This window comes from Staurois parvus, unplaced genomic scaffold (assembly GCF_062004578.1).
Source record: "Staurois parvus isolate SC_StPar_1 unplaced genomic scaffold, SC_StPar_1.0 ptg000363l, whole genome shotgun sequence".
NCBI classification, from domain to species: domain Eukaryota; kingdom Metazoa; phylum Chordata; class Amphibia; order Anura; family Ranidae; genus Staurois; species Staurois parvus.
This window is the reverse complement of record NW_028318159.1, coordinates 567,569-689,476: the sequence shown is the minus strand read 5'-3', so window position 1 is coordinate 689,476 and position 121,908 is coordinate 567,569. Positions and strand designations below refer to the sequence as shown.

General features: G+C 46.3%; 2 protein-coding genes and 1 pseudogene across 4 annotated transcripts in view; 2 read left to right on the top strand and 1 right to left on the bottom strand.

Moving 5' to 3' along the window:
• Positions 1 to 10,946: 10,946 nt before the first annotated feature.
• LOC149456345 (NACHT, LRR and PYD domains-containing protein 3-like) lies at positions 10,947 to 111,371 on the top strand. 3 transcript variants are annotated; one of them, XM_089685144.1, is made up of 12 exons: positions 10,947 to 11,047; positions 48,052 to 48,152; positions 51,649 to 51,809; positions 62,446 to 62,611; positions 66,445 to 66,510; positions 80,509 to 82,213; positions 89,237 to 89,401; positions 91,803 to 91,967; positions 100,209 to 100,373; positions 102,300 to 102,469; positions 109,144 to 109,308; positions 111,235 to 111,371. In XM_089685144.1, the coding sequence occupies exons 2-10, from the start codon at positions 48,110 to 48,112 to the stop codon at positions 102,385 to 102,387; spliced, it is 2,724 nt and encodes a 907-aa protein (XP_089541270.1). In that variant the 5' UTR covers positions 10,947 to 11,047; positions 48,052 to 48,109; the 3' UTR covers positions 102,388 to 102,469; positions 109,144 to 109,308; positions 111,235 to 111,371. The 3 variants fall into 3 exon arrangements, with proteins under 3 accessions (XP_089541270.1, XP_089541271.1, XP_089541272.1); XM_089685146.1 differs by lacking the exons at positions 10,947 to 11,047; positions 48,052 to 48,152; positions 51,649 to 51,809; positions 62,446 to 62,611; positions 66,445 to 66,510 and having other exon boundaries at positions 80,684 to 80,801; positions 80,909 to 82,213; XM_089685145.1 differs by lacking the exons at positions 89,237 to 89,401; positions 91,803 to 91,967; positions 100,209 to 100,373; ... (1 more) ...; positions 109,144 to 109,308; positions 111,235 to 111,371 and having other exon boundaries at positions 80,509 to 82,217.
• Positions 72,555 to 74,973, bottom strand: LOC149456346 (uncharacterized; annotated as a pseudogene).
• A 6,736-nt stretch (positions 111,372 to 118,107) lies between the features above and the next one.
• Positions 118,108 to 121,908, top strand: part of LOC149456344 (ribonuclease inhibitor-like) — a 7,361-nt gene continuing 3,560 nt past the window's right edge. Inside the window, exons 1-2 of the mRNA XM_089685153.1 lie at positions 118,108 to 118,246; positions 120,142 to 120,311. Of these exons, the coding sequence (XP_089541279.1) occupies positions 120,274 to 120,311 (38 nt within the window). The 5' untranslated portion in view covers positions 118,108 to 118,246; positions 120,142 to 120,273. The remainder of the gene's footprint in view (positions 118,247 to 120,141; positions 120,312 to 121,908) is intronic.

The window sequence follows — 121,908 nt, the reverse complement described above, 5'->3', positions numbered from 1 at the left end:
GCTTCCTCACTGTCCGATATTATAGAAAACTTCTAGCAATTTTACAATACCCTGTATACCTCTAAATTACCCCCCAGATTTCTGGGCTCATGATCTGTCAGCTTTACTGGATCAGTTTGCATCTGAGAGCAATCCCAGTGCTGAGGATGAGGCCCGTTACTCCAGAGTAGGTCTCTGCCGCTATTCACTCCTTTCCTTATGGGAAAGCCCCTGGCCTTGACTGTCTCACCATCGAATTCCACAAGACTCGTAGTGATATACTCACCCTGTTTTTAGCCTCCCTGTACACACTAAGTTTATCTTTTGGGTAAGCTGCCTTCCTCTATGAATCATGCCCATTAGGTGCTAATCTATAAACCCCCTAAGGATCCTGCCTCCTATAGGCCTATGGCTTTGATCAACACCGATTTTTTTTTTTTTTTTTTTTTTTTTTTTTATTTTTTAATCATAACCAAGCTTCTTACTCTGAGGCTGCAACCAATACTACCTACCATTATTGACCTGGACCAAACGGGGCTCATGCCACATAGAGCCACAGACATAAATATATACAGACTGTACACAAGCATTCATGCTACACATGCTAATGTGGGTTCTAAGGGTGGTGGCCTCCCTAGATCTTGAGAAAGCCTTTGATGCCATCAAATGGCCATTTCTCTGGGAAGCACTTCATAGAATGGGCTTCCCTCTAGTTTTCATTGCATGGCTCAAGATACTTTATGCCAATCCTACCGCTGTGGTCCAATTGGGTTGTGGCCTGTCGGTCCTGTTCTCTGTCCAGAGGGACTCGGCAGGGTTGCCCTCTCTACGGCTCTTTTTGCCATAGCTGTGGAGCCCATAGCTGAGGCTCTCTACATACCTCCCCTAACATCAGGGGCCTATGCATCAGCTGGCTGAAGGAGAGGGTGGCCCTGTACACTGATGACCTTTTTGTTTCTAAATGATGCTGGAACATCTCTTGCTGAGGCCCCTCCAAATCCTGCACTCGTTTGCTCCTGTTACGGGTCTCGGGGTCAATTGGACGAAATCCCTACTGTTCTCCATTGACCCCTGAACTCCTAGCACGGCCCTCCCTTCTGCTCAGCTACAGTGGGTGGAGAGTTTTAGGTATCATGATCTCCTTCTGGGCCTCTGATTTTCTTCCCTTAAATCTTACTCCATGGTGCAAGATCTTAGGCTTAAACTGAAAGCATGGGGGAGTCCCTACCTTTTATCTGTTCTTGGGTGCATCAACCTTATTAAAATGAAAGTTCTCCCGAAACTCGCCTACCTATTCTGACACTCTCCGCAATGGATCCCTATATCCTTTTTCACTCAACTTGACCAACTATTCTCCTTCATTTGGGGCCCCAACACCCCCAGGATTAGCCTTTCCTGCTCGTTGCAAATACTTCTTGGCCACTCAATTGGTTACAGCCACCTGGTGGTGAAGTCCTGACCCCAACAACTCAACTGATCTGGAAGCTGCGATGTTGCGCTCCAAGGAGGCTCGGAGGTTCCTTTTGTATAGAAGATCCTGGGCCCACTACCCATTGATGCCCTCCATGCTCACCACCCTGCGGGCCTGGTGTGCAGGTTTAATATGCAAACGCTATCCCAAGCTAGCCATCTCTCTGAATGCCCCATTATGGCTTAATCCCACCCTGCCCCATATTTTCATGATACCCTCAGGCCTGGACAAAATGTAATCTCCCAAATTGTTACCGATTCTACATTGTCACCTTTTGGCTACCCTTTCTTCTATGTATAATGTTCCTGCATCCCATCTATTTCATTACTTACAGCTCTCCCATGCCTTCCATGCTCAATTCCCTCAGTCTTCACTACGGCTCATCCAACCAGCTCTCGAAGTGTTGAGGTCCGATTGCACTGTGAAGCCTACCTCCCATCCAGGGGTGGACTGACCATTTGAGCACTCAGGCACTGCCCGAGGGCCCAGGGTCAGTAGGGGGCCCCATGAGATGCCCCTGGTACCTTTTTTATAGGCTTTTTTGGGTGTGCTTTGAGTGTGGGCAAAGACAGGGGCCCCATGAGTTGTCAGTCTGCCCCTGCTCCCATCTATATTCCCACTTATTGAGAGCTTCTCTACCTGCTCTGGAGGGCTTGCACGTGCGATGGTCGCAAGGTGTACCGCAATTAGTGATAACTGGGATGATATTTGGGACCTTCCCTTCCATTCCCTGGTTTCTCTAAGGAACCATCTAGTTCCATTTAAAATGGCACAGAGGGCCTACTATACTCCTTATAGACTTCATAAACTGAAACCGACACACTCTCCCAAGTGCTGGTGCTGTGGCTGCACTTCGGGGGATTTTACCCATGTGTTTTGACATTACCCAGCTTTATCAGATTTCTGGAGAGAGGTGATATCCCTATGTAATAAACTGACTTCAGTTCCCCTACAACCTACCATAGCAGTATGTTAGGATTGGTTAGTAATCTCCTAGCTACTGTGGCTGAGTGCACCAGGGTTAGCCTGCTTTTGTTCTATGCTAGAAAAGCCATTGTATTGGAAAAAATCTGCTCCTCCATCTGTTATAAACTGGCAAATTATCATTAATTATCCGCTTCCAGAATGTAAGGACACTTATATCCACAGAGTATGGTCCAAATGGTTAGCCGAACCAGGAGCGGACTATTTGGAAACTCGGGCACTGCCTGAGGGCCTGGGTTCAGTAGGGGGCATCATGAGATGCCCCTGGTACCTTTTTCATAGGCTTTTTTGAGTTTGGACAAGGACATGGGCCCCATGATCCCCTATTGGCCGGGGGCCCCATGAGTTGTCAGTCCGCCCCTGAGCCGAACCTTCCACTGCCTCTGACATTCCAACAACCTGAGTAGCTTATTGTACCTCTAAGGCGTCCCCGTATACTCTCCCGGTCCCAAGGACGACATACATTACACAACTTATATTACAACTGGACATTCCTTCAGGTAATAGCGGTGACCATCCAGGTATCTGATTGTTTTTCAGATAGATTTTCTATGTTACCCTTTCATTTGTATATTTTGCTGGATGTGAAGTTCTACATTACTCCGCCCCTGCGAGGGTATAATGCATGTCAACCATTGTGGTTTTTTTGGTTCTTTATTATTTTCCTTTAATGTGTGTAAGTCATGTAATAAGCTAAACGTTTTCAATAAAAAGATTGGGCTAAATGATGATGGTGTCACTTGTAGTCTGTGGTTGAATGACTGGACCCCTCTTTTGTGTCTACAGGTTCCCACAAGGGCTTGCTCACACTGAGCAGCATTTTTGTTCAAAATCTGGTCCAACTCTGCATAGAAACCAATCCGCTTCCAGGTTTTATTGCCAAAGATTAAATGAACAGGCTGAAGTTAGAAGCAGATTGATTACCATGCACAGCTGCACCATATTTGGAGTGTTCCAGTTACAGTATATAATAAATGTTATTGGTTCTAGTAATGGAGGCAGATTCATTTTCATTGTGTGCTTGCTGTGATTCCATCCCCTGGGGTTGATACATATTGGTGTCAATTCACATCATTTTTAATTTTGGTAAACCTCAAAATGCTTACAAGAACACAAACATCGCTGAAAATGTCCGATACAATGTTCTTGGGCCCCTGGCTTTGTTGCTGTTAATGCAAACCAATGAAAATGGTTTAGAAGATAGACTGGAGATGAAACCGGGTGGATTTACTAATGGCAAATACTATTGTGCCTAATCGTTACAGATATGACCTCTGAAGGATGAGAGATGGCTGATAGAAGCTGCCACAAATTCCAACACATCCTTCCATCCACCTAACCTCTAGGACAGGGTTTCTCAACTAGGGTTCCTTGAGCAGTGACAGGTCCTCTTTATGGAGAGATCTGGAGTCTATTAGGCCCCATTCACACCTGACAATTTTGTAGCTCGAAGGGAGAAAAAAAATCAATATCACTCCATGGAGACAGTTCACATCAACACTCGCATGGAGCTCAAAACGGCTTTGGAGTTGCTTTTGTAGCTCCATTCGGGCAGATTGATGTGTTTTTGGTGCGTTTTCATTCCCATAGCAATACATGGAATTACGCGTTATGTGCTTTTGCGTGTTTTGTCATGCGACCAAAAGCATTTTCTGGCATTTCAAAACATGGCAAAAATTGATGTCACAGATGAAATTTTTCTATTGGCTAATACAAAAACGCCAGAACTCAAACAACCCGAAAACGTCTGAACAAATCGTGCATAAATGTTTGCAAAGGCGCAACAAAACACACAAAAACGCTATGCTTACATGTGAATGGGGCCTTAGACCCCAGATCTCGCCTCTGCCCTTCAAAACATCTGATTATATCAAGATCGGTGTTATCTGGTCTTGGAGCATGGGGGGGGGGGGGGGGAGGTTGCTATTGCGACCCCTGAAGCTACACCCATGAAAAAGGATATTTTGTAAATAAGGCCCCAATCACACTGTCCTGTTGTGGGAATGAGTATGTTCCTGTGTGCATTACTGGAAAGGCAGTACGTGATACTTACAAATGGTGTGATTCAGTGACATCATTCTGAACGGCACCCCAATACACCTCACCACCAGAGGTGGGCTCTGCACAGCAGGGCAAAGTATGGTAATGCTGTACAGTATGGTGTCCTGTCAAAAAAGGTTCAGATCTGATTTCTGGACCACTGAGGTGCATGTCAGTCCAGTCGTACTGAATAGACTGCATTACGCAACGCGCATTAACGTGCAAAAATTAGCATTCTTTACACGTGTCTCGGTGGTCAGATGTGTCCGATCCTCATACTTTACCACTTTGGGGGGGATTGCTATACCAGGACACCCGGGGGGGAATACCACACTCTGGGGGACTAGACTCAGACTGGGACTAAAAATAGGCCCGGGCATTTTGGACGGAGCAGCCCCAAGCCCAGGAACCCTTTCCTTGGAACCCGGTGGTGAAACACCAGGGCCCGGTCACAAGAGTGACCTTTGCAACCCTGGTAGTTCCGCCACTAGCGTCAGTTTTTTATTTTTATTTAATTTTTTACAATTTTATATTTTATTATTTTTTTGCATTTGTTTTGAAAGAGGGAAAGAGAGAGAGAAGAAGGGGAAGAGAAGACACAAGGCTGGCAGGAGTGTGGGCGGGGCAGACACAGGAGAGGCCGGGAGGAGGAGGGGCAGCTTTCTCTCTTTTTCCCCGTCTGTGTGGGAGGGGGGAACCTGGTGGCAGTGCTGCAGGATGGGGGGGGGGTGGCCGCAGTCGTCCAACCCCCCCAAACAGACATGAGAGGAGAGAGCTTCCCCTCCTCTTCCCGCCCTCTCCTCCTCTGTCTGCCCCACCCACACTCCCCACCAGCCTGTGTCTTCTCTCTCTCCTTCTATCTTTCTTTACTTCTCTCTTTCTTTTTTTTTTATCTCTGTCTTCTGTTTCTCTCCTTTCTCCCTTCCTTCCCTCCCTCCCCTCCTTTCTTCTCTCCCTCCCCTCCTTCCTTCTCTCCCTCCTTCCTTCCTTCTCTCCCTCTCCCCTTTCTTTCTTCTTTCTCTCCTACAAAACAAATGTAAAAAAAATACAATACAAAATTGTACAAAAATGTACTGACACTAATGACGGAACTACCAGGGTCGCAAAGGTCGCTCCTGTGATCGGGCCCTGGCGTTCTGCAACTGGGCTTCGAGGAAAGGGCTTGGGAGTGCTCAGTCCAAAATGCCCGGGCCCATTTTTTTTGTCCCAGTCCGGACCTGCCTCCCCCTTTTATAGTGCCGTAAAGAATTCATGGCAGCACAAGTTCGATGTGCATTTTGGCATGTATTTATTTAATTTCTAAGAACGCAAAAGTGTGAATGCGGCCCGAGTCAGCAGCCTTCCTCCATCCACTACACTGAATGGATGGATAAGTCCCCTCTGCTGGACTATTGCATGGATGGCACGTTTGTAGATCACACAACAGTGATATGATCTGTGAAAGTAATGTGTGGGCAATTATAGGAAAAGACTCCTTCATCGGTGACCTCCCTCATGTATAGGGGCTCATTCACTGGTGAATTCCTTTATACATAGGGGCCCAGCACCGACAATCATCCTCCCTCCCTAGTGGCACATTCACAGTCTGGGAGCAGAGGAAGCTGTCTTCCCTCCCCAACAGCCAGTCGGAGTGGAAGATGTGGGATCCCCAGCAGAAGGACTGGAATCAGGGCAGTGTGTTACCAACCTTTGCCCAGCACCTTCAGCGGCTCCATGAATCCACAGAGAGGAGATAGTGAACCTCTATCCCCTGTCACCAGCTCCAAAGACTGGGGATTTAATAGACTTCTGCTGAGGAGGAACAACCCAGCGAACCTCAAACAGAAGAGCTGGTATCAGAGCAGAACTTCCAAACTCTCCCCAGTGACAAGCTGAGGCAGAGAAGGGCAGTGTAGGAGTCCAGGAGAGGGAGCAACCGGCTCATCTCCCCAGAGGCAGTACGATAACCCGGGAGCAGAGAAATCTGTCTTCCCTCCCCAGCAAGGATCCATACACCTGGGAGACAGTGCCAAAGAAATGTCATCTCAGCAGCTGGATGAGATGGAGCAGCCAGCTCATCTCCCCAGTGGCAGTTCAAGGACCCAGGAGAGGAGAAAGCTGCCTTCACTCCCCAGTGGAAGATCCACAGTCCAGGAGAGGAGGTGATGGTCCTCCCTCCCCAATGGCAGATCCACAGTCTGAGAGCGAAGGAAGCTGTCCTCCTTCCACAACAGTCAGCCAGAGTGAAGGGTGTGGAGTCCCCAGCTGAATCGCTGTCAACAGGTCAGAGCTCTACTGACCTGTGCCTAGCACCTCGTGTCTTCACAGCTCCGAGGAGTCAGGGCGGTCAGCCCCTCTCCCCAGCAGCAGATCAAGCCCTGGAAAGGTAAGGACCTCCCAGCTGAACCACTTGCAGCCAGAGGGTCCATGACCTCTGCTCCTCACCTACCGACGGCAACTCTTCCCTGTGGTCAAGAATGGAGATTATGTGGACCAAATATGTGGGTTCACTCTGCCCGACTAACACATGTACAGACTAGGTGGTGGTCTGGGACCTAGTTAGTTTACCTTCTGAGGGGTGAGAAATGTGACAGACCCAACCGGGACAGGGGACTAGGGGCTTGCCTTCTACCAACTGATTATGGCCCATGGAGGAGACCAGGCATTTTGTCTACTTCCCCCGGTCAGAGCATGGAGGAGAGCTCAGTTCAGCCTGTGATGGAGAGAATAGATCATTCTCTAATGATGGACAACAACACAGTGAACGTTGAGAGCGAGGCTTACATTAATTCCCTGCATAAAGACAATAAAGCTTCCCTTCTGGAGTAGATGGAAAGGTATAATATTAATCTTGGACAGGTTAATGGTCAGAGGAAATATGGTGACCTTCCTGCAGACTGGGTAGGAGAAGCTCCTTCACTTGGGACAGAAATATTTATCAACAATCTACCTCGAGAAATCTATGAAGGTAAATTAATTGCACTTTTTCAGACTGCTGAAACACTGTATGAGTTTTGTCCTTTGATGACTTTAGTGGACAGATTACACAAGTGAAAGCCAAAAACCTGAAAGTCAACATGTGTAATGTACTTTGTGTATCCAGGGCTGTGGACTTCTTGCTGGACTGTCTGGGGTGGGCTCCCTGACTAAATCAAAGCTGGTCTGAGTCCCTGACTGTTGATTAGCTTACTGTTCAATTAGATTACTGTCAGCTGTTAATTAGATGTACTGATGATATTACTGTTTAAAGTTTGCATTGTTTAGGATAATGTGATCAAGCTCTTGTCTGATTTTGTGTGGTATAAATTACGTGTGAATTTTTAATAAGAAACAGTTCCTGTTTGCACCTAAGCTAGAGTCGTCTAGTTCTTGGGTGCAATTGCCAGCTATAATGCCTTGTTCCTGTGCTGCAGCAGTGAGGAAGCAGCTCTTTGGTAGAGGCACCTAGTCGGGGTGCCTGTTGGTTCCTCACAGCTGTCATCTTTGCATCTATTTGATCTATACGATGGTGCTGTGTGTTTGCAGTTAGGACACCAGCCATTTGCTGGCTTGACAGTTCAATTAAGAGCTCTAGCTACTGGTACAGTTCTCATTCAGGGCACGCTGTAAATGTAACTGTTTTGGGAAATTGTTAAAGCGGTATAAAAACCTCCAAAACAATAGGCCCCCCTGCAGGTTTAGGTCATAATGCACCACGACAGACCTACCTGTAGATGGAGCCCTCCAGCGCCGCACTATCACGGTTCCCAGGCACCGCCATCTTCACCCAGTCTTCCTGTATGAATTACTGGAACCGCGATGACGTCACTCCTGTGCATGTCCGCAGGAGCCCTCGGCTGGGGCAGGGAGCTTTGAAGTTGCGCCACGCTATGCCGTCCCTTCAGAGCGCATGCATGCAGCTATAGGATTAGATTGATTTGTGTTTTTTAGGTTTATAGCCACTTTAAATCTGTGGGTGTAGTTCCACTTTGACTCTCATGTTTACTCAACAGCTTAATCTGTTAATAGAAATTGATAAATAACAGACTTACTGGCAGGATCAGCGGATAAAAGTAAAGGGGAAAAAAAACTATTGCAGCCACCACATCCAAGAATTAGTAAGCTGCAATATAAAAAATGGTTTAATACTGCTTGCCTACCGGGCACTCATATCCCCTTCCTGCCTGGGCCAATTTTCAACTTTCAACCTTCGAATGACAATTGCGCAGTCATGCAACACTGTACCCATATGAAATTGTTATAATTTATTTTCACACAAACACAGCTTTATTTTGGTGGTATTCATTTGCTGCTGGGTGTTTTATTTTTTGCACTATAAATAAAAAAGAGCAAAACATTTTGAGAAAAAAAAGTTTTTCTTTGTTTCTATTATAAATGTTTGCAAACAGGAAATTTTTCTCCTTCACTGATGAGGTGGCACTGATGGGCGGTACTGATGAGGCGGCACTGGTGGGCATTGATGAAGAGGCACTGATGATGCTGCACTGATATGCAGCAATGATGGTCACTGAGAGGCGGTACTGATAGGCGACACTGACTGATGGCACTGATGGGTGGTACTGCTGGACACTGGTGGGTGGCACTGCTGGGCATTGGTGGGTGGCACTGCATACAAGTGCTGATCTGCTCTGTGACAGCGTTAGGAAAGTGCTGCCTATAACCTACCAACTGTATTTATTCCGTGATCTGTTTTTCCAGGGGCGGACTGACCATGTGGAACCTCGGGCACTGCCCGAGGGCCCGGAGTCAGTAGGGGGCCCCATGAGATGCCCCTGGTACCTTTTTCATAGCCTTTTTTGAGTTTGGGCAAGGACACAGGGGCCCAATGATCCCCTATTGCCCAGGGGCCCCATGAGTTGACAGTCCGCCCCTGGTTGTGCCATTGGGCACAGTTGATCACGTGGTAAAAGGCCGCTGTGATTGGCTTTTTACCTCATCATGTGATCACGATCACGGAGATTGCCTGGTGCACGCCACTGGGGGTGTGTCGGAGGGCGCGATCTGGGAGGGCATCATATGATGACATAATTCGGCTATAGGAAGGTTACCAAGTGGTTAACTAAAGCCTCCTGGTGCTCCGTCCTACTCATGGACTCCATTTCTGCATACATACTGGATATACAGCGCAGCAAAGCTAGAGGGATGAAAAGTCTAAGCCCAGCCATACATGGGTCCAAATTTGACCGATTTTATTCGGACCTAAGAATAATCGGCTGATTTTCGCTCTGTTAGTGTGTCAATAGCACTGGACGATTTTCGTGGTTCCTCCCCTTTTCGGTGATCATGCATGTTGGAAAATTCTTAAAAAACGTCCGATTTTCGACTCAATGATGGCAAAATTGTACGATCGTTTTTTCTGAAAAGAATATGCGCATGAGCCGTGACCTGGAAGGAACAGAAGTTTCGCCTGTTATATGGGGTGAACTTTTTGACTTGGTCGGACGATTTTTGAAATCCTTGATGTCGCCATCAGATTACCGAGCGAACGTTTTTGATTTTCGGACGAAAAGTCATTTGGAATTTGAACCATGTATGGCCCGCATTAGGCTCCATGAACACAAGCACACTTTTTTATGCTCCTAGAAGCTAAGTAGTGTTCTCCTGTGTGTCCATGCACACTGCTTTAGACTTTTAGAGCTTCAGCTTCTAGGAGAAGAAAAAAAATGTTGTTTATGTACAGTTTGTTGTTGCGTTTTTCCAGCAGAAAAAAAATGCGAAATGCTACTAATAACTTTGTTTCTAGCTTTTTCTTCTTTTTTTTTTTTCTACATGTACTGTAAAAATGCTAATAAAATGCCAACGCTCCTAAATGATACTACAATGATACTAAAATGCTAAAAACATTACCAGTGTTTTTTGAGCTTAAAAAACCTGCTAGTGTGCATGGAGCCGAATAGTGTTTTGTAAGGAACTTTGACCTGTATTTCTTATTTTTATCAGATGATTGTTTTGTCATCTAAAATGTGGTGACCACGTCCAATGTTCCCCAGTTCCATTATAGATCTGGTAAGATGTCTGGAAGATGATCCCACGTGTGGCGGCATAAAGCTGGCCACACACCAGTAGCATTTTAGAGAAATGTTGTATTCTGAACATTTTCTAAATTTTGTAGTAGTTAATGGGGTTGAATTGACCATCGTTTTCAGCCGTAGTGATGAAAAAAATAATTGAAAGAGCAGGTCAGAATTTTTTTTTTTTTTCTCGAATGAAATTCTAACCATGAATGTGGTTTTCATTTGGGAAATTCCGTTCAATCCAAATCGAATTTTAAAAGCAAATGCAATTTTGGAGTGCATTGGAAAAACATCTATTATGTCTCTGTTGCCATCATTGAATGTACTGATTGGATTCCACAAATGATCCCATGCAGAGAGCAGATCCATAGTAAAACCTTTTCAAACTCTACTGCTGAATCCGACCTCCAGAATAATCTGCGTTTGTCTTTGTCTGGTTTGAACAACAGGAAGTCGACTCATACTGAAACTGAAAGGGAGTTAATCAGTCACATTCCCATGACTTGGCCTCACCTAAAAGTCTCCATGATTTTTCTTCGATCTGCTAGAATGTGGCTTCAAAAACCATCTGATCTGTAAGGTAAGATGACATGTAACCCTATATAACAGAAGTAGTAGTACATTAGGCAGGACGGGTCATCCTGATATGTAATAAGAGATATTTGTAGGTTATACAAACTTTGATTCTCTCCCTGTATTTAGGTCTGTTAGGACTAAGCAGAACTCTGATCTCTTAATCCCGGTAAATAGCGATGGACTGAACACCCCCCTGTGCAGTTTGCGGTCAAACATTCGAACGTAATGCGAACTTCAAACTTAAAGCAAGTCTAAGGGACTCGAAGAGCGCCCATCTTGAAGGCTTAAATACAAGTTATTAGTCATAAAAGGGGAATGGGGACTCGGGTTCTGCATTGAGGGACATGGATCAGTGAAAAAATAGTTTTCAAAAAGTACTGTTTTTAAAGGGGCAGTCATCTTTCATTGCTTAAAGTAGAAAAAAAATCCTTTAAATATCATGCTTGAGGGTCCTAAACTACCTGCAAAGTTGCACATCTGTACAATGTATAGAACCTGCTGCAGCAGGACTGACTTTTTTTTAAAAAAGAATAGAGTGGGGTCCCCCCCAATCCTTAAAAACTTCAAGTCCGGACACTTTCACCCCCTTCCAGTCTGGACACTCTCCCCCCCCCCCCCCCCCCCTTCCTGCCCAGGCCAATTTTCAGCTTTCAGCGCTATCACACTTTGAATGACAATTGCGCATGCAACACTGTACCCATATGAGTTTTTTAGTATTTTTTTGAGACAGATAAAAAATTTTTTTGGTGGTATTTATTCGCCACTGGTATTTTATTTTTTTAGCTATATAAATGAAAGTCCAAAAATTTAGAAAAAAGTGTTTTTCTTATAAAACTTTGCAAATAAATAATCTTTCTTCATAAATCTTGGCCAAAATGTATACATATATCTTTTAGGTAAAAAAAAAATAACCCAAATTTATTTATAATCAAAAATTATAATTTTTTAAAATTTTTTACATTTTTATTTTTTTTTCTTATATTATTATTTTAACATACTGTCACCCTAGCAATACAGTGGCATGGGCCAGACGGGAAGAGGTTAACAGACCCTTTAGGTCTGGCAGGAAGGTTAGAAGGGACTCCACAATAAATGCAATTTATAAAAAGTGCATGGGGTTCCCCCTAAAAACCCTACCAGGCCCTTGATCCAAGCACAGGCTTGGGAAGCCAGGAAAGTGTTGGGGGGGGGCGTACGAGTGGCTCCCCCCTCGCTGCGCCTTAACAGGCTGCCAGACTGTGTCCCCATGCCGATGGGGACAAGGGCCTCTTCCCCACACCCCTTGCCCAGTGGTTGTGAGGGTCTGTGGGCAGGTGGGCTCATTAGCATCAGCATACCCCTTTAAATAAGGGGGAACCCTGATGCTGCCCCCCCTTTTTGAATAAGGGGTACTTGTACCTCTACCCATTCAGTAAAGGGTTAAAATTGTGGAAAAATAAAGAGACCAGACTTTTGAAAAAAATCCTTTATTGGAAAAAAAAAAAAAAGCCAAAAAGAAACTGGTTCCAGCATTGTAATCCATTGTCAATCATGGTGTCCAGCGTTGTCACAAGGAACCCGACTCACCGAAATTTTAAAAAACCGCCACACGCCGACCAGAGCACTCGCTGCCATCTGACATTTACGAGTCAGACGTGAACAATTGGGCGGAGCTAGGTGACATCACTGCTAGCTCCGCCCAATTGCTGCCAGTTGCCAGTCAAGTGTAAGCAATTGGCCGGAGCTGCTACAGGGCAGCAGGGGTGCGCAAAATCACACATATATACATGATTTTGCATTTCCAGGTAGGGGGCAAGTGCTTTACCCACACCACCTTTAGCGGTTGTGGCTGTCAATCACCGGCTCCCAGACGGTAGTTACCTGCCGGCGCCCGCTGATCACCGAGCATCTCCTACAGGGAGGAAGACTGGTTGGTTTACTAAAAGTCTTCCTCCCAGTCAGCTCGGGCACACTGCACAGTACAGCCATCCAGAAGAGTGTGCTTACAGTGAAGAACACAGACACCGCCCCCTACTAAAACACTCCCTACACTGTTAACCCTTTGATTGGCCCTCATATTAACCCTTTCCTGCCCAGTGCCATTAGTACAGTGTCAGTGCTTTTTTTTTTTTTTTCAGCACTGATCCCTGTATTGGTGTCATTGGGGATGTCAGTGACACCAAGTCAGTTCTCCCCCAGTGTCAGAATGTCTGCGGCAGCCCCGAAATCGCCGCCATTACTAGGAGAAAAAAAAAATTCCCAGTATCTATACCGCCATTTGTAAGTTCTATAACTTTCATGTAAACCAATTAATTTACACGTATTGGGATTTTTTTTTTTTTAGCAAAGACACGGAGCAGAATACATTTTGGCCTAAATTTATGAGGAAACTTGATTTGTAATGATTTTTTTACTGCACGTTTAACCTCCTTGGCGGTATTCCCGAGTGTAGCTCGGGGTAACTTTTCAGTACCAAGAGCGGTAACCCCGAGCTACACATTCGGGAATACCATGCGGCACTGCTCCGGCATTTGTTCTTCACTTACCTTACCCTGCGCTCCCACGATGTGTCCCCTGCAGCGTCCCTCGGCCGATGCCAGCATCCGGCTTCTGTGTCCTGTCCCTGTGACGTACGGGCGCCGCCGGCGGCGGGAAATTTAAAAATTGTAAATAATGTCATTTTTTTTTTTTTACATTTTACATAGTAAAACATTGCTGTCTCAACCAATTTCACATACATTTTGTCCCGAGTGCTTTGTCCTGCGCCCCGCCTGCATTCTGTCTGTTCTTTCTGCCTGGAAACTGAGAAACGTCCATGGCGTCCAAAAAGCGTCCCTTTAGGTCAAAAGCGGTTTAGATCAGCTAGAGAACAGCGATAGTAAATCAGAACCACTTGCAGAATTGAGTGATAATGATTTGTGGGGAAATTCGTCATCAGACACTGAAAACAATTTTGCGACTTTGCTCAGCGATGTGCAAACTTATTATGGCGCTATATTTCACATTTCAGTGTTTTTGGTTTGATTATATTATTGAATTAAATGTATTATTATTATATTATTATTTTTTATGATTATTTATTAAATTATAATTTATGATTTCGTGTTTCAAATTTTATCATACCCGGGATGTTTACTAGACTCTTGTTCGGACAGATTTCAGTGAGTTATTCCTAAATATTACAGCCTACAATAAAAAAACAACATATTTCCATGCAAAATAATGGTATCGCTTTCAGCACCAAAAATCTGAAATAATCATACCGCCAGGGAGGTTAACCGCTTAGGTCCCGCCCACAGTACATTTACTGCTGGGCGGGCCCTGTGTGTATATATACACGTGATTGTGCATTTCCAGGTAGAGGGTGTGTGACCTCCCTACCCTCGCCGGTGTCAATCACCAGGTCCCGCCCGGTGATTACCCGCTGATACCCGGTGATTACCGGCAATCACCGACAGGGAGGAGGCTGCATTGTTTACCAAAAGCCCTCCTCCCTGTCAGTTTGGGCACACTGCTCGAGATGGCTGAGCACAGCCATCCCGATCAGTGTTCTTTACAGTGAAGCACACCCCCCCCCAGCCCCCTAGTAAAACACTCTCATCACAGTTAACCCGTTGATTGCCCCTCATGTTAACCCATTCCTGCCCAGTGTCATTAGTACAGTGCAAAGGGACAGTGCAAAAATAATGAAAAAATCAAAATAGCTTAAAAAAAGAAAAAACAATGCACCCTCGCCGCCCCCCTCCCCCCACGCATGCACACCGGCATGTGAGGTATCACTGCTAACGTCAGATCAAGGGCAGTAATTCTGTGTTTTTGTGCATTAAAGGTAACAAAAAGTGTATTTTTTGCAAAAAATTGCATTTGAAAAATAGTTGCGCGAGTACTATGTGACATAAAAAAATTGCAGCACCCACTATTTTATTCACTAGGGTGTCTGCTTTAAAAAATATATAATGGTTGGGGGTTCAAAGTAATTTTATGGAAAAAAATTCTGATTTTTTTTCATGGGAACAAAAAGTGTCAGAAAATGCTTGATCTTCAGGTGGTTAGAAGAGTGAGTGATGTGTGGCATAAACTACTAATGCTGGTCATAAAATGCCCCACCCCCTTTTTGGAAAGTTGACACCTCAAACTTTTTGCTGAGAGGCATGTTGAGTCAATAGAATAATTTTTTTTTACCGCAAGTTTTTGGAAAATGACTAAAACATTTTTTTTTTAAAATTGCTTGGGTTGTCTGAAAGGAATTGGCTCCTCTCGTTCCTTCCTGTAGCTACCGACTCCCGTCAGTCCCCTGGCCCTGATCAATGTCTGTCTACAGGCCTGGAGTCCCCTTTGAGATACAGGAAATTGCACACAGACACAAGGTGGTATCTCAGAAGGAACTGAATTTATTCTTCCGTGTTCAAACTTATATATGAAACTTAAAACAATACATGGAAATATAAGAACCAATCAATTGACAGGTATGCATTGACCAATCAGAATATTATATACGTCAGTAATGCCCAATCATTTAGCATTTATGTTAATTATTATTATATGCGTCAAACATTAATATAGAAAGTAGACAACTTCCCTTTTAGCGCTGGCTATAGTTTATTAATACTCTTGCAACAGGAAAAAGCCCACCGCAGACTTTCAGTCTTGTGCTCGGTAGAGGAAAAAAGGAAGTTACATCTGAAGGGAAAAGAGGAACCTCAGACTCTTATCGAAAGTAAGAAACAGTCTTAAAACACAAATTCATCTTTAAGTACTGACATAAATCTCAAAATGGATTCTTATCTTAAAATGGCAGATCTCAGGTCAAGAGACAATATGGCGGTATGGTAATGCTGAAAGGCTAATTCCTTCAAACCCCCTCTTAGGTCACGCACGTGACCTTACACCTTTTTTACAGGTTGGTACCTGGGGCCCTTAGTAGGTCCTTTATCAAGATACTGATTCCACATGGTTCTAGTAATGGTGGAGTCAATAAGTTTCTGCATTAAACCACGGATGCAGGGGATACAACAGCAACCACACAGAGTTAATACTGCAGCAGCCATTACTATAGAAATCAGCATAGTTTTCATCAGAGTTCCCCATCTACCAAACCAATTTTCAAAAAAACCAGCTAGTGGATTTTCTACTCCTGAGTTTTCAGCCAATTCTTCAGACAACATTTGGAGGCCTTGAAGGGCTCTAGTAATGCTTCCATCAGGAGCGGTGTTATTGGGGATAAAAGTACAGCAGTAGGAACCAAACATTTTACATACTCCTCCTTTCTCAGCTAATAACATATCAAGAGCAATGCGGTTTTGCCAAGCAGTAAGGGATGTTGCATCAAGTTGGGCAGAGACCCCCTTTAGAGCATCTCTAGTATAGTTAACAAACCTTTGTTGATTATAATAAATGTAATTAATCCAATCCACATTTTTGTTAGGCTGTACCCATATAGCAATAGAGGCAAACCCTGCAGCAATCTGGTCCTGAGCTTTAAATTCATCAGGGACTCCTCTTGGTACACCTATAGCATCTATGTAAACTCTATTATCAAAGGAACCACGGGGTGCATTTCTTTTATACCTTCTAGATCTGGATTTTTCCAAGATGGGCAAGCTTCTTATCCCATCTTCTACTTTGATCATAAAGAAAGGCATGAGAAGATGGGTCAGAGCGCAGCTTCCCTTCCATCTGCTGGGGAGTCTGGCTCTGAGTCTCATATCTCCACACAGCCACCACACATCCGACAGTTGCTGCCGGTGGTCCTGAAACCATTCCTTCCGGTAGCCTTCTGCGGAGGTGCGGATGGTCTTAACACAGTAATTAGGTGGGAATGTACCTAAATCTTTACCCTTAGCATCATCATGTTCAAAGCAGGTAAAATTTCCTGGTACCGGTTTAGAGGCCAAAGGTAAATTTCGTAATCCGGTAACAGGGAACTTCTTAACAAAATCAGAACATTCCTTCTCAGTGATGTTATCTTTATACATTCTAATTAGGCAGGACATATTAGTTTCTTCTTCTAACAAAGGAACTGTGGCAAGTAGGGGGCGGGGATTGGCACATGAAACACAGTCTCCCTGTCCCTTACTTTTAGTGGTCCATCTCACCCATTCAATCCATTCATTTTTGTCAGAGTAACCAGTTTCAATGCTTAATCTGTCTTCTGATTGCATCACTACTCCTGTCACCTCATTATCCAGTCGATTCCTAACTTTGGGGAATGAATTGTCTATGGTATTGACATGGACTCTTGGGGAGGGTTTTACCTGTAATATGAGGTTGGCCCAGGGGTCTGTTCCTGACACAGTTATTCCCAACCTATATTCCCCACTATCTCTGACCTGTGGGTTCCTTATTGTGAAAATGATATTCCCTTGGCCTTTTGCTATAGAGATTCTTTGATAGGTGCCTATGTCCTCTAGGGGAATTCTAGCTGATTGGGTCTCCCATTTATGAGGGTCTGTTGTCCACCATATATTCTCCCAGTAACCACAGGGCTTATTCCTCCCACACATGTACACATTATAAGGTCCAATATCATAAGTAACTTTAGTCGGGTCAAACACCTGGTTTTTAGTCAGAGTAAACACTATGGTCTGATTTACATCCTCAGTAGTCAAGACTGGTGTTTCCTGTAACCCCCATCCCTTATCTTGTACAAAGGACATTCTTCTCATCCTTCTCTTAGTGCGGGTTAGACTTCGTTTCTTTCTGACACTAGAATGTTGTGTACTATGGTTTTGTGTGTGCACTGGTTCTGCATTATCTGGGTCACTAGCTTGTATGGAGGTATTACATATACTCTTAATCACTCCATAATCATCTGGGTGATAAATACAGTTAGTTATTGTCCATACTGGGAGGAACACAGTCAGGGCTGCTAGTATGAGGAAGCAAAATGTCTGCCCAGAGTTCTGTGAGAGCATCAGAAAGGTCATCTTCTTCAAAGACTTTTACACCGGCTTCACTTCCTTTTTCTTCTTCTGTATCTGTGTCTTTGCCTTTGTCTTGCTTCTTAGGGGCTTGGTTCACCCTTTTTACACGGCTGGCATGGATCCAGGCCTTGGAATCCTCAGTCAGGACAGCGGTCCTGGTGACAGCGATCACAGAAGTGGGGGGCCCAAAGGGATACTCTTGCTTCCGATTCCTATGGAGGGCTTGTATCACCACACGGTCCCCGACTTGGAAAGAGTGAGTTGGTTCCTGTGAAGAAAGAGGAAAGGTGCGAGCAACATTTCTTTCAACCTTGTCCAAAGTTTCAATAAGTTTTCTCACATATTCCTCCTGAATCAATTCCAAATCCCCTCTTTCTACCATGAGTGGCTGTCTAGCCCAGGGAGTGGGAAAGGGCCTACCCATTAGAACCTCAAAGGGGGAGTAACCTGTCTTTTTAGAAGGAGTCATCCTTACCTCTGCCAAGACTGCAGGCAGTACTTTCTTCCAGTTTGCAAAGGTACCTCCAGTAGCTTTCCTAATTTTATCCTTGAGGGTCCTATTCATCCTTTCCACTATACCTGAGCTCTGAGGGTGGTAAGGAATGTGAAACTTCCACTCAATTTTGAGTGTTTTCACCAAATCCTGACATACCTTGGCCACAAATGCTGGACCGTTGTCAGAATTAATCTGGAGTGGACATCCCCACCTGGGAATAATTTCCCGTGTAAGGATCCTCACTACAGTTTGGGCATCTTCTTTTGTGGTTACAAAGCTTTCTACCCAGCGGCTAAACATGTCCACAATTACCAAAAGATATTCTTGTCTTTTTCCTTCCTTTGGCATGTGTGTAAAGTCTACCTGTAGGTGAGTAAAAGGTGTTGATGGGTATGTCAGGTGTTCATGTCTTGCCTTGTGAGGATTGTTTGGGTTATTCCTTATGCATGTAATGCATCTAGACACATATGATTTTACCAAAGAGGGAAGGCCAGGAATGAAAAAATCATTATCCAGCAGTTCACATGTAACCTGCCATCCCCTGTGACCTACTCCATGATACTGTGAGATGAACAGAGGTGCACTGGCCTTTGGAATGCATGGTCTCCCCTCTGTGACACAAAGTCCAGTTTGTGGACTCTTTGTCACACCAGCTGCATTCCACTGCTCAATATCTTCTGAGGTAGCATATGTCTGTAAATCCTGCAATGTTTGATCCAACAGTGGCATTTCAGGGGTGAGCATTGGCATTTGGATCATGGCAGACTGGGTAAGGGCCGCCTCTTTTGCTACTTTGTCAGCTAGAGCATTTCCCTGTGCAATATCAGTTTGTTCATTTGTGTGTGCCCTACAGTGTAGGATAGCAAGGGATCTTGGCAGTTGTATGGCTTTGAGTAAAGCCTTCACCAGAGATGAATGTGAGATGGATTTTCCATCTGCTGCAATAAATCCTCTCTTTTCCCAAATTATTCCAAAATCGTGGCACACGCCAAACGCATATCTGGAATCTGTGTAAATATTTACATCCTGACCCTCAAAAAGCTGACATGCTCTTGTAAGGGCTATCAGTTCAGCGGCCTGAGCTGACTGGTATGGGATGGGTTTTGCTTCAAGTACTTTATCTGGCAACTGCACCACCGCATATCCTGCATGGTAAACAGTGTCAGTGGGTCTCGAGCAAGAGCCATCTACAAAAACATTCTGTGCCTCTGGAAGAGCCACAGAAGACATATCCTGTCTTGGGGAGGTGTCCTGATGAATCAATTCCAGGCAATCATGCTGTGGAACAACTTCATCCTGCTCTCCCTTTAAGCCTAATAAGGCATTTAAATTGGAGCTGGACCTGAAGTGGGAGAGGTATATTTTATTCTCAACTTAGGGTTTGACAACAGTATAACCTCATATCCACTAAGTCTCTGGGCTGACATGTGTTGGGTATGTATATTCTTGAGTAGAATAGACACATTGTGGGTGGTATGTAAGGTGGTCTCATGTCCCAGAGTGAGTGACGTAGCCATTTGGACCACCATAGCGCTTGATGCTAGTGCTCTGAGACACGCAGGCATGCCTTGGACCTGTACTGGAACCATTTTTGAGAAAAAAGCAACAGGGCGGAGTTTTCCTCCATGCTCCTGGGCCAGGACCCCTGCCATAGTTTTACAATTTTCCCTAGCATACAGATGAAACATTTGATTATATGCGGGCAGACCAAGACCAGGGGCTATTACCATAGCATTTTTCAGATACACAAAAGCATTGCACATATCATCTGACCATTTCACAAGATCTGACATTTCTGAACCTGTGGCTTGTCTCAAAATGTTGTCATAGTAGGAACAGTCAGGTATCCATTGGCGGCAGTAACCAATCATACCAAGAAAGGTGAGCATGTCTTTCTTGGTCAATGGGCGGGGCAGACCCATAAGAGCCGCAGCTCTTTTGTGGCTGACTTTCCTTTCACCTTTTGTGAGAACAAAACCAAGGTATTCAACAGTTTTCTGACACCATTGTAGCTTTTTCTTAGACACTTTATGACCACATTCACATAACCAGTTCATGAGATCTACACTATCCCCTTGGCTGGCTGCCCGATTAACACTACAGAGAAGCAAATCATCTGCGTATTGAACCAATACTGAACCATGGCAAGGAGTCCATGGCTTTAAGGTAGCCTGGAGGACAACAGAGTAGACCACAGGCGAATCTACATACCCTTGCGGTAATTTACACCAAGTAAGGGTCTTCCTCCTGTAATGAAACGCAAAAATTGGGCGTGTCTCCTTGGCAACAGGGATTGAAAAAAATGCATTTGTCAGATCAATCACTGTGAAAAACTCAGCATCAGCTGGGATGGAGGAAATGAGTGTTGGTACATCAGGCACTATTGGGGCAATGGGAATCACAAGATCATTAATGGCCCTCAGGTCCTGCACAAATCTGTAAGAGCCGTCCGGCTTCTTAACTGGATTTATTGGGCTGTTGTATGGTGAAATCACCTCTTCAAGGACTCCTTCCTTGAGAAAGTGTTCCACCATGGGCGCTATTCCTTCCTCCTTTTCTTTTGACAAAGGGTATTGTTTGTGAAACACAGGTTGAGCCCATGGCTTCAGTGTGGCCTTATATGGAGTGCAGGAAATGAATCCCACATCCAAGGCACTTTTTGCCCAAACTTTGTCATTAATTGTTCCAGCAGGAAATGAGGGGTCTTCTTTAGTAATCATTGTCATGGCAGGAATGATTGGCATTTTGGCAGAATGAGCCACTATACCACCTCTCCTTGTGGATTTCAAGTTGATGTTCAACTCTCCCATGAGGTCTCTCCCTAACAAATTAACTGGACAATTGGGTATGATTCTGAATGAGTGATCTAGCAGAGTGATTCCCTGTATGGGGTCAAAAATTGGAAGAGGCGGTGTTTTATAAGTCTTGGTCAGTATCCCATTTATTCCCATGGAAGGTTCAGCATTCATTACCTCTCCCTTATAATAATCCTCACTCAGACTCGAACGAGTCGCGCCTGAGTCCAACAAGAATGGGGTTAATTTGCCCTGTATATGCAAGGATACAAGGGGTTGTTCCTTATAAGAGTGAGAGACAAGCGGGAATGCTGGGATACCACCTTCTGGGCACCTTCATTTATTTTGTGATTGTGTCTGCCAAGAGATAGGAAACCTCACATTCTGCTGTGGGAGGTCCCTTTGTGGTTGGCCTGGGGAGGGGCTATGCTGGGCGTGGTCATGAGTTTCATATGGACATTGATTTCTCCAATGATCCTCAGCCCCACAGTTAAAACAACCCGTGTCCCGTCCCCTATTATTCCTCCCTCTTCCCCTAAACCGGCCTCTGCCTCGGTTATTGAAACCCCCCCTTCTCTTGTACGGTGGGTTTGTGTGGGGAAAGGGATCTTCCTGAAAATGAGTGGCCACCGCCTTGGGTATCTCTAGACATCCGGCAGCATCTTTCTCAGTCAATTTCAATTGAAATTGTTCTCTGGTACAAGTGGGCCATTCAGAAATCATCTGTTTTACAGTTAACATGACACTGGGTTTTAGATTGGACAGGAAAGTCTGAATCAGTAGACTATGCATGGTGTCTTGCAATGTCAGTCCTGCCTCTTGTGTCCATGTCTCATTAAATCTTTTCCAAAAATCTAACACAGTTTCTCCTGACTTTTGCTTGCAGGCTACTGCGGTAGGGAGGGAGGATCTAGATTGGAAAGCTCGTTCCATTTCTTCTGAGACCTCTCTCCACATATTGTCCCTACCATCTTCTGTGTTTAATTTATAATTTGTGGCAGTAATGTTGCCTGCTTCTAGGATGGATATGGTCCCAACATTACCCCAATTCCAGGGGGAAGTTTGTCCCAATATTCCATCGAGGATAAGGCGCATATCCTCTTGTGTGTAATTTCTACCTTTACATGCTTTCTTCAAATAGCTCACAGTAGCCGTTGAAGAAACAGTGGGTCTTGGACAATGTTTGACAATCCTATTTATGTCTTCTATCTCAATGGGTTTCTTTAATAGATTGTCTCCTATTGTCATGAAGGGCATCTGTTGTGTATTGGAATCAATACCATATTGGGTATTATGGCGTGTGTGTGATGGACTTAGCATGTCCACTATACCTAGACTATTAGCTGCTCTGAACAGCAGAGAGCCTGAACTAGCGGATTCATCAACAAGTGAGTCATCTGCTTCAGTAGTTGAAGAAACAGCTATTCCCCCTGTCGCTCCCTGTGTGGTAGGACTTTGAACCACACCCTGGGAGGGCGCGGGTGTTTGAACTGTACTAGGCTGTGTGGTAGAAATGTGAACAGCACTAGGTATTTGAGGGGTCTGTGGAAGTGTTGGTGCTGGAGGTGCAGTGGGGTGTTGGACTGCATAATGTCCGGCTAAAAAATCAATATCTTCTTCAGTAAGAGATGGATAAAGTTTTGTGGGCTGTGGGACAGATGGGACATATGGGGGAGGGAATGGCATGAGAGGGTGTGTGGGTCTGTCTATTTCTGACTCTAATGCATGTATTTTAGTGGCATCTACATTTCTAGCTTTGGCTTTATTTTGTTTCCCAGTTTGTCTATGAAACCAGAGAGGGGCAAATTCTAACCAATTTTGTCCACCTTTGGTCATGTATTTCTGATCCCACACAGGATCTCCCTTATACCATGGGAAAGCCTGTTTATCCCCCAGACAGAGACCCCTAATCATATCCATATGAAAAATATTATTGCTCCCATCACGGGGGAACGGGTCAACACTTCCCATGAATTCACTCCAGTCTGCTAATTTATCCACCCAGGGGTTAACTAGATAGTAATCTGTCCCACAGATACGGGCTACATAATCTTTACATGTCTCACCAACATTTGGGGGAGGGAGTTTATCCTTACTTTGACCACTTCCCATTTTTACACTTACAAAGGTCTGTGTTACAAATCTGTCCTATAGGCTGTCCCAAAAAACAGGGGTCAACTTCCAAATGACAATTTACTTTATAAAAATGTCTGGACTTAAGATATTTATTGGGTCTTTCTCTAGTGGTTGACCAAAAGTGGAGATTATAACCTGGATATACAATACTTCTAATAATATCCTGACTCTGACTAACTCCCACTTTTCTAACAATAAGCCTACAACACAATTTGAACAAGACATTTACATAGGCACCCAACTCCGTGTCACCATGCTATCACCTTCTCTAGGTCATCAGCCAATAAGGCCTAGCTAAAGGGGTGGTGCGTCTTACAACGGAAGTTGACAATACCTTCAGTGACCTCTGGCCCATACACTTACCAACTGGGCACTTGTGTCACACAAACAAATTATCTTATACTTCTATGCGATAGGAAGAAAAGCAAAGAGTTGCAAGACAGAATTGATCAGCCCCGGACTTTTCCTGGTTTCTTCTCAGAGAAACTCTTTTCAGCCCCTTCTCATAAGAGACTGTGCAGTTCCCAAAACTGCTCCTGGTCTTTTCCAAAAGACCTTGTGCTCCCCACAGCACTTTGCGCCTGGCCACTAGCGTCTTTAGACGCGAAGCCCGGTGCTACCTAAGGGCATGAGATTTTAATCAGAGCCCTTCCGGCAAGACAGACTAATTGACAGAATGACAAAAAATCTTACCTACCGAAAAGGATGATTATCTCATCCCGGACGAGCCCCCAATTGAAAGGAATTGGCTCCTCTCGTTCCTTCCTGTAGCTACCGACTCCCGTCAGTCCCCTGGCCCTGATCAATGTCTGTCTACAGGCCTGGAGTCCCCTTTGAGATACAGGAAATTGCACACAGACACAAGGTGGTATCTCAGAAGGAACTGAATTTATTCTTCCGTGTTCAAACTTATATATGAAACTTAAAACAATACATGGAAATATAAGAACCAATCAATTGACAGGTATGCATTGACCAATCAGAATATTATATACGTCAGTAATGCCCAATCATTTAGCATTTATGTTAATTATTATTATATGCGTCAAACATTAATATAGAAAGTAGACAACTTCCCTTTTAGCGCTGGCTATAGTTTATTAATACTCTTGCAACAGGAAAAAGCCCACCGCAGACTTTCAGTCTTGTGCTCGGTAGAGGAAAAAAGGAAGTTACATCTGAAGGGAAAAGAGGAACCTCAGACTCTTATCGAAAGTAAGAAACAGTCTTAAAACACAAATTCATCTTTAAGTACTGACATAAATCTCAAAATGGATTCTTATCTTAAAATGGCAGATCTCAGGTCAAGAGACAATATGGCGGTATGGTAATGCTGAAAGGCTAATTCCTTCATTGTCTACTTTCCAAAAAGGGGTCCATGGCTTGTGTGAGAAATATATAATTTAAATGACAACTTTGTGTAAGAAAAAAAAATGTTTTTGTCATTTTTCAAAAACTTGTGGAAAAAAAAAAATAAATCTTCCATGGACTCAATATGCCTCTCAGCAGATAGCTTAGGGTATCTACTTTCTGAAAAAGGTCATTTGGGGGTTTTTGTACTATCCTGGCATTTTAGTACCTCAAGAAATGTGATGAGCAGTCAGAAAGTAAAAGCTGTGTAAATTCCATTATCTATCCCATAGTTTGTAGATGCTATAACTTTCAAGCAAAGCAATCAATATACACTTATTAAAATTTTTTAACCAAAAACATATAGCAGAATACATTTTGGTCTAAATTTATGACTAACTGAGTTTTCTGTATTTTTTTATAGCCGTAAGTAAAAAATATAGTTTTGTTTATAGTGAGAAAAATAAAAAGTGCACAGGTAATCAAATACCACCGAAAGAAAGCTCTATTTGTGTGAATAAAAGGACATAAATTTAGTTTGGGTAAAGCATTGCATGACCGCGCAATTATAAGTTGAAATGTTGCAGCACCGAGTAGCAAATAGAGGCCTGGTCAGGAAGGGATTAGTCTCCTGGGTGACTGCCCCAGATTTGATGTTGGATCTGTCAGCCAAGTATACTGTAAGTCTCTGCGTTTTGGCTCGTAGGGGTATCTGGTGTTGCAGGGCAAAAGTTGAATTGATACAGCAGCTGCAGGCTTCGGAGTAATTGATAGTGAAGACTGGAAGGGTTCTTCCCAGAAGCTGACATGAGACGGGGATAGCAATGTGAGCAGGGTTGATGGGTGCAGATGGTAGATTACCGGGCAAGATGGTCAGAGGCTTATGCAGCTTTGCGGGACAATTTTGTAAGTAGTGGCTGGGTTCTCCACAGTAGATGCACAGGCTATTCTGTCCGCGATGTTGGTGTTCTTCAGGTGTGAGGTTTGCAGCAATTCCAGTTCCATTGGTTCTTCGATTCTTCGACTGAGGGTGCGGTAGAATTGGTGGTGGTGCCCTGGGTGGCATCCACATTGGGTGGACTTGACCAGCAGGCCTTTCTAGTCTTCTGGTCAATCTGAAGAGCAAAAATTTATGAGTTCTTCCAGCGTGTTTGGAACCCCTACACGGAATAGCTCATTTAAGAGGTTCAGAGAGGCCCAAGCGGAACTGATAACATAGGGCAGCGTCATTCCAATTGGTATCTGCACTCCAGCGCCTAAACTCAGTTACGTAGTCCTCCACTGCCCTGCGACCCTACTGAAGAGAATGAAGAGCTGCGTCTGCTGATGCGGATCGCTGCGGATCATCGTAGAACTGGGCCATGGAGTCGAAGAGATTTAAGGAAGCTAACTTGACATCTTCCTTCTCCAGCAGATGGTGAACCCATGCCTGTGGTTCGCCCTGGAGTAGAGATATCACGAACCCCACCTTGGTTGCTTCTGTTGGGTATGTGTTATAGAAGACACTGGTAGTGATGAGGCAGAATTCAGACTTTACTTGTGTGGCTTAAGTTGCAAACATACAGAGCACATTTCAGCAGGTTGTAATAGCAGACATCTTAGGTGAGGAAGAAGAGGAATAGAGAACAGGAAGAGAGAGAACCAACAAGTTTTACACATATGCACAACTAGTGACCTTAGTGTACAGTGCCATCTACTGGTCAGGTGATATTAAACAAATACTATATACAGTACATTATGGTACATGCTGTTGCATTCCCAACAGCTTCCAGCGAAAAAGTACAAGTTGTAATGCAAAATATAGTTCACATGTGTTACGAAACACGCGGAATTTACTGCGATCACCAGAAAATATCTTGGCTGTGGGGACCCTTGGCTCTGGGGGTAGCATCATCACAGCAGGAGTCATCACGGTTCCTGGAGCAGCAGCTGAAGCAGGTACCATAGCGGCATTAGCGGAGGGTGCAGGCGTAGGTAGGGGTGAAAGCGATTTTCAAGTCGGGTATATCCTTCTTGCAGATCCTTGACGGCTTGTGTCAGTTCAGCAATGCGATGGCAGATTTTGTGTAGAGGAGAGGCCCCTCTCTCAAGCTCCGACATGGCCTTCTGGCACTGTCATGTACCTGGTGGGGGAGCATGACATGCAGATGACGGCATCCTCTTACAACTCCTGCTCGGTGCCCCTGATAGAGCAAACAGGTGGCACGAGTGCCTGGCAGGTCTGCGGTGACAGCTGACGGGTGGATAGCCCAGACGACCAGAATGAAGGTCAGTTGCGGATACAGGTAAGCGGGAGCAGCGGCTGAAAGATATTAGCAAGAACTTGGCAACTGCAGACAGCTGGTAGCAAGTGATAGTCACAGGCTGGAGAAGTAGCAGAGTCAGACAATTCAGGTCAGGATCAATTGGGTGGATCAGGTACAGGGAGCAGGCAAGTGGGTAGTCAAAGGAGAAGGAGTTCAAGCATAGTCAAGACAGGTAAGGTTGGCAACAGGATCAAGATACAATGGCAGCAAAAACAAACAAACAATGTGTTAGACCAGAAGGCAAGGACTCTAGTGCAGCAGAGGTTTAAATAGCCCGCCTGGCGCCAGTTCAGCAGCGCGCACACACGCACGTGCACGGGCTTGGCCGGCGGGCACCCAGCATTGGCGCGCAGATGTTCGCCCAGGCAATTTCTCTTTTCACTGACAGCAGCACTTGGGTCATGGGTTCTAATCCCAGTCATGGCAGCACCTGTCTGGAGTTTTCATGCTTTCTCTGTGCGGGTGTGTTTCTACCAGCACTCCAAAGACATACTGTTAGGTTAATTGGGCCTAGTATATGTCTGAATTTGTGGCTTTAGATTGTAAGCTCCTTGACGTTACAGACTATTGTGAAAGTCCAAAATATGGAGGTCAGTTCCCAGCGTTCTGTCAGTGCCAGGAATATTGATCAATCAATTAAGATCTTGGCTACGGACTAGAAAGTGGAGAGGGAATAGAGGAGCTGACTGGTGTATGCAGGGCCACTGATAAGGGGGGCCCGGGCAGCTGACGAGCCCATCTCCAGCTGCTAAATTCCATTGTTACCCTCCTGTCATTCTATCACACAGCGGCTCAGTGTTGTGGATGTTACCTGCATCCTGTTCTTCTGACAAGTTTGAAACTTTCAATTTTCCTTCTGTTTATATTTGATTGCAACTGTTTCTTTCCTCTCCCCCAGACTGCTGATCCCTTTCTGTTCACTTCTACAAACCTCTCTCCTTATACAACTTGACCCCCACCCCCCTGTCATCACCTGTTCCATCTGCCAATCTATGTATCACTGCCCAACTCTTTTTATTTAACTATTTATTTACTGATCTTTACTGATGTTTCTCATTTCCTATCACCTACAGCGCAGATCTAGCATTATTATACAGTAAGATTTATAAACAATATGGGGTCTGAGATTATAAATCCCATTTCAGTCTTTGCAGATGACACCAAGCTGTGCCGTGGAATAACGTCCTTACAGGATGTCTCCCACTTACAAGCCGACCTCAATGCTCTGTGTAATTGGGGGAATATGTGGCAAATGAGGTTTAATGTTGATAAATGTAAGGTTCTGCACTTGGGGGCTAAGAATATGCATGCATCATACAACTGGGGGGGTCAATGGTGGAGAAGGATCTGGGGGGGTTAATGGTGGAGAAAAATCTGGGAGGTCTGATAGGGGATCATGGGGCCCCTGTGTCCTTGCCCAAACTCAAAAAAGCCTATGATAAAGGTATCAGGGGCATCTCATGGGGCCCCTTACTGACCTCGGGCCCTCGGGCAGTGCCCGAGTTTCCAAATGGTCAGTCCACCCCTGAATGCTCCAGAGAGAGAGATATCACCCCCCCCCCCCCGGGTACAAATCATTAGTAAGACCTCATCTGGAATATGCAGTTCAGTTTTTGGCTCCAATTCACAAAAAGAACATTGCTGTACTGGAGAAAGTGCAGAGAAGGGCAACCAAACTGATATGAGGCATGGAGGAGCTCAGCTATGAGGAAAGATTAGAGGAACTGAATTTGTTCTCTCTTGAGAAGAGGAGATTAAGTGGGGATATGATCTCCATGTATAATACATAAGGGGGATATGATCTCCATGTATAATACATAAGGGGGGATATGATCTCCATGTATAATACATAAGGGGGATATGATCTCCATGTATATTACATAAGGGGGGGATATGGTCTCCATGTATAATACATAAGGGGGGATATGATCTCCATGTATAATACATAAGGGGGATATGATCACCATGTATAATACATAAGGGGGGATATGATCTCCATGTATATTACATAAGGGGGGGATATGATCTCCATGTATAATACATAAGGGGGGGGATATGATCTCCATGTATAATACATAAGGGGGGATATGATCTCCATGTATAATACATAAGGGGGGATATGATCTCCATGTATAATACATAAGGGGGATATGATCTCCATGTATAATACATAAGGGGGGATATGATCTCCATGTATAATACATAAGGGGGGATATGATCTCCATGTATAATACATAAGGGGGATATGATCACCATGTATAATACATAAGGGGGGATATGATCTCCATGTATAATACATAAGGGGGGATATGATCTCCATGTATAATACATAAGGGGGATATGATCTCTATTAGAGATGAGCGAATCGAAGTAGGCGAAGTGGAATTCGTTTCGAATATTGGAAATTTTTCCTAAAATGGCGGCGACATGTGCGGCGACGGAGCGGGGATGTCTGGGAAGGCGCGCAGACAAGGCGCGCTGACCCATAATGCATTCATTAATGACATGTGATCGCATTAGCCAATCAGCAGCCAGCCAGCCAGCACTGTGTAATGGTCGAGCTATAAATGGCGGCCATTTTAGAATTCTCCATTTGCCTCCAGTCATTCAAGAGAGGCAGACCGCTCTGTATTAGGGACAGAGTTAGGGCCACAGAAACGTTACTTAGGGACAGAGAAACGTTACTTAGGGACAGAGAAACGTTACTTAGGGACAGAGAAACGTTACTCAGGGACACAGAATTGTTACTGAGGGCCACAGAATCGTTACTTAGGGCCACAGAAACGTTAGTTAGGGCCACAGAATTGTTACTCAGGGACAGACACAGAATTGTTACTGAGGGCCACAGAACCGTTACTTAGGGCCACAGAAACGTTACTCAGGGACACAGAATTGTTACTGAGGGCCACAGAATCGTTACTTAGGGCCACAGAAACGTTAGTTAGGGCCACAGAATTGTTACTCAGGGACAGACACAGAATTGTTACTGAGGGCCACAGAATTGTAACTTAGGGCCACAGAAACGTTACTCAGGGACACAGAATTGTTACTGAGGGCCACAGAACTGTTACTTAGGGCCACAGAAACGTTAGTTAGGGCCACAGAATTGTTACTCAGGGACAGACACAGAATTGTTACTGAGGGCCACAGAATTGTTACTGAGGGCCACAGAACCGTTACTTAGGGCCACAGAAACGTTACTCAGGGACACAGAATTGTTACTGAGGGCCACAGAACCGTTACTTAGGGCCACAGAAACGTTAGTTAGGGCCACAGAATTGTTACTAAGGAACAGACACAGAATTTTTACTGAGGGCCACAGAATTGTTACTGAGGGCCACAGAAACGTTACTCAGGGACACAGAATTGTTACTGAGGGCCACAGAACTGTTACTTAGGGCCACAGAAACGTTAGTTAGGGCCACAGAATTGTTACTCAGGGACAGACACAGAATTGTTACTGAGGGCCACAGAACCATTACTTAGGGCCACAGAAACGTTACTCAGGGACACAGAATTGTTACTGAGGGCCACAGAATCGTTACTTAGGGCCACAGAAACGTTAGTTAGGGCCACAGAATTGTTACTCAGGGACAGACACAGAATTGTTACTGAGGGCCACAGAATTGTTACTTAGGGCCACAGAAACATTACTCAGGGACACAGAATTGTTACTGAGGGCCACAGAACTATTACTTAGGGCCACAGAAATGTTAGTTAGGGCCACAGAAACGTTACTCAGGGACAGACACAGAATTGTTACTGAGGGCCACAGAATTGTTACTGAGGGCCACAGAAACGTTACTCAGGGACACAGAATTGTTACTGAGGGCCACAGAACTGTTACTTAGGGCCACAGAAACGTTAGTTAGGGCCACAGAATTGTTACTCAGGGACAGACACAGAATTGTTACTGAGGGCCACAGAACCGTTACTTAGGGCCACAGAAACGTTACTCAGGGACACAGAATTGTTACTGAGGGCCACAGAATCGTTACTTAGGGCCACAGAAACGTTAGTTAGGGCCACAGAATTGTTACTCAGGGACAGACACAGAATTGTTACTGAGGGCCACAGAATTGTTACTGAGGGCCACAGAACCGTTACTTAGGGCCACAGAAACGTTACTCAGGGACACAGAATTGTTACTGAGGGCCACAGAACTGTTACTTAGGGCCACAGAAACGTTAGTTAGGGCCACAGAATTGTTACTCAGGGACAGACACAGAATTGTTACTGAGGGCCACAGAATTGTTACTGAGGGCAACAGAACCGTTACTTAGGGCCACAGAAACGTTACTCAGGGACACAGAATTGTTACTGAGGGCCACAGAACCGTTACTTAGGGCCACAGAAATGTTAGTTAGGGCCACAGAATTGTTACTCAGGGACAGACACAGAATTGTTACTGAGGGCCACAGAATTGTTACTGAGGGCAACAGAACCGTTACTTAGGGCCACAGAAACGTTACTCAGGGACACAGAATTGTTACTGAGGGCCACAGAATCGTTACTTAGGGCCACAGAAACGTTAGTTAGGGCCACAGAATTGTTACTCAGGGACAGACACAGAATTGTTACTGAGGGCCACAGAATTGTTACTGAGGGCCACAGAACTGTTACTTAGGGCCACAGAAACGTTACTCAGGGACACAGAATTGTTACTGAGGGCCACAGAACCGTTACTTAGGGCCACAGAAACGTTAGTTAGGGCCACAGAATTGTTACTCAGGGACAGACACAGAATTGTTACTGAAGGCCACAGAATTGTTAATGAGGGCCACAGAACCGTTACTTAGGGCCACAGAAACGTTACTCAGGGACACAGAATTGTTACTGAGGGCCACAGAAACGTTACTTAGGGCCACAGAATTGTTACTCAGGGACAGACACAGAATTGTTACTGAGGGCCACAGAATTGTTACTGAGGGCCACAGAACCGTTACTTAGGGCCACAGAAACGTTACTCAGGGACACAGAATTGTTACTGAGGGCCACAAAACCGTTACTTAGGGCCACAGAAACGTTACTTAGGGCCACAGAATTGTTACTCAGGGACAGACACAGAATTGTTACTGAGGGACACAGAATTGTTACTGAGGGCCACAGAACCGTTACTTAGGGCCACAGAAACGTTACTCAGGGACACAGAATTGTTACTGAGGGCCACAGAACCGTTACTTAGGGCCACAGAAACGTTACTTAGGGCCACAGAATTGTTACTCAGGGACAGACACAGAATTGTTACTGAGGGACACAGAATTGTTACTGAGGGCCACAGAACCGTTACTTAGGGCCACAGAAACGTTACTCGGACACAGAATTGTTACTGAGGGACACAGAATTGTTACTCAGGGCCACAGAATTGTTACTCAGGGACAGACACAGAATTGTTACTCAGGGACACAGAATTGTTACTCAGGGACACAGAATCGTTGAATTAAAGAGTATGTCAGACAACATGCAGAGGAGTGGCAGAGGAGGCAATGTTTTAGGAGCGAGCAGACGTGGCAGCAGAGGAAGGGGTCGAGGCAGCACTAGTCGCAGCCAGAGGCCAGTGCTCCCGGTGTCATCCAGCGGTCGTGTCTCCCCCGACAACCCTGCCGTCATCGATTGGTTGGCTCGGTCGTCTTCCTCTTCCCAGGTCACCTCTGACACCTACAGCCAACGGTCGGTGGGTACGTCAGATACAACCGTTAGTTGGCATGGCCCGGGAGCAAGCCCACTGAAATCACGTGTCCTCTACCTGCCCCTGTCCTTTGGTGTTCCCTCACCAAGCGAAGTATCGCATGCTGTGGGCTCAGCCCCACTGTACAGTGAGGAAGAGCTAACAGAGGGCGGTCAGGAACGGGGGGAGACATCCGCCTCTTCAGCAGCCAGGCGAAGAAGTACTGGCGAGGAGAGTGGCTCGGTAGCCGGTCTAGAGACAGGTCTGTCTCCTGACCCAGACGCAGCCGAGGGGGCTAGTAGTGAGGCGGAGACCCTACTTGATGATGAGGAGGTTGATCGCACTTGGCAGCCTCGTCGTCATCAGGCAATTTCTTCCGCATCATCAGGAGAAGAGGGTGCCAGCTTGGCAGCGAGCGAAACAGTCGGTGGGTTGCCCAGGAGGCAGCAGGGTCGCAGCAGTGTCAGTGGAGCCAAACGGCCACGGAGTAGAGCACCAGCTCCACTGCAGCCTACCACCACGGCCAGTAGTGGTGCCGGTGTGCACGGAGGAAGTAGCAGTCAGCCAGTGAGGAGTAGCGGGGGCAAAGTTTCCTACTCGGCGGTGTGGCAATTTTTCGTCAAGCCGCCCGAGGAAGTAAACGTAGCCGTATGTCGACTATGTGGCCAGAAAGTCAAGCGTGGCCAGGGGGCCCATGTTGGGACTACAGCGTTGCGTCAGCATATGCAGCGTCGCCATTTGGTGGCCTGGGAAAACCGTGATAAAGATACGGCGGTTCTGCCTGACCCAGCCCCCGCTCCATCACCCGCTCCGTTACTTGCTCCGTCACCCGACGTCAATCGCCCTCTATCAGCCAGTCAAGGCTCCAACACCTCTGCTGAGGGGAGTTGTCGCTCGTTGGCATCTTCCGCTCGTTCAGATGCTCCTTCTCCTGCTACTCCTCTTCACGGATTCCCGTCAGCAGTCTTTCTTGGAATCCGTTTCCAAGAGACAACAGTTTGCGAGCACGCACCCGACGGTGCAAAAGCTGAACGTCCTCCTGTCCAAGTTGCTGGTGCTGCAGTCCCTCCCTTTCCAACTGGTGGACTCAGCACCTTTCCGAGAAATGATGGCTTGTGCCGCGCCGCGGTGGAGAGTGCCAAGCCGTCATTTCTTCGCCAAAAAGGCAGTGCCAGCCCTGCATTCACATGTAGAAGAGATGGTGGGCCAGTCTTTGAGCATGTCGGTCTCTGCCAAAGTGCACGGAAGCGCCGACGTGTGGAGCTGTAACTACGGTCAGGGACAGTACATGTCATTTACGGCCCACTGGGTGAACGTGGTGCCGGCACAGCCGCACCAGCAACTTGGACAGGTCACGACGCTTTTGCCTCCACGTTTGCACGTCCTTGGTCCAGCAAACATGTCCGCCTCTACCACCTCTTCTTCCGCCGTGTCTTCAGCCGCCACCCCCGTGCCAAGTCCCATTACCCGACCGGCATATCACATGTGCAGGGCGCAACGGTGTCACGCTGTGCTGCACCTGGTATGCCTTGGCGAACGTAGTCACACAGGGGAGGAACTTCTGAGTGTAATGAACAGAGAAATCGACAGATGGCTGTCTCCGCGCAAACTGAAAATCGGAACCATGTTGACCGACAACGGAAAGAACATGGTGTCTGCTCTGCGTCAAGGAAGGTTGTGCCATGCGCCATGCATGGCTCACGTGTTCAATCTGGTTGTCAAGCGGTTCCTAAAATCCACCATCCCACTGCAAGACATCCTTAAAATGTCACGTAAACTTTGCATGCATTTCAGCCATTCCTACACCGCAAAGCACACCCTCCTTGAGCTGCAGCGGCAGAACGGAATTCCACAGCATCGCCTGATCTGCGACGTTGCAACAAGGTGGAATTCAACCCTACACATGTTAGACCGCCTTTACGAACAGCGAAAGGCCATCACCGATTTCCTGATGTTACAAGCGGATAAAGGTACTCCCCTGTGTAACTTCGATGTCAGCCATTGGCAGCTCATGCGTGACACCTGCCGCTTGCTCAGGCCCTTTGAGGAGGCCACGCTATTCGTGAGTCGGCAGGACTATGGGATGAACGACGTCATTCCTCTGTTGCACGTCCTGGAACAAATGCTGTTAACAATGGCTGGTCAGGGTGCGGTAGACGTGGCGCACAGATCTCAACGCCACATGACCCCTGTGGGGGCAGGACAGGAAGAAGAGGAGGAGGTAGAGGAGGACATTTGTGCTCAGGAATTATTGAGTGAAATGGGTGTTTTTTCCACTCAGCGGACAGGAGTGGAGGAGCAGGAGCATCTGGTAGAGGAGGAGGAGGAGGAGACAGAGGACCCAGACGCACCGTGGCAGTATGCTGTGGAGATGGAGGCAGGGAGTCCCTCGCATTCCTTGGCACAAATGGCCCATAGCATGCTCGGTTGCTTGCGTAGCGACAGCCGAATAATAACCATCAGACAGAGGGATGACTTTTGGCTGTCCACCTTGTTGGACCCTCGCTACCGTTCCAAAATGGTGGCCTTTTTCACACCTGCTGAGAGGGAGGCCAAAATTACGTACTATAAAAACCACCTATGTAATCAGTTGGTCTCTGCCTTTCTGCGCCAACGTCCATCCTCAGACACTGTGGGCCCTGTGCGCTCGCGTTCCGCTGCCATGGCAGCAGGGGAGGGGTGGGGTGGTAGGAGCAGTGGCAGCTCCACCAGCAGCAACTGCCTCAGTCTGCAGTCGATGATGAGTAGCTTTCTTCACCAGCGCAGTGAGGAAACTACTAACCAGCCGCAGCAGCAGCAGCAGCATCAGGTGGACCTGGAGCAGGAGCTCAAACAACAGGCTTGGGCCTACTTGGACAGCACCCTGCCAACCGAGGTAGACAATCCCCTTGACTACTGGGCAACGAAACTTGACCTTTGGCCCCAACTAGCTGAATTTGCCCTTGAAAGGCTGTCATGCCCGGCCAGTAGCGTGGCATCGGAGCGCGTGTTTAGTGCGGCAGGAGGTATTGTAACTCCGCGGAGGACACGACTGTCCACCCAAAGTGTGGAGAGACTCACGTTTGTGAAAATGAATCAGGCGTGGATTAGTCTGGATTTCAAACCACCAGTTCCTGACACAACTGACTAAATCCGCCATGAATCATGCCCCAAACATGTGCCACTTTCAGGTCTCCTCACACACTGCTGGTGTGTTCAATTTTTTGACATAGGGTGCTGGCAGATTACGGGCCTCCCGTAGCTGCTGCCAGGCCCCTAATCTGCCATGGGCCCCTATACCGCCTCCTCATGCTGCTGCCAGGTCCAGAGTCTCTCATGCCATGTGCCACTTTCAGGTCTCCTCAGACTGCTGGTGTGTTCAATTTTTTGACATAGGGTGCTGGCAGATTACGGGCCTCCCATAGCTGCTGCCAGGCCCCTAATCTGCCATGGGCCCCTATACCGCCTCCTCATGCTGCTGCCAGGTCCACAGTGTCTCATGGGTCCCTGTACCGCCTCCCATTGCTGCTGTCTCCATCGCCACACTCTGCCATGTGCCACTTTCAGGTCTCCTCACACTTCTGCTGGTTTCCATTTTGTCATAGGTTGCTGGCAGATTACAGGCCTCCCATAGGTGCTGCCAGGCCCCAAATCTGCCATGGGGCCCCGTACCGCCTCGCCACGCTGCTGCTGGGTCCACAGTGTGTCATGGGTCCCTGTACCGCCTCCCATTGCTGCTGTCTCCATCGCCACACTCTGCCATGTGCCACTTTCAGGTCTCCTCACACTCCTGCTGGTTTCCATTTTGTCATAGGTTGCTGGCAGATTACAGGCCTCCCATAGCTGCTGCCAGGCCCCTAATCTGCCATGGGCCCCTATACCGCCTCCTCATGCTGCTGCCAGGTCCAGAATCTCTCATGCCATGTGCCACTTTCAGGTCTCCTCACACTGCTGGTGTGTTCAATTTTTTGACATAGGGTGCTGGCAGATTACGGGCCTCCCATAGCTGCTGCCAGGCCCCTAATCTGCCATGGGCCCCTGTACCGCCTCCTCACGCTGCTGCAAGGTCCACAGTGTCTCATGGGTCCCTGTACCGCCTCCCATTGCTGCTGCCAGGCCCCTAATCTGCCATGGGCCCCCGTACCGCCTCCTCATGCTGCTGCCAGGTCCACAGTGTGTCATGCCATGTGCCACTTTCAGGTCTCCTCACACTGCTGGTGTGTTCAATTTTTTGACATAGGGTGCTGGCAGATTACGGGCCTCCCATAGCTGCTGCCAGGCCCCTAATCTGCCATGGGCCCCTATACCGCCTCCTCATGCTGCTGCCAGGTCCAGAGTCTCTCATGCCATGTGCCACTTTCAGGTCTCCTCACACACTGCTAGTGTGTTCAATTTTTTGACATAGGGTGCTGGCAGATTACGGGCCTCCCATAGCTGCTGCCAGGCCCCTAATCTGCCATGGGCCCCTATACCGCCTCCTCATGCTGCTGCCAGGTCCACAGTGTCTCATGGGTCCCTGTACCGCCTCCCATTGCTGCTGTCTCCATCGCCACAATCTGCCATGGGCCCTTGTACCGCCTCCTCACGCTGCTGCAAGGTCCACAGTGTCTCATGGGTCCCTGTACCGCCTCCCATTGCTGCTGCCAGGCCCCTAATCTGCCATGGGCCCCCGTACCGCCTCCTCATGCTGCTGCCAGGTTCACAGTGTGTCATGCCATGTGCCACTTTCAGGTCTCCTCACACTGCTGGTGTGTTCAATTTTTTGACATAGGGTGCTGGCAGATTACGGGCCTCCCATAGCTGCTGCCAGGCCCCTAATCTGCCATGGGCCCCTGTACCGCCTCCTCACGCTGCTGCAAGGTCCACAGTGTCTCATGGGTCCCTGTACCGCCTCCCATTGCTGCTGCCAGGCCCCTAATCTGCCATGGGCCCCCGTACCGCCTCCTCATGCTGCTGCCAGGTCCACAGTGTGTCATGCCATGTGCCACTTTCAGGTCTCCTCACACTGCTGGTGTGTTCAATTTTTTGACATAGGGTGCTGGCAGATTACGGGCCTCCCATAGCTGCTGCCAGGCCCCTAATCTGCCATGGGCCCCTGTACCGCCTCCTCACGCTGCTGCAAGGTCCACAGTGTCTCATGGGTCCCTGTACCGCCTCCCATTGCTGCTGCCAGGCCCCTAATCTGCCATGGGCCCCCGTACCGCCTCCTCATGCTGCTGCCAGGTCCACAGTGTGTCATGCCATGTGCCACTTTCAGGTCTCCTCACACTGCTGCTGGGTTCCATTTTGTCATAAGATGCTGGCAGATTACGGGCCTCACATTGCTGCGGCCAGGCCCCTAATCTGCCATGGGCCCCTGTACCGCCTCCTCACGCTGCTGCAAGGTCCACAGTGTGTCATGCCATGTGCCACTTTCAGGTCTCCTCACACTGCTGGTGTGTTTCATTTTGTCATAGGATGCTGGCAGATTACGGGCCTCACATTGCTGCGGCCAGGCCCCTAATCTGCCATGGGCCCCTGTACCGCCTCCTCACGCTGCTGCCAGGTCCACAGTGTCTCATGGGTCCCTGTACCGCCTCCCATTGCTGCTGTCTCCATCGCCACACTCTGCCATGTGCCACTTTGAGGTCTCCTCACACTCCTGCTGGTTTCCATTTTGTCATAGGTTGCTGGCAGATTACAGGCCTCCCATAGGTGCTGCCAGGCCCCAAATCTGCCATGGGCCCCCGTACCGCCTGGTCACGCTGCTGCTGGGTCCACAGTGTGTCATGGGTCCCTGTACGGCCTCCCATTGCTCCCACTCTGCCATGTGCCACTTTCAGGTCTCCTCACACTCCTGCTGGTTTCCAATTTGTCATAGGTTGCTGGCAGATTACAGGCCTCCCATAGGTGCTGCCAGGCCCCAAATCTGCCATGGGCCCCCGGACCGCCTCGTCACGCTGCTGCTGGGTCCACAGTGTGTCATGGGTCCCTGTACGGCCTCCCATTGCTCCCACTCTGCCATGTGCCACTTTCAGGTCTCCTCACATTCCTGCTGGTTTCCATTTTGTCATAGGTTGCTGGCAGATTACAGGCCTCCCATAGGTGCTGCCAGGCCCCAAATCTGCCATGGGCCCCCGGACCGCCTCGTCACGCTGCTGCTGGGTCCACAGTGTGTCATGGGTCCCTGTACGGCCTCCCATTGCTCCCACTCTGCCATGTGCCACTTTCAGGTCTCCTCACACTCCTGCTGGTTTCCATTTTGTCATAGGTTGCTGGCAGATTACAGGCCTCCCATAGGTGCTGCCAGGCCCCAAATCTGCCATGGGCCCCCGTACCGCCTGGTCACGCTGCTGCTGGGTCCACAGTGTGACATGGGTCCCTGTACGGCCTCCCATTGCTCCCACTCTGCCATGTGCCACTTTCAGGTCTCCTCACACTCCTGCTGGTTTCCATTTTGTCATAGGTTGCTGGCAGATTACAGGCCTCCCATAGGTGCTGCCAGGCCCCAAATCTGCCATGGGCCCCCGGACCGCCTGGTCACGCTGCTGCTGGGTCCACAGTGTGACATGGGTCCCTGTACGGCCTCCCATTGCTCCCACTCTGCCATGTGCCACTTTCAGGTCTCCTCACACTCCTGCTGGTTTCCATTTTGTCATAGGTTGCTGGCAGATTACAGGCCTCCCATAGGTGCTGGCAGGCCCCAAATCTGCCATGGGCCCCCGGACCGCCTCGTCACACTGCTGCTGGGTCCACAGTGTGTCATGGGTCCCTGTACGGCCTCCCATTGCTCCCACTCTGCCATGTGCCACTTTCAGGTCTCCTCACACTCCTGCTGGTTTCCATTTTGTCATAGGTTGCTGGCAGATTACAGGCCTCCCATAGGTGCTGCCAGGCCCCAAATCTGCCATGGGCCCCCGTACCGCCTGGTCACGCTGCTGCTGGGTCCACAGTGTGACATGGGTCCCTGTACGGCCTCCCATTGCTCCCACTCTGCCATGTGCCACTTTCAGGTCTCCTCACACTCCTGCTGGTTTCCATTTTGTCATAGGTTGCTGGCAGATTACAGGCCTCCCATAGGTGCTGCCAGGCCCCAAATCTGCCATGGGCCCCCGGACCGCCTCGTCACGCTGCTGCTGGGTCCACAGTGTGTCATGGGTCCCTGTACCGCCTGCCATTGCTGCTGTTTCCATCGCCACACTCTGCCATGTGCCACTTTCAGGTCTCCTCACACTCCTGCTGGTTTCCATTTTGTCATAGGTTGCTGGCAGATTACAGGCCTCCCATAGGTGCTGCCAGGCCCCAAATCTGCCATGGGCCCCCGTACCGCCTGGTCACGCTGCTGCTGGGTCCACAGTGTGACATGGGTCCCTGTACGGCCTCCCATTGCTCCCACTCTGCCATGTGCCACTTTCAGGTCTCCTCACACTCCTGCTGGTTTCCATTTTGTCATAGGTTGCTGGCAGATTACAGGCCTCCCATAGGTGCTGCCAGGCCCCAAATCTGCCATGGGCCCCCGTACCGCCTGGTCACGCTGCTGCTGGGTCCACAGTGTGACATGGGTCCCTGTACGGCCTCCCATTGCTCCCACTCTGCCATGTGCCACTTTCAGGTCTCCTCACACTCCTGCTGGTTTCCATTTTGTCATAGGTTGCTGGCAGATTACAGGCCTCCCATAGGTGCTGCCAGGCCCCAAATCTGCCATGGGCCCCCGTACCGCCTGGTCACGCTGCTGCTGGGTCCACAGTGTGACATGGGTCCCTGTACGGCCTCCCATTGCTCCCACTCTGCCATGTGCCACTTTCAGGTCTCCTCACACTCCTGCTGGTTTCCATTTTGTCATAGGTTGCTGGCAGATTACAGGCCTCCCATAGGTGCTGCCAGGCCCCAAATCTGCCATGGGCCCCCGGACCGCCTGGTCACGCTGCTGCTGGGTCCACAGTGTGACATGGGTCCCTGTACGGCCTCCCATTGCTCCCACTCTGCCATGTGCCACTTTCAGGTCTCCTCACACTCCTGCTGGTTTCCATTTTGTCATAGGTTGCTGGCAGATTACAGGCCTCCCATAGGTGCTGCCAGGCCCCAAATCTGCCATGGGCCCCCGGACCGCCTCGTCACGCTGCTGCTGGGTCCACAGTGTGTCATGGGTCCCTGTACGGCCTCCCATTGCTCCCACTCTGCCATGTGCCACTTTCAGGTCTCCTCACACTCCTGCTGGTTTCCATTTTGTCATAGGTTGCTGGCAGATTACAGGCCTCCCATAGGTGCTGCCAGGCCCCAAATCTGCCATGGGCCCCCGTACCGCCTGGTCACGCTGCTGCTGGGTCCACAGTGTGACATGGGTCCCTGTACGGCCTCCCATTGCTCCCACTCTGCCATGTGCCACTTTCAGGTCTCCTCACACTCCTGCTCGTTTCCATTTTGTCATAGGTTGCTGGCAGATTACAGGCCTCCCATAGGTGCTGCCAGGCCCCAAATCTGCCATGGGCCCCCGGACCGCCTGGTCACGCTGCTGCTGGGTCCACAGTGTGACATGGATCCCTGTACGGCCTCCCATTGCTGCTGTTTCCATTGCCACACTCTGCCATGTGCCACTTTCAGGTCTCCTCACACTCCTGCTGGTTTCCATTTTGTCATAGGTTGCTGGCAGATTACAGGCCTCCCATAGGTGCTGCCAGGCCCCAAATCTGCCATGGGCCCCCGTACCGCCTGGTCACGCTGCTGCTGGGTCCACAGTGTGACATGGGTCCCTGTACGGCCTCCCATTGCTCCCACTCTGCCATGTGCCACTTTCAGGTCTCCTCACACTCCTGCTGGTTTCCATTTTGTCATAGGTTGCTGGCAGATTACAGGCCTCCCATAGGTGCTGCCAGGCCCCAAATCTGCCATGGGCCCCCGTACCGCCTGGTCACGCTGCTGCTGGGTCCACAGTGTGACATGGGTCCCTGTACGGCCTCCCATTGCTCCCACTCTGCCATGTGCCACTTTCAGGTCTCCTCACACTCCTGCTGGTTTCCATTTTGTCATAGGTTGCTGGCAGATTACAGGCCTCCCATAGGTGCTGCCAGGCCCCAAATCTGCCATGGGCCCCCGTACCGCCTGGTCACGCTGCTGCTGGGTCCACAGTGTGACATGGGTCCCTGTACGGCCTCCCATTGCTCCCACTCTGCCATGTGCCACTTTCAGGTCTCCTCACACTCCTGCTCGTTTCCATTTTGTCATAGGTTGCTGGCAGATTACAGGCCTCCCATAGGTGCTGCCAGGCCCCAAATCTGCCATGGGCCCCCGGACCGCCTGGTCACGCTGCTGCTGGGTCCACAGTGTGACATGGGTCCCTGTACGGCCTCCCATTGCTCCCACTCTGCCATGTGCCACTTTCAGGTCTCCTCACACTCCTGCTGGTTTCCATTTTGTCATAGGTTGCTGGCAGATTACAGGCCTCCCATAGGTGCTGCCAGGCCCCAAATCTGCCATGGGCCCCCGGACCGCCTCGTCACGCTGCTGCTGGGTCCACAGTGTGTCATGGGTCCCTGTACGGCCTCCCATTGCTCCCACTCTGCCATGTGCCACTTTCAGGTCTCCTCACACTCCTGCTGGTTTCCATTTTGTCATAGGTTGCTGGCAGATTACAGGCCTCCCATAGGTGCTGCCAGGCCCCAAATCTGCCATGGGCCCCCGTACCGCCTGGTCACGCTGCTGCTGGGTCCACAGTGTGACATGGGTCCCTGTACGGCCTCCCATTGCTCCCACTCTGCCATGTGCCACTTTCAGGTCTCCTCACACTCCTGCTCGTTTCCATTTTGTCATAGGTTGCTGGCAGATTACAGGCCTCCCATAGGTGCTGCCAGGCCCCAAATCTGCCATGGGCCCCCGGACCGCCTGGTCACGCTGCTGCTGGGTCCACAGTGTGACATGGATCCCTGTACGGCCTCCCATTGCTGCTGTTTCCATCGCCACACTCTGCCATGTGCCACTTTCAGGTCTCCTCACACTCCTGCTGGTTTCCATTTTGTCATAGGTTGCTGGCAGATTACAGGCCTCCCATAGGTGCTGCCAGGCCCCAAATCTGCCATGGGCCCCCGTACCGCCTGGTCACGCTGCTGCTGGGTCCACAGTGTGACATGGGTCCCTGTACGGCCTCCCATTGCTCCCACTCTGCCATGTGCCACTTTCAGGTCTCCTCACACTCCTGCTGGTTTCCATTTTGTCATAGGTTGCTGGCAGATTACAGGCCTCCCATAGGTGCTGCCAGGCCCCAAATCTGCCATGGGCCCCCGTACCGCCTGGTCACGCTGCTGCTGGGTCCACAGTGTGACATGGGTCCCTGTACGGCCTCCCATTGCTCCCACTCTGCCATGTGCCACTTTCAGGTCTCCTCACACTCCTGCTGGTTTCCATTTTGTCATAGGTTGCTGGCAGATTACAGGCCTCCCATAGGTGCTGCCAGGCCCCAAATCTGCCATGGGCCCCCGTACCGCCTGGTCACGCTGCTGCTGGGTCCACAGTGTGACATGGGTCCCTGTACGGCCTCCCATTGCTCCCACTCTGCCATGTGCCACTTTCAGGTCTCCTCACACTCCTGCTCGTTTCCATTTTGTCATAGGTTGCTGGCAGATTACAGGCCTCCCATAGGTGCTGCCAGGCCCCAAATCTGCCATGGGCCCCCGGACCGCCTGGTCACGCTGCTGCTGGGTCCACAGTGTGACATGGGTCCCTGTACGGCCTCCCATTGCTCCCACTCTGCCATGTGCCACTTTCAGGTCTCCTCACACTCCTGCTGGTTTCCATTTTGTCATAGGTTGCTGGCAGATTACAGGCCTCCCATAGGTGCTGCCAGGCCCCAAATCTGCCATGGGCCCCCGGACCACCTCGTCACGCTGCTGCTGGGTCCACAGTGTGTCATGGGTCCCTGTACGGCCTCCCATTGCTCCCACTCTGCCATGTGCCACTTTCAGGTCTCCTCACACTCCTGCTGGTTTCCATTTTGTCATAGGTTGCTGGCAGATTACAGGCCTCCCATAGGTGCTGCCAGGCCCCAAATCTGCCATGGGCCCCCGTACCGCCTGGTCACGCTGCTGCTGGGTCCACAGTGTGACATGGGTCCCTGTACGGCCTCCCATTGCTCCCACTCTGCCATGTGCCACTTTCAGGTCTCCTCACATTCCTGCTCGTTTCCATTTTGTCATAGGTTGCTGGCAGATTACAGGCCTCCCATAGGTGCTGCCAGGCCCCAAATCTGCCATGGGCCCCCGGACCGCCTGGTCACGCTGCTGCTGGGTCCACAGTGTGACATGGATCCCTGTACGGCCTCCCATTGCTCCCACTCTGCCATGTGCCACTTTCAGGTCTCCTCACACTCCTGCTGGTTTCCATTTTGTCATAGGTTGCTGGCAGATTACAGGCCTCCCATAGGTGCTGCCAGGCCCCAAATCTGCCATGGGCCCCCGGACCGCCTGGTCACGCTGCTGCTGGGTCCACAGTGTGTCATGGGTCCCTGTACGGCCTCCCATTGCTCCCACTCTGCCATGTGCCACTTTCAGGTCTCCTCACACTCCTGCTGGTTTCCATTTTGTCATAGGTTGCTGGCAGATTACAGGCCTCCCATAGGTGCTGCCAGGCCCCAAATCTGCCATGGGCCCCCGTACCGCCTGGTCACGCTGCTGCTGGGTCCACAGTGTGTCATGGGTCCCTGTACCGCCTCCCATTGCTGCTGTCTCCATCGCCACACTCTGCCATGTGCCACTTTCAGGTCTCCTCACACTCCTGCTGGTTTCCATTTTGTCATAGGGTGCTGTATGGCCTCCCATTGCTGCTGCCTCCACTGCCACACTGTGGCTCCAAACACTGGTTTTGGCCCCGTGACTGGCCAAATGAGTGAAGTGTGCGGTGATTCTAAGATCGACGGCACTCATCTGCATGTCATACTGACTGACAGTATTATTTCTCTTCCCCAGCAGACTCCAAGGGCATTTAAATTAAAGGTACAGTGTTCTGCACTAATATAAAGTCTCTCTGAAGCCTAGAAACACCCTTTTTTAAGTTAAATTCACAGCGAATATATTCGACTCGAATCGAATATTTTCCACGAATTCGCCGAATCAGTCGAATCGAATTTTTGAATACTTCGCTCATCTCTAATCTCTCTGTATAGTACATAAGGGGGATATGATCTCCATGTATAATACATAAGGGGGGATATGATCTCCATGTATAATACATAAGGGGGGGATATGATCTCCATGTATAATACATAAGGGGGATATGATCTCCATGTATAATACATAAGGGGGATATGATCTCCATGTATAATACATAAGGGGGGGATATGATCACCATGTATAATACATAAGGGGGATATGATCACCTTGTATACTACATAAGGGGGGATATGATCTCAATGTATAATACAAAATGGGGGATGTGGCCCCCATGTATAATACATAAGGGGGGGTATGATCTCCATGTATAATACATAAGGGGGGGATATGATCTCCATGTATAATACATAAGGGAGGATATGATCTCCATGTATAATACATAAGGGGGGGATATGATCACCATGTATAATACATAAGGGGGATATGATCACCGTGTATACTACATAAGGGAGGGATATGATCACCATGTATAATACATAAGGGGGGGATATGATCTCCATGTATAATACATAAGGGGGATATGATCTCCATGTATAATACATAAGGGGGGGATATGATCTCAATGTATAATACAAAATGGGGGATGTGGCCCCCATGTATAATACATAAGGGGGGATATGATCACCATGTATAATACATAAGGGGGATATGATCTCCATGTATAATACATAAGGGGGAATATGATCTCCATGTATTATACATAAGGGGGGATGTGATCTTCATGTATTATTATTATACAGTATTTATAAAGCACCAATAATTCGCTCAGCGCTGTATATTACAAAGGGGGACAGAAAATGTGACAGAACAATACCAATACAATGCAAAACATGAGGGGATTGAGGGCCCTGCTCTTTTGAGCTTACAATCTAGGAGGGAGGGGATGGTGGCACAGGAGGAGATAGCTGTGGGGGATGGAGTGGTAGGAAGAGTGTAGGAGGTCGGCAAGTTAGCAGGGGGTGGGGCAGGCTTCCCTGAAGAGATGGGTTTTCAGGGTGCGCCTAAAGGAGAGGAGAGTAGGTGATAATCTGATGGGTTGGGGCAGGGAGTTCCAGAGGATGGGTGACACACTGGAGAAGTCCTGGAGGTGGGCATGGGAGGAGGAGACCAGGGAACTAGAGAGAAGGAGGTCTTGTGAGGAGCGGAGTGTGCGCGCTGGGCGATACTTGGATATTAGGTCAGTGATGTAGTTCGGGGCAGTATGGTGGACGGCTTTGTACGTCAGTGTTAGGATTTTGAATTTGATCCGTTGCGCAATCAGAAGCCAGTGGAGGGATTGGCAGAGGGGGGTGGTGGAGACGGAGCGGTTGCAAATGTGAATGAGTCTGGCAGCCGTATTCATGACCGACTGAAGCGGGGATAGCCAGCGGCGAGGCAGGCCAGTGAGGAAGGAGTTGCAGTAGTCGAGCCGTGATATGATGAGGGAGTGGATGAGCTGTTTGGTGGTTTCTGGAGTTAGGAACGTGTGGATTTTGGCGATGTTATGTATGAATACATAAGGGGGAAGTGATCTCCATGTATAATACATAAGGGGGGGATATGATCTCCAAGTATAATACATAAGGGGGGATATGATCTCCATGTATAATACATAAGGGGGGATATGATCTCCATGTATAATACATAAGGGGGGATATGATCTCCATGTATAATGCATAAGGGGGGGGGGGGGATATGACATCCATGTATAATACATAAGGGGGGATATGATCTCCATGTATAATACATAAGGGGGGGATATGATCTCCATGTATAATACATAAGGGGGATATGATCTCCATGTATAATACATAAGGGGGGGGGATATGATCTCCATGTATAATACATAAGGGGGGATATGATCTCCATGTATAATGCATAAGGGGGATATGATCTCCATGTATAATACATAAGGGGGATATGATCTCCATGTATAATACATAAGGGGGGGTATGATCACCATGTATAATACATAAGGGGGGGATACGATCTCCATGCATAAGATATAAGGGGGATATGATCACCATGTATAATACATAAGGGGGATATGATCTCCATGTATAATACATAAGGGGGATATGATCTCCATGTATAATACATAAGGGGGGGTATGATCTCTATGTATAATACATAAGGGGGGATATGATAACCATGTATAATACATAAGGGGGGATATGATCTCCATGTATAATACATAAGGGGGGATATGATCTCCATGTATAATACATAAGGGGGGATATGATCTCCATGTATAATACATAAGGGGGGATATGATCACCATGTATAATACATAAGGGGGGATATGATCTCCATGTATAATACATAAGGGGGGATATGATCTCCGTGTATAATACATAAGGGGGGATATGAGCTCCATGTATAATACATAAGGGGGGATATGATCTCCATGTATAATACATAAGGGGGGGATATGATCACCATGTATAATACATAAGGGGGGATATGATCTCCATGTATAATACATTAGGGGGGATATGATCTCCATGTATAATACATTAGGGGGATATGATCTCCATGTATAATACATAAGGGGGGATATGATCTCCATGTATAATACATAAGGGGGGATATGATCTCCATGTATAATACATAAGGGGGGGATATGATCAACATGTATAATTTCATCTTTTAAATTATTTTACTGGACATGTTTTATAGCAAAAAGTAAAAAAAAGTTGTATTTTTAAGGGCAAAAAAAGGACTTAAATTTCATTCGGGTGCAGTGTTGCATGACCACGCAATTGTCAGTTAAAGTAACGCAGTGCCGTAAAAAAAAATGGCCTGGTCAGGAAGGGGGAGAAATCCTCTGGAGGGCAAGTGGTTAAATTTTTTTATTTGTTTTTATCTATCTTTATTGCAATCATAGCACAGCAGGAGTGACACATCAGGAGTCCATTAGTACAGAGATGTGCAATTTTTTTTCTTTTTGCATTTGAAGAGTCCAAAGTTTCATGTTTTGTTTCAATTCTTACTTACAACATTGCTTGCATTTAAGATGTTCATTTAATGATGGACGAGTGTTAATAATACAGAGCTCTATTATTTTCTATTATATCTGCCTGGCGTTCGGTAAAAGTGGTTTGTCTCCGGTTTTTAGTTTTGGATATATATATTAAAAAAAAATAAAGTTTCATAGACATTTTAATCTGCATCAGGAAATGAAGTCTCAGACATCTTACTTCTTCTGGGGGATCTGGACAACCTAGTAGCCATTAGTCACAATGTATGTCTGTGTCTAGGTGTTCCGTGGCATGACTGGAATACGGCTGTAAAACAAACTAAGAGCAAGGAAAAAAGATGGAGAAGAGTTGGAGACGCCAGAGAAGAGTCATCAGTCCCGGTAATCAAGAGATCAGTCACGTTTTGCCTTTTATATATATCAGCCTTTCTCAGCCTTTTAAACACAGAGGAACCCTTGAAATAATGTTCGGTCTCAGGGAACCCCCTCTACAAATGTCCATATCTAAAACTCATCTAAAGGTCAGGTGGACCTGAGGGAGCCCACCCCTCCTAAAAAAAATTCCCAGCTCTAACTTGTCAGCCAGCCTGCAAATCCCAATTTATAGCAGGACTGCAGCAGGCATTCTGACACTGGGGGGGGAACTTACTTGGTGTCACTGACATCCCCAGTGACACCCAATACAGTGATCAGCGCTAATTAAAAGCACTGACACTGTACTAATGGCACTGGGTAGGAAGGGGTTAACATCTGGGGAGATCAAAGGGTTAACTGTGTGCTGTTTTAAGTACTGTGCTGTGTTTGTGCTTTACTGTAAGCACACTGTTTGTATGGCTGTGCTATGCAGAGCCATGCAAAGCAGTGTGCAGGAGCTGACAGGGGAGATAACTGTTTTGTGTACAAACAGTTCTCCTCCCTCCCCCATCGGAGATACTCGGCAATCACCGGGCGCCGATGAGTAATCACCGGGCAGGACCTGGTCTTTGACAGCCAAGGCCGCAAATGGTGGCATGGGTAGGTTGCGCACAGCGTTCGCACGCGCCCCCACCCGGAAATGCGAATTCATATATATACGTGATATTGCGCACCCGTGCCGCCCTGTAGCAGTACTTCTGCTATAGGGTAGACGGGAAGTGGTTAAGTAAAATTTAACATATACAGAAAATCCCGAATCCACCTTCATTCTCAGACTTCAAACTACCCCTACAATAACTCTCCCTACACCAACATAGTACTCCTATCCAATCCCTTCACACTGGCCCTTTCACCGCCACCTATGCTCACCCTGAAAAACAAAAACAGAACAAACGTTAGTTTCATAAAGACAATTTTGATCAAATATACACAAATTAAACGTTTTATATACAACATTGTTTCCATTCTTGCAATTTCCAGATGTTTCTTGCCTTAGTCTCACACAATTATTTTTTTCATAATCATGGTAAGCATAACCGTAGATCAGTAAGGATTCATAGTTGGTTGGCTTGGGATGTACAAATATAAATCCCCAATCACAGGGCAATTCATGTAATGGTCCTTATAGTGATCCCCACCTCCTGTGCTCCTTCTAGAAATGTCATGACAAGGGTTGAATATACTCCTTCCAACCTAACCCAGCATGCTAGGCCCTACCCTCCACCTGTCAGGGAGCAAGGAGCCAGACACACAAGGAGGTGCAATAAAAGGTAGGTTTATTGTACAAAAACAAGACAGAGTCTATGCAAGTACAACAGCAACAGCGGATGACTGGGTAGGACAGTAGCCAGGAAGGATGGTCGCCAGAGCCGGGATCAGAAGCCAGGAAGGATGATTGCCAGAGCCGGGATCAGAAGCCAGGAAGGATGATCGCCAGAGCCGAGGTCAGAAGCCAGGAAGGATGATCGCCAGAGCCGGGGACCGGAAGCCAGGAAGGATGGTCGCCAGAGCCGGGGTCAGAAGCCAGGAAGGAGTCTTGCCAAAACCGAGTCGATATCCAGGAGAGCACTGAGACACAAACAGGCGCGTGTTGCAATTCAACAGACAGGACACGAATGCAAAGAGCAGCTGCAGACAGCAGGTTTAAATGTAATAAGCCACCACCTCCTGGAGGAGGAGCTGCAGAGGCTTGAAAGCATAAATGATCCCACAATGCTTTGCAGAAACCTAAGATGGATGCCAGCACATGGAGCAGCACAAGCTCTGAGGAAAGGTAGGACCTTGACACCACCGACCCAGATATACAAAATACACAAACCAAGTTTTTGGAGTCAAAATGGCCATAGCAGCCTTTTATTAACCAATAAACTATTTCAACATAAATAACATAACATTCCAAATTATAAACAGAGGAAAAACATGATGGTCATTTGAGGGCCATAAACCCAACTTCACTTTTGTAGAAAATATTCCTTCAACTTAGGCCCCCAACCACAACCCACCGACTCAGGGGCAATCCTACTTATCCCCAGCCGCAACAGACCGGCTCGGAGATAACCCTACTAATCAGCAGTGACCACCATTTTACCTATTCTGAGTTAACCCCTTGGAATGTACCGAGGTCCCCATACCACTGATGGGTCCCGAATCTGTCTCCATCCAGAATTCTTTCCTCCTCCAAAGACCAACCACTGCCAAGGCTGCCATGACAATCCAAACCAAAGTAAGAAGGGGAGGGGGGGTGGGAAGCTTCTTCTTCTTCCAAACTTCCCCCACTGGACTTCCTGAGGTCAGACGCTCCTTTTCCTCCCTTGGAGACCCTCCCCAACATCCCTCATCCAATAAGGTAAGCCATAATCCCCAAAAACTTCCTACCCATCATTTAACCCTCTGTTGTCCCTCTATTCCCCCTAGTCATGTCCTCCCTGCGCTTATTAAGTGTTCTTGCATGGCAAGACCACTTACTGTTATCTCACATATATATTATTATAGCCAAATTTACCACCCTAACTCCTCCCACAGTTTTTACACTACATAGTCAGTAATATTCCGAAACGTGCGGATTGTTCCCGATTGGTGTGCTATTACTTTGTGCAACGTTTCGCCGAATGGTTCAGGAAAAATCTGCGTTTTTGTGGTGAAATTGGTCCCATAGGAATGAATGGCGGAATGTTCAAAACTAGAGTGGAAGCTGACAAAAGCTAGCATGTGAGCTGAAAAATCAGGACATGATTTCTAAACTGCCATCACTCCCTCATTTTCAAGTCCACCTACACAAATCTTATATCAAAACGTTCAGCTATCCCTGCTGCCACTAAAAATGTCCACGGCTAAGCCATAGTCCCGATAGTTTTCACAATATGACCATTTGTTTGTAACTCATGCCACCCATTGACATTCATTGAAACTCCACTCTAGCCACCTCAAATTTGAAGGGCAATTTCTAAACTGCGACTGTGCCTTCATTTTTAATATTTCAGAGACATACTATGCATCAAAATGTAGGAATGCATTTCTCACTCTATCAAGCTTGCCAAGTGCACTTTTTAAATTTCATCAATCAATTGGTTAGTGTAATGTTTACTATCTTTACTCACTCCAAACACTCCACACAGTTACTCTGCCCACTCCATAAAGTTACTCTGCCCAGTCCAACCTTTTCACAGTTACTCCAGCCACTCCAACCACACAACAGTCATTCAAGCCACTCCACCCAGTTACTCCGCCCACTCCAGTTGTAGACCACTGGTGGAGGCAAGAACACTTCACACAATTTCCCCAGAAATTGTAGCTTTTCTAGTTTTTTATTTTTTTTGCTCCGGGCCTACCTTTTGTTACATCCCTCCAATTGCAGAGCATCGATCCAGCATAGAAGTAAAAGTCTGTGATGGAAGTAAATTCACAGCATTTATAAAGCTGGTTTTAGGAAGGCCAGAAAATGTGATTCTCTCTGCTTTTCTAGATAACATCAGAAACTTCCACCGTCAGCTGTCTGTGTATGACGATCCATCACTGAGGAGGATATACGAGTATTACAGAGATGATCTGACCTGCATCCTGGAGAACATGAACCCTCATTCCATCCTGGTAGAACTACAATCTCGGAGAGTTTTAAACACGGACGTAAGATATTTCTACATTTCCTCCAGTAAAATACAGTATGTGTGGTACAGGGGAACTCCATATAAAACATCCAATCCTTTATAATTGTACATCAAATCACTCCATACTGATCATAAATAACTGAACTTTATAATAAATCCACAAGATAAATGTGATCATATCAGCACTTCATTACATCCCACATACAACTTTTAAAGCCATTTACACAACTGTTGCCACCAGAATATAATTATTATTTATTTTTTTAAATAGCAAAGATGGCTGTATGAGTACGTTACCCGCGGTGTTATGTTGTTTCTTTTCACATCACAAAAGCCTCATATCCATATCTTCATATACATGTTAGACATGCCTACATGGAAGAAAAATATTGAATTTTTCGCTCCATAAGACACACTTTTTTCCCCCAAAAATGTCAGTGCGTCTTATGGAGCGAATATGGAGCGGCCGGTCCGATATTTCCACCGCTGCCATTATGTCATAATACCGGGCCGGCCGCTCAGCTGTTCTCTACTGCAGGACCTTACCTGTTCCTAGGTCCAGCGCTGCGCAGTCTTCCCACGCCGGGTGCTTCCTGCTCCGGCTTCTGTGACAGCCGGGTGCCCACTGCGCATGCGCGAGAAGCGCTGAGCTTTGTGAATGGCCCAGTGCCTTCTGGGACCTGTCATGTGTCCCAAATGATGCCGGACCATTCACAAAGCGCAGCGCTTCTCTCGCATGCGCAGTGGGCACCCGGCTGTCACAGAAGCCGGCGTGCCCACACTAAAGGCAGGACAACAATTCAGATACCCACTCACCCTCCCTCCTCCCCAAAGGTCTGCAGTCTCTGGTCATCCTCTGTACTGTCTGCAGAATCTGGTCATCTGTACTATGTCCGCAGTCTCTGGTCATTCCCTGTACTATGTCCGCAGTCTCTGGTCATCTCCTTTACTATGTCCGCAGTCTCTGGTCATCTCCTGTACTGTGTCCGCAGTCTCTGGTCATCCCCTGTACCATGTACGCAGTCTCTGGTCATCTCCTGTACCGTGTCCGCAGTCTCTGGTCATCTCCTGTACTGTGTCTGCAGTCTCTGGTCATCTCCTGTACTATGTCTGCAGTCTCTGGTCATCTCCTGTACTGTGTCCGCAGTCTCTGGTCATCTCCTGTACTGTGTCCGCAGTCTATGGTCATCTCCTGTACTATGTCCGCAGTCTCTGGTCATCTCCTGTACTATGTCCGCAGTCTCTGGTCATCTCCTGTACTGTGTCCGCAGTCTCTGGTCATCTCCTGTACTGTGACCGCAGTCTCTGGTCATCTCCTGTACTGTGTCCGCAGTCTCCGGTCATTCCCTGTACTGTGTTCGCAGTCTCTGGTCATCTCCTGTCCTGTGTCCGCAGTCTCTGGTCATCTCCTGTACTGTGTCTGCAATCTCTGGTCATCTCCTGTACTGTCCGCAGTCTCTGGTCATCTCCTGTACTGTGTCCGCAGTCTCTGGTCATCCCCTGTACTGTGTCTGCAGTCTCTGGTCATCCCCTGTACTGTGTCCGCAGTCTCTGGTCGTCTCCTGTACTGTGTCTGCAGTTCATTGGTTCAGAATATTTTTTTCTTGTTTTTCTACTTTAAAACCTAGGTGCGTCTTATGGAGCGAAAAATACGATATACTTGAAATATAGTTTAAAAATATTCTTCCCAAATATATTGACATATATTTGAAATACTACAATTTTGGCCGTATTCAATATATTTCAAAATATATTTCAATAAATATATATATATATATATATATATATATATATATATACAGTTGCAAGAAAAAGTATGTGAACCCCTTGGGATTACGTGGAGTTTTGCATGAATTGGGCATAAAATGTGCTCTAAACGTCATCTAAGTCACAACAATAGAAGAACACAGTCTGCTGAACATAATACTACACAAATATTAGATGTTGCCATGGTTTAATTGCACATAACATGTAAACATTCACAGTGCAGGGAGGAAAAAGTATGTGAGGCCCTAGCTTAATGACTTCTCCCAGAGCTAATTGGAGCCAGGAGTGAGCCAACCTTGACTCCAATCAGTGTGATGATATTGGATGTGTTGCTGACAGCTGTCCTGCCCCTAAAAAACACACACCTTTTGTGGGTTTACTGGTTTCAAGAAGCACTGTCTGATGTGAACCATGCCTCGCAGAAAAGAGCTCTCAGAAGACCTACGATCAAGAATTGTTGACTTGCATGAAGGTGGAAAGGGTTACAAAAGTATCTCCAAAAGCCTTGATGTTCATGTGTCCACAGTAAGACAGACTGTCTACAAATGGAGAAAGTTTAGCACTGTTGCTACTCTCCCTAGGCGTGGTCGTCCTGTAAAAATGACTGCAAGAGCACAGCGCAGAATGCTGCATGAGGTAAAGAAGAATCCCAGAGTGTCAGCTAAAGACCTACAGAAATCTCTGGCACATGCTAACATTTTTGTTGACACATCTACAATAAGGAAAACATTAAACAAGAATGGAGTACATGGGAGGACACCACGGAGGAAGCCATTGCTGTCCAAAAAGAATATTGCAGCACGTTTGAAGTTTGCAAAAGAGCACCTGGATGTTCCACAGCACTACTGACAAAATATACTGTGGATAGATGAAACCAAGATTGAGTTGTTTGGGAAGAACACACAACACTATGTGTGGAGAAAAAAAGGCCCAGCACACCAACATCAAAACCTCATCCCCACTGTAAAACATGGCAGAGGGAGCATCATGGTTTGGGGCTGCTTTGCTGCCTCAGGGCCTGGACGGATTGTTGTCATTGATGGGAAAATGAATTCCAGAGTTTATCAAGACATTTTGCAGGAAAACGTACGACCATCTGTCCGCCAACTGAAGCTCTGCAGAGGATGGGTGATGCAACAGGACAATGACCCAAAGCATACAAGTCATTCAACAAAACAATGGCTGCAACAGCACAGAATACGCCTTCTGGAGTGACCCAGTCAGAGTCCTGACCTCAACCCAATTGAAATGCTGTGGCATGACCTTAAGAGAGCGATTCACACCAGACATCCCAAGAATATTGCTACACTGAAATAGTTTTGTGAAGAGGAGTGGTCCAAAATTACTCCAGATCGTTGTGCAGGTCTGATCTGCAACTACAGGAAATGTTTGGTTGAGGTTATTGCTGCCAAAGGAGGGTGAACCAGTTATTAAGTCCAAAGGTTCACATACTTTTTCCTTCCTGCACTGTGAATGTTTACATGTTATGTGCAATTAAACCATGGCAACATCTAATGTTTGTGTAGTATTATGTTCAGCAGACTGTGTTCTTCTATTGTTGTGACTTAGATGACGTTCAGAGCACATTTTATGCCCAATTCATGCAAAACTCCACGTAATCCCAAGGGGTTCACATACTTTTTCTTGCAACTGTATATATATATACACAGTGGGGCAAAAAAGTATTTAGTCCCCACCAATTGTACAAGTTCTCCTACTTAAAAAGATGAGAGAGGCCTGTAATTGGCATCATAGGTAGACCTCAACTATGAGAGACAAAATGAGAAAAAAAATCCAGATAATCACATTGGCTGATTTGGAAAGAATTTATTTGCAAATTATGGTGGAAAATAAGTATTTGGTCAATATCAAAAGTTCATCTCAATACTTTGTTATATATCCTTTGTTGGCAATGACAGAGGTTAAACATTTCCTGTAAGTCTTCACAAGGTTGGCACACACTGTTGCTGGTATGTTGGCCCATTCCTCCATGCAGATCTCCTCTAGAGCAGTGATGTTTTGGGCCTGTCGCTGGGCAACACGGACTTTCAACTCCCTCCAAAGGTTTTCTATGGGGTTGAGATCTGGAGACTGGCTAGGCCACTCCAGGACCTTGAAATGCTTCTTACGAAGCCACTCCTTCATTGCCCGGGCAGTATGTTTGAGATCATTGTCATGTTGGAAGACCCAGCCACGTTTCACCTTCAATGCCCTTGCTGATGGAAGGAGGCTTGCGCTCAAAATCTCACGATACATGACCCCATTCATTCTGTCCTGTACATGGATCAGTCGTCCTGGTCCCTTTGCGGAGAAACAGCCCCAAAGCATGATCTTGCCACCCCCATGCTTCACAGTAGGTATGGTGTTCCTTGGATGCAACTCAGCATTCTCTCTCCTCCAAACACAACAAGTTGTGTTTCTACCAAACAGTTCTATTTTGGTTTCATCTGACCATATGACATTCTCCCAATCCTCTTCTGGATCATCCAAATGCTCTCTAGCAAACTTCAGACGGGACCGGACATGTACTGGCTTAAGCAAGGGGACACATCTGGCACTGCAGGATCTGAGTCCCTGGCGGCGTAGTGTGTTACTGATTGTAGCCTTTGTTACGTTGGTCCCAGCTTTCTGCAGGTCATTCACTAGGTCCCCCCGTGTGGTCCTGGGATTTTTGCTCACCGTTCTTGTGATCATTTTGACCCCACGGGGTGAGATCTTGCGTGGAGCCCCAGATTGAGGGAGATTATCAGTGGTCTTGTATGTCTTCCATTTTCTAATTATTGCTCCCACAGTTGATTTGTTCGCACCAAGCTGCTTGCCTATTGCAGATTCAGTCTTCCCAGCCTGGTGCAGGTCTACAATTTTGTTTCTGGTGTCCTTCGACAGCTCTTTGGTCTTCACCATAGTGGAGTTTGGAGTGTGACTGTTTGAGGTTGTGGACAGGTGTCTTTTATACTGATAACAAGTTCAAACAGGTGCCATTGATACAGGTAATGAGTGCAGGACAGAGGAGCCTCTTAAAGAAGAAGGTACAGGTCTGTGAGAGCCAGAAATCTTGCTTGTTTGTAGGTGACCAAATACTTATTTTCCACCATAATTTGCAAATAAATTCTTTCCAAATCAGCCAATGTGATTGTCTGGATTTTTTTTCTGATTTTGTCTCTCATAGTTCAGGTCTACCTATGATGCCAATTACAGGCCTCTCTCATCTTTTTAAGTGGGAGAACTTGCACAATTGGTGGCGACTAAATACTTTTTTGCCCCACTGTACACTGTATGTTGAAATGCGTTTTTACTACAAAATATATGAAAAATATTTTAGAAAAAACCTTTTCAAATATACTGTATTTCTTTAAAAATACATTTAATCTACATTTTTGGAATGCATTTACAAATATATGTTGAAATTACTTTTTATTATGTTAAAAAAAATCTGCAGAATATTTAAAAAATATATATTTTTAAAAATATTTTTCATATAGTTTGTAATATATAAAAAAACACATTTCAACATGCAGTATACATATATGTATTGAAATATATTTTGAAATACATACTGAATACGGCCAAAATTGTAGTATTTAAAATATATATCAATATATTTGGGAAGAATATTTTTAAATTTATATTTCAAATATATTTTTCTTCCATGTGGGTGATACCTCTTCCTATCACTCTCTGCATGTTTATTGGGGACGAGCAGCAAATATCGGCCAACTTGTATTTGTTGTGAAATTTTTCCAAAAATTGTCTCAAAATTATTTTTTAAAAAAAGTTTTCTTTTGAAAGCTATGAGCATGACTGGCCTGGCAACATTGAATGGATGCTTTGTAGCATCTAGAATAAAAAGCTTTTAAAAAATTTAAAAAAGAATCAAAAATGTAATTTAAAATATGCAAGAAAGGTGTATATATAAAAAAAAAAGGCAGATGAGTGATCATTATGTCTTTGCTTGACCTGCCAATCACATGCCTTATAATCAACTCCATGTAAAGTGAGTAAGTAGTGAGATAATCACACTGACCTCCATGTTCCCAATTCCCTGAATTCTGAAAGTTCTGCTCTAAGCGATCTCCGGGAGTTGAACCTTTCTATTACCATATTTTCAGGCGTATAAGACGACTTTCTACCCCTTGAAAATCTTCTCAAAAGTCGGGGGTCGTCTTATACGCCGGTATACGGCATGCTGACACTTTTTAGGGGGGCGGCACGGTGCCGCCGCCCCCCCCCCCCTTCCAACGGAAGGGACAATAAGTACAGGGGTGGGCAGGGGCTGCTGTCTCTTACCTGGCTCCGGTCCCACGACGATCCGGTCCAGGAAGCGCGGCTGCTCCTTCATTCGGTTCGGCCACTGGATGTTCGCGTGGCTGCTCAGCTCCGCCTCCTCACCGGTGATTGGCCGCCAGAACTGTAGCTCAGGAAAGGCACACAGGCGGCAAATTACTGGCGATGAGGCGGAGCCGAGCGGCCCAGCAAAAATCGAGTGAAGGAGTGGCTGGTAAGTGTGCCGTGCAGAGGTGCTGCTGCAACCACATATGCTGGCTGCAGCAGCACCATACTAGAACAGGGGTCAGCAAGTGTAATTGGTGTCAGTGGGAGGAATAGTGCCCCATCATTGGTGTCACTGATATTAATGATGGGGCATTATTCCTCCCACTGACACCAACGATGGGGCACTTTTCCTCCCCCCCCCCACTGACACCAATGATGGGGCACTATTCCTCCCACTGACACCAATGATGGGGCACTATTCCTCCCACTTACACCAATGATGGGGTACTATTCCTCCCACTGACACCAATGATGGGGCACTATTCCTCCCACTGACACCAATGATGGGGCACGATTCGTCGCTCTGACACCAATGATGGGGCACTATTCCTCCCACTAATACCAATGATGGGGCACTATTCCTCCCACTGACACCAATGATGGGGCACTATTCCTCCCACTGACACCAATGATGGGACACTATTCCTCCCACTGACACCAATGATGGGGCACTATTCCTCCCACTGATACCAATGATGGGGCACTATTCCTCCCACTGACACCAATGATGGGGCACTATTCCTCCCACTGACACCAATGATGGGGCACTATTCCTCCCACTGATACCAATGATGGTACACTATTCCTCCCACTGACACCAATGATGGGGCACTATTCCTCCCACTGATAGCAATGATGGGGCACTATTCCTCCCACTGACACCAATGATGGGGCACTATTCCTCCCACTGACACCAATGATGGGACACTATTCCTCCCACTGATACCAATGATGGGGCACTATTCCTCCCACTGACACCAATGATGGGGCACTACTCCTCCCACTGACACCAATGATGGGGCACTATTCCTCCCACTGATACCAACGATGGGGCACTATTCCTCCCACTGATACCAATGATGGGGCACTATTCCTCCCACTGATACCAACGATGGGGCACTATTCCTCCCACTGATACCAACGATGGGGCACTATTCCTCCCACTGATACCAATGATGGGGCACTATTCCTCCCACTGATACCAATGATGGGGCACTATTCCTCCCACTGACACCAATGATGGGTCACTATTCCTCCCACTGACACCAATGATGGGTCACTATTCCTCCCACTGACACCAATGATGGGGCACTATTCCTCCCACTGACACCAATGATGGGGCACGATTCTTCCCACTGACACCAATGATGGGACACTATTCCTCCCACTGATACCAATGATGGGGCACTATTCTTCCCACTGACACCAATGATGGGTCACTATTCCTCCCACTGACACCAATGATGGGGCACTATTCCTCCCACTGACACCAATGATGGGGCACGATTCTTCCCACTGACACCAATGATGGGGCACGATTCTTCCCACTGGTGTGCATTGGAAGAGGGGTAGTCTTATACGGCGAGTATAGCCCAAACACTACATTTTAACAGGAAAAGTAGGGGGTCGTCTTATACGCCGGAAAATACGGTAAATGCTGTAAATCAATAAAATAATATATGCTTACAGTTAATTTTTTTTATAAAGCACTTCCAGCTCCAACAACAACCTTTCTTTGGCCATTAGACAGCAGAGAAGGACCCCTGTGACCCGTGTAGAAGCAGTGGTGTCTCTGCACAGATCAGACATGCCTTATGCTGAATCAGAGTTAGAACTGTCCAATCAGCAACACTCACACTCCCTGCTGACTGGGGAGCGCTGCAGAGAGCACAGCAGCAATTATGTGAAATAGACCTGCAGTAAGAACAAATGAACAACCTCGGGACCCATTAGAAGAAAATCAGCTATGTGCTTCGTATTCTACACCAGAAAAATATGAAAGCCCTCCTCATACCATTCACTGAAAACCATTGAAGTCATCACCTTCTGATAGTTCAGATCAGGCTGACAATGGGAGTGTCTGTATTGGGTGCTAGCAATGGTACAAATCCTGTCTACCATCTCTATCTTGCCTGCAGCTCTGGTAGTATCCTATTCAGGGCTTTTTTTCTCAAAGAATAGGTGCAGGAACCTTTGTTTCCTCCCCCTACCCACCTCTGAGCACCGTCCCTTGGTTCCACCCCCTACCCACCTCTGAGCACTGTCTCTTGGTTCCACCCCCACCCACCTCTGAGCACTGTCCCTTGGTTCTACCCACCCCCCAAGTACCGCTCCTTTTAGAGAAGACAGAGCCAAGTATTATTTTGTATGGAATTTGTTAATGATAACAAGAAAAACAGTAAAATACTCTGCAGCCAGCAACATTACCCCCCCCCCCCCTCCAGCAACAATGAAAAATCACAACAAAATTACACCTCAGCAAGAATAGACTTCCAGCAGCAAGCATCAATAGACTCCTCCCTCAATAGTACTTCCGGCAACAACTGACCTCCCAGAAACAATAGATCCCTCTCAATCAACAATAGATCCCTCTCCAGCAATATATCTCTCTCCATCAACAATAGATCTCTCTCCAGCAATAGATCCCACTCCAGCAATAGATCTCTCTCCATCAACAATACCCCCTCTCCAGCAACAATAGTTCCCTCTGCATCAACAATAGATCCCTCTCTATCAACAATAGATCCCTCTCCAGCAATATATCTCTTTCCATCAACAATAGATCTCTCTCCAGCAATAGATCCCCCTCCAGCAATAGATCTCTCTCCATCAACAATATCTCTCTCTCCAGCAACAATAGTCCCTCTGCATCAACAATAGATCCCTCTCTAGCAACAATAGATCCCTCTCCAGCAACAATAGACCACTATGCAAAAATATATCCCCTCCAGCATCAATAGACCCTCCAGCCTCCCTTGCCATTACATAAATTAAAGTGTTTCTGAACCCACAACAGTACAATCAGTCTGTAGATGCAGTAAAGCGTGCTTGTGATACTCACTGTGGAACCTACGGGGTCAATCCTTTGCATTGTGTAAAAAGGCTGTTTGATCCTGTCTTCTCTGCTCCTTCCCTTTTTCAAGTGACTACCACTTATCTCCTGATAAGACAGACTGAACCGTAGGCATTTTGCACATGCTCAGTTTGGTGTGTATTGCTAGAGAAGTTTTTTTTCCTTGGGAGATTGCTCAGCACAGGGCCAATCAGCACTGGTCAGACAGAGGTCTGCATCCTCCTAGAGCAGAAAAAAAACTTCTCCTACAAGCTTTACCCAGTGCTCTCCTGGACACTGATAGAAGTCAAAAGACTGCTATATACTGCTGATGAGAAAAGCTATTTAGCAGTTTATATTTACTAAAATAATTGCAATTCCATGTTCTGTGTACTGTGGGAGACCAGATATAGTGAATGCAGGGTCCGGGGAGACCGGATATAGTGATTGCAGGGTCCGTGGAAACCAGATATAGTGAATGCAGGGTCCAGGGAGACCGGATATAGTGAATGCGGGGTCCGGGGAGAGCGGATATAGTGAATGCGGGGTCCGGGGAGACCGGATATAGTGAATGCAGGGTCCGGGGAGGCCATATATAGTGAATGCAGGGTCCGGGGAGGCCAGATATAGTGAATGCAGGGTCCAGGGAGACCGGATATAGTGAATGCAAGGTCCGGGGAGACCAGATATAGTGAATGCAGGGTCCGGGGAGACCAGATATAGTGAATGCGGGGTCCGGGGAGGCCAGATATAGTGAATGCAGGGTCCAGGGAGACCGGATATAGTGAATGCAAGGTCCGGGGAGACCAGATATAGTGAATGCATGGTCTGTGGTGACCAGATATAGTGAATGCAGGTCCGGGGAGACCGGATATAGTGAATGCGGAGTCCAGGGAGAGCAGATATAGTGAATGCAGGGACCGGGGAGAGCAGATATAGTGAATGCAGGATCCAGGGAGACCAAGCATAGTGAATGCAGGGTCCAGGGAGAGTGGATATAGTGAATGCAGGGCCCGGGGAGAGCGGATATAGTGAATGTAGGGTCCAGGGAGAGCGGATATAGTGAATGCAGGGTCCGTGGAGAGCGGATATAGTGAATGCGGGGTCTGGGGACAGCGGATATAGTGAATGCAGGGTCCGTGGAGAGCGGATATAGTAAATGCGGGGTCCGGGGAGAGTGGCTACAGTGAATGCGGGGTCCGGGGTTTAGTAACACTTTAAGTGCTAGAGGTACCGGAACTGCATTCTCACTGACAAAAAGCCCTGATCCTGTTACATCAACTGGTGTCAGAAGAAGGAGCCATTCTGAAAAGCACACAAAAGTGAGGCAGAGTTCAGGCAGTATAACTTCACTATGACAGAATTTACTTTTCTTTTACTTTTCTGAACAGAGCGGTCAGAGCAACCAGAATTATTGTTTTATGTTTTATATAATAAAACACAATATATTGAAATTACATTTCTAAATGTGGTAATGGAACAATCATAAGATGTCTTTTTGCAGAAATACCTGTCAATGGAAAAAGATCGCTCTTCCTTCTCTCACACCTTGTTACAAGACATTCAGGATCGGGGAAGAGAAGCTGTGATTGGACTCTGGGAATGTCTCTATATGTTAAAGAAAGATCATCCAAATTTATTGGCCGTTCTGGATGAGATCACACAGAGAGGTAACAGGACTTTGTGTTATAAGTCAACATTGTGATAAAATAACAATCAACATCAATCACCCCAAAATAATGATTGATACCAATTATCCCCAAATAATAAGTGACACCAATTAAGCCAAGTGTAACTCCATTGTTGGCAAACTACACTATCATTCTCCTCTCTTTTCCTCTGTGACAGAGTTTCTCTCCTTCCCATTTCCATACAGAAAACCTCGCTGTCACTAGTGAAAAGGCTCGATTATTATTACATGATATTTTATGTACTAGCCTTTTCACTTGTGATTTAAATCAAATCCTCCCTGATCCTGAAGGATCCTATTGTGTGCTTGCAGCTTCCGGTGAGAAGAAGAGGAGGGAAGCCGGCAGCACTGCGGGGGTGGGGCACACAGGAGGGGGCCTGGCCAGCATTGGTAAATGTATGGTGCACAGGGAAGACGATCATTGGGTGCAGCAGAAGGCAATTACTAGAACCAATCCCCTGTATGGCTCTCTGTGCAGCAGCTGAAAGCCAGCAGAAGGGAGAGAAGAAGAGGGCAGGGCAAAATGTGCCCCCCCGTCCCGGTTTATAATGTGTAAGCTTAGAGGATCCTATGTCCAGCTGTCACACACTTGTTAAAATCACTGCCACTACTCCTGTCAGGCTTGTAACTGATGGAAGGAGCCCCCATCCCTCCAGAAAACCACTGTGCCTCATGGAAGATACATTCAGAAAGACAGGATAAAGTGGAATGATTATCAGAGAGAGGCAGGGGGGAGGAGTATACACAAGTATGGTGAGAGAAAGAGCTCAGCTTAGACAGGAGGAGGAGGTAGCTTAACCCCTTCAATCCCGGGCACTTTTCCCCCTTCCTGCCCAGGCCATTTTTCACGTTTCAGCGCTCTCACACTTTGAATGACAATTGCGCGGTCATACAACATTGTACCCAAACTAAAATTTTATCATTTTCTTCACACAACTAGAGCTTTCTTTTGGTGGTATTTAATCATCGCCCGGGTTTTTATTTTTTGCTAAAAAGACCAAAAATTTTGAAAAAAAAACATGTTTTTCTTTGTTTCTGTTATAAAAGTTTGCAAATAAATAATTTGTTCTTCATAATTTAGGCCGAGATGTATTCTGCTACATGTCTTTGGTGAAAATAACCCAAATTAGGATGTATTATTTAGTTTGTAGGAAAGTTATAGAGTTCACAAACTATGGTATAGATCTGAATATTGATCAATCCTGAAGTACTGACAGCCAATCTAATATCTTGAGGTCCAAGAATGTCAGAATAGTACAGATATCCCCCAAATGTCAGAACAGTACAGATATCCCCCCAAATGTCAGGACGGTACAGATATCCCCCAAATGTCAGAACGGTACAGATATCCCCCAAATGTCAGGACAGTACAAATATCCCCCAAATGTCAGAACAGGACAGATATTCCCCAAATGTCAGGACGGTACAGATATCCCCCAAATGTCAGGACAGTATAGATATCCCCCAAATGTCAGGACAGTACAGATATCCCCCAAATGTCAGGACAGTACAGATATCCCCCAAATGTCAGGACAGGACAGATATCCCCCAAATGTCAGGACAGTACAGATATCCCCCAAATGTCAGGACAGTACAGATATCCCCCAAATGTCAGGACAGTACAGATATCCCCCAAATGTCAGGACAGTCCAGATATCCCCCAAATGTCAGGACAGGACAGATATCCCCCAAATGTCAGAACAGTACAGATATCCCCCAAATGTCAGAACAGGACAGATATCCCCCAAATGTCAGGACGGTACAGATATCCCCCAAATGTCAGAACAGGACAGATATCCCCCAAATGTCAGGACAGTACAGATATCCCCCAAATGTCAGAACAGGACAGATATCCCCCAAATGTCAGGACAGGACAGATATCCCCCAAATGTCAGAACGGTACAGATATCCCCCAAATGTCAGGACAGGACAGATATCCCCCAAATGTCAGAACAGTACAGATATCCCCCAAATGTCAGAACAGTACAGATATCCCCCAAATGACCCCTTTTTGTAAAGTAGACAGTCCGACGTACGTCATAAGAGGAATGGCAAGTTTTTTGAAGTTGTATTTTTTTGTCATAAGTTTTCAGAAAATGAAAAAATTAAAAAAATTATTTTCACTATTTTTTTTTTACATACTGTCACCAGTGCAGTACAGCGTCATCATATAACTGGCATGGCGGTGATCAGGGACACTGACTGGTGACAGTATGAAAAAAAAAAAATATATATATTTTTTATTTTTTTTTTTATTTTTTTTTTTTTTTCAAGATTTTTTTTTCATATTTTACTATGACCAAAGTAGTACAATGTTACCATAGTAACATTGTACAACTTTGGGAAAGTGATCAGTTTTTTTTTTGTTTTTTTTTATACACAATTTGCTTATAGCAAAGAATTACTTTGCTAAAAGCAAGCATTTACCTGAATGACATCGATTCATTCAGGTTTTTTATTTATTTTTTTTTTTGTGCTTAGCTGTGATTTGGCCACAGCTAATCACATGACATGTGCATATACAACTGTCATGTGACCTGCTGTGATTGGTCACAGCAGGCCACATAGTACCGGCAACAGGGGCCGGTACTCAGATCTGTCATCGGCCGTGTCCGAGGTACACGGCCGGTGATAGAACGCGCCGCTGCGCGGCTCTGCAACCACGCGAACTGCGCATGTGCGGGAGTACGCCAAATGGCGTACACCCCAGAAAGCTAATGCATTTTTGCGGCCGCCAAATGGCTATAGGCCGGGTGGCTAATGGTTAAAGACACAGAGCAATAATAAACAAGTAATGGTCACAGAAAAATAATAATAAAAGAAATAGTGTAACACAACACTACTATAATATTTCACCGTGACAATTGGTGCTATGCAGGCCATACATGGGTCAAATTCTGTACACATTTCTTTAGAAAATCCGAAATTTCATGCATTTTGGAATCCGATGGTGTCACTATTGATTTCGAAATTCGACCAACCAGGCCTTCAATTTCACCTCATTGTTGCTACAGAAAATAATTTTTGTGGCCAAGAGTTTTCTTTTCTTTCCAGGTCACAGCTCAAGCTCATTTCTTTTTTGATTGTATTTCTCGCACGATTCTCCCATCATTAATGAGAAATTTGTTCGTTTTTCAAAAACATTTCCAACATGCCCAATCGCTCAAATTTAATTCGGCTACTCAAATGGTCGCATGAAAATCGTCTGTTTCTGTGGCCCCACAAATGGTGCGAAATTCGAATGCAAATTCTCAGAAAAGATTTTCGAAAGAACATTCTTTCGGAAATCGAACCATGTATGGCTGGCTTAATTTTTTTTTTTCGATTACATTTCTCACACGATTCTCCTATCATTGATTAGAAATTGGTTTGTTTTTCAAAAAATTTTCAACATGCCCGAGAACTCAAATGGTGGCACAAAAATGGTGCCTCAATGATGTGGCCCACTAATTGTGCGAAATTAGAATTAAAACTCTTAGAAAATTTTTTCAAAGAAAATTCTTTCGATGTTCAACCCGTGTATGGCTGGCTCAGAGGAGAGGGAGCAGCAGTGAGCGGTCTTTATTACAGGAAACTCCTGCACAGAGACTAAAGTCTCACACTGATTACTGCACAGATCTGGAAGAACACAAAGCATACCAAGATTTAAGGAACAATACACAGGATGAATATATTCACACAATATTTCCTTATCCCCGAGTTCACCTTTAATGTATTTTCTTTTGTTTGGACATAAATCTAATGTGTAGTTTGTGAAATGTCAGCTTCAATCATACATGACTCAGACCCGTCATCTTCTATTCCTCTGTATAGGTGATCGTCTGGTGGATCAGATTCTGCTGGATGAACTCGGACACTCGCTGACTCCGAAGCTGAGAGGTAAAAAAAACCCCAAAACACATTATACATTATATCTTATAAAACATGGGATCAGATTCTGCTGGATTCTCGGAATGAATGAATGAACTGCTATTCCCAACAGTCTTAGTGGCCAAGGGCTTGTAGTGTTCAATGAACAACCATGGCGCTCCACAGTTCATTCAAGATTCCTGTCAGTATATCTGCTTGTCTGTACATCCCATACACCCCATATAAAAAAGTCAGGAGGTATGATAGAAGTGTATCAGCGCAATAACTGCTGAGAGTGAATGGTAGTCTAATGATGGTGGTCCATGTAGCACTGATGGCAAAGCTTCAAAATAGGATGTAACAGACTCTGTAGATGAGAGAAGAAGAGAAGCTCCTCTAAGTGCAATATGGCTCTTTATTGAAGGTTAAGTGTAGGATCACTCACATAAATCAATTGAATATAGGCATAAAAACCGTGGTGGATGAGTAGGGTAATCTTCAGGGTGAGAAGTCGTCAACTACTGCAGTGTGTAGCGGTCAGCTTATCGCTGGAACAGCGTGGTGGCTGGAGGAGAGCAGCGGTGGGGCTGGTCAGCATGCACGTCCTCCCTCTGAGCTTGGTGGAACGCACGCTGGAGTGCAGTGGTGGCGTGGCCGTGATGACGTCAGACACCCAGGATGCACTGCGACGCGTTTCGGAGTATGCACTGGCCGTGGAAGGCGGAAGTGCGCTCCTTTTTCAAGCAGGGGGAGGTGGAGATGCGGAATTGATTATATATGGAGCAGGGGGCCAATTAAGCAATTAAACAATTGTACAAATGGAGGCAATATATCAATGGGGAAGCGTGTGTAAATAAATAAATAAAAACATGTAGAAAATGGTTTGCCATTAATGGGGAAGCATACATAGATGGAGGCCATATGAAAAGAAAGAGAAAGAAAAGAAAAAAAGAAAGAAAAGAAAAAGTGTGATTTACCACTGTCCAAAATGAAAAAATGAAAAAATTGAGGGAGGGGAAAAAAGAAAGGAAAGAGAAAATGAAAAAAGTGATGAAAAAATGAAAAATATGAAAAAATGAATAAAGACGAGAGAAAAAAAAAATAATTAAATTCAAAATGGATGAAAAATGTGTAAGTTATGGGTGAAAATAAAATAAAAAGATTTTGATGAACAATAGATTTTGGATGAAAAATAGATAGAAGATTTGGGGAAAAAAAAAAAAAGTTATTATTATAATTATATAGGGGTCGTTGAAAAATGTAATGTTTTTTATAAATGTAAATCGAAATAAAGGATGAAAAATGAATAATGGTGAAAATATTTTTTAAATGGTGAAAGAATGTTTTTATATATTTGGGTAAAAAATATTTATTTGGGTAAACAATATTTTGGGTAAAGAATAATAATAATAAAAAATAATAATAAATAATAAAAATTAAGAATAAAGATTAATTATAAAAAATAATTGTGAGGAATAAGAGTTATACCTATTGGATCAGGATGATGGGAGAGAGAAAAAAAAAAAGGGGTACATTTAATTGGTTCTGTATGGGCTAAAGATTATGTCTGAATGGATAAAAAAGGTGATTATATTATAGTGTTAATGTCTAATTCCTCGTTGAGCCCACCTGGGGACAATGTGTCTAATATGAATATCCAATATGTTTCTTGTGAACAGAGTTTAATGAAGCGTTCAGACTCTGAAAGATTGTTGGGGATGGATTCTAAACCCCAAACTGTTAGGCCGTCAGTGGATTTTTGATGGTATTCTAGAAAATGCCGGGGGACACTGTGTTTGTCCTTACCATCTTCAATAAGCCGTCTGTGTTCGCCAAATCTGGCGCAGAGGGGCCTGATGGTACGTCCCACATATAGGAGGCCACAGGGGCAGGATAAGCAATAAATCACATGGTCCGTGGAGCAATTGTAAAATTCTTTTAATGTGTAGGTTTTTCCTTTTGTGGTGAAGGTTTTGTTGGTTATGTGTTGTAGAAGACACTGGTAGTGATAGCAGAATTCAGACTTTACTTGTGTGGCTTAAGTTACAAACATACAGAGCACATTTCTCAGCAGACAGATTACAGACTCATTACTTCCTGAAGAGATGATAGAGAAAAAGCAACAAACAAGTTTTCAGATATACACAACTAGTAACCTTTAGCGTACAGTTCCATCTACTGGTCAAGTGATATTAACACAGAAATACTATATATAGTACATTATAGTACATGCTGTTGCATTCCAAACACCCCTTCTCAACGGCATGTGCATAATTATATGACATTTAGTCTCTTTTGTAGAAAACAATGACGTTCCCTTGTTTTTGGACAATCTGGTTCCATTGGTGTTTTCGCTTCCTTTGCATCTTGCATGTGAAACTGTTCTAACATTTCTGTAATTTTCTGACTTTGGTTAAGAAGATAGCTTCCATCCTCTTCCCGCTCTATTTGAATTCCTAGGTAGTGAGTAATGTTCCCCAACTCTTTAATTTCAAAATTTTGTTTCAGTTTGTGAACTATTTGGTCATAGTCCCCTTCTTGTTCAAAACACGTCAAGATGTCATCGACGTATATTAGGATGTATGTCCATTTGTTCTCTTGATTCTTTGAATACAGACATGGATCTGCTTTACTTTTTGAGAACCCTTCCTTTCTGAGTATTTCGTTCACTTTTTCATTCCATGCTCTCGCTGCTTGCTTGAGCCCGTAGATGCTCTTTTGCAGTTTGCATACAAGGTTCTTTTCTTTCTCAAATCCTGGTGGCTGTTCCATGTACAGATCCTCCTTGATGTCTCCATACAAAAAGGCAGTTTTGACATCTAGGTGCTTTACTTGCATTCCCTTTCCGGCAGCAATACTAAGGAGTGTTCTTATAGTAGAATGTTTCACAACTGGAGCAAATGTCTCATCGTAATCTTCTCCAAATTTCTGGGAGTATCCCTTGGCAACTAATCTTGCTTTGTATCTAAAGATGTTTCCTTCTGTATCATATTTCACTTTAAAAGTCCATTTGCTTCCGATGGTTTTGTGACCAGGAGGGAGTTCTGTTAGTGACCAAGTTTTATTTTCTTGAAGTGATTTTATTTCTTCTTCAGCTGCTTTTCTCCACTGATCGGCTTCCCTTCTTGGCAAAGTTTCTATGTTTTCCCAGGATGTTGGCTCCTGTGTTTGATGTGTTTTAGCAGCGTATGATAACCTGCGGGGTGGTATCCCTTTTGTCATTCGTGAGGATCTTCTGATTTCTTGTTGTTCAGTGGGTTCTATTGGCTCGTTGATTGTAAGTTCCACTTCTTGTTCTGGCTCTTGTCCTGCTTCGCATGGGTCAGTGTCTCTTGCCGATTCAGCGCATAAATCCTCTCCACATTTTTCAAGAATTGTATTATCTGATGCTTCACTTTCATCAAAATAAACACTGCGGCTTACTGTGACCTTGTTGGTCTTTGGACAAAGGATTCTATATCCCTTACTCTGCTCACTGTAGCCCACCAGAATGCCTTCTATGGCTTTGTTCTCCAACTTGGAGCATTTCTGACTTGGAATGTGGGCATATGCTTTACAGCCGAACACTCTGATGTGTCCTACGTTAGGTTTTGATCCATTCCACATTTCATATGGTGTACTCTCAATAGCTTTTGATGGGAGCCTGTTTTGTAGGTATGTTGCAGTCATTATTGCTTCTCCCCAGTATTTGTTAGGTAAGCCAGCGTCCGTAATCATACATCTGGTCATTTCTACAAGAGTGCGATTCTTTCTTTCCGCTACACCATTTTGCTCGGGAGTGTATGGTACAGTTGTTTGGTGTATAATACCTTGTTTCTTTAGGTATGATTCCATCTCTTTATTCATATATTCCCCTCCATTGTCGGTGCGTATTATTCCAGGTTTCCTTTGGAACTTGTTGCTTGTCATGGCTACAAACTCTTGAAGTTTTTCTAATGTCTCACTTTTGTGCTTCATTAGATACGTTATTGTGTACCGGGAATAATCGTCGATGAAAGTCAGTAAATATCTGTTCCCGCCAGGTGTGATGGTTTTCATTGGTCCGCACACATCACTGTGTATCAGTTCCATGGGTTTAATGGTTTTACTCTGACTGGTCTGTGGAAGAGAGGTTCGGGTGGCCTTTGCTTTGATGCAACACGTGCACTTGCTGAGTGTGTGGCAAGGCAATATTTTCATGTCTTCTGATAGACTTCTCTTTGCAAAGTCCTTTATAGCTTCTGGGTTTCGATGCCCCAATCTTCTATGCCACAGGTGGATGCACTTGTCATGTGGGTTATGAGTTGCCGCATTAGCCTTCTCACTTTCAGTGACGAGTTTGTACAGATGTTCATTTAATCTTCCTCTTGCTAAAATTTGCTTTCCATTTTGAATTGTGCATTCATTACCTCTGAACTGGACAGTGAGTCCATTGCTTTCAAGGGTTTTAACTGATAGGAGGCTTCCTTCTAGGCTTGGAACATATAGAACATTCTTTACAAGGATGCTCTGCTTGCCCCCTGATGGCGTTTTGCAGTTCAGAAATCCCTGACCTTTACCTTTCGCTGTAATACTGTTCCCATTTGCTAGGAAGACTTTATCTTTTACACTAAAATCAATTTCTGTGAAGAATGTCTCGTCGCTTGTCATGTGACTTGATGCCCCTGAATCAATGTACCATCCATGTGAGGTACTATTCTGAGTCACTTTAAAAGTACCTCTCCATGATGCACTTTCATTGTCTTTCATGACTGCTTTAGCTCTTTCTCTTGTGGGTAGCTCCCGCTTTCGCTGCTCAGCTTTCCATATTGAACAGTTCTTTTTCAGGTGACCGGCCTTTTTGCAGCGAAAACATACCCTGGTTTCTTTGCTTTGTCTTATGCCTTCATGCACCTTCAGAGCTGCCTCTGGTCTCTCGTTCTCTTCACTATGCAAATTTTCCTTTCTTCTGCTGTATTCATCAATTAATTTTCCCTTAACATATTCTAGCGTCAGTTCAGTTTCCGGTCTAGTTTCTAGAGCATTTATAAGGGCACTGTATGATTCTGGAAGGCTGCACAGAAGTATTGACAGAACATGGTTGCTTTTTAATTCTTCACCTATTGCACCCAGCTGGTCCACAATTTCTAGCATAGCATTTACATGTTCACCCATTTCCTGCCCTTTTTCCAGCCTCATCTTATACAGTTTGCGTAGCAGATATAGTTTACTGTTTAGGTTTGCATGTTCATGCAGTCTTTGTAATGCAGTCCACATACCTTTAGCTGTGCTTTCTTTCCTTATATGAATGAGTTGATTGTCCTCCACTAACAGGCTTATGACTGCTTTTGCTTGCCTGTTTTATCTGTCCCATTCTTCTGGGTTGTCATTGGGTCTGTGTGTGTCTAGTACCTGCCACAAGTCATCTTTGGATAACAGCATTTCAAGCTTAAACTTCCATAGCTGGTAGTTGGTATTGTTGAGCTTTGCTATTGTAAGCTTCATATCTGAAGCACTTGCCATCTTTCAGTGAATTGGATACAGCTCTTGTTTCCTCACACAGGATTTGATAGGATTTTAAATACAGCACTTACTTGCTTGTAGTTCTCCTTTTTCCAGTGTCTGGAGCTGGGCCCATAACCTGTTGGTTATGTGTTATAGAAGACACTGGTAGTGATAGCAGAATTCAGACTTTACTTGTGTGGCTTAAATTACAAACATACAGAGCACATTTCTCAGCAGACAGATTACAGACTCATTACTTCCTGAAGAGATGATAGAGAAAAAGTAACAAACAAGTTTTCAGATATACACAACTAGTAACCTTTAGCGTACAGTGCCATCTACTGGTCAAGTGATATTAACACAGAAATACTATATACAGTATATTATAGTACATGCTGTTGCATTCCAAACAGGTTTTCTGGCCATGTTGTATAAATTGACAAGTTTTGCATAGAGCTTTATTGCACCTATACATGCCTACAATAGGTACGAGGCACAATGTGTTGGGCGTGTGGGTGGGTTATATTTGCTGGGGGCAATCCTGTTTTTGAGGTTGGTGGCCCTACGGTAGGTGTATTTTTTGTCTAAGACGTCTATTAAATAGGGGTCCTCTAGAAGTATTGGCCAATGCCTATTGATAATGGACTCCATTTTGTGAAAGTGGATGTGAATTTAGTTATGAATCTGACCTGGTTTGTAGGCTCTGTGGTGTTGTGAGTTGGGAATCTACCCTCTCGGTAGAAGGAGTGGGCATCATCTACCAGCTTGTGTGGGTAACCTTTGTCATGGAATTTTTTAGTTAGAATATTACTCTGTAGGTTATAATCTGAGTCCGTGGTACAGTTTTGTCTGAGACGACAGAATTGTCCTTTGGGTATATTGCGGATCCAATTGGGATGGTGACAACTGTTAGAGTGGAGGTATGAATTGCCAGATACGGGTTTGAAATGATTCTTTGTATATATTAAAAGATCGTTGTGGTATAGTTCGAGGTCAAGGAATACAAGAGTATGTTTATCATGAGTGGAGGTGAACGAAAGGCCAAAGGGATTGGCGTTACATTGGGTAACGAACTGGTCTATGTGTGTCATGGGGCCATCCCAAATAATGATGATGTCATCGATGTAGCGGCCGTAAAAAATGATGTGTGAGGCGAAAGGATTGTTTTGCCATATGTGTTGGTCCTCCCAGAAGCTCATGGTGAGGTTGGCATATGAGGGTGTAAAATTGGCCCCCATGGCTGTGCCTTGAATTTGTAGTTAGAATTCCGGGTTAAATGTAAAATAGTTGTGTTTGAGGCAAAATGTAGTAGCGTCTACTATGAAAGATGATTGTCTTGGATGGAGTGATGGGTCTAGGGATAAGTAATGTTGGATGGTGGTGATACCTACATCGTGCGGTATGGAGGTGTACAGAGAACAGACATCTAACGAGACCCAGCAGAAATTGGGTTCCCAGGAGTATGCTTTCAGTAACTTTAGCAAGTGCCCACTGTCATGAATGTATGAATTTTGGGCTTGTGCAAGGGGTTGTAAAAAGTGGTCGATGTATTGGGAGAATCCGCTGGTGATGCTACCTGTGGCTGCTACAATTGGTCTACCGGTTGGATTATTTGGATTTTTGTGCACTTTGGGGAGAAAATAGAAGTACGGGGTGTTGTAGAAGTCTTTAGATAAAAAGGAGGATTCTTGTTTAGTTATAATACCATCACGTAAGGCCGTGTTCGTTAGTAGTAATGCTCCTTGTTTTCATTCGGGTAGCGGATCTTTAGTTAATTTGAGATAGGTGGATGTGTCAGAAAGGAGTCTGTGTGTCTCTCCTATATAGTCAGTGGTGTTAAGAAGTACGATGCCGCCACCTTTATCGGCTGGTTTGATGATAATGTTCTGATTGTTTGACAAAGAAGTGATGGATTCTTTTTCAGTTTTGGATAGATTGGAAGAAGGATGATGGTGGTTAGAATTGCATAGTTTGGTAAATTCTGAGTAGACCACTCTATAGAAGCTTTCTAAGTAGGGACCCTTGGAGTGAGTGGGATTAAATACTGATTTGGGTCTAAGCGTGGTGTGGGCTATGGGTGGGGGATTGATGAGGTGTAAGGCAAGTGGAGTGGGTATAAATTCTAAAGGTGGACAATCGTCAGGGTGAGATTCAGCGAGTAATTGTTCTAAAATGTCTAAAATGTCTGAATCAGATGGGGTTGGGAGGTTGATGTCTGTAGTATCAAGTGAAACGTCTGTGGGTTTGGTTTTTTTGGATTGGATGTGAAAGAATCTTTTTAGGGTGAGATTGCGTATAAATTTATTTAGATCTTTGAATAGTGTGAATAGGTTCGGTGGGGAAGTGGGGGCAAAATTTAGACCGCGGTTGAGCAGAGAGATTTCAGTGTGTGATAACTGGCGATTGGATAAGTTGAAGATTTTTACAGTTTGAGGTGTTTGTGTTTTGGTGTGTATTACGGTGTTTGTTTCGTCCCCCCCTACAACCTCTATGTGTTTTCTTTTTCCGAGAGGGTAGATTCCCAGCTCACAATACCACAGAGCCTACAAACCAGGTCAGATTCATAACTAAATTCCACATCCACTTTCACAAAATGGAGTCCATTATCAATAGGCATTGGCCAATACTTCTAGAGGACCCCTATTTAATAGACGTCTTAGACAAAAAACCCATATACACCTACCGTAGGGCCACCAACCTCAAAAACAGGATTGCCCCCAGCAAATATAACCCACCCACACGCCCAACACATTGTGCCTCGTACCTATTGTAGGCATGTATAGGTGCAATAAAGCTCTATGCAAAACCTGTCAATCTATACAACATGGCCAGAAAACCTTCACCACAAAAGGAAAAACCTACACATTAAAAGAATTTTACAATTGCTCCACGGACCATGTGATTTATTGCTTATCCTGCCCCTGTGGCCTCCTATATGTGGGATGTACCATCAGACCCCTCTGAGCCAGATTTGGCGAACACAGACGGCTTATTGAAGATGATAAGGACAAACACAGTGTTCCCCGGCATTTTCTAGAATACCATCAAAAATCCACTGACGGCCTAACAGTTTGGGTTTTAGAATCCATCCCCAACAATCTTTCAGAGTCTGAACGCTTCACTAAACTCTGTTCACAAGAAACATATTGGATATTCATATTAGACACATTGTCCCCAGGTGGGCTCAACGAGGAATTAGACATTAACACTATAATATAATCACCTTTTTTATCCATTCAGACATAATCTTTAGCCCATACAGAACCAATTAAATTTATCCTTTTTATTAAATTTACCCCTTTTTTTTTCTCTCTCTCCCATCATCCTGATCCAATAGGTATAACTTTTATTCCTCACAATTATTTTTTATAATTAATCTTTATTCTTCATTTTTTTATTTATTAATTATTATTATTTTTTATTCATTTTAATTTTTTATTATTATTATTCTTTACCCAAAATATTGTTTACCCAAAAAAATATTTTTTACCCAAATATATAAAAACATTTTTTCACCATTATTCATTTTTCATCCTTTATTTCGATTTACATTTATACAAAACATTAAATTTTTCAACGACCCCTATATAATTATAATAATAACTTTTTCTTTTTTTCAAAATCTTCTATCTATTTTTCATCCAAAATCTATTTTTCATCAAAATCTTTTTATTTTATTTTCACCCATAACTTAAAAATGTTTCATCCATTTTGAATTTAATTAATTTTTGTTTTCTTTCTCTCTCTCATCTTTATTCATTTTTTCATATTTTTCATTTTTTCATCATTTTCATAATTTTTTTCATTTTCTCTTTCTTTTCTTTCCTTTCTTTTTTCTCCTCCCTCATTTTTTTCATTTCATTTTTTTCATTTTGGGCAGTGGCAAATCACACTTTTTCTTTTCTTTCTTTTTTCTTTTCTTTCTCTTTCTTTTCATATGGCCTCCATCTATGTATGCTTCCCCATTAATGGCAAACCATTTTCTACATGTTTTTATTTCATTTACACACGCTTCCCCATTGATATATTGCCTCCATTTGTACAATTGTTGAATTGCTTAATCGGCCCCCTGCTCCGTATATAATCAATTCCGCATCTCCACCTCCCCCTGCTTGAAAAAGGAGCGCACTTCCACCTTCCACGGCCAGTGCATACTCCGAAACGCGTCGCAGTGCATCCTGGGTGTCGGACATCATCACGGCCACGCCACCGCTGCGCTCCAGCGTGCGTTCCACCAAGCTCAGAGGGAGGACGTGCACGCTGACCAGCCCCACCGCTGCTCTCCTCCAGCAACCACGCTGTTCCAGCGATAAGCTGACCGCTACACACTGCAGTAGATGACGGCCTCTCACCCTGAAGATTACCCTACTCATCCACCACGGTTTTTATGCCTATATTAAATTTATTTATGTGAGTGTTCCTACACTTAACCTTCAATAAAGAGCCATATTGCACTTAGAGGCGCTTCTCTTCTTCTCTCATACACCCCATATATCCTGTATACCCCATACATCCAGTACACCCCATACACCCAGTACACCCCATACACTCTGTACATGCCTGTACATCCCATACACTCCATACATCTCTTACATCCCCTACATCCAGTACACCCCGTACATTCCCATACACCCCGTACATTCCCATACACCCTGTACACTCCATACATCCAGTACATCCCATACATCCAGTACACCCCATACATCCAGTACACCCCATACATCCTGTCAAGTACCAGGAGCGCAGAGAGAGAGCACGTGGAGACAGACTGCATGGAACCCGACGTGCGGGCATTTATTGAGGAGGTTTTTTGGGGTACAGACACTAGATTTGTTAGTCCACAGATCCACACCAAACACAGCAACACAGTAAAGTTCTCTGGAAGACAATATGGGACAACAGGGGGCTGATAGTCCACCGTGTTCAGTAGGACAGGGAAGTGGAGGTTTCATGAGAATTTGGGTTCCTGGGGAGAATTGGGCTCAGTCTTTCGGGCAGCACGGGGTTAGTCCACTTACTAGATGTGGGGAGCCGGAGACGAAGGGTTACAGTCCACACAGGCAACACAGGGTCAATCCACACAGGCAGCTCCAGACAGCGAAGGGTTAAGTCCGCCAGGCACACGGGCAAAAAAGGGCTAAGTCCGCACAGAGGAGAGATCCAGGCAACGGGTTCACGGGGAACAAAGGGTTAAGTCCTCCAGGGGAGAGATCCAGCAGCAGGCTCACGAGGGCAGCAGAATGTTCCTCCACAGTGAGGAGATCGAGGCAGCGGAGAGTTAACCCCACACAGCGGAGGGATCCAGCAGCAGAATGGCAGGCAGTGGAGCCAGTGAGAGGAGAGGAGGGCAGGGGGACGGAAGCACGGAGGAGGCTGGCACGGAGCACAGACCTCACTCACACACGGCAGGCAGGAGAACACCCGGGACCGGCATTCAGCTCTGCCTTAAGTACAGAGCCGGGCACGTTTCCGTGGTAACTCGAAACTTTGCGTCGGGTTACCATGGCAACGGGTCCCACCCCCCGCGTCTCCAGACGCGCACAGGGAACGCGGCTTTAGTCCCTGTCGGGCACAGAGCGCGGGAAGATGTGCACGAGGGGACAGGGAGGGGGGTGACAGAAGGGAGCCTGCCTGTGGATTCCCACAGCAGGGGGGCCGACTTTCTGGCGCCCAGCCAGGGAAGCAGGATGCTCCCCTGGCAGGGGGGCAGATTGAAGGCGACAGGGAGGTGAGGGGCCGCTGGGGGCTGCCTGTGTCAGGGACAAGGAGGACTGTAAGTCCCAACATGGATGGGACAGAAGAGTGAGGGGCTGCTGAGGGGTGGGGGTGGCAGGCAGCAAACCTGGAGGATGTGGGGGTGAAAGACCAGCTCCGTTACACATCCCCTAAATCCAGTACACCCCGTACATCCCCTACATCCAGTACACCTCGTACATCCCCTACATCCTGTACATCCCTACATCCAGTACACCCCATATATCCTCTACATCCTGTACATCCAGTACATCCCTACAACCCGTACATCCAGTACACCCCTACACCTCGTACATCCCCTATATCCCTGTACACCCCATACATCCAGTACATCCAGTACACACTGTACATTCCATAATCCAGTACATCCTGTACACACCGTACATCCAGTACACCCCATACCATCCTGTACGGCCAAGCAGATATTTTGACAGGTCTGCAGGAGACCTGCATGATATCAGAGATCTACTGATTGCTGGTGCAATTTATTAGGCTCCTTTGGACAATAATAATAAATGCACATTTTTTTACCTGCAAAAAAATGTGCATTTATTATTTTTGTCCAAAAGGTGAACTTATCCTTTAACTGATCAAGCTGAAGTTAGAAGCTGATTTGGCTCCCATGCACAGCTGCACTAGATTCTGAGTGCTCCAGTTTTAGTAAATCTCTCCCTATCATTCAACAGGACAGCAGACACAGAACAAGTAAGAATACAAATTTAGGTTTAAAAAATTGCATATATTGAAAGACGCGTATCCTTAGGAAAAAATATTTTTTAATTATAAGTATTTCTTTATGACTGACAGTGCTGGGAAGGAAGAAATAGGTTTGAAGTAGAAAAGCAGAGGGACTGGCGGGAACACCAGGTATTTCTCACAAAGGAAGCAATACAAAGAGAACAGGAGACTTTATCACAAGTACTGCCTATGGTACAACAGACAAATATAGGGAATATGAAATGTTTGGGTAACATATACTTAAAATGAAAAATTGAAAGACAACATTTTCCTATGACCACTGATTCTTTTTAACCTTTCACCAACGCCTCTTTATTGGGCTCTGAATGACAGGAAGCAGAAGCGGAGTTCCTGGTAATGTGATCGCTGTGATTGGCTGTTATAGCAGTCACATGATTAGGAACCCCCGCCACCTCCCATTTATAAATAGTGACTGCTCCGTCAGTGCGCTGGTTGTGCTTTCCGAACAGAACAGAGGTGCACCATAGATGCATATGTGTGACGCATGGACAATACGGTCCACCCACCTCGCTGGCACACATATACATTAGGTAGTTGGAAAGTGGCCAACGTTGTTTTTATTATTTTATATTCATAGAAATTCTTGATCAAAGATGTATTTTTTTTAATATCTGGATCATTGAATATCATTACAGAATATTCGCATTTTATTTTATTAACCCCTCGCCTACTGTGCACTTATACCGCCTTCTTTACCAGACCAATTTTCAGCTTTCAGCGCTGTCGCACTTTGACAATTGCACGGTCATGCAAGATTGTACCCATATGAAATTTTTATCATTTTTTTCTCACAAATAGAGCTTTCTTTTGGTGGTATTTAATCGCCGCTGGGCACTTTACTTTTTGCGCTATAAACAAAAAAATTGCAAAAAATTTTTGAAAAAAAAAAAGTTTCTTTGTTTCTATTATAAAATTTTTCAAACAGGTAATTTTTCTCCTTCACTGATGTGCATTGATGAGGCAGCACTGATGGGCACTGATAGGCGGCACTGATGGGCGCTGATAGGCGGCACTGATAGGTAGCACTAATGAGGTGGCACGGATAGGCGGCACTGATAGGTGGCACTGATGATGGGTACTGATAGACAGCTTTGATAGGTGGCACTGACTGGCATCACTGCTGGGCACTGACTGGTGCCACTGACTGGCAGCACTGCTGGGCTGCACTGATGGGCACTGGTGGGCACAGGTGGGTGGCACTGCTGGGCACAGGTAGGTGGCACTTCTGGGCACACTTGTGTGACACTGCTGGGCACAGGTGGATGCACTGCTGGCCACAGGTGGGCGGAGTTAGTGGGCGCACTGCTGGGCACAGGTGGGCGGAACTTGTGGGTGGCACTGCTAGGCACTGATCATCAGGGCACTGATGATCAGTGCCCTGATGATCGGTGCCGATCCCTGCTCTAACAACTGCTGGTTCTCGGCAGTACTTTCCTCACGATCTGACAGCGTGAGGAAAGTGCAGCCGAGAACCGGCAATTTCCCGGTGATCAGCGTGTCATTGGACACGGCTGATCACGTGGTAAAAGGCCGCTGTGATTGGCCTTTTACCACATCACGTGATCAGCTGTGTCCGTAGGAGATCACCGGGTGCGCGAGCGCATTCTGGGAGGACGTCATATGACGCCCACCCAGAACTGGCCGGCCGCAGTGCAGCCGTCATTCGGCTATTTGCGTTCGGCAAGTAGTTAATTTGATTAAATTATATTAAGGTTACTGTAGAGGATGGGTGTGTATGTTTTTTGTGTATTGTGGTTGGTTGGCATGGTGAAAGATGGGAGTTCCTGAATAACGTGGCTTTTAGCAACACAACTTTTCAGCTTCCAGCATCATCTCCCTTTGAAGCTTATGCTATTCAAACATACAGAGTATAGAAGAGGCAGCATAGGGTACTTACTGGGAATATGTGGGGAGGAGACCGAGGGGACACATTGAACTTTGAATGGCGGTAGAGGAAGCCCCTGACAGCACCCCTTCCACTGGGAGTACTGCTTATACTTTCTCAACTACTGTTTTAACCTGAGTAAAAAAATATTCCCATTATATTCCCAGATAATCAGGAAAAGCACAAACATCATCTGATGAAGAAGACTGAGACTCTAGTGGAGCATAGACCTCCAGGAACTACCCTGGAACCACAAAGATTCCTCATCAATGAGCGTTATGTGAAACTGATTGTAGTTTCCACTGATCAGTTCCGGCAGCGTCCCCAGAATGAGCTAATACAGACCGGGGTAAAACATGAGGAATGCTTGAAGGAAACACAAACTAGACTGGAACATATTTCCCCCAACAAGCTGTTCCGATGGAACCACCAGTCACAATGTGTACCACATGCAGTAATGGTGAGTGGAGTGCCAGGAATAGGGAAAACCACACTGATGCAGAAGTTTGTCTATGACTGGGTGACCGGAAAACACTACCAGAGATTTGCCTTTGTCTTTTTCTTCAGATTCCGGGACCTTAATAGACTGGGAGAGGTCAGCTTTGAGGAGATGATTCTTCAACAATATCCATATCTGAAGAGTCAGATTGGAGATATTTTAGAAGATCCAGAGAGACTTCTGTTTATATTTGATGGCTTGGATGAAAGTATTCACCAAATGGATTTCAGATCAAGTAGAGTCTTTGCTTACAGGACGAATATTGGTGAGATTGTGGTCAGCTTGGTGAGGCAGAGTCTTCTTAAGGGTTGCTCTGTACTGATGACCAGCCGCCCAACCAGACTGGGATCAGTTAATACCGATGTTTTCCAGAGAATAGCGGAGATTATGGGATTTCTCCATGAAGACAGACGGATCTTCTTCAATAATTTCTTTGGAAACGAGGAATGGTCAGAGAAGGCTTTCCATTATGTGCAGGAGAATGACACGCTGTACACTTTCTGTTATATCCCAGCATACTGCTGGATCATCTGTACAGTGTTATCAATGTGCTTCAGAGCCCAACCAACAATCACCGATCAGCTGATGACATCATTACCTAAAACAGTGACACAACTCTTTGTGACTTTTGTCTCCAACATTCTGGCCAATCACAGCCAGAAGACAGACGGCGGTCACACTTCCCGGGAACTGCTGACATCTATGGGGTGGATGGCAGAACATGGCATCATGAATCACATGATTGTATTTGATGAGCGTCATCTGGAGTCATTCAGTGTGAGAAATGATAAACATCTCTTTTCATCTTTCCTGATGGAATCTGGTCAGCCCCCTGATGTGGATTACACCTTCTTACATCTCACTCTTCAGGAGTTCTTTGCCGCTTTAGTCCATTTTAGTGACTATAATGCTGACAGATTACAGGAAACACTTGATGAGGCTGAATCTTACAAAGACGGCCGTGCTGAAATATTCCTCCGTTTCCTCTGCGGTTTCTCAGACACTTCTACTAGATCCATGTTAAAGTCTCATGTGGGAATATTGTCTGCTCAGGCTGCCAGACATGTCATCACCTGGATCCAGAAGAAAATAGCAGAACAAAGACCTGACACATCCATAAGAGGCAACAGAGATCTTCTTAATGTATTCTACTATCTCCATGAGAGCAGGAATAAGGCTCTGGTGTCACAATGTATTGGATCAAACAGCATTGATTTTTCCAAGGTCCCCCTCAGCCCTCTGGACTGCTCTGTGCTGTCCTTTATCCTTCAATCCTGCAGAGAGACAGAAGAAGTAAATCTAAGTTCCTGTAATATTCAGAGTGAAGGATTAAGAAAACTTGTACCGGCTCTACACAACATCAAGCGTTTGAGGTAAATATTAACTATGAATAATAAAATGTTCAGAAACTTCTCCAGAGAAATTATTATTATTATATTGGATTTATATAGTGCCTACAGTTTATGCAGGGCTTCACAACATAAGAGCAGACAGCACAATTACAATACAATTTAATACAGTAGGGATCAGAGAGCCCTGCTTGTTAGAGCTTACAATCTAAAGAGGGCTTGTCGAGAGATACAAGAGGTAATAACTGTGGTTGATGGGCTGATGGACAAAATAAATGTATAGTTGTTAGGTGGGGGCCTCTCTGAAAAGATGAGTTTTCAGGGATCATCTGAAAGTGGACAGAGTAGAAGATAGTTGGCATTGGGGAAGGGAGTTTCAGAGGATGGGAGCAGCTCTGGAGAAGTTACAAATTGTTGGTGCTTCTTGTCGTCTGTTATATGTGGACTCTATAGGTATCTGTGTGAATGTATCAGATTGTTACATCAAATGTACAGATGAGTAGAGGCAGCAGAATCTGATCTGTGGGATGTCTGTGTTAGACAAGTAGCAGTGACACCATTGGTCGTGTTTGTGGGGTCTCTGTTCTGACCTTAAAGAGTTCCATGAATCTTCAGTGTTATATGTGACCCCAGCAGGAAATTCCCAATCCATTTATTGATAAGATCACTGAATAATCAGCGAAGAAAATGGTTCATTGAAATGCTGGTTTCATTCATAGTTATAGAGTGATTGCGGATATAATTTTAATACTTTCATTGCCATCTTTGCATTTTTTACACACATGTAAACAATAATTGTTGGCCTGAAGATTAGTTAGACCCCCCCCCCCCAATGATATATTTTCTGAAAGTACATACCCTGGAGAATAAAGTGCAAATTATCAGTAAAAAGTACTCAAAATATGAGGTTATGTTACATCAATAGATACCCAACATGTCAAGCTTTAGCATTGTGTACACCCACAAAATGAAGATGAACTTTGGTACACTATACTTTCCATAGGAGACACTTTAAAAGCCCTGACAGGTCATCACTTTACAGTCAAATGTGAATAGTGGCCATAGAATCATTGCTCTATTCTGGTTGTGTGTGGTGATATGTAACACATAATGTAAACTATGTTTTTCTATGTAGGCTCCCCAATAGGTGTGCTTACACCTGTGTGTACATGGGGGCAGTGAGGGGTCAAAATTTTAGGTTTTTTTAAGTGCTTGGGTGCTATTTCTTTCTTCCTGTTTTGCACTAAAACTTTATATCACTTTGGTCTTCCGTGTGATACTCTTTGTGACAGGTTCTCCTTGATGTGACATCAGAGGTCTATCAGACCCCTGATGCCTCACCTGCCCTTGATTGAAGCTAATGGAGTGCAGATCAGCAGAAACTGGAAGTGACATTATATGCATCGCTTACAAATACTTAACAGCCAGCGAATGGATGTCTCCCTCCTTTCCTTGTCCCATGCCCTCAAATAGGACAACAGAGCCTGGGAAACATGGTACATACAGGGCCACAGTTCTGGGGGTCAAAAAAGCAAGCTGTACAGCTGCTTGATCACTTTTATTGGAAAATTGGTTTGTAGAGTAAACACAATATACAGTGATATGAGTTTTAACATGCCACATACACACACATACACACACGGATTGAACTGGATGGACTGGTGTCTTTATTCTACCTTACCAACTACACTATATTGCCAAAAGTATTGGGCCACCGGCCTTTACACGCACATGAACCTTAATGGCATCCCAGTCTTTCTCCGTAGGGTTCAATATTGAGTTGGCCCCGCCCTTTGCAGCTATAACAGCTTCAACTCTTCTGGGAAGGCCGTCCACAAGGTTTATTAGGGTGTCTATGGGAAGGTTTGACCATTGTTCCAGAAGTACATTTGTGAGGTCAGGAGCTGATGTCAAAGGAGGAGGCCTGGCTCGCAGTCTCTGCTCTAATTCATCCCAAAGGTGTTCTATGGGGTTGAGGTCAGGACTGTGCAGGCCAGTCAAGTCCCTCCACCCCAAACTGGCTCCTCCATGTCTTTATGGACCTTGCTTTTTGCACTGGTGCAGTCATGTTAGAACAGGAAGGGGCCATCCCCAAACTCTTTCTACAAAGTTGGGAGCATGAAATTGTCCAAAATGTCTTGGTATGCTGATGCTTTAAGAGTTCCCTTCACTGGAACTAGGGGTACAGGAGAGGATCTGAGTGAGTACTTCTGCAGCCCCTAGACAGATAGTGGTAGGAGCACTCTGGTGGGACACCAGATTTGCCACCTGCCAGTGACTGTCTTAAAGTGACAGGAACCGGATCCCCTGTTCAAGGATATCTCCAGATTGCTGGGTGAAGAAGAGGAATTCATCTAGGGTCTGGGGTGATACATTGGGAGATGCTGGCTAGAGAGAGTGTTGCAGAGAAGGCTTGTAAATAGTTCCAGGAAGTTGTCCTTAGTCCATCTGTTCCCTTGGGCATCCTGTACACCCCTAACCCTGTCCCAGTTCAAATCCCCTAACTAAAAATAACAGAACCAAAGCTAAGGTACTGATTTCTAACTCTGGATGCAAATCTATGTAAAGATGTGCGTTGCTTGGCTGTCCAGGGCTATAGGGCCCAAATCTCTAGCGACTCCTAAGGGGGTAGTGCTACACTATTTATTTATTTATTCGGAAACCAATTAACCTACCAGCATAAATATACCCCAAGCTTCAGTGTTGGGACCCTTACTTTTTAATATATCACTGACAACCCTAGACCATTCAGAGTATGAATCATTAACCACCACTCTCTGAAATTCGATCTTTTAGCCAGTTTTCTATCCATTTACAAACTGATTTTTCCAGCCTGTAGACTTTACCTTACACATTTGCTGTGTGTGAAATTGTGTCAAACACGTTTGCAAAATCCAAGTATACCATGTCCACGTCCACCCCTCTGTCCAAGTATACCACGTCCACAGCCACTCCCCTGTCCATGTATACCCCGTCCACAGCCACTCCCTTGTCTAAGGTTTTGCTCACTTCCTCATAAAAAGAAATCAGATTTGTCTCACAACTTCTGTCTTTCATGAATCCATGCTGCCTGTTGCTCAAAATGTTTTTTTTTTCCCACAAGAACTCATCTATGTGGTTTTTTTTTTGTAACACCCTGCTACAAGTGGATTCAGGATGTTCAAACAAACACATGATGGCAGTGTCCTGCAGAACAGTGGCATTCACACTCTGTAGAGAAGCCCCATGGATGTTGTATGCTGAACTGCAAAACTTTGCTAAGGAACAGTGTAGTAAAGAACAACATTTCCCAAAAGAGCATGCATGTGGACGGGGCAGTATATATATATGAAAGCCCACAAGATGAGACAGAAAGTGAGAGGGTAGAGATCTGGAGAGAGGAGTGCATTGATTACAGGAGGACCGGACCAGGCCGGGGAAAAAGAGAAAGAGAGGAGGCAAGAAGAGTCAGCTTATCACTAACCTTGCCGCATCATGGAGAAAGCTAATCTGCTAGCAGGTGACCAGACGGAATGCTGCAGGCAGGACTGGAGAGTGTGTGGAGGCCTTATCGAAAGAGAGAGAAAATCCGCCAAAATTCACCAGATGCCATCCCTTGGGTGAGAGAGTCCCAAACATTGTCAAGACAGGGAACACTGACACCTGCTCCACCTTTGTTATTTTCCTGCACACAGTTGCGGACATTGCACATAGTTAAGAGAAGTTGCGGCCTAGTTCCTTTAGCCAATATCATCTGATTACACTTAGCACAGCCTTACCATCAGAACTGATAGCAGGACAGACGGTCCACAGGCCAAATCACCGCTGTGTCACCATCATCATCAATTCACTCTTCTAAGGAGGCCATTTCCCTATTGCTCCACAAGTCTTGTAGCCCAAAGAAGAGTTGCCCTGTGCCAACAATCACTTTTATCAGATTGGCCGCTTGTTGCTTTAGACTCGGTAGTGACAAGTGCCCTAAAGGAACATTATATCTGTAAAATTTCTGTCTGCAGGGGAAGTCTTATTACACTGTTCCTCAGAGAGTTACAGTCCACACTTCTCTTCACTGCGCACCAACTGGGCCCTATCACACGTGTGGAAGACACTTCATTGCCTTTAAAGAATATTGGTTGTTTTGGGGTAAAGAGCTCTTTTCCTTATTTCAGGCTATCTTGCCATCAGGTCCTGAGGACCCAAAGGGAGCTAGTCTACCTGTTTGATAGTCCTAGCTGCTCACTGGGGACTGTAAGACCACCTCAGGTTGAAGGTATTGGGTTAGTTTCTGAAAACTAGAGGGTTAGTTTTCCTTAAGTTCAAATCAACACACGTAACAATTGATTTTACACATTCTAATTCTGTTTATGCTGTGTAACCAAGCCATATTGAAATTTGCTATAAACCTCTTACTAGTTCACTTCAATTGGTGTGAGAATTCACTTTACTGGTGATTTCCCTGTTCAGGGAGTCTGTGAACCCCAGGAAGAAAGGAGGGAACCCGCGCAGATCACTGCCTGGTGCCAAGAGGAGAATGCCAGAATAGTGTGTGGTGTTGAGCCTCCCTGGAGATGACTGGACTGAAGAGCGGGTCAATCAGGGAGTGAGAATCCTCGACATCAGAAGTATTTCAGATGTTCCAAATGTTTTGATACTGACAGAATAGAAAAAAGCAATTCATCCTCTACTAGAACAAGAGAATGTACACCTGTCTGATACAGTAATGGCCCAGGTGTTTCAACCAGTCCACCCTGATGGCAGCTCAGAGAGTTCAAGAAAAGGAACCCCAGAACACGAGCCATCCACCTCAGCAGACATAGTGGGAGGCATACCTGCTACTTCACTGGTGGTGTCAGCAGGGGTTGTGTGTATCATGTGTGTGGATTGTGTGTGTGACAGTGTGTGTATCATATGTGTGTGTATCATGTATTTGTGTATTGTGCACATGCAGCCCCTCTTGTGGGTGCCTGCACTGGAGAGCAGAAGTGAGTGCCTTCTCATCCTGCATGGATCTTGGCTTAGATGAGGAGACCTGCCTTGTAGTGGAGGTGTGCTGTGCAGTGTACTGGGATGTCCAGGATGGCATAGCTGTGGATGGAGAATTGGATCCCTCTATGACAGGTGATGGGGTTGGGTGTGGTCCCTGCCCCCACCCCCCATTATACTCCTGTCATTATTTGTATGTTGCAGTTGCACAGACCTGCTCAGTACTGCTCACCGCACGATGGCCAGGAACAGGCTGCTGCCTCCACTTCCAGAGATAATGGCCTCCCCACCTCCTATTTCCCCCCAACTCTGCCCGAGGCGCTGCCTGTGTCACCGGCAAGAACTGCTCTGAATGGTGAGAGTAGTGTGCTGTCCTTGGGTCTCTGCAGCCCGTGCAATGTCACCCGGGCGCTGACCAGAGACTAATTTCTGAGCTCCTTTAAATGTTGCTCATGGAGCGACTGCATCAGTTGCCCCCCCTCATACTACACCACTGGCAATTAGAGCCTCATATGAGCTTCCTGTCACCTGACACAACCATCCACTATTCATTGTCAGAGGATCCCCCCATTACTACATATATACTAATAAACAGGAAAGCGCAGCGCTAAATGATATAAAATAACCAAGCAAATAAGGATGAGATAAAAGTTATAAAATTATAAAAATAAAGAGATATCCCATCCCTAGTATGATGATAGAAATAAAAGTTCCAGTATATACCATATATAAGATAAAGTGACTCTTGTGCTCTGGTGACTCTGGACCTGGTATCAGTGCAATAATGATAAAGGTAATGCGCACTCACCGGACGCACATAATGTTTGCGCCTTATGTATACAATCCAGGTGTCATCAGATATGGAGAGGGTCAGGAGATGGGTGGTCTTCCCTCTAAGGCAGTGGTTCTCAACCTTCCTAATGCCGCGACCCTTTAATACAGTTCCTCATGTTGTGGTGACCCCCAACCATAAAATTATTTACCCAGTAATTATAATTCATGAGTGTCATTTTACCTCCAATACTGCTGCTTTCAACACAGTAGTTGCTTTCTACACAGTAGCTGCTTTCAACACAGTAGCTGCTTTCTACACAGTAGCTGCTCATTACACATCGGAAATATGTGTTTTCCGATGGTCTTAGGCGACCCCTGTGAAAGGGTCATTCGACCCCCAAAGGGATCGCGACCCACAGGTTGAGAACCACTGCTCTAAGGGATGGTGGGTCATCAACCTGGGTTCTATGAGGCTGGAGCAGGTGATCCTCGTCCTCTAGGGGTCCCCCTTTTCCAGGTGAGCTGTTACTCTCTGGGTGTGCAGATATCCACCAGAAAGTTATAATCTGTGCCAGGGTAGTAGGTCTGTAGATTAAAGAACTCCCCCAGGGGGTAGGAACAAGGATACTCCCATAGTGTAGTAAGTATAAAAATTGTGATGCATCAAAGGGTATAGTAAAAAACAGCAGAGATCGGTTAGGACTAACCATCTAGTAAAGTAATATGGCCGACGGAGCTCCACGTTGCTCCGGCGGCGTGACATCATGGCTTGATGTGGCTCCTCCTGACACGTATCGTGTTCAAACACGTCCTCAGAGGGGGGTCGCCCCATATCTACCGTTCAGTGTCAGGGGATCCTCCATTACTACACATCTACTATTCAGTGTCAGGGGATGCCCATGATTTTGTATGAGTACAGAGCTCTGATCAGCAGAGATAAATAGAATATCAGATATAATCCTCCTGTCCAATCACTAGCAATGCTGATTCCGGCCTCACACTGTCTGCTGATCCCATTCATGCTCCATACACAAGGAGATGATAGCACAATACGAGTCATGTCAGTGGTATTCTGTGCTCATCCTGTGTATGGAGATATCACTGTCTCTACACATGGAGGACAATATTGGGAGGTCTACTCCATTATAACATTTGTCTTATAAAATTCTATTTCCTGAAGATTTATAAAGCGATCGAATATAAATGATTCCAATAAAGAGAAATGAGTTCCATCCATGTAGAGAATAGTTCCATTCATTCCTGGGGGGCGGATTAGTTTCCTTCTGGTAACATTCTTCTCTTCTTCTACAGATTGAATGGTAATCACCTGACAGACAGTTCCTGCCCCCACCTGGCATCTGGAATAACAAATAACCTGACACTGAGGACACTGGACCTGTCTGGGAACAATCTGGGGGGTTCTCATTTCAGGGATCTGATGGCGGCTCTGACAACAAGTGGGATAGAGGAATTACAGTGAGTATAACAGGACTGACTAAGACAATCATATTCTGGGACAGATTAACATTCAATTGTCTAAATCTTCGGATCTTCTCTAACTCTGTTATCAGCAATAAATTAGACTTTTTCTACATCTGGCCATAAGTGGATCAAATATGGACAGGTTTAGTAAGGACCAGCCGAGATCTGACCCATCTATGGGCAGGCTGGTTGTACTACAGTTGATCCGTCAATCAAATTCAGTACAACCGTCTTCTGGGACTTTTTGCATTCGATCACTGCTGGAGGTCTATAGCAGCTAACAGTGATCAGTGTTCTGCTGGCAGGGAAGGCTTCCTGTTGACAGAACACAGTTGTGCGGCAGGAGTGATTCCCCCATCCATTCTGACTGTGTTGATGGGGGGATTGAGCAATTGTCTGTCTTTCCACCCGTACAGTCTGATCTTACAATCTTCTTTACCTCCATTGCCTAATTGGATACAAACTGACTGGATACATTGGGTAGGTCCTCATATGATTTAAAGTTGTACAAACAGCATAATATCAGATGGTAACATGGTGACCCTATAGACTGTAAAATGTAAACATTAAAGTGTTACTAAACCCACAACAGTACAATCAGTCTGTAGCAGGGGCAGACTGACCATTTGGAAACTCGGGCACTGTCCAAGGGCCTGGGGTCAGTAGGGGGCCCCCTTTTTCATAGGCATTTTTGAGTTTGGGCAAGGACACGGGCCCCATGATCCCCTATTGCCCGGGGGCCCCATGAGTTGTCAGTCCGCCCCTGATCTGTAGATGCAGTAAAGCATGCTTGTTATACTCACTGTGAAACCTAAGGGGTTAATCCTCTGCATTGTATAAAAAGACTGATTGATCCTTTCTGCTCTGTTCCTCTTTTTTTTCAAGCGACCACCTCTTATCTTCTGATAAGACAGACAGAACCGTAGGCATTTTGCACATGCTCAGTTTAGTCTGTATTGCTAGAGAGGTTTTTTTTCCCTTAGGAGGGTGCATGTGATCAGCAAAGTGCTAATTAGCATTTTCAGACAGAGATAAAGGGTTCTACATCCTCCTAGAGCAAAAAGAAAACTCCTCCTAAAAGCTTTAACCAGTGCTCTGCAGGACACTGATAGAAATCAAAAGACTGCTATATACTGCCGATGAGAAAAGGTATTTAACAGTTCATATTTACTAAAATATTTGCATTTCCATGTTGTGTGTACAGTTGGAGACCAGATAAAGTGAATGCTGGGTCCTGGGAGATCAGATATAGTGAATGCAGGGTCCGGGGAGAGTGGATATAGTGAATGCAGGGTCCAGGGAGAGTGGATATAGTGAATGCGGGGTCCAGGGAGATCGGATATATTGAATGCGGGGTCCGGGGAGATCGGATATAGTGAATGCGGGGTCCGGGGAGAGCAGATATAGTGAAGGCAGGGTCCGGGGAGGCCGGGTATAGTGAAGGCAGGGTCCGGGGAGAGCGGATATAGTGAATGCAGGGTCTGGAAAGAGCAGATATAGTGAATGCGGGGTCCGGGAAAAGTGGATATAGTGAATGCGGGGTCTGGGGAGAGCAGATATAGTGAATGTGGGGTCCAGGGAGAACGGATATAGTGAATGCAGGGTCTGGAAAGAGCAAATATAATGAATGCGGGGTCCGGGGAGAGTGGATATAGTGAATGCAAGGTCCAGTGAGACCAGATATAGTAAATGCGGGGTCCGGGAAAAGCAGATATAGCGAATGCAGGGTATGGGGAGAGCAAATATAGTGAATGCAGGGTCCGGGTAGAGCGGATATAGTGAATGCAGGGTCCGGGGTTTAGTAACACAATTTATTTATTTTGGTATCTGTATAAATAAATGATACTATAGATGCTCATACATGGGAGAATCTGATCTTAATGCAAGGAGTGATCAGAGCATCAAACAAATTCTCTTCATCTGGCGTGCTATTCAGTTCCGGAAGATCTCCCCATTACTGAACATTTGTTACCTAGCGCCATGACTTCCTAGGAGTACAGAGCTCTGATCAGCAGAGATAAATAGAATATCAGATACAATCCTCCCGTCCAATCACTAGCAATGCTGATTCCAGCCTCACACTGTCTGCTGATCCCATTCATGCTCCATACACAAGGAGATGATAGCACAATACGAGTCATGTCAGTGGTATTCTCTGCTCATCCTGTGTATGGAGATATCACCGTCTCTACACATGGAGGACAATATTGAGGGGTCTACTCCATTATAACATTTGTCTTAGAAAATTCTATTTCCTGGAGATTTATAAAGTGATCGAATATAAATGATTCCAATAAAGAGAAATGAGTTCCATCCATGTAGAGAATAGTTCCATTCATTCCTGGGGGGGGAGGGATTCATTTCCTTCTGGTAACATTCTTCTCTTCTTCTACAGATTGTATAATACTCACCTGACAGACAGTTCCATCCCCCACCTGGCATCTGGAATAAGAAATAACCCGACACTTAGGAGACTGAACCTGTCTATGAACAATCTGGAGGGTCCTCATTTCAGGGATCTGATGGGGGCTCTGACAACAAGCTGGATAGAGGAATTACAGTGAGTATAACAGGACTGACTGAGACAATCATATCCTGGGACAGATTAACATTCAATTGTCTAAATCTTCGGATCTTCTCTAACTCTGTTATCAGCAATAAATTAGACTTTTTCTACAGCTGGCCATAAGTGGATGAAATATCGACAGGTTTAGTAAGGACCAGCCGAGATCTGACCCATCTATGGGCAGGCTGGTTGTATGAAGTTGATCCATCAATCACATTCAGTACAACCATCCTCTGGGACTTTTTACATTCGATCACTGCTGGAGGTCTATAGCAGCTAACAGTGATCAGTGTTCTGCTGGCAGGGAAGGCTTCCTGTTGGAAGAACACAGTTGTGCAGCAGGAGTGATTCCCCCATCCATTCTGACTGTGTTGATGGGGGGGGATTGAGCAATTGTCTGTCTTTCCACCCGTAGTGGAAGGAAAGAATATTTTATAGTCTGTAGCTTACTTAAAGTTCACCACACACAGTACAGTCTGATCTTACAATCTTCTTTACCTCCATTGCCTAATTGGATACAAATTGACTGGATACATTGGGTGAGTCTGTAACGTACATGTAAGATTTGAGTAGCTGAGATGTGACCTGTAGAAAATGACAATGTAGATTTAACATTCCATGTTATTATAATATAAGATGTGTTCAGAATTAATTCAGAGACATGTGGTCACCAATTAGCATAGGAAGGAGAGGAGCTTCCTCAGGCTGGAAGTGACACCTCGGTGCCAATGAGATTTGTCACTATATAATCAGACTTTGTCGCCTTCTAGAAATCTAAATTGAAGAACTCGAGACAGTTCGGCTTCATGTCACAGCAGGGACCAGAAGTGGTTCCGATGTGTCCGGAGAGCCCTGACAAATATACACAGATCAAAGGACTATGTTTCATCTCTCATAAAAGCTAAAATATTAGTTGCAGAGCGATGAAAATACTTCCTTCTGATTGGACACTCTGTAGGCTACATCTGCATGTAAAACTAAATTTGTGGTCTATGTGGGGTCCCAGAGAAAGGCAGAAAATTGTTATATTGCGCCTGATCGTGACAGCTGAACAGTGATTGGTACTTTCGCGATCGGACTGATGCGCTGGTGTCGGAAATTCAGTCCCTGACTTGGTGATTCAAACTGTTCCTGGTCCAATCGACTTTGGGCATTCCAGTACCCAAAACGTCCTGTGGGGTGGTACAGGAACACCCCCCAGTGTCAATTGGCCAAGGACTGACGTCGAGCCCCCGTCCATATTCCCATAAATTGAGGACTTGAGGTATGGACGTGGTGATTCGTACGGAACCCGTTCTTTTTGACTGGCGGATCATGGACTTTCTCTGACTTGCTCCAGTCGCAGGAAAACTCTTGGTAAAAGTTTTATTTCTGTTTTTTATTCCCTTTTATTTTATAGTGAATAGTCAATTGCGTGTCTTCTTTTTTTGTATTTTCTGTAACTTTTTATACTTTGTACATATTTTATGCACTGCCCACTTTCGGGATATTAAATCTTAAAATGAATAAGTGACTTCTGGGTACTTAAGCACGGGCTCATATCTCTGGAGAGATTAGATTGTATTGTATTTTAGTGTCTTTATATGCTCGGTCAAGCTCATTGCCAAACTGTATGCAATTGCACTGTTGGCAGATTGCGTGCAGATTGTAAAGGTAACAGATCTGCCAGACGGAGATCTGTGTGTGGGGTGTCTTAACAGACCGTTCTGCGGATAAACTGTTGGGTGGTGGCAAGCGACCATTTGTGGTGTGTCTGGTGTGGGGGGGTGTGGACAGTGGAAGAGTGATTAACACCGGGGTCTGGCTTGTAGGATAGCTGGAGGGATCCAAGAAGGGTATGTTATTGCCAGGCTGCTCCTCAACCCTAATTAGTGCACCAGATTGTATGTAAGATTTGTATCTGCCAGTGTGTGGTCGGCCGGCTGGATTGGAGTGGAGTCTCCCTCCAGTGCTGGCTGTGAATGTATATCACAGCCGGTCTTATATACATATATATATAGTCAAAGTTAAGTCCCCTTTATTCCCTCTTACCCCAATTCACGGCCGCACGTGCGCGCCTCTCTTAGCTAGTCGCTGTGGGTGTGGCGTGTGAGGTGGATCGTGACAAGGTCCTCATATGATTTAAAGTTGTACAAACAGCATAATATCAGATGGTAACATGGTGACCCTATAGACTATAAATGTAAACATTAAAGTGTTACTAAACCCACAACAGTACAATCAGTCTGTAGATGCAGTAAAGCGTGCTTGTTATACTCACTGTTGAACCTAAGGGGTTAATCCTCTGCATTGTGTAAAAAGGCCGATTGATCCTTTCTGCTCTGTTCCTCCCCTTTTGCAAGCGACCGCCTCTTATTTTCTGATAAGACAGACTGAACCATAGGCATTTTGCACATGCTCAGTTTAGTGTGTATTGCTAGAGAGGTTTTTTTTTTTCCTTGGGAGAGTACATGTGATCAGCACAGAGCCAAATAGAACTGTCCAGACAGAGATCAAGGGTTCTGCGTCCTCCTAGAGCAGAAAGAAAACTCCTCCTACAAGCTTTAACCAGTGCTCTGCTGGACAATGATAGAAGTCACAAGACTGCTATATACTGCTGATGAGAAAAGGGATTTAGCAGTTTATACTTACTAAAATAATTGCATTTCCATGTTGATGGGTTCGGGGAGAGCATATACACTGAATGAAGGGCCTGGGGAGAGCAGGCAGGCTCCAGGAAGATCAGATATAGTGAATGCCGGGTCTGGGGAGACCAGATATAGTTAGTGCAACCGCCTTGTCTCTAGCGGTGGAGATTCTGGGGCAATCTCGGAGGCTAAGCTTCTCCTCGGGAAGTTCCAATACGACCGGCGCGCCTCTTTGGTTCTGGAGAGGGATTATGGGAAATATCACTCGCCCGACCCTTTTCAGAACTGCAAACAGAGCGCAGCGGTTAAAATGGTCTCTGCCTTAAGGGATAGTATGGGGTCTCTGACAAAATCCAGGTCAGGGATCCTGGAGGTCTCTAGGTCCTTTTATGAGGACTTACTGAGTGTGAAGAGCCTTGACCGGACAAGGATGTTGAGCTTTTTGGAATCTACACCGGGTTTGGAAGGTAATGTCCCGCTGGCAAGTTTGACAGGGGTAATTACAGCATAAGAGGTGATCAAAGCTATTGACAGTCTGGCCATTAAAAAGACTCCTAGGCCAGATGGTTTGACAGCTGAGTTTTTTAAAACTTAAATCCAGCTTGGCACCCCATCTTGCAGAGGTTTATAACAGCTGTCTGGATGAGGGTTCTCTCCCTCCCTCCATGAGGCGATCCAGGGTAAGAGAACCTTTACAGCGGTGTTAGCTGTCTGGGAGGCTCTGGAGCAGTGTAAGGGTGAGGGCTGGGGGAAGTACTTGCTGGCAGTGGATCAGGCAAAGGCCTTCGATCGAGTCGATCATGAGTACCTCTGGCACCTCCTGGTATGGCCTAGAGGGGAGGTTTATTGGCTGGCTTAAGACACTGTATAGAGAGGCTAAAAGTTTCATGTTGGTGAATGGTTGGTTAGGTGGCCTTTTGTGGTCGGATCTGGTGTGCGCCAGGGGTGCCCGCTGAGCCCCTTGCTCTATGTCTTCGCCATCGATTCCTTCATCAGGAGGTTGGATGGTGGGGTGTTGGGCGGGGTGCCGGTGGGTGCTGCTGGGGGTCCCTCTCTGAAGGTTGTTGCTTACGCTGATGACGTAGTCTCGGTGGAGACTCGGAGGTAGTCTCGGTGATGGATCAGTATTCTGAGGCATCAGGCTCCAAGGTCAACCAGGATAAATGTGAAATTTTCTGGATGGGTAGGGATTGTGAGAACTTCCCACTCCCAGACACCTTCCCAGTGCCTCAGCAGAGTATAAAAGTCCTAGGCATCAATTTCGGTCCTGCTGATTACAGCAAGTCAAATTGGGAGGCTAGGCTGTCTGTTGCCGAGGTCAAAGTGAGGTGTTGGAAGGGGTGGTGGCTCTCTTTAAGGGAAAGGGTCCACTTGATTAAGACTTTCCTGGTTCCCATCTTTTTGCATGTCAGCTTTGTCTGTCTTTTGCCAGAATCGCTCTATACGAGGATCTACAGCTGCTTCTTCCAGATGTTATGGGGGAACAGGCTGAACCTTGTCAAGTGGGATGTAACTTACTCATCCAGGCGGGAGGGTGGCCTAGGTATGGTCAACCCGATAGTTTTCTTTTCTCTGATGTTCATGAAACATAACTTTGGTAATATGCTGGCAGAGAGACCGCCTGCATGGGTAGGGCTATTCCGGATCTGGTTCAGACCCTTTGTGAGCTGTTGGGAGAGTGGCGGGCCAGTGAAAAGCCTGTGGGTCAATCACGGCAAGCTCCCGGCTTATGTGGCCCCGAGCCTGAAGTTACTCCGGCGGTGGCATGTGATGGCGGAGGAGATCAGATCTCTCCCTAGGAAACTCCTGGGTGAGAGGATTGTGACAACTGCTTTCCATGCGCCGCTGGCCTTGAAAGATTGCCCGGGCCATATTATGAGGGAGGGTTTGCACTTAATAAATCTGGAACGGGTCCCCTTGAAATTTAGGGACCAGGCCTGGCTCGCTTTCCATGGTAGGCTCCACACGAGGGGTAACTTGAAGTACCGTCCTCCGGATGACCGTGGTTGTCCGAGGTCAGAGTGTCTGGGTGAAGTAGAGACTATGGACCACTTCTTCCTTCAGTGCCCCTTTAACATAGAGGTGTATAAAGAGGTGGGTGGGGCTCTGGGTGTTCCTTTCCTGCACTGCATGTCTTATGCAGAGTGGGTGTATGGAGCATTTGGAAAGTCGTCTGGATTTTGATTTAGACACTGTTCTTAGTCAGTTTAGTAGTCCGTTACTACACGTGGAATGCACGGTGTCAGGTCTCCATCCGGCAGAAAGTCCTCCCCATCCAGGTGGTGGTGTGTGGCATTCTTGGTGAGGTTAAGAGGATTCGGGACCTTGAGAAAGACAGGTGGCGGCGAAAGGCTTGGATGGAGGCGTGGAGGAACATCAGGCCTGTAGCTGCTACCTCTTGATCTTGGGTGGTGGTATCTGTCCCTATTTTCCCCTTATCACCCTCCCTAGATTTTGGAAGTATGTTTCTTTTGATGGAAGGCTGCAGGTAATAAAAATCTGGATAAAGTGAATGCAGTGTCCGGGGAAAGCGGATATAGTGAATGTCGGGTCCGGGGAGAGCGGATATAGTGAATGTGGGGTCCAGGGAGAGCGGATATTATGATTGCGGGGTACGGGGAAAGAGGATATAGTGAATGTGGGGTCCGGGGAGAGCAGATATAGTGAATGCAGGGTCGAGGGAGACCGAATATAGTGAGTGCAAGGTCCAGTGAGAGCGGATATAGTGAATGCAAGGTGCGGGGAGAGCAAATATATAGTGAATGCAAGATTCGGGGAGAGCAGATATAGTGAATGCAGGGTCCGGGTAGAGTGGATATAGTGAATGCAGGGTCCAGGGAGAGTCGATATAGTTAATGTAGGGTCCGGGGAGATCATATATAGTGAATGAGGGGTCCGGAGATAGCAGATATAGTGAATGCAGTGTCCGGGTGGAGCGGATATAGTAAATGTAGTGTCTGGGGAAAGCGTATATAGTGAATGCGGGGTCAGGGGACACAGAATATAGTGATTGCCGGGTCCGGGGAGACCGGACAAAGTGAATGCAGGGTCTGGGGAGAGTGGATATAGTGAATGCCGGGTCCAGGGAAAGCAAATATATTGAGTGCAGGGTTCAGGGAGATTGGATATAGTAAACGTGGTGTCCAGCGAGAGCGGATATAGTCAATGCGGGGTCTGGGGAGAACAGATATAGTGAATGCGGGGTCCGGGGGGAGAGAGGATATAGTGAATACGGGGTCCAGGGATTGTGGATATAGTGAATGCGGAGTCCGGGGAGAGCGGATATAGTGATTGCGGGGTAGGAGGAGAGAGGATATAGTGAATGCAGGGTATGAGGAGAGAGGATTTAGTGAATGCAGGGTCCAGGGAGAGCGGATATAGTGAATGCAGGGTCCTGGGAGAACAGATATAGTGAATGCAAGTTCCGGGGGGGCCATATATAGTAAATGCAGGGTCTGGGGAGAGCGCATATAGTGAATGCAGGGGCAGGGGAGACTGAATATTGTGACTGCAGGGTCCAGGGAGAGCAGATATAGTGAATTTGGGGTCCGGGGAGACTGGATATAGTGAATGCCGGGTCTGGGGAGAGTGGATATAGTGAATGCGTGGTCCGGTGATAGCGGATAAACTGAATGCAGGGTCTGGGGAGAGAGAATATAGTGAATGCGGTGTCCTTTGAGAGCGGATATAGTGAATGCGGGGTCCGGGGAGAGCGGAAATAGTGAATGCAGGGTACGGGGAGAACGGATATAGTGATTGTGGGGTACGGGGAGAGCGGATACAGTGAATGCAAGGTCTGGGGAGAGTGGATATAGTGAATCCAGGGACAAGGGAGAGCGGATATCATGAATGCGGGGTCCGAGGAGAGTGGATATAGTGAATGCGAGGTCCGTGGAGAACGGATATAATGAATGCGGTGTCCAGGAAGACTGGATATAGTGAGTGCAGGGTCCAGGGAGAGCAGATATAGTGAATAAGGGGTCCAAGGAGAGCAGATATAGTGAATGCAGGGTCCAGGGAGAGCGGATATAGTGAATGCAGGGTCTTGGGAGACCAGATATAGTGAATGCAGGTTCCAGGGAGACCAGATATAGTAAATGCAGGTTCTGGGGACATCGTATTTAGTGAATGCTGGGTCAGGGGAGACCGAATATTGTGAATGCAGGGTCCGGGGAGAGCAGATATAGTGAATGCAAGGTCCGGGGAGAGAGGATATAGTGAATGTGGGGTCCGGGGAGAGCTGATATAGTAAGTGTAGGTTCCAGGGGAGCGGATATAGTGAATGCGGGGTCCGGTGAGAACAGATATAGTGAATGCAGGGTCCAGGGAGAGCAAATATATTGAGTACAGGGTCCAGGGAGAGCGGATATAGTGAATGCTGGGTCCAGGAAGAGCGGATATAGTGAATGCTGGGTCTGGGGAGAGCGGATATAGTGAATGCAGGGTCCGGGGAGAGCGGATATAGTGAATGCAGGGTCCGGGGAGAGCGGATATAGTGAATGCAGGGTCTGGGGAGAGCGGATATAGTGAATGCGGGGTCCGGGGAGAGCGGATAAAGTGAATGTGGGGTCCGGGGAGAGCGGATATAGTGAATGCGGGGTCCGGGGGGGGGGGGGGGAGAACGGATATAGTGAATCCGGGGTCTGGGGAGAGCGGATATAGTGAATGCAGGGTCCGGGGAGAGTGGATATAGTGAATGCGGGGTCCGGGGGGGGAGAACGGATATAGTGAATTCGGGGTCTGGGGAGAGCGGATATAGTGAATGCAGGGTCCGAGGAGAGCGGATATAGTGAATGCAGGGTCCGGGGAGAGTGGATATAGTGAATGCGGGGTCTGGGGAGAGTGGATATAGTGAATGCGGGGTCCGGGGAGAGCGGATATAGTGAATGCGGGGTCTGGGGAGAGCGGATATAGTGAATGCGGGGTTCGGGGAGAGTGGATATAGTGAATGCGGGGTCCGGGGAGAGCGGATATAGTGAATGCAGGGTCCGGGTAGAGCGGATATGGTGAATGCAGGGTCCGAGGTTTAGTAACACTCTATATTTATTTTGGTATCTGTATAGATGACACTGAAGATGCTCATACATGGGAGAATCTGATCTTAATGCAATGAGTGATCAGAGCATCAAACAAATTCTTTTCATCTGGCGTGCTATTCAGTTCCAGAAGATCTCCCCATTACTGAACATTACCTAGCGCCATGACTTCCTATGAGTACAGAAATCTTACAGAGATAGATTATCAGATATAATCCTCCCGTCCAATCACTAGCAATGCTGATTCCAGCCTCACACTGTCTGCTGATTCCATTCATGCTCCATACACAAGGAGATGATAGCACAATACGAGTCATGTCAGTGGTATTCTGTGCTCATCCTGTGTATGGAGATATCACCGTCTCTACACATGGAGGACAATATTGGGGGGTCTACTCCATTATAACATTTGTCTTATAAAATTCTATTTCCTGGAGATGTATAAAGTGATGGAATATAAATGATTCCAATAAAGAGAAATGAGTTCCATCCATGTAGAGAATAGTTCCATTCATTCCTGGGGGGGGAGGGGATTCATTTCCTTCTGGTAACATTCTTCTCTTCTTCTACAGATTGTCCTCTAATGACCTGACAGACAGTTCCTGCCCCCACCTGGCATCTGGAATAAGAAATAACCCAACACTGAGGACACTGGACCTGTCTATGAACAATCTGGAGGGTCCTCATTTCGGGGATCTGATGGCGGCTCTGACAACAAGCCGGATAGAGGGATTACAGTGAGTATAACAGGACTGACTGAGACAATCATATTCTGGGACAGATTAACATTCAATTGTCTAAATCTTCGGATCTTCTCTAACTCTGTTATCAGCAATAAATTAGACTTTTTCTACATCTGGCCATAAGTGGATCAAATATGGACAGGTTTAGTAAGGACCAGCCGAGATCTGACCCATCTATGGGCAGGCTGGTTGTACTGAAGTTGATCCGTCAATCACATTCAGTACAACCGTCCTCTGGGACTTTTTGCATTCGATCACTGCTGGAGGTCTATAGCAGCTAACAGTGATCAGTGTTCTGCTGGCAGGGAAGGCTTCCTGTTGGCAGAACACAGTTGTGCGGCAGGAGTGATTCCCCCATCCATTCTGACTGTGTTGATGGGGGGATTGAGCAATTGTCTGTCTTTCCACCCGTAGTGGAAGGAAAGAATATTGTATAGTCTGTAGCTTACTTAAAGCTCCCCACACACAGTACAGTCTGATCTTACAATCTTCTTTACCTCCATTGCCTAATTGGATACAAACTGACTGGATACATTGGGTAGGTCCTCATATGATATAAAGTTGTACAAACAGCATAATATCAGATGGTAACATGGTGACCCTATAGACTATAAAATGTAAACATTAAAGTGTTACTAAACCCACAACAGTACAATCAGTCTGTAGATGCAGTAAAGCATGCTTGTGATACTCACTGTGGGATCTAAGGGGTTAATCCTCTGCATTGTGTAAAAAGGCCGATTGATCCTTTCTGCTCTGTTCCTCCCCTTTTTAAGCAACCACCTCTTATCTTCTGATGAGACAGACTGAACTGTAGGCAATCTGCACATGCTCAGTTTAGTGTGTATTGCTAGAGGTTCTTTTTTTCCTTGGGAGGGTGCATGTGATCAGCACAGGGCTAATCAGCACTGTCTGGACAGAGATCAAGGGTTCTGCATCCTCCTAGAGCTGAAAGAAAACTCCTCCTACAAGCTTTAACCATTGCTCTGCTGGACACTGATAGAAATCAAAAGGCTGCTATATTCTGCTGATGAGAAAAGGTATTTAACAGTTTATATTTATTAAAATAATTGAATTTCCATGTTGTGTGTACTGTGGGAGACCAGATATAATGAATGCAGGGTCCGGGGAAAGAGGATATAGTGAATGCAGGGTCTGGGGAGAGCGGATACAGTGAATGCAGGGTCCGGGGAGAGCGGATACAGTGAATGCAGGGTCTGGGGAGAGCGGATACAGTGAATGCGGGGTCTGGGGAGAGCGGATATAGTGAATGCGGGGTCCGGGGAGAGCGGATATAGTGAATGCGGGGTCCGGGGTTTAGTAACACTCTACATTTCTTTTGGTATCTGTATAAATAGATGACATTAAAGATGCTCATACATGGGAGAATCTGATCTTAATGTAATGAGTGATCAGAGCATCAAACAAATTCTCTTCATCTGGCGTGCTATTCAGTTCCAGAAGATCTCCCCATTACTGAACATTTGTTACCTAGCGCCATGACGTCCTATGAGTACAGAGCTCTGATCAGCAGAGATAAATAGAATATCAGATACAATCCTCTCGTCCAATCACTAGCAATGCTGATTCCGGCCTCACACTTTCTGCTGATCCCATTCATGCTCCATACACAAGGAGATGATAGCACAATACGAGTCATGTCAGTGGTATTCTGTGCTCATCCTGTGTATGGAGATATCACCGTCTCTACACATGGAGGACAATATTGGGGGGTCTACTCCATTATAACATTTGTCTTATAAAATTCTATTTCCTGGAGATTTATAAAGTGATGGAATATAAATGATTCCAATAAAGAGAAATGAGTTCCATCCATGTAGAGAATAGTTCCATTCATTCCTGGGGGGGGGGGGGGGGAGATTAATTTTCTTCTGGTAACATTCTTCTGTTCTTCTACAGATTGTCCTATACTCACCTGACAGACAGTTCCTGCCCCCACCTGGCATCTGGAATAAGAAATAACCCGACACTGAGGACAGGACACTGAACCTGTCTGGGAACAATCTGGAGGGTCCTCATTTCTGGGATCTGATGGCGGCTCTGACAACAAGCCGGATAGAGGAATTACGGTGAGTATAACAGGACTGACTGAGACAATCATATTCTGGGACAGATTAAAATTCAATTGTCTAAATCTTCGGATCTTCTCTAACTCTGTTATCAGCAATAAATTAGACTTTTTCTACATCTGGCCATAAGTGGATCAAATATGGACAGGTTTAGTAAGGACCAGCCGAGATCTGACCCATCTATGGGCAGGCTGGTTGTACTGAAGTTGATCCGTCAATCACATTCAGTACAACCCTCCTCTGGGACTTTTTGCATTCGATCACTGCTGGAGGTCTATAGCAGCTAACAGTGATCAGTGTTCTGCTGGCAGGGAAGGCTTCCTGTTGACAGAACACAGTTGTGCGGCAGGAGTGATTCCCCCATCCATTCTGAGTGTGTTGATGGGGGGATTGAGCAATTGTCTTTCTTTCCACCCGTAGTGGAAGGAAAGAATATTGTATAATCTGTAGCTTACTTAAAGCTCCCCACACACAGTACAGTCTGATCTTACAATCTTCTTTACCTCCATTGCCTAATTGGATACAAACTGACTGGATACATTGGGTAGGTCCTCATATGATTTAAAGTTGTACAAACAGCATAATATCAGATGGTAACATGGTGACCCTATAGACTATAAATGTAAACATTAAAGTGTTACTAAACCCACAACAGTACAATCAGTCTGTAGATGCAGTAAAGCGTGCTTGTTATACTCACTGTTGAACCTAAGGGGTTAATCCTCTGCATTGTGTAAAAAGGCCGATTGATCCTTTCTGCTCTGTTCCTCCCCTTTTGCAAGCGACCGCCTCTTATTTTCTGATAAGACAGACTGAACCATAGGCATTTTGCACATGCTCAGTTTAGTGTGTATTGCTAGAGAGGTTTTTTTTTTTCCTTGGGAGAGTACATGTGATCAGCACAGAGCCAAATAGAACTGTCCAGACAGAGATCAAGGGTTCTGCGTCCTCCTAGAGCAGAAAGAAAACTCCTCCTACAAGCTTTAACCAGTGCTCTGCTGGACAATGATAGAAGTCACAAGACTGCTATATACTGCTGATGAGAAAAGGGATTTAGCAGTTTATACTTACTAAAATAATTGCATTTCCATGTTGATGGGTTCGGGGAGAGCATATACACTGAATGAAGGGCCTGGGGAGAGCAGGCAGGCTCCAGGAAGATCAGATATAGTGAATGCCGGGTCTGGGGAGACCAGATATAGTTAGTGCAACCGCCTTGTCTCTAGCGGTGGAGATTCTGGGGCAATCTCGGAGGCTAAGCTTCTCCTCGGGAAGTTCCAATACGACCGGCGCGCCTCTTTGGTTCTGGAGAGGGATTATGGGAAATATCACTCGCCCGACCCTTTTCAGAACTGCAAACAGAGCGCAGCGGTTAAAATGGTCTCTGCCTTAAGGGATAGTATGGGGTCTCTGACAAAATCCAGGTCAGGGATCCTGGAGGTCTCTAGGTCCTTTTATGAGGACTTACTGAGTGTGAAGAGCCTTGACCGGACAAGGATGTTGAGCTTTTTGGAATCTACACCGGGTTTGGAAGGTAATGTCCCGCTGGCAAGTTTGACAGGGGTAATTACAGCATAAGAGGTGATCAAAGCTATTGACAGTCTGGCCATTAAAAAGACTCCTAGGCCAGATGGTTTGACAGCTGAGTTTTTTAAAACTTAAATCCAGCTTGGCACCCCATCTTGCAGAGGTTTATAACAGCTGTCTGGATGAGGGTTCTCTCCCTCCCTCCATGAGGCGATCCAGGGTAAGAGAACCTTTACAGCGGTGTTAGCTGTCTGGGAGGCTCTGGAGCAGTGTAAGGGTGAGGGCTGGGGGAAGTACTTGCTGGCAGTGGATCAGGCAAAGGCCTTCGATCGAGTCGATCATGAGTACCTCTGGCACCTCCTGGTATGGCCTAGAGGGGAGGTTTATTGGCTGGCTTAAGACACTGTATAGAGAGGCTAAAAGTTTCATGTTGGTGAATGGTTGGTTAGGTGGCCTTTTGTGGTCGGATCTGGTGTGCGCCAGGGGTGCCCGCTGAGCCCCTTGCTCTATGTCTTCGCCATCGATTCCTTCATCAGGAGGTTGGATGGTGGGGTGTTGGGCGGGGTGCCGGTGGGTGCTGCTGGGGGTCCCTCTCTGAAGGTTGTTGCTTACGCTGATGACGTAGTCTCGGTGGAGACTCGGAGGTAGTCTCGGTGATGGATCAGTATTCTGAGGCATCAGGCTCCAAGGTCAACCAGGATAAATGTGAAATTTTCTGGATGGGTAGGGATTGTGAGAACTTCCCACTCCCAGACACCTTCCCAGTGCCTCAGCAGAGTATAAAAGTCCTAGGCATCAATTTCGGTCCTGCTGATTACAGCAAGTCAAATTGGGAGGCTAGGCTGTCTGTTGCCGAGGTCAAAGTGAGGTGTTGGAAGGGGTGGTGGCTCTCTTTAAGGGAAAGGGTCCACTTGATTAAGACTTTCCTGGTTCCCATCTTTTTGCATGTCAGCTTTGTCTGTCTTTTGCCAGAATCGCTCTATACGAGGATCTACAGCTGCTTCTTCCAGATGTTATGGGGGAACAGGCTGAACCTTGTCAAGTGGGATGTAACTTACTCATCCAGGCGGGAGGGTGGCCTAGGTATGGTCAACCCGATAGTTTTCTTTTCTCTGATGTTCATGAAACATAACTTTGGTAATATGCTGGCAGAGAGACCGCCTGCATGGGTAGGGCTATTCCGGATCTGGTTCAGACCCTTTGTGAGCTGTTGGGAGAGTGGCGGGCCAGTGAAAAGCCTGTGGGTCAATCACGGCAAGCTCCCGGCTTATGTGGCCCCGAGCCTGAAGTTACTCCGGCGGTGGCATGTGATGGCGGAGGAGATCAGATCTCTCCCTAGGAAACTCCTGGGTGAGAGGATTGTGACAACTGCTTTCCATGCGCCGCTGGCCTTGAAAGATTGCCCGGGCCATATTATGAGGGAGGGTTTGCACTTAATAAATCTGGAACGGGTCCCCTTGAAATTTAGGGACCAGGCCTGGCTCGCTTTCCATGGTAGGCTCCACACGAGGGGTAACTTGAAGTACCGTCCTCCGGATGACCGTGGTTGTCCGAGGTCAGAGTGTCTGGGTGAAGTAGAGACTATGGACCACTTCTTCCTTCAGTGCCCCTTTAACATAGAGGTGTATAAAGAGGTGGGTGGGGCTCTGGGTGTTCCTTTCCTGCACTGCATGTCTTATGCAGAGTGGGTGTATGGAGCATTTGGAAAGTCGTCTGGATTTTGATTTAGACACTGTTCTTAGTCAGTTTAGTAGTCCGTTACTACACGTGGAATGCACGGTGTCAGGTCTCCATCCGGCAGAAAGTCCTCCCCATCCAGGTGGTGGTGTGTGGCATTCTTGGTGAGGTTAAGAGGATTCGGGACCTTGAGAAAGACAGGTGGCGGCGAAAGGCTTGGATGGAGGCGTGGAGGAACATCAGGCCTGTAGCTGCTACCTCTTGATCTTGGGTGGTGGTATCTGTCCCTATTTTCCCCTTATCACCCTCCCTAGATTTTGGAAGTATGTTTCTTTTGATGGAAGGCTGCAGGTAATAAAAATCTGGATAAAGTGAATGCAGTGTCCGGGGAAAGCGGATATAGTGAATGTCGGGTCCGGGGAGAGCGGATATAGTGAATGTGGGGTCCAGGGAGAGCGGATATTATGATTGCGGGGTACGGGGAAAGAGGATATAGTGAATGTGGGGTCCGGGGAGAGCAGATATAGTGAATGCAGGGTCGAGGGAGACCGAATATAGTGAGTGCAAGGTCCAGTGAGAGCGGATATAGTGAATGCAAGGTGCGGGGAGAGCAAATATATAGTGAATGCAAGATTCGGGGAGAGCAGATATAGTGAATGCAGGGTCCGGGTAGAGTGGATATAGTGAATGCAGGGTCCAGGGAGAGTCGATATAGTTAATGTAGGGTCCGGGGAGATCATATATAGTGAATGAGGGGTCCGGAGATAGCAGATATAGTGAATGCAGTGTCCGGGTGGAGCGGATATAGTAAATGTAGTGTCTGGGGAAAGCGTATATAGTGAATGCGGGGTCAGGGGACACAGAATATAGTGATTGCCGGGTCCGGGGAGACCGGACAAAGTGAATGCAGGGTCTGGGGAGAGTGGATATAGTGAATGCCGGGTCCAGGGAAAGCAAATATATTGAGTGCAGGGTTCAGGGAGATTGGATATAGTAAACGTGGTGTCCAGCGAGAGCGGATATAGTCAATGCGGGGTCTGGGGAGAACAGATATAGTGAATGCGGGGTCCGGGGGGAGAGAGGATATAGTGAATACGGGGTCCAGGGATTGTGGATATAGTGAATGCGGAGTCCGGGGAGAGCGGATATAGTGATTGCGGGGTAGGAGGAGAGAGGATATAGTGAATGCAGGGTATGAGGAGAGAGGATTTAGTGAATGCAGGGTCCAGGGAGAGCGGATATAGTGAATGCAGGGTCCTGGGAGAACAGATATAGTGAATGCAAGTTCCGGGGGGGCCATATATAGTAAATGCAGGGTCTGGGGAGAGCGCATATAGTGAATGCAGGGGCAGGGGAGACTGAATATTGTGACTGCAGGGTCCAGGGAGAGCAGATATAGTGAATTTGGGGTCCGGGGAGACTGGATATAGTGAATGCCGGGTCTGGGGAGAGTGGATATAGTGAATGCGTGGTCCGGTGATAGCGGATAAACTGAATGCAGGGTCTGGGGAGAGAGAATATAGTGAATGCGGTGTCCTTTGAGAGCGGATATAGTGAATGCGGGGTCCGGGGAGAGCGGAAATAGTGAATGCAGGGTACGGGGAGAACGGATATAGTGATTGTGGGGTACGGGGAGAGCGGATACAGTGAATGCAAGGTCTGGGGAGAGTGGATATAGTGAATCCAGGGACAAGGGAGAGCGGATATCATGAATGCGGGGTCCGAGGAGAGTGGATATAGTGAATGCGAGGTCCGTGGAGAACGGATATAATGAATGCGGTGTCCAGGAAGACTGGATATAGTGAGTGCAGGGTCCAGGGAGAGCAGATATAGTGAATAAGGGGTCCAAGGAGAGCAGATATAGTGAATGCAGGGTCCAGGGAGAGCGGATATAGTGAATGCAGGGTCTTGGGAGACCAGATATAGTGAATGCAGGTTCCAGGGAGACCAGATATAGTAAATGCAGGTTCTGGGGACATCGTATTTAGTGAATGCTGGGTCAGGGGAGACCGAATATTGTGAATGCAGGGTCCGGGGAGAGCAGATATAGTGAATGCAAGGTCCGGGGAGAGAGGATATAGTGAATGTGGGGTCCGGGGAGAGCTGATATAGTAAGTGTAGGTTCCAGGGGAGCGGATATAGTGAATGCGGGGTCCGGTGAGAACAGATATAGTGAATGCAGGGTCCAGGGAGAGCAAATATATTGAGTACAGGGTCCAGGGAGAGCGGATATAGTGAATGCTGGGTCCAGGAAGAGCGGATATAGTGAATGCTGGGTCTGGGGAGAGCGGATATAGTGAATGCAGGGTCCGGGGAGAGCGGATATAGTGAATGCAGGGTCCGGGGAGAGCGGATATAGTGAATGCAGGGTCTGGGGAGAGCGGATATAGTGAATGCGGGGTCCGGGGAGAGCGGATAAAGTGAATGTGGGGTCCGGGGAGAGCGGATATAGTGAATGCGGGGTCCGGGGGGGGGGGGGGAGAACGGATATAGTGAATCCGGGGTCTGGGGAGAGCGGATATAGTGAATGCAGGGTCCGGGGAGAGTGGATATAGTGAATGCGGGGTCCGGGGGGGGAGAACGGATATAGTGAATTCGGGGTCTGGGGAGAGCGGATATAGTGAATGCAGGGTCCGAGGAGAGCGGATATAGTGAATGCAGGGTCCGGGGAGAGTGGATATAGTGAATGCGGGGTCTGGGGAGAGTGGATATAGTGAATGCGGGGTCCGGGGAGAGCGGATATAGTGAATGCGGGGTCTGGGGAGAGCGGATATAGTGAATGCGGGGTTCGGGGAGAGTGGATATAGTGAATGCGGGGTCCGGGGAGAGCGGATATAGTGAATGCAGGGTCCGGGTAGAGCGGATATGGTGAATGCAGGGTCCGAGGTTTAGTAACACTCTATATTTATTTTGGTATCTGTATAGATGACACTGAAGATGCTCATACATGGGAGAATCTGATCTTAATGCAATGAGTGATCAGAGCATCAAACAAATTCTTTTCATCTGGCGTGCTATTCAGTTCCAGAAGATCTCCCCATTACTGAACATTACCTAGCGCCATGACTTCCTATGAGTACAGAAATCTTACAGAGATAGATTATCAGATATAATCCTCCCGTCCAATCACTAGCAATGCTGATTCCAGCCTCACACTGTCTGCTGATTCCATTCATGCTCCATACACAAGGAGATGATAGCACAATACGAGTCATGTCAGTGGTATTCTGTGCTCATCCTGTGTATGGAGATATCACCGTCTCTACACATGGAGGACAATATTGGGGGGTCTACTCCATTATAACATTTGTCTTATAAAATTCTATTTCCTGGAGATGTATAAAGTGATGGAATATAAATGATTCCAATAAAGAGAAATGAGTTCCATCCATGTAGAGAATAGTTCCATTCATTCCTGGGGGGGGAGGGGATTCATTTCCTTCTGGTAACATTCTTCTCTTCTTCTACAGATTGTCCTCTAATCACCTGACAGACAGTTCCATCCCCCACCTGGCATCTGGAATAAGAAATAACCCAACACTGAGGACACTGGACCTGTCTATGAACAATCTGGAGGGTCCTCATTTCGGGGATCTGATGGCGGCTCTGACAACAAGCCGGATAGAGGGATTACAGTGAGTATAACAGGACTGACTGAGACAATCATATTCTGGGACAGATTAACATTCAATTGTCTAAATCTTCGGATCTTCTCTAACTCTGTTATCAGCAATAAATTAGACTTTTTCTACATCTGGCCATAAGTGGATCAAATATGGACAGGTTTAGTAAGGACCAGCCGAGATCTGACCCATCTATGGGCAGGCTGGTTGTACTGAAGTTGATCCGTCAATCACATTCAGTACAACCGTCCTCTGGGACTTTTTGCATTCGATCACTGCTGGAGGTCTATAGCAGCTAACAGTGATCAGTGTTCTGCTGGCAGGGAAGGCTTCCTGTTGGCAGAACACAGTTGTGCGGCAGGAGTGATTCCCCCATCCATTCTGACTGTGTTGATGGGGGGATTGAGCAATTGTCTGTCTTTCCACCCGTAGTGGAAGGAAAGAATATTGTATAGTCTGTAGCTTACTTAAAGCTCCCCACACACAGTACAGTCTGATCTTACAATCTTCTTTACCTCCATTGCCTAATTGGATACAAACTGACTGGATACATTGGGTAGGTCCTCATATGATATAAAGTTGTACAAACAGCATAATATCAGATGGTAACATGGTGACCCTATAGACTATAAAATGTAAACATTAAAGTGTTACTAAACCCACAACAGTACAATCAGTCTGTAGATGCAGTAAAGCATGCTTGTGATACTCACTGTGGGATCTAAGGGGTTAATCCTCTGCATTGTGTAAAAAGGCCGATTGATCCTTTCTGCTCTGTTCCTCCCCTTTTTAAGCAACCACCTCTTATCTTCTGATGAGACAGACTGAACTGTAGGCAATCTGCACATGCTCAGTTTAGTGTGTATTGCTAGAGGTTCTTTTTTTCCTTGGGAGGGTGCATGTGATCAGCACAGGGCTAATCAGCACTGTCTGGACAGAGATCAAGGGTTCTGCATCCTCCTAGAGCTGAAAGAAAACTCCTCCTACAAGCTTTAACCATTGCTCTGCTGGACACTGATAGAAATCAAAAGGCTGCTATATTCTGCTGATGAGAAAAGGTATTTAACAGTTTATATTTATTAAAATAATTGAATTTCCATGTTGTGTGTACTGTGGGAGACCAGATATAATGAATGCAGGGTCCGGGGAAAGAGGATATAGTGAATGCAGGGTCTGGGGAGAGCGGATACAGTGAATGCAGGGTCCGGGGAGAGCGGATACAGTGAATGCAGGGTCTGGGGAGAGCGGATACAGTGAATGCGGGGTCTGGGGAGAGCGGATATAGTGAATGCGGGGTCCGGGGAGAGCGGATATAGTGAATGCGGGGTCCGGGGTTTAGTAACACTCTACATTTCTTTTGGTATCTGTATAAATAGATGACATTAAAGATGCTCATACATGGGAGAATCTGATCTTAATGTAATGAGTGATCAGAGCATCAAACAAATTCTCTTCATCTGGCGTGCTATTCAGTTCCAGAAGATCTCCCCATTACTGAACATTTGTTACCTAGCGCCATGACGTCCTATGAGTACAGAGCTCTGATCAGCAGAGATAAATAGAATATCAGATACAATCCTCTCGTCCAATCACTAGCAATGCTGATTCCGGCCTCACACTTTCTGCTGATCCCATTCATGCTCCATACACAAGGAGATGATAGCACAATACGAGTCATGTCAGTGGTATTCTGTGCTCATCCTGTGTATGGAGATATCACCGTCTCTACACATGGAGGACAATATTGGGGGGTCTACTCCATTATAACATTTGTCTTATAAAATTCTATTTCCTGGAGATTTATAAAGTGATGGAATATAAATGATTCCAATAAAGAGAAATGAGTTCCATCCATGTAGAGAATAGTTCCATTCATTCCTGGGGGGGGGGGGGGGGAGATTAATTTTCTTCTGGTAACATTCTTCTGTTCTTCTACAGATTGTCCTATACTCACCTGACAGACAGTTCCTGCCCCCACCTGGCATCTGGAATAAGAAATAACCCGACACTGAGGACAGGACACTGAACCTGTCTGGGAACAATCTGGAGGGTCCTCATTTCTGGGATCTGATGGCGGCTCTGACAACAAGCCGGATAGAGGAATTACGGTGAGTATAACAGGACTGACTGAGACAATCATATTCTGGGACAGATTAAAATTCAATTGTCTAAATCTTCGGATCTTCTCTAACTCTGTTATCAGCAATAAATTAGACTTTTTCTACATCTGGCCATAAGTGGATCAAATATGGACAGGTTTAGTAAGGACCAGCCGAGATCTGACCCATCTATGGGCAGGCTGGTTGTACTGAAGTTGATCCGTCAATCACATTCAGTACAACCCTCCTCTGGGACTTTTTGCATTCGATCACTGCTGGAGGTCTATAGCAGCTAACAGTGATCAGTGTTCTGCTGGCAGGGAAGGCTTCCTGTTGACAGAACACAGTTGTGCGGCAGGAGTGATTCCCCCATCCATTCTGAGTGTGTTGATGGGGGGATTGAGCAATTGTCTTTCTTTCCACCCGTAGTGGAAGGAAAGAATATTGTATAATCTGTAGCTTACTTAAAGCTCCCCACACACAGTACAGTCTGATCTTACAATCTTCTTTACCTCCATTGCCTAATTGGATACAAACTGACTGGATACATTGGGTAGGTCCTCATATGATTTAAAGTTGTACAAACAGCATAATATCAGATGGTAACATGGTGACCCTATAGACTATAAATGTAAACATTAAAGTGTTACTAAACCCACAACAGTACAATCAGTCTGTAGATGCAGTAAAGCGTGCTTGTTATACTCACTGTTGAACCTAAGGGGTTAATCCTCTGCATTGTGTAAAAAGGCCGATTGATCCTTTCTGCTCTGTTCCTCCCCTTTTGCAAGCGACCGCCTCTTATTTTCTGATAAGACAGACTGAACCATAGGCATTTTGCACATGCTCAGTTTAGTGTGTATTGCTAGAGAGGTTTTTTTTTTTCCTTGGGAGAGTACATGTGATCAGCACAGAGCCAAATAGAACTGTCCAGACAGAGATCAAGGGTTCTGCGTCCTCCTAGAGCAGAAAGAAAACTCCTCCTACAAGCTTTAACCAGTGCTCTGCTGGACAATGATAGAAGTCACAAGACTGCTATATACTGCTGATGAGAAAAGGGATTTAGCAGTTTATACTTACTAAAATAATTGCATTTCCATGTTGATGGGTTCGGGGAGAGCATATACACTGAATGAAGGGCCTGGGGAGAGCAGGCAGGCTCCAGGAAGATCAGATATAGTGAATGCCGGGTCTGGGGAGACCAGATATAGTTAGTGCAACCGCCTTGTCTCTAGCGGTGGAGATTCTGGGGCAATCTCGGAGGCTAAGCTTCTCCTCGGGAAGTTCCAATACGACCGGCGCGCCTCTTTGGTTCTGGAGAGGGATTATGGGAAATATCACTCGCCCGACCCTTTTCAGAACTGCAAACAGAGCGCAGCGGTTAAAATGGTCTCTGCCTTAAGGGATAGTATGGGGTCTCTGACAAAATCCAGGTCAGGGATCCTGGAGGTCTCTAGGTCCTTTTATGAGGACTTACTGAGTGTGAAGAGCCTTGACCGGACAAGGATGTTGAGCTTTTTGGAATCTACACCGGGTTTGGAAGGTAATGTCCCGCTGGCAAGTTTGACAGGGGTAATTACAGCATAAGAGGTGATCAAAGCTATTGACAGTCTGGCCATTAAAAAGACTCCTAGGCCAGATGGTTTGACAGCTGAGTTTTTTAAAACTTAAATCCAGCTTGGCACCCCATCTTGCAGAGGTTTATAACAGCTGTCTGGATGAGGGTTCTCTCCCTCCCTCCATGAGGCGATCCAGGGTAAGAGAACCTTTACAGCGGTGTTAGCTGTCTGGGAGGCTCTGGAGCAGTGTAAGGGTGAGGGCTGGGGGAAGTACTTGCTGGCAGTGGATCAGGCAAAGGCCTTCGATCGAGTCGATCATGAGTACCTCTGGCACCTCCTGGTATGGCCTAGAGGGGAGGTTTATTGGCTGGCTTAAGACACTGTATAGAGAGGCTAAAAGTTTCATGTTGGTGAATGGTTGGTTAGGTGGCCTTTTGTGGTCGGATCTGGTGTGCGCCAGGGGTGCCCGCTGAGCCCCTTGCTCTATGTCTTCGCCATCGATTCCTTCATCAGGAGGTTGGATGGTGGGGTGTTGGGCGGGGTGCCGGTGGGTGCTGCTGGGGGTCCCTCTCTGAAGGTTGTTGCTTACGCTGATGACGTAGTCTCGGTGGAGACTCGGAGGTAGTCTCGGTGATGGATCAGTATTCTGAGGCATCAGGCTCCAAGGTCAACCAGGATAAATGTGAAATTTTCTGGATGGGTAGGGATTGTGAGAACTTCCCACTCCCAGACACCTTCCCAGTGCCTCAGCAGAGTATAAAAGTCCTAGGCATCAATTTCGGTCCTGCTGATTACAGCAAGTCAAATTGGGAGGCTAGGCTGTCTGTTGCCGAGGTCAAAGTGAGGTGTTGGAAGGGGTGGTGGCTCTCTTTAAGGGAAAGGGTCCACTTGATTAAGACTTTCCTGGTTCCCATCTTTTTGCATGTCAGCTTTGTCTGTCTTTTGCCAGAATCGCTCTATACGAGGATCTACAGCTGCTTCTTCCAGATGTTATGGGGGAACAGGCTGAACCTTGTCAAGTGGGATGTAACTTACTCATCCAGGCGGGAGGGTGGCCTAGGTATGGTCAACCCGATAGTTTTCTTTTCTCTGATGTTCATGAAACATAACTTTGGTAATATGCTGGCAGAGAGACCGCCTGCATGGGTAGGGCTATTCCGGATCTGGTTCAGACCCTTTGTGAGCTGTTGGGAGAGTGGCGGGCCAGTGAAAAGCCTGTGGGTCAATCACGGCAAGCTCCCGGCTTATGTGGCCCCGAGCCTGAAGTTACTCCGGCGGTGGCATGTGATGGCGGAGGAGATCAGATCTCTCCCTAGGAAACTCCTGGGTGAGAGGATTGTGACAACTGCTTTCCATGCGCCGCTGGCCTTGAAAGATTGCCCGGGCCATATTATGAGGGAGGGTTTGCACTTAATAAATCTGGAACGGGTCCCCTTGAAATTTAGGGACCAGGCCTGGCTCGCTTTCCATGGTAGGCTCCACACGAGGGGTAACTTGAAGTACCGTCCTCCGGATGACCGTGGTTGTCCGAGGTCAGAGTGTCTGGGTGAAGTAGAGACTATGGACCACTTCTTCCTTCAGTGCCCCTTTAACATAGAGGTGTATAAAGAGGTGGGTGGGGCTCTGGGTGTTCCTTTCCTGCACTGCATGTCTTATGCAGAGTGGGTGTATGGAGCATTTGGAAAGTCGTCTGGATTTTGATTTAGACACTGTTCTTAGTCAGTTTAGTAGTCCGTTACTACACGTGGAATGCACGGTGTCAGGTCTCCATCCGGCAGAAAGTCCTCCCCATCCAGGTGGTGGTGTGTGGCATTCTTGGTGAGGTTAAGAGGATTCGGGACCTTGAGAAAGACAGGTGGCGGCGAAAGGCTTGGATGGAGGCGTGGAGGAACATCAGGCCTGTAGCTGCTACCTCTTGATCTTGGGTGGTGGTATCTGTCCCTATTTTCCCCTTATCACCCTCCCTAGATTTTGGAAGTATGTTTCTTTTGATGGAAGGCTGCAGGTAATAAAAATCTGGATAAAGTGAATGCAGTGTCCGGGGAAAGCGGATATAGTGAATGTCGGGTCCGGGGAGAGCGGATATAGTGAATGTGGGGTCCAGGGAGAGCGGATATTATGATTGCGGGGTACGGGGAAAGAGGATATAGTGAATGTGGGGTCCGGGGAGAGCAGATATAGTGAATGCAGGGTCGAGGGAGACCGAATATAGTGAGTGCAAGGTCCAGTGAGAGCGGATATAGTGAATGCAAGGTGCGGGGAGAGCAAATATATAGTGAATGCAAGATTCGGGGAGAGCAGATATAGTGAATGCAGGGTCCGGGTAGAGTGGATATAGTGAATGCAGGGTCCAGGGAGAGTCGATATAGTTAATGTAGGGTCCGGGGAGATCATATATAGTGAATGAGGGGTCCGGAGATAGCAGATATAGTGAATGCAGTGTCCGGGTGGAGCGGATATAGTAAATGTAGTGTCTGGGGAAAGCGTATATAGTGAATGCGGGGTCAGGGGACACAGAATATAGTGATTGCCGGGTCCGGGGAGACCGGACAAAGTGAATGCAGGGTCTGGGGAGAGTGGATATAGTGAATGCCGGGTCCAGGGAAAGCAAATATATTGAGTGCAGGGTTCAGGGAGATTGGATATAGTAAACGTGGTGTCCAGCGAGAGCGGATATAGTCAATGCGGGGTCTGGGGAGAACAGATATAGTGAATGCGGGGTCCGGGGGGAGAGAGGATATAGTGAATACGGGGTCCAGGGATTGTGGATATAGTGAATGCGGAGTCCGGGGAGAGCGGATATAGTGATTGCGGGGTAGGAGGAGAGAGGATATAGTGAATGCAGGGTATGAGGAGAGAGGATTTAGTGAATGCAGGGTCCAGGGAGAGCGGATATAGTGAATGCAGGGTCCTGGGAGAACAGATATAGTGAATGCAAGTTCCGGGGGGGCCATATATAGTAAATGCAGGGTCTGGGGAGAGCGCATATAGTGAATGCAGGGGCAGGGGAGACTGAATATTGTGACTGCAGGGTCCAGGGAGAGCAGATATAGTGAATTTGGGGTCCGGGGAGACTGGATATAGTGAATGCCGGGTCTGGGGAGAGTGGATATAGTGAATGCGTGGTCCGGTGATAGCGGATAAACTGAATGCAGGGTCTGGGGAGAGAGAATATAGTGAATGCGGTGTCCTTTGAGAGCGGATATAGTGAATGCGGGGTCCGGGGAGAGCGGAAATAGTGAATGCAGGGTACGGGGAGAACGGATATAGTGATTGTGGGGTACGGGGAGAGCGGATACAGTGAATGCAAGGTCTGGGGAGAGTGGATATAGTGAATCCAGGGACAAGGGAGAGCGGATATCATGAATGCGGGGTCCGAGGAGAGTGGATATAGTGAATGCGAGGTCCGTGGAGAACGGATATAATGAATGCGGTGTCCAGGAAGACTGGATATAGTGAGTGCAGGGTCCAGGGAGAGCAGATATAGTGAATAAGGGGTCCAAGGAGAGCAGATATAGTGAATGCAGGGTCCAGGGAGAGCGGATATAGTGAATGCAGGGTCTTGGGAGACCAGATATAGTGAATGCAGGTTCCAGGGAGACCAGATATAGTAAATGCAGGTTCTGGGGACATCGTATTTAGTGAATGCTGGGTCAGGGGAGACCGAATATTGTGAATGCAGGGTCCGGGGAGAGCAGATATAGTGAATGCAAGGTCCGGGGAGAGAGAATATAGTGAATGTGGGGTCCGGGGAGAGCTGATATAGTAAGTGTAGGTTCCAGGGGAGCGGATATAGTGAATGCGGGGTCCGGTGAGAACAGATATAGTGAATGCAGGGTCCAGGGAGAGCAAATATATTGAGTACAGGGTCCAGGGAGAGCGGATATAGTGAATGCTGGGTCCAGGAAGAGCGGATATAGTGAATGCTGGGTCTGGGGAGAGCGGATATAGTGAATGCAGGGTCCGGGGAGAGCGGATATAGTGAATGCAGGGTCCGGGGAGAGCGGATATAGTGAATGCAGGGTCTGGGGAGAGCGGATATAGTGAATGCGGGGTCCGGGGAGAGCGGATAAAGTGAATGTGGGGTCCGGGGAGAGCGGATATAGTGAATGCGGGGTCCGGGGGGGGGGGGGGGGGAGAACGGATATAGTGAATCCGGGGTCTGGGGAGAGCGGATATAGTGAATGCAGGGTCCGGGGAGAGTGGATATAGTGAATGCGGGGTCCGGGGGGGGAGAACGGATATAGTGAATTCGGGGTCTGGGGAGAGCGGATATAGTGAATGCAGGGTCCGAGGAGAGCGGATATAGTGAATGCAGGGTCCGGGGAGAGTGGATATAGTGAATGCGGGGTCTGGGGAGAGTGGATATAGTGAATGCGGGGTCCGGGGAGAGCGGATATAGTGAATGCGGGGTCTGGGGAGAGCGGATATAGTGAATGCGGGGTTCGGGGAGAGTGGATATAGTGAATGCGGGGTCCGGGGAGAGCGGATATAGTGAATGCAGGGTCCGGGTAGAGCGGATATGGTGAATGCAGGGTCCGAGGTTTAGTAACACTCTATATTTATTTTGGTATCTGTATAGATGACACTGAAGATGCTCATACATGGGAGAATCTGATCTTAATGCAATGAGTGATCAGAGCATCAAACAAATTCTTTTCATCTGGCGTGCTATTCAGTTCCAGAAGATCTCCCCATTACTGAACATTACCTAGCGCCATGACTTCCTATGAGTACAGAAATCTTACAGAGATAGATTATCAGATATAATCCTCCCGTCCAATCACTAGCAATGCTGATTCCAGCCTCACACTGTCTGCTGATTCCATTCATGCTCCATACACAAGGAGATGATAGCACAATACGAGTCATGTCAGTGGTATTCTGTGCTCATCCTGTGTATGGAGATATCACCGTCTCTACACATGGAGGACAATATTGGGGGGTCTACTCCATTATAACATTTGTCTTATAAAATTCTATTTCCTGGAGATGTATAAAGTGATGGAATATAAATGATTCCAATAAAGAGAAATGAGTTCCATCCATGTAGAGAATAGTTCCATTCATTCCTGGGGGGGGAGGGGATTCATTTCCTTCTGGTAACATTCTTCTCTTCTTCTACAGATTGTCCTCTAATGACCTGACAGACAGTTCCATCCCCCACCTGGCATCTGGAATAAGAAATAACCCAACACTGAGGACACTGGACCTGTCTATGAACAATCTGGAGGGTCCTCATTTCGGGGATCTGATGGCGGCTCTGACAACAAGCCGGATAGAGGGATTACAGTGAGTATAACAGGACTGACTGAGACAATCATATTCTGGGACAGATTAACATTCAATTGTCTAAATCTTCGGATCTTCTCTAACTCTGTTATCAGCAATAAATTAGACTTTTTCTACATCTGGCCATAAGTGGATCAAATATGGACAGGTTTAGTAAGGACCAGCCGAGATCTGACCCATCTATGGGCAGGCTGGTTGTACTGAAGTTGATCCGTCAATCACATTCAGTACAACCGTCCTCTGGGACTTTTTGCATTCGATCACTGCTGGAGGTCTATAGCAGCTAACAGTGATCAGTGTTCTGCTGGCAGGGAAGGCTTCCTGTTGGCAGAACACAGTTGTGCGGCAGGAGTGATTCCCCCATCCATTCTGACTGTGTTGATGGGGGGATTGAGCAATTGTCTGTCTTTCCACCCGTAGTGGAAGGAAAGAATATTGTATAGTCTGTAGCTTACTTAAAGCTCCCCACACACAGTACAGTCTGATCTTACAATCTTCTTTACCTCCATTGCCTAATTGGATACAAACTGACTGGATACATTGGGTAGGTCCTCATATGATATAAAGTTGTACAAACAGCATAATATCAGATGGTAACATGGTGACCCTATAGACTATAAAATGTAAACATTAAAGTGTTACTAAACCCACAACAGTACAATCAGTCTGTAGATGCAGTAAAGCATGCTTGTGATACTCACTGTGGGATCTAAGGGGTTAATCCTCTGCATTGTGTAAAAAGGCCGATTGATCCTTTCTGCTCTGTTCCTCCCCTTTTTAAGCAACCACCTCTTATCTTCTGATGAGACAGACTGAACTGTAGGCAATCTGCACATGCTCAGTTTAGTGTGTATTGCTAGAGGTTCTTTTTTTCCTTGGGAGGGTGCATGTGATCAGCACAGGGCTAATCAGCACTGTCTGGACAGAGATCAAGGGTTCTGCATCCTCCTAGAGCTGAAAGAAAACTCCTCCTACAAGCTTTAACCATTGCTCTGCTGGACACTGATAGAAATCAAAAGGCTGCTATATTCTGCTGATGAGAAAAGGTATTTAACAGTTTATATTTATTAAAATAATTGAATTTCCATGTTGTGTGTACTGTGGGAGACCAGATATAATGAATGCAGGGTCCGGGGAAAGAGGATATAGTGAATGCAGGGTCTGGGGAGAGCGGATACAGTGAATGCAGGGTCCGGGGAGAGCGGATACAGTGAATGCAGGGTCTGGGGAGAGCGGATATAGTGAATGCGGGGTCCGGGGAGAGCGGATATAGTGAATGCGGGGTCCGGGGTTTAGTAACACTCTACATTTCTTTTGGTATCTGTATAAATAGATGACATTAAAGATGCTCATACATGGGAGAATCTGATCTTAATGTAATGAGTGATCAGAGCATCAAACAAATTCTCTTCATCTGGCGTGCTATTCAGTTCCAGAAGATCTCCCCATTACTGAACATTTGTTACCTTGCGCCATGACGTCCTATGAGTACAGAGCTCTGATCAGCAGAGATAAATAGAATATCAGATACAATCCTCTCGTCCAATCACTAGCAATGCTGATTCCGGCCTCACACTTTCTGCTGATCCCATTCATGCTCCATACACAAGGAGATGATAGCACAATACGAGTCATGTCAGTGGTATTCTGTGCTCATCCTGTGTATGGAGATATCACCGTCTCTACACATGGAGGACAATATTGGGGGGTCTACTCCATTATAACATTTGTCTTATAAAATTCTATTTCCTGGAGATTTATAAAGTGATGGAATATAAATGATTCCAATAAAGAGAAATGAGTTCCATCCATGTAGAGAATAGTTCCATTCATTCCTGGGGGGGGGGGGGGGGAGATTAATTTTCTTCTGGTAACATTCTTCTGTTCTTCTACAGATTGTCCTATACTCACCTGACAGACAGTTCCTGCCCCCACCTGGCATCTGGAATAAGAAATAACCCGACACTGAGGACAGGACACTGAACCTGTCTGGGAACAATCTGGAGGGTCCTCATTTCTGGGATCTGATGGCGGCTCTGACAACAAGCCGGATAGAGGAATTACAGTGAGTATAACAGGACTGACTGAGACAATCATATTCTGGGACAGATTAAAATTCAATTGTCTAAATCTTCGGATCTTCTCTAACTCTGTTATCAGCAATAAATTAGACTTTTTCTACATCTGGCCATAAGTGGATCAAATATGGACAGGTTTAGTAAGGACCAGCCGAGATCTGACCCATCTATGGGCAGGCTGGTTGTACTGAAGTTGATCCGTCAATCACATTCAGTACAACCATCCTCTGGGACTTTTTGCATTCGATCACTGCTGGAGGTCTATAGCAGCTAACAGTGATCAGTGTTCTGCTGGCAGGGAAGGCTTCCTGTTGACAGAACACAGTTGTGCGGCAGGAGTGATTCCCCCATCCATTCTGAGTGTGTTGATGGGGGGATTGAGCAATTGTCTTTCTTTCCACCCGTAGTGGAAGGAAAGAATATTGTATAATCTGTAGCTTACTTAAAGCTCCCCACACACAGTACAGTCTGATCTTACAATCTTCTTTACCTCCATTGCCTAATTGGATACAAACTGACTGGATACATTGGGTAGGTCCTCATATGATTTAAAGTTGTACAAACAGCATAATATCAGATGGTAACATGGTGACCCCATAGACTATAAAATGTAAACATTAAAGTGTTACTAAACCCACAACAGTACAATCAGTCTGTAGATGCAGTAAAGCGTGCTTGTGATACTCACTGTGGAACCTAAGGGGTTAATCCTCTGCATTGTGTAAAAAGGCCAATTGATCCTTTCTATTCTGTTCCTCCCCTTTTTCAAGCGACCAGCTCTTATCTTCTGATAAGACAGACTGAACCATAGGCATTTTGCACATGCTCAGTTTAGTGTGTATTGCTAGAGAGGTTTTTTTTTTCCCTTGGCAGGGTGCATGTGATCAGCACAGGGCCAATCAGCGCTGTCCAGACAGAGATCTGCATCCTCTTAGAGCAGAAAGAAAACTCATCCTACAAGCTTTAACCAGTGCTCTGCTGGACACTGATAGAAATCAAAAGACTACTATATACTGCTGATGAGAAAAGTTATTTAGCAGTTTATATCTACTAAAATAATTGCATTTCCATGTTGTGTGTACTGTGGAAGACAAGCTATAGTGAATGCAGGTTCCGGGGAGAGCGGATATAATAAATGCAGGTTCCGGGGAGAGCGGATATAATAAATGCAGGTTCCGGGGAGACCGGATATAGTGAATGCAGGGTCCAGGGAGAGCGAATATAGTGAATGCGGGGTCCGGGGAGAGCGAATATAGTGAATGCAGGGTCCAGGGAGACCGGATATAGTGAATGCAGGGTCCGGGGAGGCCGGATATAGTGAATGCAGGGTCCGGGGAGACCGGATATAGTGAATGCAGGGTCCGGGGAGGGCAGATATAGGGAATGCGGGGTCCGGGGAGAACGGATATAGTGAATGCAGGGTCCAAGGAGAGCGAATATAGTGAATGCGGGGTCCGGGGAGAGCGAATATAGTGAATGCAGGGTCCAGGGAGACCGGATGTAGTGAATGCGGGGTCCAGGGAGAGCAGATATAGTGAATGCGGGGTCCGGGGAGAGCAGATATAGTGAATGCAGGGTCGGGGG

Bases quoted from the DNA above. Each gene is read 5' to 3' on its own strand.
- LOC149456345 (XM_089685144.1), top strand. From the start codon at position 48,110: ATGGAGAAGAGTTGGAGACGCCAGAGAAGAGTCATCAGTCCCG. The intron at 48,153-51,648 runs GTAATCAAGAGA...CTGCTTTTCTAG, and splicing joins GAGAAGAGTCATCAGTCCCG to ATAACATCAGAAACTTCCAC. The intron at 89,402-91,802 runs GTGAGTATAACA...CTTCTTCTACAG, and splicing joins AGTGGGATAGAGGAATTACA to ATTGTATAATACTCACCTGA.